Here is a 107,668-nt window from a genome sequence, read left to right as displayed (position 1 = left end):
TTTTAAATAGATCCAAAGAACAAACTCTACCAGTAGGTGGCCCACTCCCACAGATGGACTAAATCACTTGTAAAGAGTCTGCACACATTTGAATGGAGTCTGCACTGCTCAGTGGACAGTTCGGAGAAAATCACACTTTTCTTTTTTTAAATCACATTTGTAACTATGTACTTGCGCTTGTGTCCTCAAAAGTGAGTACACCACATCAATTTATTTTAAACATTACCATAAAGGTGAGTTCCAGAAATGTAAAAAACTATACAACGTTAGCAGTTATTGTTTATGGCCATGCCATGACAAATAATTATGTTTGGGTATGCCTCTTTAGGCGGAAATCAACATTTTGCCATATCATATAAGAGTATAACTGACCAACTATTGTTAGTGTCTGCCCTGAGATTGTAAGTTTAGGGGTTCAATCCCCTGTCGAGTCATACCAAAGACTTACAAAATGGGACCGATGCCCCTGCTTTGCACTCAGAATTAAGGAGATGGATCTTTGGTCTAGCCCTTTGATTGACTAGCATTCTGTCCATAGGTGTACTTGTACATCAAGCTGCCTCACGCTATAGACACAGGAGATGGGTTTCTGCCCTATTGGCTGTTCTGGCTCGGACAAGGCTTACTTACTTAGGCCATGGCCAGAGATTTTGCATTCGCCACAGTTCATTTTGAGATCCTTTAGAAATGTAATGCATATACAAATGACAATGTGTGAATTCACAAACCACAAACTGGTATTCAAGTTACTGTATGCCTTCAAAAAAGACAAAAAGCTTCCTGATAACATGTTACTGTACTAACAAGAAAAAAGACACAATGTACACCAAACTTGTAAAAAAAAAAAAAAGTTTAATAGGACAGCTGCACAGAATGTAAATGTCCTTTTTTCCCCCACAGTCGCCGCACAGCTGCACACACAGTACATGCGTTAACCTTATGTAACACTCCTATGGTGGGCTGTCAACCCTCTTATGGGGAGAATGAGGTCATCAAAAGGCACTGGGCCAACTTCTCTCCAGACAGGCTTGTGGTAGTCAAACACCAACAACCTGGCATTATGCCCAACAATCTGTACACCTTCACAGTAGTAATCAGCTATAACTGGTCATCAAGCGTACCACTGGAAAGGTGTACTTCAGATAATATGTCTGCAGTTGAAGTCGGAAGTTTACATACACTTAGGTTGGAGTCATTAAAACTCGTTTTTCAACCACTCCACAAATTTCTTGTTAACAAACTATAGTCTTGGCAAGTCGGTTAGGACATCTACTTTGTGCAAGACACAAATCATTTTTCCAACAATTGTTTGCAGGCAGATTATTTCACTTATAATTCACTGTATCACAATTCCAGTGGGTCCGAAGTTTACATACACTAAGTTGACTGTGCCTTTAAACAGCTTGGAAAATTCCAGAAAATTATGTCATGGCTTTAGAAGCTTCTGATAGGCTAATTGACATCATTTGAGTCAATTGGAGGTGTACTTGTGGATGTACTTCAAGGCCTACCTTCCAACTCAGTGCATCTTTGCTTGACATCATGGGAAAATCAAAAGAAATCAGCCAAGACCTCAGATTTTTTTTTTTGTAGACCTCCACAAGTCTGCTTCATCCTTGGGAGCAATTTCCAAATGCCTGAAGGTACCACGTTCATCTGTACAAACAATAGTACGCGAGTATAAACACCATGGGACCACGCAGCCGTCATACCGCTCAGGAAGGAGACGCTTTGTCTCCTAGAGATGAACATACTTTGGTGCGAGAAGAGCAAATCAATACCATAACAACAGCAAAGGACCTTGTGAAGATGCTGGAGGAAACAGGTACCAAAGTATCTATATCCACAGTAAAACGAGTCCTATATCGACACAGGCCGCTCAGCAAGGAAGAAGCGACTGCTCCAAAACCGCCATAAAAAAGGCAGACTACAGTTTGCAACTGCACATGGGGATAAAGATTGTACTTTTTGGAGAAATGTCCTCTGGTCTAATGAAACAGAAATATAACTGTTTGGCCATAATGACCATCGTTATGTTTGGAGGAAAAATGGGGAGGCTTGCAAGCCGAAGAACACCATCCCAACCGTGAAGCACGGGGTGGCAGCATCATGTTGTGGGGGTGTTTTGCTGCAGGAGGGACTGGTGCACAAAATAGATGGCTTCATGAGGATGGAAAATTATGTGGATATATTAAAGCAACATCTTAAGACATCAGTCAGGAAGTTAAAGCTTGGTCGCAAATGGGTCTTCCAAATGGACAATGACCCCAAGCATACTTCCAAAGTTGTGGCAAAATGGCTTAAGGACAACAAAGCCAAGGTATTGGAGTGGCCATCACAAAGCCCTGACCTCAATCCCATAGAAAATGTGTGGGCAAAACGGAAAAAGTGTGTGTGAGCAAGGAGGCCTAAAAAACCTGACTCAATTACACAAGCTCTGTCAGGAGGAATGGGCCAAAATTCACCCAACTTATTGTGGGAAGCATGTGGAAGGCTACCCGAAACATTTGACCCAAGTTAAACAATTTAAAGGCAATGCTACCAAATACTAACTGAGTGTATGTAAACTTCTGACCCACTGGGAATGTGATGAAAGAAATAAATTCTGAAATAAATCCTTCTCTCTACTAATATTCTGACATTTCACATTCCTAAAATAAAGTGGTGATCCTAACTGACCTAAAACAGTGAATTTTTACTAGGATTAAATATCAGGAATTGTGAAAAACTGAGTTTAAATGTATTTGGCTAAGGTGTATGTAAACTTCTGACTTCAACTGTATATTTCAGGTATTTATTTACAATACAAAAAAATACAATGTGACTTTTTATCAAATGGATCAGAAGATAATGCCAAAATAATTTGTGAGGTTTCAAATACACACAGTACAAGGTCAAAGGACTAGATAGGTGGAAGCAATAGGATAGCAACTCCACCTAACCAACCAGAGAACTACAGTAGAGATCACTATCATGTCCTTACAAACTACCCAATCCTCTCAGATCTGCCAGAGGGAAATCAACAAGGAACTGAGCAATAGAGGCCTAGCGATCTGAATGGATTTGGGCCACAGAGTAACCCGCAGCCGGATGCCGCTCATCTTTCTTCCTCTAACGAGGAAGTTGGAAGGCACACGTGTCACAACTCCTTTGTGCAGTTAGCAGGAGAATCTACTGATCTCTCGTCAGTCCTCACAAGTTCCTCTCCGCACAGCTTCCGTCCACCACGTCTGGGCACCGGCAGGTGAAGCCGCCGCGGCGAGGCAGACAAAGGTGTGAGCAGCCTCCGTTGTTCGAGCAGTAGTTATACGCTGCGGGAGACATTTGGATAACATTACCATCATTCACAGGAGTTTCTAGCCATTTGGCACAATTGTACTTGAAATTGTACTTTGATATCAAATGCCCACTACGTGTGGTCTGAATGAGAATAAGAGCAAACCCCACCAAAAGCAGCAGTAGGCATATTCACAGTGCTATAACAACATACACAGCTACATACTCGTACACTAAAAAGTGTTCAATTGATAACATGTGACATTTCACACACACAAAAAAACATTCACTGTATGTTCTGGGAGTGTTTAAGACACCCAGAGTACTTTGAAAAAGAGAGTCAGAACAGATTTACACTGTTCTTGGTCATGCGGTCTTGATTATGCAGTAATGTAACCCAGACTGAGGGCTCTATTAAAACCTCTACAGGATCGGTGGGTCCCCATCGGGACAATTGAGCTAACATAGGCTAATGTGATTATCATGAGGTTGTAAGTAACAAGAACATTTCCCAGGACATAGACATATCTGATATTGGCAGAAAGCTTACATTCTTGTTAATCTAACTGCACTGTCCAATTTAGAGTAGCTATTACAGTGAAATAATACCATGCTATTGTTTGAGAGTGCACAGTTATGAACTTGAAATGTATTAATAAACCAATTAGGCACATTTAGGCAGTCTTTATACAATCTTTTTTTACAGAAATGCAATGGTTCTTTGGATCAGCCTAAAACTTTGCACATACACTGCTGCCATCTAGTGGCCAAAATCTAAATTGAGCCTCGGCTGGAGTAATACATTATGGCCTTTCTCTTGCATTTCAAAAATGATGGTACAAAAAAAAATATTTAATTTTTTTTTTTTTTTTTCTTTGAATTATCTTTTACCAGATCTAATGTGATATATTCTCCTACAACAATTTAACATTTCCACAAACTTCAAAGTGTTTCCTTGAAATGGTTTCAAGAATATCCATATCCATGCTTCAGGTCCTGAGCTACAGGCAGTTAGATTTGGGTATGTCATTTTAGGCGAAAATTTTAAAAAAAGGGTCCGATCCTTTTAAGAAAGAAATGAAATAAAAATAAAAGTATAACAAATAATTAAGGAGCAACAATAAAATAACAGTAGCGAGGCTATACACAGGGGGTTCCGGTACAATGTGCGGGGGCACCGGTTATTCAAGGTAATTGAGGTAATATGCACAGTTGAAGTCGGAAGTTTACATACACTTAGGTTTTTCAACCATTCCAAAAAAAAATTGTAATCAAACTATAGTTTTGGCAAGTCGGTTAGAACATCTACTTTGTGCATGAGACAAGTCATTTTTCCAAAAATTGTTTACAGACAGATTATTTCACTTCACTGTATCACAATTCCAGTGGGTCCGAAGTTTACATACACTAAGTTGACTGTGCCTTTAAACAGCTTGGAAAATTCCAGAAAATGTTGTCATGGCTTTAGAAGCTTCTGATAGCCTAATTGACATAATTTGAGTCAATTGGAGGTGTACTTCAATCAAAAGAAATCAGCCAAGACCTCAGAAAAAAAACTGTAGACCTCCACAAGTCTGATTCATCCTTGGGAGAAATTTCCAAACGCCACATTCATCTGTACAAACAATAGTACGCAAGTATAAACACCATGGGACCATGCAGCCGTCATACCACTCAGGAAGGAGACGTGTTGTGTCTCCTAGAGATGAACGTACTTTGGTGCGAAAAGTGCAAATAAATCCCTGAACAACAGCAAAGGACCTTGTGAAGATGCTGGAGGAAACATGTACAAAGGAATCTATATCCACAGTAAAATGAGTCCTCTATCGACATAACCTGAAAGGCCGCTCAGCAAGGAAGAAGCCACTGCTCCAAAACCGCCATAAAAAAGCCAGACTTTTTGGAGAAATGTCCTCTGGTCTAATGAAACAGAAATAGAACTGTTTGGCCATAATGGCCATCATTATGTTTGGAGGAAAAAGGGGGAGGTTTGCAAGCCGAAGAACACCATCCCAACCGTGAAGCACGGGGGTGGCAGCATCATGTTGTGGGGGTGCTTTGCTGCAGGAGGGACTGGTGCACTTCACAAAATAGATGGCATCATGAGGAGGAAAATTATGTGGATATATTGACACAACATCTCAAGACATCAGTCAGGAAGTTAAAGCTTGGTCGCAAATGGGTCTTCCAAATGGACAATGACCCAAGCATACTTCCAAAGTTGTGGCAAAATGGCTTAAGGACAACAAAGTCAAGGTATTGGAGTGGCCATTGCAAAGCCCTGGCCTCAATCCAATAGAAAATTTGTGGGCAGAACTGAAAAAGCGTGTGCGAGCAAGGAGGCCTACAAACCTGACTCAGTTACACCAGCTCTGTCAGGAGGAATGGGCCACAATTCACCCAACTTATTGTGGGAAGCTTGTGGAAGGCTACCCGAAACGTTTGACCCAAATGAAACAATTTAAAGGCAATGCTACCAAATACTAACTGAGTGTATGTGACCAACTGGGAATGTGATGAAAGAAATAAAAGTTGAAATAAATTATTCTCTCTACTATTATTCTGACATTTCACATTTTAAAAATAAAGTGGTGATCCTAACTGACCTAAGACAGGGAATTTTTACAAGGATTAAATGTCAGGAATTGTGAAAAACTGAATATAAATGTATTTGGCTAAGGTGTATGTAAACTTCCAACTTCAACTGTATATTTCAGGTATTTATTTACAAATTATTTTGGCATTATTTTCTGATCCATTTAATAAAAAGTCACATTGTATTTTCTTGTATTGTAAATACAGCTTGCAGCTGTGCTTCCCTTCGTAGTCCGTAATAGTTTGCAAGCCCTGCCACATCCGACGAGAGTTGGAGCCGGTGTAGTACGATTCAATCTTAGTCCTGTATTGATGCTTTGCCTGTTCCCTCTGGTTGCATATTGAACATGCTGGTATGAAATTAGGTAAAATGGATTGAAGTTTCTCTGCATTAAAGTCTCCGGGCACTAGGAGCGCCGCCTCTGGATGAGCATTTTCCTGTTTGCTTATGGCCCTATAAAGCTCGTTGAGTGCCGTCTAAGTGCAAGCATCGGTTTGTGGTGGTAAATAGACAGCTACGAAAAATATAGATGAAAACTCTCTTGGTAAATAGTGTGGTCTACAGCTTATCATGAGATACTTTACCTCAGGCAAGCAAAACCTCGAGACTTCCTTAATATTAGATTTCTTGCACCAGCTGTTGTTTACATATAGACACAGACCGCAACCCCTTGTCTTACCGGAGTCAGCTATTCTATCTTGCCGTTGGACCGAAAACCCGACAGCTGTATGTTATCCATGTCGTCATTCAGCCACGACTCGGTGAAACATAAGATATTACAGTTGTTAATGTCCCGTTGGTTTGATATCCTTGATCGGAGCTCATCCATTTTGTTATCCAATGATTGCACGTTGGCTAATAGGACTGATGGTAGACAGGGTTTACTCACTCGCCTACGAATTCTCAGAAGGCAGCCCGACCTCCGCCCCCCTTTTCTCCATTTTTTCTTCACGCAAATTACAAGGATTTGGGCCTGTTCCCGAGAAAGCAGTATAACCTTTGCGTCGGACTCGCTAAAGAAAAAAATCTTTGTCTAGTTTGAGGTGAGTAATCGCTGTTCTGATGTCCAGAAGTTATTTTCAGTCATAAGAGACGGTAGCATTATGTACAAAATAAGTCAAAAATAAGTTACAAACATTGTGAAAAAACAAACAAATTGCACAGTATATAGTGTTTAAATGTGTGAGGGATTTGTGTGGGAGTGACAGTGTAGTGTGTGTGATTGAGTGTGTATATGGTGTGTATATATAGTCTAGCGAGTGTACGTAGGGTCAGTGCAAGATAGTCAGTGCAAATAGTTTGGGTTCCATGAATGAACTATTTAGCTGAAGCGTTACAGAATGCGCGCTTGAAATTAAAGGTCATTTCCAATTGAGTCACATATGCAGCGTTTACCGTGAATGCAGTCTCCGCTAACGTGGGAAGCTTGCCTTTAAATTTCAATCACGCTGTAACTCTGAACTTCCGCGATACGGATTAAATAGAGCCCTGAGAGAGGCTTTCACAGGGCCAGGTACAGTCCAATCAAACCATTTGTACCTCTGCATTAGCTTTAATGTAAGGCAGGGACTGCTGTATGTTTAAACCTAAAACCCCTTGAATCCAAATCAAAAAAGACTGTCTTGATGAATGGTTTAAAAGCAGTTGGCTGGTGGTTCGCCATCCTAAAGCCTTTAAATCACACAACATCGGGCGTCATTTTCCTTTTTCAACATCGGCCGTAATTTCACGACAATTCTGCATGTTGAATGGCCACCGTTCGTCGACACTCATTAGGCGATCTACAGCACATAGCCAACTAACTACACTATAAGTCCCTACTATACTACTCATACTGTACACAAATTAAGTCCAGAAAATAAGAACAGACCACCATGGTGGATTGGATCAGACCAGATAAATCCAGCGGGAGCACAGATGTATGAACATGGCAGACGGTGCACATTCCGCCAGACCCGAGTAATTGCATCCAGACCATGTGAGGATATATATGTAGGAAAGGGGGGTGGGAAAAAGTGAATCTCTGCATAGCCAGCTGTAACATTACAGTTATGAGACTCTCAGCTGTATCCATGTACAGCTGTGTATTTAAAGCTATGTATCCAACTTGACTAATTCTGCTTCAGTGCTATATAACTAGTCTAGAACCACAACCATCAGAGTTGGGAATAGAATTGAACATAAATTCAGATCACATACGTATGTGTTTATTGTATAGACCTACACCAGTGGTCCCTAACCAGTCGATCACCACACATTTCTGTAGAAAAGCCGACGATAAAGGCATAAAGGGTCCCTTTTTTTGTGTTGCGCTGTTGGCGGTAGGTGCACTTGATTCAGAAGCCCTGCGCACCGGGATACAAAGTGTTCCTATTTTGAACCTTTTCATTTGTCTGCCTACTGCCTACCCTGTGGACCAGGAGATCTCTGGCGAAATTGAGTGTGCCGACTGCGTTGGCCAATTGGATAGCTCAAATCACTGTGCCTACCTACAGCTTCCACGACCCTAGCCTATGAGAGATTTCATGACTTTTAAAACCATGACCAGCGAGACTGTCAAATAATTCAGCAAAGAGAGGCTGTTTTTTTGAGTGAGTTCACGTCTGAGTTTTATTCAGCACCGTTAACACTGTTTTTTTTCGACACTATTACGAAACATAAAACGTGCTTCTCTCTACTTCCACTCGCGCTGTAGCTGCAATGAATGAGTAGCCAGGTGTATCGATAGCCCTGCGTTGTTATTGCTATTAGCAGCTTGTCGTGTCTGTTTTAATATCAAGGAATATTTCACTTTCTCGGGTCATTGGAAAAACATTAACTTGTGCCTGAGGCAGATGCAGTGCGACTCGAGTTTCGCCATCAGGTGGAAAACTGTGTCACGTCTCTCTGGTCAGCCTCATCAGAGGACAGGAAGGAGGGACCATGAGAGGCAGACCCTCTGCTGAGGCTAATGCCATGTTCAAAACAACTGGGAACTCGGAAGTCTCAGACTTCCGACTTCAGTGCGTTCAAGACAAATGGCAAATCTGGAAAAAAGACCCGCCATCCAACTCGGAAACTCTGGTCTCTTTCTAGATCTCCGACTTTCCGACCTGATGTTCACGGATGTCATAATTTGACCTTGTTTTTTCAGAGTTACCAGTCTTGAAAGCATTATGACCATCAGATGCAGGTACCTACAATCAGTACAGTCAAATAAAAAAGCTAATTATTTACATTTATGCTCAGCTGTGCCTTGCAAGCGCTACACCAACTGATCTATTTTATTATCAAAGCTCGAGTTTTGAAATATAATATGGTCTGAGAATAACAATATTGACAGGCCAGGCATATAGCCAATATGCTGGGATAATGTATTAGGACTACTGCACAAACCTCATTCCTACAGAACTGTTTTTATTAGGTTAATGTTATATTTTTTAAGTCATGTTTTTAAAAAATCTGAGTGGTGGATCTCAGCTTGCTTTTGACTACGAAAGTGGTCTTGACTCAGTCTAGGTCAGTGGTCACCAACCTTTTCTATCTCCAAATGGCACCCTATTCCTTATATAGTGTACTTATTTTGACCAGAGCCTATAGGGTGCCATGTGGGATGCAAACCAAGGCTATTGAGAGAGTGAGGAAGTGTGAGGAGGCTTACCTTGTGGGCATTGAGTTGGGGCCGTGGCAATGCCGTACACTCGCGAACGCTTCTGTGGCAGAAACTCGTCCGTCTCTCTGTCCGTTGTGCGGTCCACGGCTACCACCGCCTCCCTGGCAACAGCAAACGACATTATCAGAACATTTTCTAAACATTCGCTGGGCCCCCTCGGGACCACACGCCAACGTTTGAGCCATGTTCAGTGCTATAAAATACTTAAGTAATAATACTTTAAAGCTGTACATTTTTGGGGGTATCTGTACAATACTTTACTAATCATATTTTTGACAACTTTTACTTCACTACATTCCTAAAGAAAATGATCTACTTTTTACTCCATACATTTTCCCTGACACCCAAAAATACTTGTTACTTTTTGAATGGTTAGCAGGACAGAAAAGTGATCCAATTCACACACTTATCGAGAGAACATCCCTGGTCATCTCTACTGCCTCTGATCTGGCAGACTCACTAAACACAAATGCTTAGTTTGTAAATGCTGTCTGAGTGTTTGAGTGTTCCCCTGGCAATCTGTAAAGAAAAAAGAAAATGGTGCTGTCTAGTTTGCTTAATATAATGAATTTGAAATAATTTATACTTCTACTTTTCCTTTTGATACTTATGTATAATTAAAACCAAATACTTTTAGATTTTTACTTAAGTAGTATTTTACTGGCCAACTCACTTTTACTTGACTCATTTTCTATTAATAAATCCTCTTAAGGATCCGCCCCTTTTTTTCAATTTTTGCCTAAAATTACATACCCAAATCTAACTGCCTGTAGCTCAGGCCCTGAAGCAAGGATATGCATATTCTTGCTACCATTTGAAAGGAAACCCTTTGAAGTTTGTGGAAATGTGAAAGGGATGTAGGATAATATAACACAATAGATCTGGTAAAAAATAATACAAAGAAAATTAAAAAAAACGTTCTTCTTACCATCATCTTTGAAATGCAAGAGAAAGGCCATAATATATTAATCCAGCCCAGGTGGAATTTAGATTTTTGGTCACTAGATGGCAGCAGAGCAAAGTGCAAAGTTTTAGGCTGATCCAATGAACCATTGCATTTCTGTTCAAAATGTTGTATCAAGACTGCCCAAATGTGCCTAATTTGTTTATTAATAACTTTTAATGTTCAAAATTAGGCACTCTCTTCAAACAAAATCATGATATTCTTCCACTGTAATAGCTACTGTAAATTGGACAGTGCATTTACATTAACAAGAATTTAAGCTTTCTGCCAATATCAGATATGTCTATGTCCTGGGAAATGTTCTTGTTACTTACAACCTCATGCTAATCGCATTAGCCTACGTTACCGATCCCGAATAAGTTTTAAGGTATATTTACTTTTACTCAAGTATGACAATTGTGTACTTTTTTCACCACTGGTGTCATGACGTTGGCCTGGGGGTAGGTTTATGACAGTCGTAAATACCTCTTTCCCCCCTCCCCCGTTCCTCTCCCTAGTCTACTGATGTGACATTAGAAAGCCCCTTTGGTTAACATAGAGATTCTGGGAACATCAGAAGTTGGGGGGAAATGAACTATATTCTGGTAATCCGACCAACTGAACATATGCGGTGGTACTTAAGGTATATTGTGTCAGTTCGGTTGCCCTCTGACACATTCTCATCAATGATAGAATGACATAAACTCTACTGTGGAAAGTCTAAACCTCAGAGGTATCTGATTCACATGGAATTGTTGTTTAATTGAAATGTTTGAATATGAAACTATTTGTGAAGAGATTAAATGTAATTTTAGCTTCCAAATGAGAGATTTGGGTTTTCATAAGTTTGGGCCTCTGCTCAACCAGGGGCCCGCCCCTGTGAAGAGACATGGGTTACAAACTTTTCAGACACACCCCTCTCCCTCCACTATATAAAGCCATTGACAAAAATAAAACTTTCTGTTCCGGGTACATTAGGATGACGATCCGATGTCAGAATAGTTCAGATAATAACTACAGAACTAAGCCAACATCAGCATGAACTTTGGTTGTGAATGGTATGAACTTTGAACTCGTATTCACTACAGAAGTGATACCTCCTAGCCGTTGAGTTAGCAACAGCTGCTACAAACGCAGGTTAGGAAGGACAGTCAGAGTATCCCGTCTACTACACAACGACGTTACTACGACAGTGACCACCAGAGACATTCTTCAAAGGACAGAGGACTCGGTTTGGCAACCCGGTCTTCCATCTACCACCAACCTACTGAAGCGCAGCTCAGAGTAAATATTTATTGCATTTTCCTTTTCCAAATGGGCGGTAATTTAGAATGCATAAGATACTGTATTTACGATAGCACAGCTTCGCCTCTGTTCCAGTCTCCCGCTCTTTCACTAAAATCCAGCCCCCTTTCCTTTGTGTAACAAGCTGTCATATCTGTTCCGCCCGCTAGGGACGTTTTCCTTTATGACGGCAATTTGTAATCAAGTTATGATTTAATTGTGTATGTGTGATTCTGTGTGATTAGTTAGGTATTTAGTAAATAAATAATTAAACCCAATTTTGTATTGCTGATTCAACTTGTTAGCCAGGATTCTTGCAGATAACCAAGAATTTACAACTTTCAGAATATGAGACTGAAGTAAGATGACGATTAATGTTGACTGCTATTGACGTAAAATATTACTAAATCTTTAAGAGTTTATTCGGAAGATAACAGCTCTATAAATATTATTTCGTGGTGTCCCTCTCTAGTTAATTACATTTACATGATTAGTTCAATCAGGTAATATTAATTATGGAGAAATTATTTTATAGAATAGCATGTCATAGCAATTAATCTAGCATAGCCAAAGACACGACACTGGTCACATCAAATAAACATATTGTCATTAAACAAATGTGGACATTTATGAGACAGTCACGTTTTTAAATAAATAGTACTCTTTCAAATGGCTATGAAGAAAGAGAGCATACACCTCATACTACTTTGAAATCTACTACCATTCTAATGAAGGCTCTTACTCTATTGACTGCTGTGAAAAAAATACATTCTACATGACAAGAATCCTTTCTATCATTCATTGCCAAGGGTTTTGATTTATTTTCATGAATCTTTTGAAAATGGGCAATATATTGACCTGGTATATACAAATCTGAGCATTTTAAGTAATGGGAAATGGATGCATGCTCATGAAATAGGTGTGTATGAATGAATGAATGAATTAAACAAATCAAATTGTATTCGTCATGTACACAGCTTACAGCAGGTATGGAAGGTTATTATTACACATCATTAAATATCTTTAGGCAAAAATTACAGACAGTAGCCGACAATTAGCAAATTAGAACTCAAATTATTGACATGGAATTTATTTTTATATGATTTAAATATATAGGGATTTGAAGCCTATAGTTCTAGACCTACTGTATTTCTATTTTAATGCAGTCATCATGTTTTAATTTGAAGCACCTTCACTTGTTTGTAACAATTGCAAAGACATTGGCGACTTTGTATTTCTGTTCAACTTCATTCTGCAGTTATCGTCAGTCACAGAGAGAGAGATAGGCCTAAAAATCTTGATTCTATGTATAGCAGAGATTATATGTGTATAGTAGGATAATCTACAGAAGGGCAGTCTGTAAATAACAACCATTTTCAAGAGCAACTTTAGTAAGAATAGTTTTGGGAAATAGCTTGGAGATTTAACGATGCTCCTACCAAGGTTCAAACGATGAACTTAGCCTTAAGATGCTTTTGGGAAACTGGTCCCAGGTGATCATACCTTCTCCAATCAGTGTAGTAAAGGTTCCTCCCATGGGATACGATGGCGAAAGGATACTGAATCCCCTCCACAATAGTCCTACGGTTCCTACCACCGGGGTCCATACACTGTACCTTACGAGTACCTGTAAAGTTTTTTTTTAAAACACATACAGCAGTCAAACCAACATCCCTGCTGTTAGCACCAGTGGTGTAAAGTACCTAAGTAAAAAATACTTTAAAAAGTACGACTTAAGTCGTTTTTTGGGGTATCTGTACTTTACTATTTACATTTCTGACAACTTTTACTTTTACTTCACTACATTCCTAAAGAAAATAATGTACTTTCTACTCTATACATTTTCCCTGCCACCCGAAAGTACTCGTTACATTTTGAATGCTTAGCACAGGAAAATGGTCCAATATATGCAAGAAAACATCCCTGGTCGTCCCTTATGCCTCTGATCTGGCGGACTCACTAAACACACATGCTTCATCGGTAAATTATGTCTGAGTGTTGGCTATCCATAAATAAAATAAAAAATAATATAGTGCCGTCTGGTTTGCTTAATATAAGGAATTTGAAATTATTTATACTTTTACTTTTTTTACTCAAGTACTATTTTACTGGGTGACTTTCACTTTTACTTGAGTCATTTTCTATTAAGGTATCCTTACTTTTACTCAAGTATGACAATACAGTACTTTATCCACCACTGGCTAGCACCATGCTCCAACGAACTGAGTCATCCGAACTGTCTCAGTACAGTGGGATTTTCCCATGGATTGCTACATAGCATGTTTAGCTCACAATATCAATAGTGTTAGCATGTTTAGTGTAGCATCTTTACCTGCATCAATAGGGTTAGCATGTTTAGCATAGCTTCTTACTAGCATCACTAGTGTTAGCATGTTTAGCACACCTTCTTAACAACATCAATAGTGTAAGCATGTTTAACATAGCTTTTTACAGATAGTGTCTGCATGTTTAGCGTAGCCTCTTACCAGCATCGGCCCAGCACAGTTGCTGGCTCTCAGGGTCGTATGTCAGGCCGTTGGGCAGCCCCAGGTCGTCCTTAACCAAGACTGTCCTGTCGGTTCCGTCCATGTTGGACATCTCGATCTTGGGCCCGTCTCTGTTCCAGTCTGCCCAGTAGAGTCGTCTGGACAACAAGCCAGAGAAAACATGTTCCTGTCACGATGCTTAGAACCAAAAGCTTTAAAAGGAACACAGCACCAGTGATTTGTGTTACGTCAAATTTGTACCTACGTCACCTACCTACATGCTATCTAAACCATGAAAAGGCTAACCTGACAGATTCACTAGCAAAATCATTCCAGGCCTAAGCGGTTAAGGACAATATATCTTCAGCACAAAGAACTAACTGCTTATTTAATCACAAATTTGCATCAAAGGAATCAAAGTCAGACATTGTCCAAAGACACGTACCCATAGGAGGGGTCAGCGACGATGGGCCGGGGGTTGACCAGGTCGGTGTCGAAGAGAACACGGCGCTGGCTTCCGTCCAGTTTGGCCACCTCAATCCTGTCCTTCATGGAGTCCGTCCAGAACATTAGCCGGGCCAGGTGGTCGATAGCCAAACCCTCTGGGCTCTCCAGGTCTAAGGAAGAGAAAAGGAGGATATCATTACGCCTAGTTCAGACAGAAACGACAGATTTTCTATGAGGGTCATCAGGGATGGAATTTAAGGATTTTGAGCACTGGCCCGCCAGCCTAATAGACCGCAATTCCTACAAGCCCGGGTCCAAAATCTGTGGGATATTTAAGAAGAAAAAAATCACTAGCCAGCAAGCTAGTTGGGCACATTTTCTACAAGCCCGATATGAAAAATACTATCCTTAGGTTAGCTTTATTTCCATCCCTGGGAGTTATACACTACATGACCAAAAGTATGTGGACACTTCCTCGTCGAAAATCTCATTCCAAAATCATGGACATTAATTTGGCGTTGGTGCCCCCTTTGCTGCTATAAAAGACTCCACTGTTCTGGGAAGGCTTTCCACTAGATTTTGGAACATTGCTTGCTTCCATTCAGCCACAAGAGTATTAGTGAGGTCGGGCACTGATGTTGGGCGATTAGAGCTGGCTCGCAGTCGGCGTTCCAATTCATCCCAAAGCGGTTCGATGGGGTTGAGGTCAGGGCTCTGTGCAGGCCAGTCAAGTTCTTCCACACCGATCTCAACAAATAATTTATGTATGGACCTTTTTTTCATCTTTATTTAACCAGGTAGGCCAGTTGGGAACAAGTTCTCATTTACAACTGTGACCTGGCCAAGATAAAGCAAAATAGTGCGACAAAAACAACAACACAGAGTTACACATAAAGAAACATACAGTCAATAACACAAAAGAAAAGAAAAATAGAAAAATCTATGTACAGTGTGTGCAAATGTAGAAGAGTAGGGAGGTAGGTAATAAATAAGCCCTAGAGGCAAAAATAATTACAATTTAGCATTAATACTGGAGTGATAGATGTGCAGATGATGCTGTGCAAGTAGAGATACTGTGGTGCAAAAGAGCAAGAGGGTAAGTAATAATATGGGGATGAGGTAGTCGGGTGGGCTATTTACAGATTGGCTTTGTACAGGTACAGTGATCGGTAAGCTGCTCAGACAGCTGATGCTTAAAGTTAGAGAGGGAGATATAAGACTCCAGCTTCAGAGATTTTTGCAATTCGTTCCAGTCAGCAGAGAACTGTAAGGAAAGGCAGCCAAAGGAAGTGTTGGCTTTGGGGATGACCAGTGCAATATACCTGCTGGAGCGCGTGCTACGGGTGGGTGTTGCTATGGTGACCAGTGAGCTGAGATAAGGCGGGGCTTTACCTAGCAGAGACTTATAGATGACCTGGAGCCAGTGAGTTTGGTGACGAATATGTAGTGAGGGCCAGCCAACGAGAGCATATAAGGTCGCAGTGGTGGGTGGTATATGGGGCTTTGGTGATAAAACGGATGGCACTGTGATAGACTACATCCAGTTTGCAGAGTAGAGTGTGGGGGCTATTTTGTAAATGACATCGCCGAAGTCAAGGATCGGTAGGATAGTCAGTTTTACGAGGGTATGTTTGGCAGCATGAGTGAAGGAGGCTTTTGTCAGAGCTTCTAGGAGTACTGGGTGGAGGAGTCAAGCGCAGAGAGCAGGTTAGTTCAGGACGTGGATTTTTATTCCTGTTGACAGTAACAACGGTCATGCCCAAACACAACGGGCGCATGAAAATCCCAGTCCAAACACACAGGACTAAAGTGTCCAGAAAATAGCTTCCACCTAAACACCAACACCAAATAACAGAAAACAAGCCCGCACAAAAGCCGGCGGGCCTACTGCCCTTAAATAGCCTACCCACCAAACTAAACTCAAAACAGGTGCACCCAATCAGCCCAAACAAACAGAAACAAAAAGAAGGGAATCGATGGCAGCTAGTAGGCCGGTGACGACGACCGCCGAGCGCCGCCCGAACAGGAAGAGGCACCATCTTCGGCGGGATTCGTGACAGCTTTGTTGTGAAATAGGAATCTGATTTTAGATTTAATTTTGGATTGGAGATGCTTAATGTGAGTCTGGAAGGAGAGTTTACAGTCTAACCAGACACCTAGGTATTTGTAGTTGTCCACATATTCTATGTCAGAACCGTCCAGAGTCGTTATGCTAGTCGGGCGGGAGGGTGCGGGCAGTTGAAGAGCATGCACTTAGTTTTACTAGCATTTAGTTTTACTAGCACCATTCTCTGTGCATGGGGGCATTGTCATGCTGAAACAGGAAAGGGCCTTCCCCAAACTGTTGCCACAAAGTTGGAAGCACAGATTCGTCTAGCATGCCATTGTATGCTCTTGTATGCTTCACTGGAACTAAGGGGCCTAACCTGAACCATGAAAAACAGCCCCAGACCATTATTCCTCCTCCACCAAACTTTACAGTTGGCACTATACTATACACTATACATTCCGTCGGACTGCCAGATGGTGAAGAATGATTCCTCACTCCAGAGAAAGCATTTTCACTGCTCCAGAGTCCAATGGCGGCGAGCTTTACACCACTCCAGCCGACGCTTGGCATTGCGCATGGTGATCTTAGGCTTGTGTGCAGCTGCTCGGCCATGGAAACCCATTTCTTGAAGGTCCTTAACGAACAGTTATTGTGCTGACGTTGCTTCCAGAGGCAGTTTGGAACTTGGTAGTGAGTGTTACATGCAATGTGCTTCAGCACTTGGCGTTCCCGTTCTGTGAGCTTGTGTGGCCTACCACTTTGCAGCTTAGCCATTGTTATTACTAGAGCTGACCGGGGCAGCTCTAGCAGGGCAGAAATTTGACTTACTTGTTGGAAAGCAGTGGTGTAAAGTACTTAAGGAAAAATAATTTTAAGTACTACTTAAGTCATTTTGGGGGGTATCTGTACTTTACTTTGTATATTTTTGACTACTTTTACTTCAGTACATTCCTTAAGAAAATATTGTACTTTTTACTCCATACATTTTCCTTGACACCCAAAAGTACTCGTTACATTTTGAATGCTTAGCAGGACAGGGAAATAGTCAAATTCACGCACTTATCAACCGAACGTCCCTGGTCATCCCTATTGCCTCTGATCTGGCGGACACAATAAACCAACGTGCTTCGTTTGTAAATTATGTCTGAATGTTGGAGTGTGCCTGTGACTTTACGTAAATTTAAAAAACAAGAAAATGGTGCCATCTGGTTTGCTCAATATAAGGAATTTGAAATTATTTATACATTTAGTTTTGATACTTAAGTATATTTTAAACCAAATACTTTTAGACTTTTACTCAAGTATAATTTTACTGGGTGACTTTTACTTTTACTTGAGTCATTTTCTATTAAGGTATCTTTACTTTTACCCAAGTATGATAGTTGGGTACTTTTTCCATCACTGTTAGAAAGGTGGCATCCTATGACGGTGCCACGTTGAAAGTCACTTAGCTCTTCAGTAATGCCATTCTACCGGCAATGTTTGTCTATGGAGATTGCATGGCTGTATGCCCGATTTTATACACCTGTCAGCAACGGGTGTGGCTGAAATAGCCAAATCCACTAATTTGAATTGGTGCCCACATACTTTTGGATATATAGTGTACATTGAAAGACTACCAAGACAATGGATCACAATCCGTCATTTGTCCGTGTTGTTTCACACGTCAAAAGATGAAATTGATGGAACTTTTGTTTTTGTTTACACGTTGTACTATCTTTCATGAATAAGCCTTTATAACGGCTTTACATGTGTATATAAGTAAATTATGAGAAATCCATGAGAATTAAAATATGATAAATGAAAAGTTAACTATTATCGTTCTTGATGCGTTTCATGGACCAGGCTAGCTAGGTTTGAGCTGATCTCAGACCAGTGTACCGCTCACCTGTTGTGACGAGAGAGATTGTGTCTCCTCCCTCCAGACTGGCCTGAGACCTGTGTACTAAAGCGGTTGTGACGAGAGAGATGGTGTCTCCTCCCTCCAGGCTGACCTGAGACCTGTGTACTGCTCACCTGTTGTGATGAGAGAGAAGCCGTCTCATCCCTCCAGACTGATCTGAGACCTGTGTACTGCTCACCTGTTGTGATGAGAGAGATGGTGTCTCTGCCGTCCAGACTGGCCTGAGACCTGTGTACTGCTCACCTGTTGTGACAAGAGAGATGGTGTCTCCTCCCTCCAGGCTGGCCTTACTGATGGAGGGCCCTGTGATGTCCGACCAGTACACCATCTTCTCCACACAGTCGTAGGCCACAGCGATCGCCACTCTGTCCTGGGAGCAACACATAGAGACAGAGGGTTTTATTGATTTATTGATTAATGGTTTATTTAGATCGGGACCGATACAAACACATTGACACATTGAATAGACCAATTATCCAATGCACTTTGCACCATAGTATTGTGTGTAGCTGGCCTGGTACAACAACAAAAAATGTCCTTGTGTTTTCCCTTCTTAACTGTTAATTGGAAACCATTCGAGCGTCAGAATATAGGATGTATTGTTTACACCAAGAGAGCATTGCAGTAATGTTATAAATGGTTTTTATCAAGATTGTCAAACGTATGTTGCAAGCAGAACAGGAATTACTTTAGTGTTAATGTTAATATCTCGCCCCACTCATTTCAGATGGGGTTCAACCAAATTACATAAGAAATACACAATGTTACATTACATTTCAAAACGGCAGATTGCGGTTAGCCAAACAATTGAAGCATTTATGGGGAATCCCTCTGTATGTCCAGTTACATGTTCTGCCAGACCATTCCACGCTAGTGAGAAGAAAGAAGAAAAGCCTGAGGACGAGTATGGTTGGCCGACACAATCAGGAGATTGTTCAAGTGGCATTTGGGACATTCCAGAGAGTGGGTACGTGGACCCACAACACCCATCAACGCACTCTCAGTCCGGCTAAAGGAAACATCTGACATGCGAGGAAGAGATGATCAAATCCCCCTATTTTCATTCAACCTAAGACTGGGGGTCTTAGAAGACAGCTCTGGCCATCTGGTGAGCGGCCATCTTGACAAGGCGTAGTAGGCCAGGGCTTACAGAGGAGTGAGTTACTGACAGAGTGAACCACTCACTTGAGAAGAGAGTGAGTGAGTGAGTTAAAGTTTGTGAGTCAATAAGTAACTTCCCACAGTGCTTGTAGCAAGTGATGTGCAGTGCTTGACTGACTGTCTGACTGAGATAATGTGAGGTGAGTTGAGGTGCGGGAATGTGGAGCCTCACAGGCAGGTGCAGCAGGGCTTTGGCCTCCCCTTTGTTCATGCTGTATCCGTCCAGGGGGATTTGCTCGATCTTCCCGCTCTGGGCAAAGAGCAGGTGGGTCCCTGGGGCCACAGGAGAGACATCCGGCCTGGTGGTGGGTCCGATCGGAGGACCCCCCTGGTCAATACCTGTCAAGGGAGGACAACGGATCATTGTCATTTCCCACTGGGCACAGACGTCCTATCAACGTCTAGTTTTGATTTGCATATGATTGAGTTTTCAACTAACCTAAATTAAATGTGAAACCAACAAAACATTCAACCATGCCATTGAATTTAGGTTAAAAGTTACTTTACTTTAATTACTTTTTGTAAATCCAATCAGTTTTTCACGTTGATTTAATGTCATCACATATATATTTTTGGTTGAAATGACATGGAAACAATGTTAATTCAACTAGTATGTGCCCAGTGGGTTCCTAATGTATTTTTATTTAGCATGCGGGTGCAAATGTTGAGTGTAATGGAATAGACATGAGTGCTATGAGTGCATGAATATGTTGAATATGAATATTAAGGTACAAGCCAAGGATGACCAATCGCCCCCTCCATCTTTTGAGGCAGTCACTCACACAAAGGTCTTTGGCCGGGGCCAGTTCTAGTGTTCGGGATCTCCTGACCATTGCCATCCACACACCAGCACTGCCCAATGCTACCGTGGCACTGGGTAGGCTCGTAGGCACCATGCTGGTCGCAGGTAGGAACGTACTGACTGACGGCAGGGCGTGGGCGGAAGAAGGAAAACGAGCCTGTGTTGGAGGAGACCTGGATGCTTTCTCTGTCTCGCTCGCACTGCGTCTTCTCATGCTCTGGAATAAAAAAAGAAAGATGACATGAGAGAATTAATAAAAGAAATAGAGGAAATTAAGAAGATAAAAATGATCCTACATGTCTTTTAGAAAGGTTTCTAAGAAATTGCTCTTTCATTTTAAAGCGCTGTATAGCTTTGGTTTAAATATAATCTCCTTACTGTATGACATGGCACATGGCAGTTCAAAACTAAAGTTACTTGCCCACTACTAATATGGAAAACATGGAATAAGGAGAGAGCCGATGAGCATATGATTAAATGTAGAATAATTTTTGCAGTCCCGTAAATCAGACATAGGGGACACGGTGACATCTGGAATATAGTGTCTCACTGAAAGACTTACCCCCAGGGTATCTGTCCGGTTAACCACAGACCAGTCATAACAATCCCAAACAGCCGCAACATACAATCTGCGCTTTGCACAACGTCTGGCCGCAGCAATCAACAAAAGCCACCAAAAAAAGACAACTAGTCAACGATGGGAGCGGTTGTCTCTGAGGAGGCAAAGATCAAAGCAGTCTTTGTCAGACGGTCGTCAACTGTCGAGATGCGAGGAAGACAACCAGGTCAACTCTCACCGGGTCCAGACGCTACAGTGTATACTACAAGTACAAGTTCAGACAAAGGAGGACCAAATGATGCCCCCTTTTCAGACGGGTTGTACAAATTATGACAAAACTGTAGAGGCAGAGGAGAAAAAGCTATAATTAGCGTGGTGGAGTACATACATGCAGTGGACACCTGGATTGGACTTGAACAAAGAGGTAACAGCTGAGAAAGATGCCAACTCACAAACAACCCAAGGCTTCAGTACATGACATGAAAGCTGCAGCTTATAGAAAAATAATGGAACACTTGAATACACATACACTACATTCCCAAACATACAGTGGTGAGTTGAATCAAAAAGAAAATGTATTGGTTGCTAAGTCAATAGGGGCAAGTTATACTTTTTTCTATTACTTCAGTTGTTGTTGTTTATTAAATGTTTAAATTCCTGGTTGTAACTCCAGGGCATCTTTACCTTTATGTTCAACGAAATTGCACTATTGAACCTGGCCAAAAGTAGTGCAATATATAGGCCATTAGGGACGCAACCCAGGAGTCTGTATTCGGGAGTGTGGAAGCATTGGCTCTATTCAAGCACATCCATGTGACATGTTCCAGGCCTTTGGCCCTAATTGCATGGAGAATGAGCAGCTATGTTGGTCTTTCTCGATGGGGATTGTACGTTATGTATCAACACCAACCTCCCTTTCCATTCCTTTATCCTCCCTACGTAACATCTGTGTGTTGTTATACCCATCCCGGGAAACAGGAAGGCTGCACAGTGTCAAATGTCAACCTTTAAATGTCATTCAAGGGGGGAGGGAAGAGGGGGACATGTGGTCAAGGCACACCAGAAACCAGCAGACACTCAGTTCCGAGTGAGTTTCAGAACCCCGAAGCAAACGCACACGCCCTTCATCCATCCTCCCTCCCCCTAACAGTTCCATATTTTAGCACGCAGTCTCATGGAGTCCTATATCAGTCTTATGGTTGTACACTCTGTTCCGGCCTTCGCCTCAATCCACGGTCTACCATGCTGGGAGCGTTCCATGATTAAATAACTTTCTATTTGTGCCAGGCGATGACACAACACCAACTTAGCGAACAGACCTCCATTAGTAAAATGCACTGTATATACTGTTAAGTCCACTATGGCTTGTGTTGACGTTCAATATAAACAGTTCGTCTCTGGTATATTCTGCTTTCCTTTGATGACAAATCTGTCTCGCTCCGCCGCCTGGACTCTCCCCCTCCCCCTAAACCAAACTATACAGTTAGGAGCTTCACGTGTTCCAGCTGTTGGAACTAAGACAGAAGAAGTATAACTAGGGCGAATCCTAACATTTTGAGGGGAAGAAGATGGCTGATGAGAGCTTGAACTGTACCCATTGAATGTACAGTATTTACATACTTCCGGACATAGCCGTATCATGACTTCCCTTTGCACATTTTAGACTACACTGCCTCTGGCTGCTGTTTAACTTAGAAGTATCAGTAGCCTTGTCTGAGACAAAATGGCCCATAGGGTAGGAGCCTATATCCTGTTTCTGCAGCATGAGGCAGCTTAATGTACGTACACACCCTGTCCATTTCCTTAAAGGGCCAATCTACACATCACAACTTGTAAATGTCTCATGAACTTATTTCAACTGCCGTACCCCATCAGAACCTAAAATATAAGCTTATTTTACTCCAATGTTTGTAAACATTGTAATTGTAAACAAACAATGTATATCTTTAAAACGTGGGTAAAACTATCATTTTGATGTCATGGAAGGTCAGTTCTTGCATCCATAGCTCCGTCTATACATTTGAGAATGGTTACATTTCTCCAGTCCCATCCCTGAGCTATTTACCAAAACACTGGCCGGGTGACAACTTTGTTATTGTTTGAACTGCAGATTCACCCATTTTTAGAGTCGTTGGTATGACTTGACCAGGGATCAAACTTCTGTTTGGTTCCAAATGAAGAAGAACTCCTCTCACACAACTTGGGGTTTGAAAAGGTGATTTATTTACACCAAAAACCACAGGGGTTACCTACCCGGGGAGCCGGGAGTACACTGGAAGCCGTCGCCATGGAAACCAGGGTGGCACTGACAGGCGAAGGAGCCCTGAGAGTTATAACAGACGGCGTCCCGGTGACAGCGACCTTGCTCACACTCGTCAACGTCTGTGTGTGAAACAACAGTCAATGAGAAACAATAGGGACACAGATGCTAAGTTCAACTGAAAATAAGGTATCAACATATTTAAATATATAGCTGAAATATACAGTCAATAGGAATGTGAATATGAAATCCTGCAATGGAAATATACAAAAAAATACACATTCATATGTATTGGTATTGCACTACGCCTATATAAAGTATCTAAATCTGAAACATACATTCATGACATGTCACATCCTGTGTTATGTGATGGTGTTACATGGGGAAAGAAACATCATTCTTTAGATAACAGTCAATAAAACATAATAGCTGCATAACTAAAGTACTGTGTACACATTTTGAAGCTTAGCGTTTGATAGGGACAGGGAGACCATTCTTTGGATACAACTTGGATGTAACACACCCAGCTCACTACCCCAACCTCTGAAGTATATCTCTAAGGCCAACAAATGAAAAAGGAGTTCTCCAAATCCACAAATTCTACAAGGAGATATGGAAATTCCTACAGCTTTCGTTTGGTGGCGGGCCAAGTCACGTTGGACGAGGGAAAATAAGAAATACAGGGATGGATGGATGAATAAAACGCATGACCAACGAGCTCCCCAGCTGTAGGGCCGGGTTGTGTTTGCATTTCCTGCCCAGGTGCATTACAACGAGAAGGACTCAGAGGGTTCAAACTAGAGAGACCCCAGTGGAGAGTTTAGCTGATGGGTTTGTGTGTATCTGGGGGGGGGGGGGGGGGTTCTGAGAAAAGCAAAAGACAACTTTATTTTTCATGTTGGACAGTAAAGTATACTATTCGAATATGGCCTAGTAACTAGACAAGTGCTGCAAAGGCAAGTCTAGACATATCTGAAGTAACCCATGGGGAGGGGGTCCTACTCAGACAATCACAGAAGGGACATATTATTGTGGCCCTGGTGGCACAAAATAATCAAAGTTTTGACTGCACAGAGATGCTTGGGAATATGGTCACAACGGGGGACCAGCGTGTGTGTGTGTTTCAGGGGAAGGGGGTGTATCTGATCTCCATCACCTAGGACGTGACAATGGTTAATCAAATCTCCCCTTTTTGTGCACAGTCTTGCAGGCCTTCTCAAACAGCTGCAACTGTATATGCGTTCGTAAATCATGTCCTTTCTTGAGTTGGGCTCAGGGAAGGAACAACTGTTGAGCATCTGAGCTTATGGTTGTTTGTGGTGGAAAGGGGTTGAGTGAGTGAGTGAGTGAGTGAGTGAGTGAGTGAGTGAGTGAGTGAGTGAGTGAGTGAGTGAGTGAGTGAGTGAGTGAGTGAGTGAGTGAGTGAGTGAGTGAGTGAGTGAGTGAGTGAGTGAGAGAGTGAGTGAGAGAGAGAGTGAGTGAGTGAGTGAGAGAGTGAGTGAGTGTGTGTGTGTGTCCATCTGTTGCTAGGGGGTATTGATGTAAGGGACAATATAAGATTAATCACAATAATGGTTTGCTAAAATAATAATTGCTTCCCAAAAATGACATTTTTGTAATGGCAATCCTGGTTATAGGTAACTATCCTGGTTATAGGTACCAATCCTGGTTATAGGTACCAATCCTGGTTATAGGTACCAATCCTGGTTATAGGTAACAATCCTGGTTATAGGTAACAATCCTGGTTTTAGGTAACACACCTAGTTATAGGTAACAATCCTGGTTTTAGGTAACACACCTAGTTATAGGTAACAATCCTGGTTATAGGTAACAATCCTGGTTATAGGTAACAATCCTGGTTATAGGTAACAATCCTGGTTATAGGTAACAATCCTGGTTATAGGTAACAATCCTGGTTATAGGTAACAATCCTGGTTATAGGTAACAATCCTGGTTATAGGTAACAATCCTGGTTATAGGTAACAATCCTTTGCATGAACTGCCTACATTATTACGCATGTTATTTGTTAATTATGGAAATTAAGATATGCTGGATTTTTATATATATATATTTTAATAGCAATATATAATGCAAATTGAGAAATAATAAAAGCTGTCATCAAGGCAAAGGGTGGCTGCTTTGAAGAATCTCAAATATATAATATATTGTCACATATACTCCCTCTCCGGCACTTGAGGTCACCAGGCTGTCCTTATTACGCACACCTGTCACCATCATTACGTGCATCAGCACCTCATCAGACTCACCTGGACTCAATCACCTGCCTGATTACCTTCCCAATATATGTCACTCCCTTTGGTTCTTTCCCTAGGCATCATTGTTTCTGTTCCATTGTTTCATGTCTGCACGCTACTCGTGTTTCTTGTTTGATTCTATGTATTATTTCTTATTAAATTCACTCCCTAAACATGCGTACACGTTAGAGAATAGCGCCTCACCAAAGGGAAGTATTTTTTGTATTTTGTTAGTGTAGGTGACGTCGGGTCTGGTTGCCGCTACCGGAGCAACCGGGGATGCCTCAGCTGGCTCTTGATATTATTGTTGGATCTGATTTTAACAGCTAACATTTCAATGGCAATAATAAATAGATATGCCGATAGTGGACAACCTTGTTTTACTCCTCTTGACAGTTTAAAACTTTCTGAGACGTAGCCATTATTTACTCTTTTACAGCTAGGTTTACTATACATAACCTTAACCCTGTTTTATAAGAGATTCTCCAAAATTGAAATATTCCAGGCATTTATATATAAACTCCAATCGTACTTTATCAAATGCCTCCACAAGTCTGGTTCATCCTTGAGAGCAATTTCCAAACGGCTGAAGGTACCACGTTAATCTGTACAAACAGTAGTACGCAAATATAAACACCATGGGACCACGCAGCCGTCATACCGCTCAGGAAGGAGACGCGCTCTGTCTCCTAGAGATGAATGTACTTTGGTGCGTAAAGTGCAAATCAATCCCAGAACAACAGCAAAGGACCTTGTGAAGATGCTGGAGGAAACAGGTACAAAAGTATCTATATCCACAATAAAACGAGTCCTATATCGACATAACCTGAAAGGCCGCTCAGCAAGGAAGAAGCCACTGCTCCAAAACCGCCATAAAAAAGCCAGACTACGGTTTGCAACTGTACATGGGGACAAAGATCATACTTTTTGGAGAAATGTCCTCTGGTCTGATGAAACAAAAATAGAACTGTTGGCCATTATGACCATCGATATGTTTGGAGGAAAAAGGGGGAGCACAGGGGTGGCATCATCATGTTGTGGGGGTGCTTTGCTGCAGGAGGGACTGGTGCACTTCACAAAATAGCTGACATCATGAGGGAGGAAAAATATGTGGATATATTGAAGCAACATCTCAAGACATCAGTTAGGAAGTTAAAGCTTGGTAGCAAATCGGTTTTCAAATGGACATTAACCCCAAGCATACTTCCAAAGTTGTGGCAAAATGGCTTAAGGACAACAAAGTCAAGGTATTGGAGTGGCCATCACAAAGCCCTGACCTCAGTCCCATTTGAAAATTTGTGGGCAGAACTGAAAAAGCGTCTGCGAGCAAGGAGGCCTAATAAACCTGACTCAGTTACACCAGCTCTGTCAGGAGGAATGGTCCAAAATTCACCCAACTTATTGTGGGAAGCTTGTGGAAGACTACCCGAAACGTTTCACCCACGTTAAACAATTTAAAGGCAATGCTACCAAATACTAATTGAGTGTATGTAAACTTCTGACCCACTGGGAATGTGATGAAAGAAATAAAAGCTGAAATAAATCATTCTCTCAACTATTAATCTGACATTTCACATTCTTAAAATAAAGTGGTGATCCTAACTGACCTAAAACAGGGAATTTTTACGAGGATTAAATGTCAGGAATTGTGAAAAACTCAGTTTAAATGTAGTTGGCTAAGGTGTATGTAAACTTCCGACAAAATATACGGGGGATTGGAAATGATGCAGACAATAACGTTGATGGAAGCTACAATCTATCTGCAATATTATTTACCCCCTAAAATAATTATAACAAATAAATAAAACATGTAAAAAAGGTCTAGACATATCACCTGATGACAAATAAATATTGTTGCTGTGAGTGAGTTCAGATCATTTAATTAATTTCATTAGTTAAGATTTTAAAAAGTGCTTCAACCTCAGAGAACACCATGCGCACGCACGCACACACACACAGCACGCACACACTGCACACACACACTTGTACAGCTAACCTTGTGGGGACACACAATTCAGTCCCATTCAAAATCTTACACATGCATGTTATTCAACCATTGCACCCACACTGCTCGCGGGTGTCAGTCTGTGTGGCCATGCGCTACAATAGAAATCGGTTCTATTTGTGATGCTCATCACGCTGCAAGTTGGCCTCTCCCATCTCCTCATAGGTTTTTAGGAGCATATACCCACATGGGTGATTGAAAGATGAATTTAGGTCCACACTCCAGAAGGTTGTAGTAATACTGTGAAGTTGGTTGCCAACCGCCATATTAAGTCCAAAATAATAATAAGAAGCCTGAAGGAAAGAGGAGAGATGACGAGAAACTAATTCGGTTTACCGTTTTATCTGTGGATTAATTGTCGGAGTTGAGGACCTTGTGCATTTCAGGTAAAATAACAACCCAATGTTTATATCCCAGGACAAATGAGCTAGCAACAGCAAGCTAGCTAAATTGCCATAAACGTTTAATGCTTTTCGCTCCTGTCCCCAAATTAATATAATTAGTTCAGAGTTTGTTTTGATATTTCAACCTGCGTGTCCTGATCGTGTCTGGTGTGGGGGTACAAAATCACCACGCGCGCGAGTGGTTTGGTCAGCATGTAAACCTAACCCTAATGCCTAACCCTAATTCTAACCCTAACACTAATTCTAACCTTAACCCTAAACCGCCTAGAAATAGCATTTGACCTTGCGGAGACCAACAAAATCCCCAGTAGGTAAAATTTTTGTTTTGGACTTCTGGTTCCCATAAGAACAGTTAAACGAACACACACACACACACACACACACACACACACACACACACACACACACACACAGTGCTTCTACACCTGCATTGCTTGCTGTTTGGGGTTTTAGGCTGGGTTTCTGTACAGCACTTTGATATATCAGCTGATGTAAGAAGGGCTATATAAATCATTTGATTTGATTTAAAGTGTCACCCTACCCTGGCAAGTATAACCATCACCCACAAAGCCGGACAGACAGGAGCAGATATAGGCAGACGCCCCCGTGTAGCTACAACGTGCCCTCTCTGGGATGTCGCAGTTATTGGTACCCCTCTGGCAGTGGTCTATGGGACGGTCCACTTCTACAAAGGATAGGGGGGAAAGGGAGAGGCAGATTTTAGACTTGGTGGAGACAGGAATACCCTGAATCCTTAGTTTGATTAAACTAAAACCATAAAAATGAGTAGCAAATGTGAGAAAGTTCTCAGTAGACGGTTTGATAGACTAATGAAAACAACAGATGAATAGACTGAAATAGCATAGAAACTCTTACATTTGAGTTTAAGATTAATATATAGATGCTATGAAACAATCTGTAAAAGGTTACTGTATTTAGAGCGTGTATTAAGTTAAGCAACAGAGTTATATTGGAGGTCATCCAAACAATAACACAGCTGCAAACACGCTTTTTCAGCACTACATACCGACACAGGTCTTGCCATCGCTGGCGAACTGGAAACCGTCCATACACTCGCAGCGGAATGTTCCCGGTTGGTTGTTGCATATGGCGTGAGAACCACAGATCTCTGGCATCTCTCTGCACTCGTCAATGTCTACAAAATGAACACATTCAATTCAATTCAACTCAACTCAATTCAAACAACTTTATTTGTATCCATAAGAGCAATTCTGTTGCACCAGATGAATGTTTACTGCAAGGCATATCAACAGCCATAATAATAATGACATTATTTCATTGCATATTTGTAATAAATTATTTAACGTGATAATTTGTGTAATTTGTAGTATATGTAACAACATACTGTACATTACAGTATATTAATAATATGAATTATTAGTGATGGGGCATTTCTGATGACATTGCTTGTTTTCCTATGCTACAGTCTGTCTCGGTCCTGTAGTACTTGCTTATCTCTTTGGGTGGTAAAGCGTCTCTGAGTTCTTAGAAAGTGCAAAATAAGCCAAATGTAATATCATCCCCACTACTATGAAGATGCCATCTTACTAATACTACCTATTTTATGAAGATCAGTCATGAAGTAATGAGCTGTTTTCACACCAAATGTACAGATCTAGGATCAGCTCGCCCAATCCTAACCTTCCCCCAATCCTTAGTGGGGAAATTGCTAAACTGACCAAAGATCAATGTCTAGGGAAACTTCACTTTTAGTCCTATTACAGCTAGTATTTATTCAAAAAAATTGCTACAATTGGTATGCTCTGCTACTGAAATTGTTTAAGGAAATAAAGTACTCTTTATTTCAAAGAATCCCCATGAAACCGATAAGTTTATTAAATAATAAAGTAATAAAGTTATTACCACGCATTCTTTAATGAATTTCCAGGTAAATAGGTTAAATAAAGTATAACCCAAACTTCAATAGACTATTCCCCATGTCCCTTATGCATCAGCTGGTGTAGGTTTAAGCTGATGTGTATAGTGTGCAGGGCCCCTACCATAGCATTGACGTCCGTCCCCAGTGAAACCAGTGGAACACTCGCAGGTGAACTGGATGCCTTCTTCGGGTCTGCAGGCGGCGTTGGTGTCGCAGCCGTGTCTGCCGGTGAAACATGGGTTCTGCTCTGGTGGACCACCTGTCAATCAAAACAAACGTCCACTCTCTTGAGGGGCAGCAATGGGATCTGTGATAGTGGGTGATGCCATCAATGCCTAGTTCAGGGTTAGTTCTGATGTTATAGCTAGAATTTAAGCAAAATAGTTGCAGTAAACAATTGGTTGGACAAACAGCAATTCAGTTATAGGCTACATGTAGTCCTTCAGTAAGGCTTTTGTGTGGCTGTTTTCAGATTATGGATTTTGTAAATCAAGGGATCAGGGGAGTTCTACTTTGGAGTTACTTCAGTCTTTGGATACTTCAGTCTGAAAAGCCACAGTATAGTACTAGAACCTGAAATGAATAGATTCCTAGTAACCCTCACGTTAGTTATTGTTGGAAATGGCTTACGCTGTGGAATATCTGGACAAGATGTTGTGACATCACACACACAAACACACAATGTCTCAGTTTTGATGACACAGGCATGTAAGACACCTCTCCTGGCAGTTAGAAGGGACATGCAGACCGCTTATCAGACAACTGCTTATTGGGGATGGGGGGCATGTTTGAAGTCCCTGCTCCTCCAGACCCCATTGCGTCCTCACAGGACACTCGGCACAGATGTTACACTTTTGCCAATAAGCTCCAGCTGGGTCAAGTTTGCTTGCATAACCTACCCCCGGCCCCCTGACCGCCACCCGCATATGTACCTTCACCCCTCTCCCGGTGCCTTCCTCTCCCCCTCCTCCACTCTCCTCCTTCTTCTTACACCTCCTACCTGCAGTAAATAACCTTGTGTGAACTGACGCACGGCCCCTTGTTTACCTTAGCCGTTAACCTTTACCCTGTCAAGGATTTGGGTGTCTTTGAAAGGCCAGCTGAGGAAATACAACAAATCAAGGTTTTGGTTTACCTACAGATAATGTTACTCAACAGATAATTACTATTCTTTTGGCTCGACATTCCATACTGTGTATAGTCAGGAATTCAAATGCTCTTGACGAGAAATGTATGTAATACGAGGGTCCATTGAGACAACAAATGAGTGGTAACAACAACCCCCAGATGTCTAAAGAAGACACACGTATGAGTAGAGACAGAAGAATCTGTTGGGAAAATGTATACTGTTACAATCGCAGGTCCTGATCCTAGTCTCTTAGAACCAGCTGTCCTGTAAACACCAGCAAGAATCATTAGGAACCACCGGTGTCTTTGGTTTTCCCGTTTGACGTCAACACGTGTCATAATAATAATGTGATTCATAGATGCTACTGAATGCAAGTGCAACGATAACGACAATGGAAAGGCTACAATTCTTCCAGTGAAGGCATGTTTTGCATGCCTTCACACAGCAGCATCCACCAGTCACAAAATAAGAATACACTTTCATACACATTTGACCAATCAATCTTCTTTACATCTTCAGCATAGGAATCACTACAAAAATGTTGTATGATCTCTTAAACACTATGTTAGGCCCTGCCTTGGAACTTCAGCTTTTCTGGAGACAGCTATTTTATCGTGGTCACTACATCCAATGGGTGTGGATGCACCTTTAGCACAAAGTTCTGCAGCATTACAAAAATATAATCAATACACGTGGGTGATATACAGTAGTTTCTGTACTGTTTGTAAACACCCTGGTAGCTTGATTAATAACCTGAAGCAGATTACAGGCATTGGTTACAGTAAGCAGTTTCTTCTTGAGTGGACAACTTGATGAAAACCGATATTTTTTAGGTCACCCGGAAATAGACCTCTCTGTTAACATCATATACGCTATCAAGCATTGCACACATATTATCCGGATAATGTTAGCACTTGGTGGCCAATAGCAGCACCCCAAAAGAAGAGGCTTTAGATGAGGCGGGTGAAACTGCAACCACAACACTAGAACAACTTTAGGAAAGACATCCTCTCTGAGCTTCACTGGAATTTGGCTCTGAACATAAAGTGCATTCGGAAAGTATTCAGACCCCTTGACTTTTTCCACATTTTGTTACGTTACCCCTCATAAAAATCCCTCATCAATCGACACACAATACCACATAATGACAAAGCAAAAACATATTGATAGATTTGTTTGCAAATGTATTAAAAAAAATGAAATATCACATTTACATAAGTATTCAGACCCTTTACTCAGTACTTTGTTGAAGCACCTTTGGCAGCGATTACAGCCTTGAGTCTTCTTGGGTATGGCGCTACAAGCTTGACACACCTATATTTGGGGAGTTTCTGCCATGCTATTTTCAGGTCTCCAGAGATATTCGATCAGGTTCAAGTCCGGACTCTGGCTGGGCCACTCAAAGACATTCAGAGACTTGTCCTGAAGCCACTCCTGCATTGTCTTGGCTGTGTGCTTAGGATCGTTGTCCTGTTGGAAGGTGAACATTTGTCCCAGTCTGAGGTCCTGAGTGCTTGGAGCAGGTTTTCATCAAGGATCTCTCTGTACTTTGATCCGTTCATCTTTCCCTCGATCCTGACTAGTTTCCCAGTCCCTACCGCTGAAAAACATCCCCACAGCATGATGCTGCCACCACAGTGCTTCACCGTAGGGTTGGTGCCAGGTTTCCTCCAGGCGTGATGCTTGGCATTCAGGCCAAAGAGTTCAATCTTGGTTTCATCAGACCAGAGAATCTTGTTTCTCATGGTCTGAGAGTAGGTGCCTTTTGGCAAACTCCAAGCGTGCTGTCATGTGCCTTTTACTGAGAACTGGCTTCCATCTGCCCAATCTACCATAAAGGCCTGATTGGTGGAGTGCTGCAGAGATGGTTGTCATTCTGGAAGGTTCTCCCATCTCCACAGAGGAACTCTGGAGCTCTGACAGAGTGACCTTCGGGTTCTTGGTCACCTCCCTTACAAGGCCCTTCTCCCCTGATTGCTCAGTTTGGCCGGGCGGCCAGCTCTAGGAAGAATCTTGGTGGTTCCAGGCTTCTTCCATTTAAGAATGATGTAGTCCACTGTGTTCTTGGGGACCTTCAATGCTGCAGAAATGTTTTGCTACCCTTCCCAGATCTGTGCCTTGACACAATCCGGTCTTGGAGCTCTACGGACAATTCCTTCAACCTCATGGCTTGGTTTTTGCCCTGACATGCACTGTCAACTGTGGGATCTTATATAGACAGTTGTGTGCCTTTCCAAATCATATCCAATCTCAAGGATGATCAATGGAAGCATAATGCACCTGAGCTTAATTTTGAGTCTCATAGCAAAGGGTCTGAATACTTATGTAAATAAAGTATTTCTGTTTTTTTGTTTTAATACATTTACAAACATTTCTAAACTTGTTTTCACTTTGTCATTATTGGGTATTGTATGTAGATTGATGAGGAAAACATTTAAATCTCTTTTAGAATAAGGCTGTAACATAACAAAATGTGGAAAAAGGGTAGGAGTCTGAATACTTTCCGAATGCACTGTATACAGAGACACCTCCCCTATATTTATTCCTGTCTGTCCTATGGATATTAATATCCCTGTATTGCTGCTGCTGTGTTGACAAATGAATTAACTAAGTGAGTCTAAGTGATAGCTAATATACACTATGTAAACAAAAGTATGTGGACACTCCTTCAAATTAGTGGATTTGTGTATTTCAGCCACACCAGACTTTCAACTTGGCACAGTCAAAGGATACCACCGTGTTCGTCAAATTTCTGCCCTGCTAGAGCTGCCCCGGTCAACTGTAAGTGCTGTTATTGTGAAGTGGAAACGTCTAGAAGCAACAACGGCTCAGTTGTGAAGTGGTAAGCCACACAAGCTCACAGAATGGGACTACTAAAGTGCTGAAGTGTGCAGCGCATAAAAATTGTCTGTACTCGGTTGCAACACTCACAACCAAGTTCCAAACTGCCTCTGGAAGCAACGTCAGCACAATAACTGTTTGTCGGGAGCTTCATGAAATGGGTTTCCATGGCCGAACAGCCGCACACAAGCCTAAGATCGCGCAATGCCAAGCGTCGGCTGGAGTGGTGTAAAGCCCGACGCCATTGGACTCTGGAGCAGTGGAAATGCTTTCTCTGGAGTGATTAGTCATGCTTCACCATCTGGCAGTCCGACGGACAAATCTATATTTGGCGGATGTCAGGAGAAGGAGAACGCTACCTGCCTGAATGCATAGTGCCAACTTTAAAGTTTGCTGGAGGAGGAATAATGGTCTGGGGCTGTTTTTCATGGTTTGGGCTAGGCCCCTTAGTTCCAGTGAAGTGAACTATTAACGCTACAGCACACAATGACCTTCTAGACGATTCTGTGCTTCCAACTTCGTGGCAACAATTTGGGTAAGGCCCTTTCCTGTTTCAGCATGACAATGCTCTTGTGGACAAAGCGAGGTCCATACAGAAATGGTTTGTCGAGATCGGTGTGGAATAACTTGACTGGCCTGCACAAAGCCCTGACCTCAACCCCATTTGGGATGAATTGGAACGCCAACTGTGAACCAGACCTAATCGGCCAACATCAGAGCCCGACCTAACTAATGCTCTTGTGGCTGAATGGAAGCAAGTCCCTGCACCAATGTTCCAACATCTAGTGGAAAGCCTTCCCAGAACAGTGGAGGCTGCTAAAACAGCAAAGGTGGGACCAACTCCATATTAATGCCCATGATTTTGGAATGGGATGTTCGACGAGCAGGTGTCCAGATACTTTTGGTCATGTAGTGTATGAATGCTACCTGAGATTAGCAGGTTATTGATTTCACAAATCATATTTCTTAGGCTGCATGTAGTAATATGGACTATTTATTGCCCTTTCCTGGGTAGCTTATTAGAGATAGACATAATATGGGAAACCACAAACAAAGCATGCCGTCAATCAGGGTGCAGGGGTTAGGCTATGAACCCATCTGCTTGGTTCTCTCACCCCTTCCAGGCTTTTGGGTGGGATGACAATGAGCCTGTGGTTACAGATGTACGCAATGTCCCCACGCTCTCTGGCAGCTTTCATAGCTGGGATCAGTTTCAGAGTAGTCCTCATTGAGGAAGATGTTGGTTCCTCTCCATAACAACCACCTTGTCTTTGTACCTCAGGAACTTTACCACTATTGACCTGGGTCTGTCACCTGGGCCAGAGGTAGGTTTTCCAATCCTGTGGGCGCACTCCACCTCAACCTTCTTCTGATCTATCTGCAGCTTTTCATCGATTATTCTTCTCACTTTCTCCTCAGACTCCGTCCAGGTCTTGTGTGGAGACTGGGATTTCATCCACAACAATTTTATTTTGCCTTGATTGTCCTTCTTGGTACTCCTGTTTGCCTGTCATTACTAACATCGATCATACAAATCCATTTATTCAAATCCACACAGGGCTTCCACCATCATTTAAATTTAAGCATCAGGTGTCGGTCTTACAGCCACATCCAGCCAAACATAGAGGATGAGCCATACAGTATTTTTTTTTTTACATTTATTTAACCAGGTAAGCTAGTTGAGAACAAGTTCTCATTTACTACTGCGACCTGGCCAAGATAAAGCAAAGCAGTGCGACACAAACAACAACACATAGTTACACATGGAATAAACAAACATACAGTCAATAACACAATAGAAAAAAAGAAAGTCTATATACAGTAGTCTATATACAGTGTGTGCAAATGGCGTGAGGTGGTAAGGCAATAAATAGGCCATAGTAGCAAAGTAATTACAATTTATTAGATTAACACTGGAGTGATAAATGAGCAGATGATGATGTGCAAGTAGAGAGACTGGTGCAAAAGAGCAGAAAAGTAAATAAAAACAATATGGGGATGAGGTAGGTAGATTGGGTGGGCTATTTACAGATGGACTATGGACAGCTGCAGCGATCGGTAGATGCTCAGATAGCTGATGTTTAAAGTTAGTGAGGGAAATATAAGTCTCCAGCTTCAGCGATTTATGCAATTCGTTCCGGTCACTGGCAGCAGAGAACTGGAAGCAAAAGCGGCCCAAGTAGGTGTTGGCTTTGGGGATGACCATTGAGATATACCTGCTGGAGCGCGTGCTATGGTTGGGTGTTGTTATCGTGACCAGTGAGCTGAGATAAGGCGGAGCTTTACCTAGCATAGACTTATAGATGACCTGGAGCCAGTGGGTCTGGCGACGAATATGTAGTGAGGGCCAGCCGACTAGAGCATACAGGTCGCAGTGGTGGGTGGTATAAGGAGCTTTGGTAACAAAACGGATGGCACTGTGATAGACTGCATCCAGTTTGCTGAGTAGAGTGTTGGAAGCTATTTTGTAGATGACATCGCCGAAGTCGTGGATCGGTAGAATAGTCAGTTTTACTAGGGTAAGTTTGGCGGCGTGAGTGAAGGAGGCTTTGTTGCGAAATAGAAAGCCGATTCTAGATTTGATTTTGGATTGGAGATGTCTAATATGAGTCTGGAAGGAGAGTTTACAGTCTAGCCAGACACCTAGGTATTTGTAGTTGTCCACATATTCTAGGTCAGAACCGTCCATGGTAGTGATGCTAGTCGGGCGGGCAGGTGCGGGCAGCGAACAGTTGAAAAGCATGCATTTGGTTTTACTAGCGTTTAAGAGCAGTTGGAGGCCACGGAAGGAGTGTTGTATGGCATTGAAGCTCGTTTGGAGGTTAGTTAACACAGTGTCCAAAGAAGGGCCAGATGTATACAGAATGGTGTCGTCTGCGTAGAGAGCAAGAGCGACATCATTGATATATACAGAGAAAAGAGTCGGCCCGAGAATTTAACCCTGTGGTACCCCCATAGAGACTGCCAGAGGTCCGGACAACAGGCCCTCCGATTTGACACACTGAACTCTGTCTGCGAAGTAGTTGGTGAACCAGGCGAGGCAGTCATTTGAGAAACCAAGGCTATTGAGTCTGCCGATAAGAATACGGTGATTGACACAGTCGAAAGCCTTGGCCAGGTCGATGAAGACGGCTGCACAGTACTGTCTTTTATCGATGGCGTTTATGATAGCATTTAGTACCTTGAGCGTGGCTGAGGTGCACCCGTGACCAGCTCGGAAACCGAATTGCACAGCGGAGAAGGTACGGTGGGATTCGAAATGGTCAGTGATCTGTTTATTAACTTGGCTTTCGAAGACTTTAGAGAGGCCGGGCAGGATGGATATAGGTCTGTAACAGCTTGGGTCTAGAGTGTCACCCCCTTTGAATAGGGGGATGACCGCGGCAGCTTTCCAATCTTTAGGGATCTCGGACGATACAAAAGAGAGGTTGAACAGACTTGTAATAGGGGTTGCTACAATGGCGGCGGATAGTTTTAGAAAGCGAGGGTCCAGATTGTCTAGCCCAGCTGAATTGTACGGGGAGAGGGGGGGGGGGGGGGGGTGGAGCTGTTGGCCGGGGTTGGGGTAGCCAGGAGGAAAGCATGGCCAGCCGTAGAGAAATGCTTATTGAAATTTTCGTTTATCATGGATTTATCGGTGGTGACCGTGTTACCTAGCCTCAATGGGCAGCTGGGAGGAGGTGCTCTTGTTCTCCATGGACTTTACAGTGTCCCAAAACGTTTTGGAGTTAGAGCTACAGGATGCAAATTTCTGTTTGAAAAAGCTAGCCTTTGCTTTCCTGACTGACTGCGTGTATTGGTTCCTGACTTCCCTGGACAGTTGCATATCGCAAGGACTATTCGATGCTATTGCAGTCCGCCACAGGATGTTTTTGTGCTGGTTGAGGGCAGTCAGGTCTGGAGTGAACCAAGTGCTATATCTGTTCTTAGTTCTACATTTTTTGAAAGGGGCATGCTTATTTAAGATGGTGAGGAAATTACTTTTAAAGAACGACCAGGCATCCTCAACTGACGGGATGAGGTCAATATCCTTCCAGGATACCCGGGCCAGGTCGATTAGAAGTGTTTCAGGGAGCGTTTGACAGTGATGAGGGGTGGTCGTATGACCGCGGACCCATAGCGGATGCAGGCAATGAGGCAGTGATCGCTGAGATCCTGATTGAAAACAGCAGAGGTGTATTTGGAGGGCAAGTTGGTCAGGATAATATCTATGAGGGTGCCCATGTTTACAGATTTAGGGTTGTACCTGGTGAGTTCCTTGATGATTTATGTAGCGGGAAATTTAGCAGAAAGGTAGCAGAACATTAGCACAACTTTAGCTGAAGATTATCAGTATCTAAATGATAGGCTACACTCACTGAGGATGGGCCCAATCCTGTTAGCAGAGGGTTACCAGAACATTAGCAGAACATTAGCAGAAGGTTAACACAACTAGCAGAACATTAGCGGAACATTAGAAGAATGTGAACACAACTAGCAGAACATAAGCACAAGGTTAGCATAACATTATAGGAGAACATGAACAAAGATTAGCTGTAACACAAGGGGCTCTACTCACTGTGGATGGAGCCGATCTTGTTGCTCATAGCGTAGCGGATCAGCTGGTTGCCCGAGTCGTACATGACGAAGATCTGGTCGACGCTGAGCTGCTGGGTAGACTGCACGGCCCTGACCTCCTCGTCATTGGGACAGCTCTGGTAGGTGATGGTCTGACGCCACTGGTAGGTCTTGGTCTGGACACTGCCATCCGGTAGGCTCACAGTGTAGTCGCGGTTGGAGGAGGAGGTGATCACTGAAGAGAATATGGAAAATGGAGTGTTACTACATTGAACATCCATATACAGTTGGTATCATAAGTATTCACCACCCTTGGCTTTTTTTCACATTTTGTTGCGTTACAAAGTGGGATTTGATTTTGATTTTGATTTGATTTCGAATTGATTTAAATTTCATTTAGAATTTTTGTCATTGATCTAGACAAAACAGTCCATAATGTCAAAGTGAAAAGAAAATGTAACACATTTTTTCTAATTAATACTAGAACTAGAGTATAGTTGTTGCATAAGAATTCACCTCTTTTGTTTAGCCAAGCCTAAATTAGTTCAGGAGTCAAATGTGGCTTAACAAATCACATTGTATGAAATAATACGGGTTGACATTAATATTTTATGACTACCCCTTCCTCTACATACAATATATGTAAGGTCCCTCAGTCAAGTGCTGAAGTTCAAGCACAGATTCAACTACAAAGACCAGAGAGCTTTTCCAAAGCCTTATAAAGAAGGGCAGTGTTGGTAGATTGGTAACAATAACAAGTCAGACATTGAATATCTCTTTAAGCATGGTCTAGTAATAAGCATGCTGTGGATGATGTACTGAACCACCCAGACACACCAAAGGTACAGTCGTCCTTCTGAACTGAGCTGCAGGACAGGAAGGAAACTACGCCATTGGTGATTGGTGATTTTAAATGGCTGTGATTGGAGAAAACTGAGGATGGGGCAACAACATTGTAGTGACTCCACAATAATGACTTAAATTAAAAATACAAATGTGCAAAATAAATACAGAATAGTCCAAAACATGTATCCTGTATGCAACCAGGCAATAAAATACTACTGCAATAAAAGCATGCAAAGGAATATACTTTTTTGGCCTAAATGGAAAGTCTTATGTTTGGTGCCAATCCAACACAACACATCACTGAGTAATTGCCTCCTTATTGTCAAGCATAGTGGTGGCTGCATCATGGTATGGGTATTCTTGAGGCAAAGACTGGGGAGTTTTCAGGATAAATAGAAACGGGATGGAGTTAATCACAGGCAAAATCCTAGAGGAAAACCTGGTTCATTCTGCTTTCCAACAAACACTGGGAGATGAATTCACCTTTCAGCAGGACAACAACCTAAAACACAAGGCAAAATCTACACTGGAGTTGCTTACCAAGATACAGTTTTGACTTAAATTTGCTTGAAAATCTATGGCAAGACTTAAATATTTCTGTCTAGCCATGATCCCCAACACCTTGACAGAGCTTGAATAAAAAAAAATATAATAAATGGGCAAATATTGCACAATCCAGGTGTGCCGAGTTCTTAGAGACGTTATCCAAGAAGACTCACAGCTGTAATTGCTGCCAAAAGTGTTTCTAAGACAATGTGTTTCATGAAAAGAATAGGAAAGACTACTATCTGGTCGCACGCAAGAGCACTTTGACTAATAACAACATTTGGATAAATGCTGACCTTTCTTATGTGATTAGATGTACTACAAACTGTGACAGTGTCGAGTTCCAGGATTGGGGTCAATTCCATTTAAATTCAGGAGATCAAAATCATTTTAGTTTACTTCCTGAATTGACTCAATTGAAATGGAATAGACCCCAAGTCTGCATTCCAAGTTATATTGGTGTGGTCGTGACTTACGGTTGCTGCCATACTGGTAGATCTCCTTGTAGGGGTCGATCTGGACAGTGGAGCCGCGTGGGACCTCAGGGAGACGGCCCTCCAGCTCGGTGCTCACCACCAGGTGGTCGTGCTCGTCGATGCCCTTGAACTCCTGCTTGATGGTCAGCCTCTCGTTGCCCGGTAAGAAGGTCACCTCGGCCTGCCTGGAGAACACGCCACCTGGAGGGGGAGAGGGGGGGGGGGGTTGAGGGTGGTTGTGGGGTTGAGGGTGTTTGTGTGCGTGTGTGTGTGAGCAGAGATGGGGGTGGGAGAAGGAAAGAGAGAGACAACCAAATCTCTTCAGCTCCTGAGCACAAATCTAGGATCATCTTGCCTTGCCCAAAAGTTAACCTCAACCATTATGTGATGAAACACAAAACCTAGCCGTACCTAAGATCAGCATTTAGGGGCAACTTTATTCTGCATCCCCACCCATACCCTTGAGTGTATCCCCCTACTTTTAGTTCTCCCTGGAGCCAATAACATTACACAAAGGGGAATATTTCGAAAGAAGTGAAGCCAGCTGGAAGCAATGAGCTTGAGCAAAATTTTGAGGCCGAAAAGTAGAAAGATTGACCAAAAACAGGAACACAGAACAAATTCCCCATCATTTTCCCCATCATCGTTCTACCTACAAATCATGTCCAAGTGGAAGACTAAAGCGGAGTTCAACTTGTTGAGGAAAGTATCAAAAAGAGGAAGATAGTCCTGATCACTTGGCACAATTCACTCAAACATCCACGTATACCACTCAAAAGGCCAGTAGAGAATCTACTTTCCCTGAGCAAAGAGATTGGCAGTGTCCGAATACCCTTACTTGGGTTCTAAATAGTAGGCATTTTGGGTATGCAACAAAAATTGTTTTATAGTACATATGTGAAATGTCCAAAATGCTGTATGCTTTAAATGCCAGGATGTCATACTCATTTCTGCTTTTAATCTAGTAGAATTCGCTGCATACTATTGAGGAATAGAATCGTCTATCGAGACCAACGTGTGTTTGACAACAGCTGATAATCAACCGAGGAGACGCGCCGTACCAAAATGAGCGAATGGCGGGAATCAACGCAATTGTGCATTAGATGACACATTCTCAGTATGAATGAGCCAGGTATGCTAATATTTGTTGTTTACTGCATTTGTTTTTACTAAACAGTACATTCTTACAGTACACAGTATGCCATTTAGGTAAGTAGTAGGTGAGACAGATTTTGGACATAGCCTCTGACTATAAAAAAAAATCTGTCATTCAAAGAGAGCAAATAAATCAAGCTAATCAAAGTGAACTTGAATAAATGTTGACCTAAGCAGCAATCCCACAGCGGTCATTCACACCTGTCTTTGAAGGACATCTCATTAGACCACAACAAAGCCCCAAGCCCCAGGTACCTTTGCTACAATGGAGGGAGAAGCTAAACCAAATGCTACCCAACACACATGAGAAAAGCCTAATGTATTCAAATCAACTGCTGCCTTTTTAATGACACTATGGCACTTTCTCAACTGTTTTTCCTCGATTCGTTATGAATCAAGGAAGCGATGAATCACTTTTGTGATTCACCCAATGTCAGCTCTTACCTTAAAACAACTCTTAATGACACAACAATGTGCAAGATTGACACAATGTGCAAGATAATCGTCGAACAGCTCTTACCGATGATGCTGAAGCCGTTCTCATAGCCGGGCTGCTCCAGAGCAAAGGCCCAGCCGATGACCCCTCCCAGGGAAGACAGGGGCTGCAGGGAGGGTCCCAGGCCGGCCGGAATGGTACTGATGGCCACGTAGGCGCGCCCATCGTTGGCCACCACGTACGAGTGCAGGTCGTTGTTGGAAAAATCCAGCGGCGAGGGCGAGTTGCCCACAAACACCCGGCCGTTCACTTTGCCATTCATCCGCTGGGGCTTTCCTGCGTGTGGAATGTGAGGAAACTAACTTAATTCGATTTTAATTAATGTAACTTTAAATGTAACTGATGTGTGACTGTGTGTCAAGCATGATCAGGTTTTCAATTTCGTTATAAAATATTGAATCATTCTTATACTTTATATGACATATTTCATTATAATGAAGGTAGCAGGCTAGCCCTAACCCTTATTACACAAATACTGTATGTACTTTGGGTACTCCTACCTTCAGCCACACAGTTCTTGCCATTGCCATAGAAACCAGGCCTACAGTGGCAGCAGTAGCCATTGGTGTAGTCCTTACAGTCAGCGAAGGATGAGCACTTCTGCCTGTTACGGGCGCATGTCTCCGAATTGTACGCAAACACTGCCAAAAAGAAGACAAACCACATTCTTAGAAAAAATACAATTTTAGAAAAAAAAGCTGCTATCTAGAACATAAATGGGTTAACCGGCTGTCCCCATAGGAGAAACCTTTGAAGAACCCTACATCGAACCCAAAAGGGTTCTACTGGGAACCAAAAAGAGTTCTATCTAGAATCAATAACGATTATCCAATGGGGACAGTCAAAGAACCCTTTTTTTCTAAGAGTGTAATTTCATCGGCCGGTTAAACAAAGCAGCATGGCTCAAAACAAAGAAGCTCAAAACAAACCAGCACGCCTTGCCCTAACTGCACACGCATAACTAACATCAACAACATGCATGATAGTCTTTCACGTTTGTACGCAAAAAGAAGACAAAACCACATTCCGTTTGTTTTTATGCGATGTTTGTAACTTATTTTTTAACTTATTTTGAACATAATGTTGTGGCTACCGTCTCTTATGACCGAAAATAACTTCTGGACATCAGAACTGGGATTACTCACCACGAACTGGAAGAAGCTTTATCCTTTAACGAGTTAGACGAGAAAGATATACTGTTCTCCTGGGAACAGGCCCAGATCCCCGTCATTTGCGTGTAGAAAAAAAACGGAGGAAAAGAGGAAGCAGATCGGGCTGCCTTTTGAGAATCCGTAGGCGAGCGAGTAAACTCCCACTGCCATCAATTCTACTTGCTAACATGCAATAATTGGAAAATAAAATTGATGACCTACGATTACGATTGTCCGACCAACGGGACATTAAGAACTGTAACATCTTCTGTTTCACCGAGTCGTGGCTGAACGACAACACGAATAATATAGAGCTGGAAGGATTTTCAAAGCACCGGCAGAACAGAGAAGCTACGTCTGGTAAGACGAGGGGTGGGAGTGTGTGTCTTTTTGTCAATAACAGCTTGTGCGCGATGTCTAATATTAAAGAAGTCTCAAGGTATTGCTGGCATGAGGTAGAGTACCTTATGATAAGCTGTAGACCACACTATCTATCAAGAGAGTTCTCAACTATATTATTCGTAGCTGTCTATTTACCACCACAGACCGAAGCTGGCACTAAGACCCCACTCAACCAACTCTATAAGGCCATAAGCAAAGAAGAAAATGCTACCCCAGAAGCAGCGCTCCTAGTGGCCGGGGACTTTAATGCATGCAAACTTAAATCAGTTTTACCAAATTTCTACCAGCATGTCACATGTGCAACCAGAGGGAAAAAAACTCTAGACCACCTTTACTCCACACACAGAGATGCATACAAAGCTCTCCCCCACCCTCCATTTGGCAAATCTAACCATAATTCTATCCTCCTGAATCCTGCTTACAAGCAAAAACTAAAGCAGGAAGTACCAGTGACTCGCGCAATGCGGAAGTGGTCAGATGACGTGGATGCTACGCATACAGGACTGTTTTGCTAGCACAGACTGGAATATGTTCCGGGATTCTTCCGATGGCATTGAGGAGTGCACCACATCAGTCACTGGCTTCATCAATAAGTGCAACGATGACGTCATCCCCACAGTGACTGTACATACATACCCCAACCAGATGCCATGGATTACAGGCAACATCAGCACTGAGCTAAAGGGTAGAGCTGCCGCTTTCAAGGAGCGGGACTAACCCGGAAGCTTATAAAAGATCCCGCTATGCCCTCCGACGAACCATCAAACAGGCAAAGAGTAAATACAGGACTAAGATCGAATCGTACTACACCGGCTCCAACCCTCGTCGGATGTGGCAGGGCTTGCAAACTATTACAGACTACAAAGGAAGCACAGCTGAGAGCTAACCAGTGACAGGAGCCTACCAGACGAGCTAAATAGACAGCTATGCTCGCTTTGAAGCAAGTATCACTGAAACATGCATGAGAGCATCAGCTGTTCCGGACGACTGTGATCACGCTCTCCGCAGCCGATGTGAGTAAGACCTTTAAACAGGTCAACATGCTCCAGATACTCAACTAGTCTAAAGAAGGCCAGTTTTAATGCTTCTTTAAATCAGAATAACTGTTTTCAGCTGTGCTAACATAATTGCAAAAGGGTTTTCTGATCAATGATCAATTAGCCTTTTAAAATGATAAACTTGGATTAGCTAACACAACATGCCATTGGAACATAGAGTGATGTTTGCTTATAAGTGGCCAATGTACGCCTATGTAGAGATTCCATAACAAATCTGCCGTTTCCAGCTACAATAGTAATTTACAACATTAACAATGTCTACACTGTATTTCTGATCAATTTGATGTTATTTGAATGTACAAAAAAATTGCTTCTCTTTCAAAAACAAGGAAATTTCTAAGTGACCCCAAACTTTTGAACGGAAGTGTATATAATAGGTGGTGTCAGAGGAAAGCCCATAAAATTGTCAGAGACTCCAGTTACCAAAGTCATACTGTTTTATTTGCTACCGCACGGCAAGCGGTACCGGAGTGCCAAGTCTAGGACCAAAAGTCTCCTTAACAGCTTCTACCCCCAAGCCATAATACTGCTGAACAATTAATCAAATGGCTACTGGACTATTTACATTGACCCCCCCCCCCCATTTGTTTTGTACACTGCTGCTACTCGCTGTTTATTATCTGTGCATAGTCACTTCACCCCTACCTACCTACATGTACAAATTACCTCTAACCTGTACCCCTGCACACTGACTCGGTACCGGTACCCCCTGTATATAGCATCGTTATTGTTATGTTATTGTGTTACTTTTAATTATTTTTTACTTTAGTTTATTTGGTAAATATTTTAACTCTTCTTGAACTGCACTGTTGGTTAAGGGCTTGTAAGTAAGCATTTCACGGTAAGGTCTACACTTGTTGTATTTGGCGCATGTGACAAATAAAGTTTTATTTGATTTGGTTGAGGAGAAATTGGCTTCTTCTCTTCTAGTCTTAAGAAACCTGTGTGTTGAAAATGCCGAACTAATTGTGTACATACACTTCAAACGGAAATACCTTATTTACACAAGTATTCAGACCCTTTGCTATGAGACTCGAAATTGAGCTCAGGTGCATCCTGTTTCTGTTGATCATCCTTGATATGTTTCTACAACTTGATTGGAGTCCACCTGTGGTAAATTGAATTGAATGTACATGATTTGGAAAGGCACACACCTGTCTATATAAGGTCCCACAGTTGACAGTGCATGTCAAGAGCAAAAACCAAGCCACGAGGTCGATGGAATTGTCCGTAGAGCTCCAAGAAATCAAATCAAATTTTATTTGTCACATACACATGGTTAGCAGATGTTAATGCGAGTGTAGCGAAATGCTTGTGCTTCTAGTTCCGACAATGCAGTAATAACCAACGAGTAATCTAACCTAACAATTTCACAACAACTACCTTATACACACAAGTGTAAAGGGATGAAGAATATGTACATAAAGATATATGAATGAGATGGTACAGAACAGCATAGGCAAGATGCAGTAGATGGTATCGAGTACAGTATATACATATGAGATGAGTAATGAAGGGTATGTAAACATTATATTTAGTGGCATTGTTTAAAGTGGCTAGTGATACATTTTTTACATCAATTTTTCCATTATTAAAGTGGCTGGAGTTGAGTCAGTATGTTGTCCCTGATGGCCTTGAGATAGAAGCTGTTTTTCAGTCTCTCGGTCCCTGCTTTGATGCACCTGTACTGACCTTGCCTTCTGGATGATAGCGGGGTGAACAGGCAGTGGCTCGGGTGCTTGTCCTTGATGACCTCCCGGGTGGCGCAGTGGTCTAGGGCACTGCATCGCAGTGCTAGCTGCGCCACCAGAGTCTCTGGGTTCGCGCCCAGGCTGGGCTGGGTTCGCGCCCAGGCTCTGTCGCAGCCGGCCGCAACCGGGAGGTCCGTGGGGCGACGCACAATTGGCATAGCGTCGTCCGGGTTAGGGAGGGTTTGGCCGGTAGGGATATCCTTGTCTCAGTATGTAAAAATGTAATAAAATGTATGCACTCTACTGTAAGTCGCTCTGGATAAGAGCGTCTGCTAAATGACTAAAATGTAAAAAAATGTAATGATCTTTATGGCCTTCCTGTGACATCGGGTGGTGTAGGTGTCCTGGAGGGCAGGTAGTTTGCCCCCGGTGATGCGTTGTGCAGACCTCACTACCCTCTGGAGAGCCTTACGGTTGTGGGCGGAGCAGTTGCCGTACCAGGCGGTGATACAGCCCGACAGGATGCTCTCGATTGTGCATCTGTAAAAGTTTGTGAGTGCTTTTGGTGACAAACCAAATTTCTTCAGCCTCCTGAGGTTGAAAAGGCGCTGCTGCGCCTTCTTCACCACGCTGCCTGTGTGGGTGGACCAATTCAGTTTGTCCGTGATGTGTACGCCGAGGAACTTAAAACTTACTACTCTCTCCACTACTGTTCCGTCGATGTGGATAGGGGGGTGCTCCATCTGCTGTTTCCTGAAGTCTATGATCATCTCCTTTTGTTGACGTTGAGTTTGAGGTTATTTTCCTGACATCACACTCTGAGGGCCCTCACCTCCTCCCTGTAGGCAGTCTCGTCGTTGTTGGTAATCAAGCCTACCACTGTAGTGTTGTCTGCAAACTTGATGATTGAGTTGGAGGCATGTATGGCCACGCAGTCGTGGGTGAACAGGGAGTACAGGAGAGGGCTCAGAACGCACCCTTGTGGGGCCCCAGTGTTGACGATCAGCGGGGTGGAGATGTTGTTACCTACCCTCACCACCTGGGGGCGGCCCGTCAAGAAGTCCAGTACCCAGTTGCACAGGGCGGTGTCGAGACCCAGGGTCTCGAGCTTGATGACGAGTTTGGAGGGTACTACGGTGTTAAATGCTGAGCTGTAGTTGATGAACAGCAGTCTCACATAGGTATTCCTCTTGTCCAGATGGGTTAGGGAAGTGTGCAGTGTGGTTGCGATTGCGTCGTCTGTGGACCTATTGGAGCTATAAGCAAATTGGAGTGGGTCTAGGGTGTCAGGTAGGGTGGAGGTGATATGGTCCTTGACTAGTCTCTCAAAGCACTTCATGATGACGGAAGTGAGTGCTACGGGGTGGTAGTCGTTTAGCTCAGTTACCTTAGGTTTCTTGGGAACAGGAACAATGGTGGCCCTCTTGAAGCATGTGGGAACAGCAGACTGGGCTAAGGGTTGATTGTAAGGCCTTGGTAAGGGAGGTGACCAAGAACCCGATAGTCACTCCGACAGAGCTCCAGAGTTCCTCTGTGGAGATGGTTGCCATTCTGGAAGGTTCTCCCATCTCTGCAGCACTCCACCAATCAGGCCTTTATGGCAGAGTGGCCAGACGGAAGCCACTCCTCAGTAAAAGATACATGACAGACCACTTGGAGTTTGCCAAAAGACACCTAAAGGACTTTCAGACCATGCAAAACAAGATTCTCTGGTCTGATGAAACCAAGATTGAACTCTTTGGCCTGAATGCCAAGTGTCACGTCTGAAGGAAACCTGGCACCATCCCTACTACGAAACATGGTGGTGGCAGCATCATGCTGTGGGGATGTTTTTTAGTGGCAGGGACTGGGAGACTAGTCAGGATCGAGGGAAAGATGAACGGAGAAAAGTACAGAAAGATCCTTGATGAAAACCTGCTCCAGAGTGTTCAGGAACTCAGACTGGGACGAAGGTTCACCTTCCAACAGGACAATGACCCTAAGCACACAGCCAAGACAATGCCGGAGTGGCTTCTTGACAAGTCTCTGAATGTCCTTGAATGAACATCTCTGGAGAGACCGGAAAATAGCTGTGCAGAGACGCTCCCCATCCAACCTGACAGAGCTTGAGAGGATCTGCAGAGAAGAATGGGAGAAACTCCCCAAATACAGATGTGCCAAGTTTGTAGCATCATACCCAAGAAGAGTTGAGGCTGTAATCGCTGTCAAAGGTGCTTCAACAAAGTACTGAGTAAAGGTTCTGAATACTCATGTAAACGTGATATTTCCGTGTTTTATTCTAAATAAATGTGCAAAAATTTCTATAAACCTGTTTTTGCTTAGTCATTATGGGGTATTGTGTGTGATTGATGTGGGAACAAAAATTATTCAATACATTTTAGAACAAGGCAAAATATGCAAAAAGTCAAGGGGTCTGAATACTTTCCGAATGCACTGTACATACCCCACCAGACACGCCACTATGGGTTTCTTCACGGTACCCAAACCAAAAACAGATTTAATGCATCGGTCTCTGCCTCCAGAGGTTACTCAGGCAAAAAGCAAGTTTAGCTTTAAAAAATATATATATATATTTTATCACAGTGCCTCTCCTCTTTCTAAACATATAATTTAACTTTACTGTATGAATATGAATAGTGTGTAAATAGTATTTTTGTTGTCTCTTTGTGTCTTTCCTATATATAACTTCTTCTTTTTTTAAGATACATTTTTTAAATTTTATTGAATGTAATCTTATGTTGTTCTTGTCTATAACTGTTCCGTACTTTGTCATGTATTTGTATGTTTTATGTGGACCCCAGGAAGAGTAGCTGCAGCATGTGCAGTAGCTAATGGGGATCCTAAAAAACTAAACTAAACTAATGTTTCTGTCATGGCAATCTTGACTACGATTCTTTTCCCGGTCACAATTTTCAGACACAGATTCAATTGTTGTTTCTTTCATGGCTTACCGTCAACATCAAGGTCATCATCTTCGTCCACGACCACCACCTGTGGGGTTTGAGGCTCGTAGCGTGGTGGCTGCGGCTGGGCCGGCTGGACAGGCTCAAGGTATCTGGGCTGGACCGGCTCAGGGTATCTGGGCTCGATCGGGTCAAGGTAGCTGGGCTGGGTTGGCTCAGGGTAGCTGGGCTGGGTCGGCTCAGGGTAGCTGGGCTGGGTCGGCTCAGGGTAGCTGGGCTGGGTCGGCTCAGGGTAGCTGGGCTGGGTCGGCTCAGGGACAACAGGGTATCTGGGCTGGTACTGGACCGGGTGGACAGTTGGGGGCAGCTCCGGTTCAGGTGTCTCCTCTTCCTCCTCGTGCTCGTAGGGAGGGAATTCAATCTCCTGTTGTTCTCCAGTGTTTCTAGGTGGAAACTCTGGCACGGACTCCATCTGCCCACTTGCCACGTCCTCCTCTGGGGACAGGTTGGTGACCTGGCCTGGGGTGATGGAGGAGAAGATCGGGGAGGTGCCGATCTCGTACACCCACACACCACGCCTGCCTGAGTTGGTCTCCCTAGCGGAAGACAGAATGGATCATCATGAGACCTACCTCTATGAAGAAGCTTTGTGCATATGTCAGGTTATTGAAATCATTACATAATTACCATTACATAATTACCATAATGCAATGTAACCTGCAAATACCAGGTCAAAACATAATGACAGAAACCTAACCAAGTTTTCTATGAACAACACTTACTAAGCCTAAGTTCTTGGAGCATCTGGAAGCCCATTATAGAAATCCAATCAATCAACCAACCAATCAACCAACCCAACGAACCCACCAACCACCCCACCCACCAACCAATCAACTTACTCGGAGAGCTGTCTGACGGACGCCTCGTCGTCGGTGGCAATGCGGTAGTAGGGCCCCTGGCTGCTGCTCCAGCTGAACCAGGCCTGGACCAGGCCCTGGCTGAAGCCGGTGTGGACTGGCTCGCTCTGGCCCGCCACAGGCGTGGAGATGTACTGCAGCCCCTCCCTAGGGTAGAACAAGATGGCGTAGGAGGCGGACGCCATGGACGCCACCACCAGCTGGAAGGTGTTTCTCTACATGGTAAAAAGAAACGATAGAAGAGGGAAACTGAGTCCTGGCACCCTATTACTTCTTTAGTGCACTAACTTTGAGTTTGGCTTGGTAGAGTGAACTAAATATGTAACAAAGCAATCTATGTAGCCCACCACAAAAACTGCAAACAGGTAACACAGTTGGAAGGATTATGTAACCATGAGTAACATCACTCTAATTATACTGTACCTCCATACCTGTAACTACATTGTACATGTATGGGTTTTAGGCAACTTCATATTAGGTGGATAGAAAATATGGTGTCAAATTATAATTTCAAGTGCTATCCATATCAACGTGGCATTAAAACAAGTTTATCAACTGTTCAATATATCCAATGACATATTTTAAAAGACACAAAATAAATATGACCCTATCTAGGCCATGCGATGAGGGTCCTCCTTACCTTTCTGTCCAGCCCATCTCCTCGACCAGGCACTCCGTGGGCCGCCACGTTCTCCCATGTGATGATTAAGGCGTGGGTGGGATTGATCTCGTCGTCCTGAGGGAATGCCTGGCTGATGTGGTCAGTGGTCCGGAGAAGCACGGAGGGCCTGCTGTCCTGTCGGTAGTACACCTTCCCCACTCCGTCGCTGTTGTCCAGATCTCCGAGGAAAGCCGCTATCATTCCGAAGCTGGCAGGCATCTTTCCCAGGTACTCAGACTCCACCTTAGGTTCTTCTACTGCCAGAAAGCCATTGGTGTTGATCTGGGATTGGATTATCGCAGATGTGTTATCATCAGCAAAGACATGGATGCAAATTTCTCGGCAGAATTTTCTGCAACTTCAAATTTTTCTCATAACCCCAAAGTTAAATATAGCCTAGAGTTCAAATAGTTTTTTTGGATAATGATGTTTTTGAACCACAAAGGTCACAATTGTCAATGTCCATGATACAATTGGAGATCCTGTTACTTTTTACCCCAAAACTGCTGGGAATGACCGGCTGTGGGGTTCAGAAAGTTCATTTTCTCATGATGACTTCAACTAGAATTGAAATCTCAGGAATTTTGACAATGGTAAGTGATTGTAGCTATGCAAACATGCTCAAGAGAACCCTCTTCTGCTGCAAACTCGGTTAAGTAAATATCCAGATTTACAGCACGGTCAGGGTCCTCGTTAAAATAGTTGTAAACCTTAACATGCCATGACCCATCCTTCACATTAGTTAAGGCCTCGTCCCCTCCCCGCAGGGAACATGGGGTATCTTGCTCCCCCTATTGTGAAAGATGTCTGAGGTTCCCCCTACTGATCTAGGAACAGTTCAAACTGGACAAGGCCTGACTGCTTTATTTATACACTACATGACCAAAAGTATGTGGACACCTGATTGTTGAACATCTCATTCCAAAATCATAGGCATTAATATGGAGTTGGTCCCCCCTTTGCTGCTATAACAGCATCCACTCTTATGGGAAGGCTTACTACTAGATGTTGGAACATTGCTGCAGTTTCCAGTCAGTCACAAGAGCATTAGTGAGGTCGGGTACTGATATTGGGCGATTAAGCCTGGCTCACAGTCGGCATTCCAATTAATCTCAAAGGTGTTCGATGGGGTTGAGGTCAGGTCTCGTTGCAGGCCAGTCAAGTTCTTCCACACCGATCTCGACAAACCATTTCTGTATGGACCTTGCTTTGTGCACGAGAGCATTGTCATGCTGAAACAGAAAAGTGTTACCACAAAGTTGGAAGCACAGAATCGTTTAGAATGTCATTGTATGCTGTGACATTCTAAACGTATGCCTTCACTGGAATGGGGCCTAGCCCGATCCATGAAAAATAGCCCCAGACCATTATTCCTCCTCCACCAAACTTTACATTTTGGTGCCCTCGGGCAGGTAGCGTTCTTCTGGCATCCACCAAACTCAGATTCGTCCATTGGACTGCCAGATGGTGAAGCGTGATTCATTACTCCAGAGAACGCATCTCCACTGGTCCAGACTCCCATTGGCGGCGGGCTTTACACCACTCCAGCCAAAGCTTGTCATTGCGCATGGTGATCTAAGGCTTGTGTGTGGCTGCTCGACCATGGAAACCCATTTCATGAAGTGTCCAACTAACAGTTATTGTGCTGACGCTGCTTCCAGAGGCAGTTTGGAAGTTGGTAGTGAGTGTTGCAACCGAAGACAATCGATTTTTACGCGCTTCATCACTCGACAGTCCCGCTCTGTGAGCTTGTGTGGCCTATCACTTAATTTCCACTTCACAATAACAGCACTTACAGTTGACCGGGTCAGCTCTGGCAGAAATTTTACGAACTGACTTGTGCCACGTTGAAAGTCACTGAGCTCTTCAGTAAGGACATTCTACTGCCGATGTTTGTCTATGGAGATTGCATTGCTCTGTGCTCGATTTTATACACCTGTCAGCAATGGGTGTGGCTGAAATAGCCAAATCCTCTAAATTAAAGAGTTATCCACATACTTTTTTCCCACATTTTGATACGTTACAGCCTTATTCTAAAATATATTGAATTAAAACATTTCCTCATCAATCTACAAACAATACCCCTTAATGATGAAGCGAAAACAGATTTTTTGAAATTTTTGCAAACGTATAAAAAACATAGAACAGAAATACCTTATTTACAAAAGGATTCAGACCCTTTGCTATGAGACTCAAAATTGAGCTCAGGTGCATCCTGTTTCCATTGATCAACCTTGAGATGTTTCTACAACTTGATTGGAGTCCACCTCCAATCAAGTTCAATTAATTGAACGTGATTTGGAAAGGCACACACCTGTCTATATAAGGTCCCACAGTTGACAATACATGTCAGAGCAAAAACCAAGGAATTGTCCGTAGAGCTCTGTGGCAGGGTTGTGTCGAGGCACAGATCTGAGGAAGGGTACAAAAACTGTCTGCGGCATTGAAAGTCCCCAAGAACACAGTGGCCTCCATCATTCTTAAATGGAAGAAGTTTGGAACTACCAAGAGCTGCCCGCCTGGCCAAACTGAGCCAACAGGGAAGAAGGGCCTTGGTCAGGGAGGTGACCAAGAACTCGATGGTCACTCTTAACAGAGCTCCAGAGTTCCTCTGTGGAGATGGGAGAAACTTTCAGAAGGTCAACCATCTCTGCAGCACTCAGGCCTTTATGGTAGAGTGGCCAGATGGAAGTCACTCCTCAGTAAAAGACACATGACAGTCCACTTGGAGTTTGACAAAAGGCACCTAAAGGACTCTCAGACCATGAGAAACAAGATTCTCTGGTCTGATGAAACCAAGATTGAACTCTTTGGCATGAATGCCAAGTGTCACGTCTGAAGGAAACCTGGCACCATCCCTACTACGAAGCATGGTGGTGGCAGCATCATGTTGTGGGGATGTTTTTCAGCGGAAAGGACTGGGCAACTAGTCAGGATCGAGGGAAAGATGAACAGAGAAAAGTATAGAGAGATTCTTGATGAAAACCTGCTCAAGAGCGCTCAGGACCTCAGACTGCGGCGAAGGTTCACCTTCCAACTGGACAACAACTCTAAGCACACAGCCAAGACAATGCAGGAGTGGCTTCGAAACAAGTCTCTGAATGTCCTTGAGTGGCCCAGCCAGAGCCCGTACTTGAACCCGATCAAACATCTCTGGAGAGACCTGTAAATAGCTGTGCAGCGACACTCCCCATCCAACCTGACAGAGCTTGAGCGGATCTGCAGAGAGGAATGGGAGAAACTCCCCAAATACAGGTGTGCCAAGCTTGTAGCAACATACCCAAGAAGACTCGAGGCTGTAATCGCTGCCAAAGGTACTTCAACAAAGTACTGAGTAAAGGGTCTGAATACTTAAGTAAATGTGATATTTTAGTTGTTTTTTTATACATTTGCAAAAAAAAAAAAAAAAAAAACTTTTTGTTTTGTCATTGTGGTGTATTGTTGATAAATTGATGAGGGGAAAAAACTATTTAATTCATTTTAGAATAAGGCTGTAATGAAACAAAATGTGGAAAATTCAAGGGGTCTAAATACGTTCTGAACGCACTGTAGTGTAGTCAAATCATAATAAAGAACAGAGAAGAAAAACTGGTATAAGGTCAGTGCTTGGGAATTTCCTCCTATACTGTGAAATATGGATATGAGTCGTTGACCTATATTGTATTGTGATACACTGAGTATACCAAACATTAGGAACACCTTCTTACTATTGATTTGTAGTGCAAAAACACTACAGTAAATACTGTAGTATTTATTGTCGTATACTTTAATATTTACAGTTAACTATAGTATATATATTTTTTATATACTATAGTAATTAATGTTGTGTTTTTGCGGACTGTACTATACTGTAGTATTTACTGAAGTGTTTTTACGGACTGTAGTATACAGTAGTATTTACTGTTGTGTTTTTGCGGAAATTACTGTAATACAGTGCCTTCAGAAAATATTCACAACCCTTGACTTTTTACAGTTGTGTTACGACCTGTGTTTAAAATAGATTTTGTGTTACTGGCCTACCCACAATACTCCATAATGTCAAAGTGGAATTATGTTTTAATCGATTTTTACAAATTCATTAAAAATGATACCTGAAATATCTTGAGTCAATAAGTATTCAACCCCTTTGTTATAGCAAACCTAAATAAGTTCAGGAGTAAAAATGAACTTAACAAGTCACATAATAAGTTGCATTGACTCACTGTGTAAAATAATACTGTTTAACATGATTTTTGAAAGACTACCTTATCTCTGTACCCCACACATACAATTATCTGTATGGTACCTCAGTCGAGCAGTGAATTTCAAACACAGATTCAACCACAAAGACCAAGGAGGTTTTCCTATGCCTTGCAAAGAAGGGCACCTGTTGGTAGATGGGTAAAAAAAAAAGCAAACACTGAATATCCCTTGAAGCATGGTGAAGTTATTAATTACACTTTGGCTGGTGTATCAATACACCCAGTCATAACAAAGATACAGGCGTTCTTCTTAACTCAGTTGCCGGTGACAAAGGAAACTGCTCAGGGATTTCACCATATGTTGACTTTAAAACAGTTAGAGTTTAATGGCTGTGATAGGAGAAAACTGAGAATGTGTAACGGCAGTCTAAGTCGTCCTCCTCATCGGACAAGGAGAGGCGAGAAGGATCGGAGGACCAATGTGCAGTGTGGTAAGTTTCCATAATTTAATATACACAAAAACTAGACAAGATACAAAACAACAAAAGAACTAACCGTCACAGTGCCGTGTGGCACAAACACTGACACAGAAAACAACCACCCACAATCCCCAACACAAAACAAGCCACCTATATATGATTCTCAATCAGGGACAACGATTGACAGCTGCCTCTGATTGAGAACCATATTAGGCTGAACACAGAAACAGACAAACTAGACACACAACATAGAATGCCCACCCAGCTCACGTCCTGACCAACACTAAAACAAGCAAAACACATAAGAACTATGGTCAGGACGTGACAGTACCCCCCTCCTGAGGTGCGGACTCCGAACGCACCCCTAAAACTCAAGGGGAGGGTCTGGGTGGGCATCTGTCCGCGGTGGCGGCTCCGTCGCAGGACGAGGCCACCACTCCACCATTGTCTTTGTCCCCCTCCTTAGCGTCCTTTGAGTGGCGACCCTCGCCCCCGACCTTGGCCTAGGAATCCTCACCAAGGTCCCCACTACATTGAGGAGACAGCTCAGGACAGAGAGGTAGCTCAGGACAGAGAGGTAGCTCAGGACAGAGAGGTAGCTCAGGACAGAGAGGCAGCTCAGGACAGAGAGGCAGCTCAGGACAGAGGGGCAGCTCCGGACTGGAGGGCAGCTCCTGACTGGAAGGCAGCTCATGACTGAAGGGCAGCTCCTGACTGGCAGGCGGCTCTGGCGGCTCCTGACTGGCTGGCGGCTCTGGCGGCTCCTGACTGGCTGGCGGCTCTGGCGGCTCCTGACTGGCTGGCGGCTCTGGCGGCTCCTGACTGGCTGGCGGCTCTGGCGGCTCCTGACTGGCTGGCGGCTCTGGCGGCTCCTGACTGGCTGGCGGCTCTGGCGGCTCCTGACTGGCTGGCGGCTCTGGCGGCTCCTGACTGGCTGGCGGCTCTGGCGGCTCCTGACTGGCTGGCGGCTCTGGCGGCTCCTGACTGGCTGGCGGCTCTGGCGGCTCCTGACTGGCTGGCGGCTCTGGCGGCTCCTGACTGGCTGGCGGCTCTGGCGGCTCCTGACTGACGGACGGCTCTAGCGGCTCGGGACAGACGGGCGGCTCTGACGGCTCTGGAAAGACGGGCGGCTCTGACGGCTCGGGACAGACGGGCGGCTCTGACGGCTCGGGACAGACGGGCGGCTCTGACGGCTCGGGACAGACGGGCGGCTCAGACGGCTCGGGACAGACGGGCGGCTCAGACGGCTCGGGACAGACGGGCGGCTCAGACGGCGCTGGGCAGACGGATGGCTCAGACGGCGCTGGGAAGGCAGGCAGCTCAGACGGGGCTGGGCAGGCAGGCAGCTCAGGCGGCGCTGGGCAGACGAGCAGTGCAGGCGGCGTTGGGCAGACGGCCGACTCTGACCTGCTGAGGCGCACAGTAGGCCTGGTGCGTGGTGCCGGAACTGGTGGTACTGGGCTGGAGACACGCACCTCAAAGCTAGTGCGGGGAGCAGGAACAGGGCACACTGGACTCTCGAGGCGCACTATAGGCCTGGTGCGTGGTGCCGGCACTGGTGGTACCGGGCTGAGGGCATGCACCTCAGGGCGAGTGCGGGGAGAAGGAACAGTGCGTACAGGGCTCTGGAGACGCACAGGAGGCTTGGTGCGTGGTGCCGGAACTGGAGGTACTGGGCTGGAGACACGCACCACATGGAGAGTGCGTGGAGGAGGAACAGGGCTCTGGAGACGCACTGGAAGCCTGGTGCGTGGTTTAGGCACTGGTGGTACTGGGCTGGGGCGGGAAGGTGGCGCCGGATATACCGGACCGTGAAGGAGTACACGAGCTCGTGAGCACCGAGCCTGCCCAACTTTACCTGGTTGAGTGTTCCCCGTAGCCCTGCCAGTGCGGCGAGGTGGAATAGCCCGCACTGGGCTATGCTGGCGAACCGGGGACACCATACGTAAGGCTGGTGCCATGTACACCGGCCCGAGGAGACGCACTGGAGACCAGATGCGTTGAGCCGGCTTCATGGCACCCGGCTCGATGCCCAACCTAGCCCGGCCAGTGCGGCGAGGTGGAATAGCCCGCACTGGGCTAAGCACGCGTACTGGGGACACCGTGTGCTCCACCGCATAACACGGTGCCTGACCAGTACGACGCCCTCTCACTCCACGGTAAGCCCGGGAAGTTGGCGCAGGTCTCCTACCTGACTTCGCCACACTCCCCTTTAGCCCCCCCTCCCCCACAATACATTTTTGGGTGAGCCTCTCGGGCTTCCAGCCATGCTTCCGTGCTGCCTCCTCATACCACCGCTCCTGGGCTTTAGCTGCCTCCATCTCTTCCCGAGAGCGGCGATATTCTCCAATGTGGGCCCAGTGTCCTTTTCCCTCCAAAATTTCCTCCCATGTCCAGGAGTCCTGTGTAGTTGGCCGCTGCTGCTGTCCGTAGCCACGCTGCTTGGTCCGGGTATGGTGGGTGGTTCTGTAACGGCAGTCTAAGTCGTCCTCCTCATCGGACGAGGAGATGCGAGAAGGATCGGAGGACCAATGTGCAGCGTGGTAAGTTTCCATGATTTAATAACACGAAAACTAGACAAGATACAAAACAACAAAAGAACTAACCGTCACAGTCCCGTGTGGCACAAACACTGACACAGAAAACAACCACCCACAATCCCCAACACAAAACAAGCCACCTATATATGATTCTCAATCAGGGACAACGATTGACAGCTGCCTCTGATTGAGAACCATATTAGGCTGAACACAGAAACAGACAAACTAGACACACAACATAGCATGCCCACCCAGCTCACGTCCTGACCAAGACTAAAACAAGCAAAACACATAAGAACTATGGTCAGGACGTGACAGAATGGACCAACACCATTGTACTGTAGTTGTTCCACAATACTAACCTAAATGACAATGAAAAGAAGGAAGCCTGTACCCAATAAAAATATTCCAAAACGTGCATCCTGTTTCCAATAAGGCAAGTCTTTTGCAGTAAGACGGCAAAAACATTTATATCTTTATATCCTGAATTACGAAGCATTATGTTTGGGGCAAATCCAATACAACACATCACTGAGTACCACTCTTCATATTTTCAAGAATGGTGGTGGCTGCATCATGTTACGGGTACGCTTGTCATCTGCATTGACTAGGGATTTGTTTTGGGATAAGAAATAAACAGAATAGAGCAAAGCAAAGGCAAAATCCTAGAGGAAAACCTGGTTCAGTCTGCTTTCCAACAGACTTCGCGAGACAAATCCTCCTTTCAGCAGGGCAATAACCTAAAACACAAGGCCAAATCTACACTGGAGTTGCTTAAAAAGACAACATTGAATGTTCCTGAGAGGCCTAGTTACAGTTTTGACTTAAATCAGTTTGAAAATATATGGTAAGACTTGATCATTGCTAGACAGCCATTTTCAACAACCAACTTGACAGAGCTTGAAGAATTTTGAAAAATAATGTGCAGCAAATATTGTACAATCCAGGTGTGCAATGCTCTTAGAGACTTACCCAGCAATATATATCTTTTTTTAAATTTATTTTTTTTACAAAAGTTTGAATTTTTCTTCTACTTTGACATTACGGAGTATTTTGTGTAGATCGTTTTAATTCCACCTTGTAACACAACAAAATTTGGAAAAAGTCAATGGGTGTGAATACTTTCTGAGGGCACAGTCTTTGTTTTATTATCTTTGACATAGAAGTGGAGGCTTTCTCCTTCAGGAAACCTACTGGAGAAATACTAATCGAGCACAATTCCCATAACCTGTAGGTAAGACTGGGTTCTGAACGGAGAGTTCAGAGCTTCTGCTCTTTCCAATAACCTGTAGGAAACACAATATATGGTCTATACTTTATACTAGCTACCAGCCAACAAAGCAATAAGCCTCATGTGCGTTTGTTACAATGGAAGAAGCAATGCGACCAAATTCACATCTGACAAGTCTCATGTATTTAAATCAACTGTGTTAGGCCTAAAGACAAATAGTTCAAATAGCATTTGAAATCTTTCAAATAGTTTAGCTGTCCTTTAAAAATCTTTCAAATCCTTTATCTGTGCTTGGCTGAGCTTGCCTGGCACAATGGAACCAATTGATGTCTCAAAAGAGCACATGGCAGGCGCAAGCAAACACACATAGTTCTTGACAGATTTTGAATACTTGATCCCAGTTCTAGCTGGAATTACTTGTGAAATTAGCTTGCTTTCTCTAGAAAAAAAAAGTTTTTGTTTTTAGAAAAAGGCGGATAACAAGTACCTACGGCACAAGGAGAAAGAGCAGATCTAAACCAATGTTAAGTCCATTCTCCCATCCGGTTGAATGAATTTGAAAAGCCGGAGGGAATTAGCTGGCTAAACTATTTGAAAGATTTCAAATTATGTTTAAAATATTTGTCTTTAGACTAAACACTGTTGATTTAAATACATGAGACGTGTATGCACACATGACTGAATGACGCTTTGAACAAAAGCGTCGGCTAAATACCATATGTTATTATTTTATTAATATTAGCTGGCAATAGACTTTGGTTTGGACCAAAGGAGAATCTAGACTACAGCACTACATCTGGTTCAGGCTCTCACGCTCAGCCCTTGTCTCTAAACGACAACTCATCCAAAGGAACGCATGAATGACAAAAGCATCTGGGTGAATAGCCGCAGCAGGTATTTGACTTGAAGAAGAAAACACCTGTAGTGCAGGAGTCGCTTGGCTGCAATGTGACGAGACAGGGGCTATCAGAATTTGTCTTAAAGTCCTCCAGGGGTTGAAAAGACGCCCTTCAAAGCAACACGTAGGCATTACCAATATCATTTTAGGAGACCCTTTCCACGAACCAAAATCAAGCCACTCCTGGATTTTGAAAGCCTGCTCAACGGAGAATCTGACGGTCTTAATCTGGATAGGTGGGCTTAAAAAAAATGCTTTTTAGTCCAGGAATATAGGTTTACTCTGGGTCTGGAAAAGCGGTCCTGTGAAGTTCAAGACTGTAAAGTTATGCAAAGAACGCTGTAAAGGCTGTAAAGTTATCTTTGAGAACGCTTTCCTGAGAGGTACGAACAGGAACAGCATAATGGTTACATCATAAAGACGCCTGGGATCAAAATGATCAGTTGAGGGGAAAGACAAGCAGAGAGAGAGAGGGAGAAAGACAGAGAGAGGAGGAAGTGAGAAGACGAACCAAGCACTTGTTTTTTAGATAGAGGAGCGAGAGAGAGAAAGTGAGAAGACGAAACAAGCAGTCTTGCCTCCGGTCCAACTTTCCAGATGTGTTAGTCTAATAATGGCATTGTTCGTGGATACATCCTTAAGATTCCTACTGAAAAATGCTTACCTGGGTCATTCCACAAAAAGAGTGCCTTTGATATTTTAAGTAGAAATTGTGCACCAACATTGGATTTTAAAAGCCTGTTATATTAAATAAGGCACACTTTAACATACACCGAGTGTAAAAACATTAAGAACACCTCCTCTTTCCATGACATAGACTGAGCAGGTGAATCCAGGTGAAAGCTATGATCCCTTATTGATGTCACTTGTTACAGTTGAAGTCGGAAGTTTACATACACCTGAGCCAAATACATTTAAACTCTTTTTTTCACAATTCCTGACATTTAAAATTCCCTCTCTTAGGTCAGTTAAGATCACCACTTTATTTTAAAAATGTGAAATGTCAGAATAATAGTAGAGAGAATGATTTATTTCATTTTAAATTGTTTAATTTGGGTCAAACGTTTCGGGTAGCCTTCCACAAGCTTCCCACAATAAGTTGGGTGAATTTTGGCCCATTCCTCCTAACAAAGCTGGTGTAACAGGTTTGTAGGCCTCCTTGCTCGCACACACTTTTACAGTTCTGTCCACAAATTTTCTATAGGATTGAGGTCAGGGCTTTGTGATGGCCACTCCAATACCTTGAATTTTTCTTCCTCATGATGTCATCTAGTTTGTGAAGTGCACCAATCCCTCATGCAGCAAAGCACCCCCACAACATGATGCTGCCACCCCTGTGCTTCACGGTTGGGATGGTGTTCTTCGGCTTGCAAGCCTCCCACTTTTTCCTCCAAACATAACGATGGTCATTATGGCCAAACAGTTCTATTTTTGTTTCATCAGACCAGAGGACATTTCTCCAAAAAGTACAATATTTTTCCCCATGTGCAGTTGCAAACAGTAGTCTGGCTTTTTTATGGCAGTTTGGAGCAGTGGCTTCTTCCTTGCTGAGCGGCCTTTCATGTTATGTTGATATAGGACTCGTGTTACTGTGGATATAGATACTTTTGTACCTGTTTCCTCCAGCATCTTCACAAGGTCCTTTGCTGTTGTTCTGGGATTGATTTGCACTTTTCGCACCAAAGTACATTCATTTCTAGGAGACAGAACGCGTCTCCTTCCTGAGCAGTATGATGGCTGCGTGGTCCCATGGTGTTTATACTTGCGTACTATTGTTTGTACAGATGAACGTGGTGCCTTCGGCGTTTGGAAATTGCTCCCGAGGATGAACCAGACTTGTGGAGGTCTACAGTTTTTTTTCGGAGGTCTTGGCTGATTTCTTTTGATTTTCCCATGATGTCATGCAAAGAGGCACTGAGTTTGAAGCTAGGCCTCGAAATACATCCACAGGTACACCTCCAATTGACTCAAATGATGTCAATTAGCCTTTCAGAAGCTTCTAAAGCCATGACATCATTTTCTGGAATTTTCCAAGCTGTTTAAAGGCACAGTCAACTTAGTGTATGTAAAATTCTGACCCACTGGAATTGTGATACAGTGAATTATAAGTGAAAAAATCTGTCTGTGAACAATTGTTGGAAAAATGACTTGTGTCATGCACAAAGTAGATGTCCTAACCGATTTGCCAAAACTATAGTTTGTTAACAAGAAATGTGTGGAGTGGTTTAAAACGAGTTTTAATGTCTCCAACCTAAGTGTATGTAAACTTCCGACTTCAACTGTAAATCCACTTAAATCAATGTAGATGAAGGGGAGGAGACAGGTTAAGCCTTGAGACAATCGAGACATGGATTGTGTATGTGTGCCATTCAGAGGGTGAATCGGCAACACAAAAAATGTAAATGCCTTTGAACTTGGTATGGTAGTAGGTGCCAGGCGCACCAGTTTGTGTCAAGAACTGCAACGCTGCTGGATTTTTCATGCTCAATAGTTTCCCATGTGTATCAACTGTGGGAATCACTGGCGTCAACATGGGCCAGCATCCCTGTGGAACGCTTACGACACCTTATAGAGTCCATGCCCCGATGAATTGAGGCTGTTCTGAGGGCAAAAGGGGCGGGTTGCAACTCAATATTAGGAAGGTGTTCTTAATGTTTTGTACACTCAGTGTACAGTATAAACTGTATGTTACAGAACTGTACATTTTTTCTAAAGATAACATGATATAGTTCGTCAGAAGTTCACTGAGTTAGAGAATCAACATTGACCATCTCAATGCACTTTAACACCCAGAATAAGTCGCAAAATACCAAAATATAAATTTTTCTTCCAGAACAAACACACAAATGGACAAACCCATTCTTCTCCCACTCCTACAGAGCACTGAAAGAATTAAACTCCCTGACCCCCAACTCACACACACACATCCACCCTCTACCCTTCAGTCAACCTCTAAACATTCCCTCCCGGAGGTGTGTGTGTGTATGTGAGTGTGTCGGGGGCAATTTCAAAGACAGCTGCTGGGACTGCTGGAAAGGCACTGACTAGAGCGAAACACAGCCTTGACCTGCACATCAGAGGAGGAGTGGGAAAGAGGGAAGAAACAGAGGGAGACAGGGAGCGAAGTATGGAGGTAGGGGTGGCTCTCGGCATCTGCTGAAGCTCTACAGACCGTGATTGAGAGTGAAGGGGAAATCCCACATGCACAAGGGGTGTGGGAGCAGAGTTTGGTGGGAGGAAAGCAGACTTCAGAACTCGTTGCTTAAGCTTACAGATGACCCGCAACACAACGCGACGGTGAAGGGCAGCAGGAAAACGACACTCTGTGTAACGATTCTCGTCCTCGTCTGATGAGGAATATGAAAGATCGGACCAAAATGCAGCATGGTACGTGTCCATGTTAAATGTATTAAACTGAACACTGAAATACAAAATAACAAAGGTGAAAAAACGAAACAGTCCTATCAGGTGACACAACACAAAACAACTACCCACAAACACAGGTGGGAACAGGCTACATAAGTATGGTTCTCAATCAGAGACAACAATTGACAGCCGCCTCTGATTGGGAACCATACCAGGCCAAACACAGAAATACAAAATTAAATTTAGAATCGGCTTTGTATTTCACAACAAAGCCACCTTCACTCACGCCGCCAAACATACCCTCATAAAACTGACTATCCTACAGATTCTCGACTTTGGCGATGTCATCTACAAAATAACCTCGAACACTCTACTCTGCAAACTGGATGCAGTCTATCACAGTGCCATCCGTTTTGTCACCAAAGCACCACACACCACTGCAACCTGTATGCTCTCGTTGGCTGGACCTCTCTTCATACTCATCGCCAAACCCACTGGTTACAGGTCATCTACAAGTCTTTGCTAGGTAAAGCCCCACCTTATCTCAGCTTACTGGTCACCATAACAGCACCCACCCGTAGCACGCGCTCCAGCAGGTATATTTCACTGGTCACCCCCAAAGCCAATTCCTTCCAGTTCTCTGCTGCCAATGACTGGAACGAACTGCAAAAAACCCTCAGCTGGAGACTCATATCTCCCTCACTAACTTTAAGCACCAGCTGTCAGAGCAGCTCACAGATCACTGCACCTGTACATAGCCCATCTATAAATAGCCCATCCAACTACCTCATCCCCATACTGTATTTATTTATTTATTTTGCTCCTTTGCACCCCATTATCTCTACTTGCACGTTCATCTTCTGAACATCTATCACTCCAGTGTTTAATTGCTATATTGTAACTACTTCCCCACTATGGCCTATTTATTGCCTTACCTCCCTTACCTCATTTGCACACACTGTATATAGACTTTTTCTACTGCATTATTGACTGTATGTTTGTTTATTCCATGTGTAACTCTGTGTTGTTGTATGTGTCGAACTGCTTTGCTTTATCTTGGCCAGGTCGCAGTTGTAAATGAGAACTTGTTCTCAACTAGCCTACTTGGATAAATAAAGGTGAAATAAAAAAATCAACTGCACACCTGACGTGTCTCACTCTACTGTGTGGGAGTCATTAAAAGCATATCTAAGGGGCCAAATTATTTCATACATAGCGTATGACAAAAAACAGCGCACTAAACGCCTATGTCTCTTCTCCGACTCCTTAAAGAGCAGCAGTAAAATAACAATAGCGAGGCTACATACAGGGGGGTACCGATACAGAGTCAATGTATGGGGGCACCGGTTAGTTGAAATAGTATGTACATGTAGGTAGAGTTATTAAAGTGACTATGCATAGATGACAACAGAGAGTAGCAGTGGTGTAAAGAGGGGGGGGGGGGCACTGCAAATAGTCTTGGGTAGCTATTTGACTAGATGTTCAAGCTGTTTAGAAGCCTCTTGGACCTAGACTTGGCGCTCCGGTACCGCTTCCCGTCTATGACTAGGGTGGCTGGAGTCTTCAACAATCAAATCAAAAATTCTACTCTGCTCTTTACTCATCAGAGGCTCTTCCTGCACATGTCGTATGCATGCATTTCTAGACAATCTGGACATCCCCTGTCTTAATTCAGATGAACAAACCAACATGGATGCCTCAATAAGCGATGATGAAGCTACTCTGGCAATCCGGTCCATGCAGAGCCGTAAAGCCCCTGGGCCTGATGGCTTCCCTATTGAATTTTATAAATATATAAATTATCCCCTATCCTCAGCTCAATGTACAATGAAATCCTTTCTAGTCAGAAACTGCCACCGACACTTACCCAGGCGACTATTTCGGTTTTGCTTAAAAAGGACAGGAATCCCCTAGACTGTGGCTCATACCACCCTATAAGCTTTTGTTTTTTGCGATTATAAAATTCTCACTAAGGTCCTCTCGCGCCGTTTAGAGACAGTGATGCCTAATTAACTCTGACCAAACCGGATTTATCTCAGGTAGGCAATCTTTCTATAATATGCGCAGGCTTTATTCTGCTCACTCAACTCCACAGTACAGAGGTTGTCATCTCTCTTGATGCTGTAAAAGGCTTTTGACCAGGTTGAGTGGGAATATCTATTTACGGTACTAGAGAGATTTGGCTTTGGCCCGTCATTCCTTTCCTGGATTAAGATTTTGTACTCGTCCCCAGTGGCTTCTGTTCGCACCAACAATGTTACCTCTAGCTACTTCCTTCTCCACAGGGGGGCCAGGCAGGGTTGCTGTTTATCCCCTTTCCTATTTGATATGGCTATTGAGCCTCTTGCTATCGCCCTGCGGGCGGAGGAGAGGATTAAGGGAATACTAAGGGGCAACATAACTCACAAGGTGTCTTTATATTTAGACAATCTTCTTTTATACATCTCTGACCATGGGGAGTCTATACCCTATCTCTTGGACATGCTACACGGTTTTGTGACATTCTCTGGTTATAAGTTAAATCTAACAAAAAGTGTCCTCCTCCCCATTTATCAGTTAGCAGAAGGAATTGGGTGTGCCAACTTCCCATTTTGGGTGGAGCATCAGGTCTTTACTTATTTGGGGATAAAGGTCACTTGCTCATTTAAGGCTCTGTTTAAACCTAACTTCAAAACACTCCTGGAGCGCACTAAGCAGGATTGTATAAGGTGGTCGTCTCTTCCCATTTCATTAGCAGGTCGCACTAATTCTGTTAAGATGACTGTATTACCTAGGTTTTTGTACTTATTCCAAATGATTCCCATTTTTCTGCAGAAGTCGATGTTCAAACAGCTGGACAGCTACATTTCTAACTTCATTTTGAATAAGTCAAATCCACGAATGAGAAAGGTATTTCTAGAGAGACCTAAACCCCGCAGGCGGGCTGGGCCTTCCCAATTTCTTACACTACTACTGGTCAGTAAATATATCTAAATGTGTTTATTGGGTTTCTACATTTGAAAACAAGGATGGTCCAATTTGGGCCATCATGGAGCTACAGTCAAGCCTTCCAACTTCTCCAGTCTGGCTCCTTTGCTTCCCACTGCCCATGAACCTTGGCACCCATGTTTTGAATCCCATTGTCAAGAACTCCCTTAAAATCTGGTCCCAATTCCAAAATCACTTTAGCCTTAAACAAGCAAGTGACTTCTCTCCATTAACATCTAATCATCTCTTCCCAGCGTCACAGATTGACACGGCATTCCAATACTGGCATAGGAACGGTCTGGTGTTTTTTTGTGACCAATTTGTTGACAACACATTTGGGTTAAAATTCCCAATTCCCACTTTTTTAGATATCTGCAAACTCGCAGCTTTGCTAAAAAAAAATCCCTTAATTTCCGCTCGAGCCCACTAAGTGTCCAGTTGAGAGGGGCTTAGATCTTAACCCGTATTTGAAGGGCACAATCTCCAGATTATACGACATAATACATAACATTAATCCGCCTTCCTTGGCAAATACAAAATCTGCATGGGAGCAAGACATGGGTGGCGAGCTACCCGATGATATATGGCAACATAGTATTGAACGTATCCACAACTCATCATTTTGCATAAGACATGGGCTCATTCAGTTTAAAGTTTTGCACCGTCTCCATTACTCAAATGACAGATTGGCAAAAATATACCCAAATGTGAACACCAAGTACATCTCTGGTGAGATGCCACCAGAGTCCAGGTCATGCCAATCTTTGAGTGGCTTCTGGGACCCCATTTTTGAGGCATTCTCACATATGTGTAATCCAACTGTTAGTCCCAACCAGTTCACTGCCATTTTTGGGGTACTTTCCCTAGACCAGAATGCTACCATGCATCAGGTGAATGTGATAGCATTTGCCTCGCTGCTAGCTCGTCGCCTTGTTCTCTTTCACTGGAAGTCTGCAAAGGCGCCCTCCTTTATGCAGTGGGTTAAGGAGGTGATGCCATCTCTGCCTCTGAAGAAGGTTAGGTACACTGTGCTTGGGTCCCGAGAGCTTGTTTTTTACCTAGTGTAACTTGCATATTTTGGTCAGCAGTCATGTCTGTTCTAGTGGCCATTTGTGCAGAATTTTTATTGATCGTTTTCCATTGTATACTGTTTTTTCTGTCCTATTTCATTTACTTTAATAGTATATCCTTGTATGATGCCTTGGTGGGTGGGAGGGAGGGAGGGAGGGAGGGAGGGAGGGAGGGAGGGAGGGAGGGAGGGAGGGAGGGAGGGAGGGAGGGAGGGAGGGAGGGAGGGAGGGGTTGGGGTTGTACTGTTCTTGTTCTCATATTTGAAAATCTATAAATATTTTTTTTTTAAAGACTCTAAATGTAAATGTAAAATGAACAGTAAGACTTAATGAAAAATGTGATCAATGTGATTTTTCCCTTCCGCAATTCCATTTAAGTACAATGTTGCTCTGGTTGCATCCAGCCCTTGGTGTCGTTCTGCAATTAGTGGGTGGTATATTATCTGGCTAATCTGGTTGGAAGGGGTTCAAGTAGCACTGGGAATATTACTAAATTCCAGGATGTCACTCATTGGGAGGGGAGGAAGCTGTTCTGGACATAAATGCAGCCTTTTTTCAGGAAACTTGTAGTTTGTATGGAATATGTCGTTTTAGGGGAGTTTAAGTCAACAAAAAGAAAAGAGATAGATGTGGTGAGAAGTGAGAACAACCAGAAGCGTGTTGGAATCTCTTCGTTTAGAAAAGAGGATATTTGCATAGCACACCTCTATGTCAAAAGAAGAACAATCTGAGCAGTTGAATGGTCCCACATGACAGAATGTTAACTGACTTAGCTATGTAATGACCCAAAAAACTTGAAATGCAGAGACAAATTCCCTGCTAATATCCCTAAACAATGACAAACACTGCACACACAAAAAATGATTTAGGGTAGAGAAAAATCCTCTTCATTCGAATCAAGTCAATATGATAAGCATCAGGATTGGCTATCAATTGGAGTTGAGCTCGCATACAGCATGAAACACACTGAGAATCTCACTGCCGATAGACTGCCGATAGGTAGGTCTACTTATCAAAGTTTGAGGCCGTTCCTTCCCTTGCTAGAACAAAAGCGGTAGCTGCTGCGTGCCGACCCGGTAGCGATGAACCTACAGATTATACTTGTAGAATCGCAATGCTCGTCAGTGGCCAACAACTTGACTTAGAGCCAGTCAAAGAGCACGAACCCCCACGTGGGCGAGCCAACAAAAAAAGAAAAAAAAATAGGGCATTTTCTCAGTACATCCAGGGATGAGCCAGTCACACTTCATATGCAATGTAAGCTATGGGATGGTTGCTAGCTAAGCGCATAGACGCATAGACGCAATGCACACAACACTAAATACTTCCTGCAAGCTAGCTAACCACTGTAGCTAGCATTGACATTATAATTAAATCACAATGGATTAGCTCGTTTCCATGAAACAGCTGCCTGTGTTAGCTGCCAAGTGAGTGCAGTGTCCTTAGCTAGCTAGCTATGTTGTACTAGCTAGCGTATATGCTAACGTTAGCTAGCCACCTAAACATTTTGCTATGGACTGGCACCGGCAGTATGGAATTATGGAGAGTGAATTACATAGCTTCTTCGTCATCTTGCTAGGTACTGTAGTTATCTAGCTGTCCCACCTGACTAGTATTTAGTTTAGTTAATTAGGATCCCCATTAGCTACTGCAAATGCAGCAGCTACTCTTCCTGGGGTCCACATAAAACGTATAAATACATGACAGTGTACAGAACAGTATTAGACAAGAACAACATAGTATCAACAAGGACTTTCTACAAAATAGCAACATTAGCGCAGATACAGTAGCTTCGAATCTAGGCCATAAGCAATACACACGGATATGCATTGCCAAACAACGCTACTGCCACCTTCTGGTTTGGAGTATTTTAGCAAGGCTGAGTCGCTGACGCCTTCCAAGGTCCCTGCTGTGTGAACACAAAAGAGATTGACTGCCTCTTTGGAGATAAAATCACACAATAGACCTGCCGTGTGGGGACCTCATCAGTTCTCTGTGCTCTGTCTGTCTTTTGATCCAACAAAAGGCGGGTCACGTCACAGACAAAGCTTTCTTATGGGGCACAGGGATGAGCTTACCTGGGCCTTCTGGGGTTAATGTTTTGTCAATTTACAACAATGGGGCTCAGCGCTTTTTAATGAACAGACTAGTCATTGTTAGGGTTAATTAAGCCTTACACTACACCGTCTGGGATCCATAGCTAAAGGGGGATTTCATTTATAATGCAGTAGATACATCATACAAAGATGTAGGAGAGAGAGAGACAGAGGGAGGGAGGGAGGGAGAGAGAGAGAGAGAGAGAGAGAGAGAGATGGACATTTGAGGATAACAGGGGTAACAATTGCCAATGTGACATTTTGGGCAACTTTCAGGCGCTTGGGATGATCTGAAACATTCTAAACTAAATACAGATGTGGATCAATGAATGTATCATTCTCTATCGATCATCATCACATGATTTGTTGGTATGTGATATTCTACAGTATAAGGAGGCACAGAGCCAAGCCAGTGTTTATGAAGGTGGGCGTTGATAGCCTTATCAGTCACATAACGAATTGACTGACATTCCAAACCCTCCCAACAACATTCCACATGGCCTTTCATCACTCCAATTCAATGGCATTTGAGCAATTTATGCTAATTTGATTATCATCAATGAGTACTTTAATGTTTGAACAGATTTGGAATGATGTGATATGTGGCATATGCATGAGGTGGTAAACTATTTGAGAACATAGAATGTCATTGTTTTGTTAGCTATCTTTCATGGATAAAATCGCCTATCACAATGAATCCATGGGGAGGGGTTCTCAGCAGTCAACGTGCATGTGAATATCATAATTGATGGCTGTGCATTTTTCCCATTGATATACACTGCTCAAAAAAATAAAGGGAACACTAAAATAACACATCCTAGATCTGAATGAATGAAATATTCTTATTAAATACTTTTTTCTTTACATAGTTGAATGTGCTGACAACAAAATCACACAAAAATTCAATCAATCAATGGAAATCAAATTTATCAACCCATGGAGGTCTGGATTTGGAGTCACACTCAAAATTAAAGTGGAAAACCACACTACAGGCTGATCCAACTTTGATGTAATGTCCTTAAAACAAGTCAAAATGAGGCTCAGTAGTGTGTGTGGCCTCCACGTGCCTGTATGACCTCCCTACAACGCCTGGGCATGCTCCTGATGAGGTGGCGGATGGTCTCCTGAGGGATCTCCTCCCAGACCTGGACTAAAGCATCCGCCAACTCCTGGACAGTCTGTGGTGCAACGTGGCGTTGGTGGATGGAGCGAGACATGATGTCCCAGATGTGCTCAATTGGATTCAGGTCTGAGGAACGGGCGGGCCAGTCCATAGCATCAATGCCTTCCTCTTGCAGGAACTGCTGACACACTCCAGCCACATGAGGTCTAGCATTGTCTTGCATTAGGAGGAACCCAGGGCCAACCGCACCAGCATATGGTCTCACAAGGGGTCTGAGGATCTCAACTCGGTACCTAATGGCAGTCAGGCTACCTCTGGCGAGCACATGGAGCGCTGTGCGGCCCCCCAAAGAAATGCCACCCCACACCATGACTGACCCACCGCCAAACCGGTCATGCTGGAGGATGTTGCAGGCAGCAGAACGTTCTCCACGGCATCTCCAGACTCTGTCACGTCTGTCACATGTGCGTGTGAACCTGCTTTCATCTGTGAAGAGCACAGGGCGCCAGTGGCGAATTTGCCAATCTTGGTGTTTTCTGGCAAATGCCAAACGTCCTGCACGGTGTTGGGCTGTAAGCACAACCCCCACCTGTAGACGTCGGGCCCTCATACCACCCTCATGGAGTCTGTTTCTGACTGTTTGAGCAGACACATGCACATTTGTGGCCTGCTGGAGGTCATTTTGCAGGGCTCTGGCAGTGCTCCTCCTTGCACAAAGGCGGAGGTAGCGGTCCTGCTGCTGGGTTGTTGCCCTACGGCCTCCTCCACGTCTCCTGATGTACTGGCCTGTCTCCTGGTAGCGCCTCCATGCTCTGGACACTACGCTGACAGACACAGCAAACCTTCTTGCCACAGCTCGCATTGATGTGCCATCCTGGATGAGCTGTACTACCTGAGCCACTTGTGTGGGTTGTAGACTCCGTCTCATGCTACCACTAGAGTGAAAGCACCGCCAGCATTCAAAAGTGACCAAAACATCAGCCAGGAAGCATAGGAACTGAGAATTGGTCTGTGGTCACCACCTGCAGAACCACTCCTTTATTGGGGGTGTCTTGCTAATTGCCTATAATTTCCACCTTATTGTCAATCAGTGTTGCTTCCTAAGTGGACAGTTTGATTTCACAGAAGTGTGATTGACTTGGAGTTACATTGTGTTGTTTAAGTGTTCCCTTTATTTTTTTGAGCAGTGTATTTTGCAGCTATTCTCGTGCATAATTAAGCTACTATTTGCGCATGTGCATAAAACATAATTATACTCACATAAACAGTGTCATATGCGCCATCGAAGAAGAACATTGACTGGTTCAAAATAAATTCTTGAGTTCGGTCGGTCCCCTGCTCCAACAGTTGGTCTCCAGCTTGCTCTCCATAATCAAACATGTCGCGTTTGCTCAAACTGTTCACTGAAAACGCAATGGCAAAAAGAGTTGCCCATCCTAACCAACCTCGTTGATGAAGATCCATGTTTAAATACGTCTATGCCCAGAACTCTTATTCGTTTTGACAAAGCGGTTCCGATGCGGTGTACACCTCAGGGCGCACAACAGCGGAATGAATCCGCGGTAGTAAAAGCCCATATAAAGGGAGGGTGGAGTTGGAGAAGGCGGAGAAATATGCATGGGACACTTACGCGGGATTGCCTGCATCACATATCACTTTCCAGTCTTTGCAATCATGCATCTCGGACGGTTTAACCTTCTCTCTTCTAGATATGATAGATAAAATAAACTTGAAAAAGTAGATTTAAGTCCCTTTGTCTTTACTCGCAGTCTTTCACCAAACAAACTGAACCTTGTTTTTTCATGAATTGATAACCACATATTTAAGCAATTTATGAGTGATGATTTTGGGTGCAGAATTACAGATCATTCTATATAAGAAATCATTCTGTAATGTTTGTCCGACAACATACTGGTGGTTAAAAAGTTTTAAATGTGTAATTTACCAAACTACAGCAACTACAGTGGCAGGTAGCCTCGATGTTAATCGCGTTGGGCCGGTAACCTAAAGATTGCTGCTTCGAATCCCGGAGCCGTTTTAACCCTAATTGCTCCTGTAAATCGCTCTGGATAAGAGAGTCTGCTGAATATTGAAATGTAAACAACAACACTGTTGAGTAGAGCGTCATGCCAATATATTTAACAGCTGCAAAGTGTTGCCTATGTTCACCTTCAACCCACATTTTGTTCCAAGTTGGGTAACAGATTGTGAACAATTGCAAACGTTTGCAAAATAACTATATAATATGTATGCAGCATAGAGTAGTATTGCAATGGCAGGTCGCCATTTTCCTTTTCATAACCAGATGAACTAGTTACGCAAATTAATAACAAGGGAGAGAAAAATATAAAGGTACTAGAAACATTGCTTGTAATTGCCTTATTTTTTTACTTTCTTTTTCATTTGAAGACACTGCCACCTGCTGACTTGTGTCTGAAATTTGATGTCAAAGAGTCTTTAACAATCAATTTGAATGGATGAGGAGCATTTCATAATCTCTTTTTGTGTGTGATGTATTTGCTTTTTGATTTAAATGAAACTACATTGACCTGTTTTACACATGTAGTTACTACATTCAGAGGTAGTATTGTACCACTCTATCTATTCCTATCAGGGCCTGGTCAGTTTGATGTACAGTGCAGTCTTTTACTTACAGATGTTAACTTATTAAAATATTTATTAAGAAAATATTTATGATGCAGCAATCATCAAGAGGCACTCGTGTGTGTGTGTGTGTTTGTGTGTGTGTGTGTGTGTGTGTGTGTGTGTGTGTGTGTGTGTGTGTGTGTGTGTGTGTGTGTGTGTGTGTGTGTGTGTGTGTGTGTCTTTGTCTAAGTGTGCCAGGGTTGGAGTCAATTCCTTTTCAATTCTCTCAATTTAGGAAGTAAACTGACTTTCCACTTCCCGTTCCAATATTCCTCAATGCCTCGTTTTAAGAATTTGTTTTAATGGAAACTGGGATTTTCAGCTTACTTTCTGATTTGACTGAATTGAAATGGAATTGACAGTTGAGGTCTCTTGAGCTTGCTCACTTCCTGATTGACGGAATGACTATCCGCTCCCATGTCAGGGGGCAGCAAAGGTACCCAGACACCTGACTGGCATTGACCTCCACAGCCCTCTGGGACAGGTCTGGACACCGCACGGCCTGCTTGGTCAGCTTGGGGCCTGACACAGCCTTCTGAGATGAGCCTGGACAACCAACCTTCTTCAGGATCATCCTGATTGCAGAGGGGTTTCTGGGGTCGGCACACAGGATGCACTCCCAGAGGACTTTGGCCCTGCACCGGTCAGCGGCTTTGACTTTGGAGCCAAGAGATTGGGTCTGTGGTCAAGCTGTTGGAGACCAAAAACTTGACCTGTAGGCCACTGTCACTATGAAAACTGGGGTTCTCCTCAGAGTTGAATCCTATGTACTGCAGTGCAGTTCTCTAGGCCCTCTACTCCTTTCTATTTGTACCAATGCGTGTGTGTCCATGTATTCTGATGATTCAATCATATACGCATCAGATACCACAGCTAATGAAGTCACCAAAACCCTTAAGAGTTGCAGTCTGTTTTGGAATGGGTGGCCAGTAGTAAACTGATCCTGAACATCTCTAAAACTAAGAGCATTGTATTCGGTACAAATCAAGTTCTAGAGCTCAGCTGAATCTGGTAATGAATGGTGTGGCTGTTGAACAAGTTGAGGGGACTAAATTAATTGGTGTTACCTTAGATTGTAAACTGTCATGGTCAAAACATATAGATTCAATGGTTGCAAAAATGGGGAGAGGTCTGTCATAAAGAGATGCTCTGATTTTTCGACACCACACAAAGCAGGTCCTGCAGGAACTCATTTTAGCTTATCTCGATTATTGTCCAGTCATATGGCCAAGTGTTGCAAAAAAGTGGCACATCTTGCTCTTCAATGTAATCAAAGGGCTAATACTAATACTATGCATGCCAGTCTCTCTTGGCGGAGAGTTAAGGAAAGACTGACTGCTTCACTTGTTTTTATAAGAAACATGAACGTGTTGGAAATTACAAATGGTTTGCATAGTCAACTTACACACAGCACTGACACACACACCCCGCAGGGGTCTTTTCACAGTCCCCAGGTCCAAAACAAATACAAGGAAACGTAGAGTATTACACAGAACCATGAGTGCATGGAACTCCCTTACATCTTATATAGTGCAAGTGAACAACAAACCTGGTTTAAAAAAAACAAAGCAACATCTCATGGCACAATGCCTCTCCCCCATGTGACCTAGTTGTTGTATGTATTGTGGCAGTTTCGGCGACATGATCTTGGTAAGGCAGGGTTTACACAAACACACACTGCCAGTCCACAGGAAGGGTTAATACGGTTTCTTTTTTTAATCAGGTACCAGCAACTCAAACAAACAAACAAAGTAAATCCATCTTCATCAGTGGAAGGTCCTCCACTCCTTGGGGTTCATTCCTTGCTAAAATATTCACCTCCTTCTCCACCGTATGCGCAGTCTCTCCAATAGCCTCCTCCTCGTTCACCTGCCGGGGTTAAAGGACAGACAAAGAAAGCATACACAGGGCGCAGTTAAGTAGAGGCCCCGATTGGTTTCACCTGTCTGTCGTTTAGCCTCTAAATACAACTGGAGACAGGTGTGGCTGTTCTGCTGTAGTCTGGCAGTTTCCCCTGAGCTGTCCATGGTCCTGCCCCTGGGGAATACTTCCCATTGCTGTCCGTGGTCCTGGCAGCCAGAAAACACAGAAACCTCACAGGCACATACCGACCATCCACCATACAACCCCTGAAACAGTATGTAATGACATGTATGTGTAACTGATAGATGCACACACACACACACTACTTGTTCCTGTTTGTATGTAAATTGTAAAGTATTTTGTCTGTAATGTATTTTTCGATATGTGTCGGACCCCAGTAAGACTAGCTGTTGTCATTGGCATCGGCTAATGGGGATCCTAATAAATCAAATCAAATCTATGATTGCCTCTGCACCCCATCCAGAAAAAAAATATTTGTCTTTGAATGGATACCTGAAGAAGAGATATCATTTTGAGTTTACAAGCTAGTTGAATGTACACTATTTCTAAATTCATGAAGATATACCCATACCCAGGTGGTAAGGGTAGGTAACAACACATCCGCCACACTGATCCTCAACACGGGGGCCCCTCAGGGGTGCGTGCTCAGTCTCCTCCTGTACTCCCTGTTCACTCATGACTGCATGGCCAGGCACGACTCCAACACCATCATCAAGTTTGCAGATGACACAACAATGTACTCCTGATCACCGACACTGATGAGACAGCCAATAGGGAGGAGGTCAGAGACCTGGCCGTGTGGTGCCTGGACAACAACGTCTCCCTCAACGAGATCAAGACAAAGGAGATGATTGTGGACTACAGGAAAAGGAGGACCGAGCACACCCCCATTCTCATCGACGGGGCTGTAGTGGAGCAGGTTGAGTACTTCAAGTTCCTTGGTGTCTACATCACCAACAAACTATCATGGTCCAAACACACCAAGACAGTCGTGAAGAGGGCACGACAGCAGACAGAAAGGATTCGGCATGGGTCCTCAGATCCTCAAAAGGTTCTACAGCTGCACCATCGAGAGCATCCTTACTGGTTGCATCACTGCCTGGTATGGCAGCTGCTCAGCCTCCGACCGCAAGGCACGACAGAGGGTAGTGCATATGGCCGAGTACATCACTGGGGCCAAGCTTCCTGCCATCCAGGACCTCTATACCAGGCGGTGTCAGAGGAATTTCCAGATGCGTGAAGGTACCACATTCATCTGTGCAAACAATAGTATGCAAGTATAAACACCATGGGACCACACAGCTGTCATACCGCTCAGGAAGGAGACACGTTCTGTATCCTAGAGATGAACGTACTTTGTTGCGAAAAGTGCAAATCAATCCCAGAACAACAGCAAAGGACCTTGTGAAGATGCTGGAGGAAACAGGTACAAATGTATCTATATCCACAGTAAACCGAGTCCTATATCGACATAACCTGAAAGGCCGCTCAGCAAGGAAGAAGCCACTGCTCCAAAACCGCCATAAAAAAAGCCAGACTACCATTTGCAACTGCACATGGGGACAAAGATTGTACTTTTTGGAGAAATGTTCTCTGGTCTGATGAAACAAAAATAGAACTGTTTGGCCATAATGACCATCGTTATGTTTGAAGGAAAAAGGGGGAGGCTTGCACGCCGAAGAACACCATCCCAACCGTGAAGCACGGGTGGCAGCATCATGTTGTGGGGGTGCTTTGCTGCAGGAGGGACTGGTGCACTTCACAAAATAGATGGCATCATGAGGACGGAAAATTATGTGGATATATTGAAGCAACATCTCAAGATATCAGTCAGGAAGTAAAAGCTTGGTCGCAAATGGGTCTTCCAACTGGACAAAGACCCCAGGCATACTTCCAAAGTTGTGGCAAAATGGCTTAAGGACAACAAAGTCAAGGTATTGGAGTGGCCATCACAAAGCCCTGACCTCAATCCTAAAGAAACTGTATGGGTAGAACTGAAAAAGCGTGTGCGAGCAAGGATGCCTACAAACCTGACTCAGTTACATCAGCTCATTCAGAAGGAATAGGACAACATTCACCCAACTTATTGTGGGCAGTTTGTGGAAGGCTACCCGAAACGGCTACCCGAAACGGCAACGCTACCAAATACTAATTGAGTGTATGTAAACTTCTGACCCAATGGGAATGTGATGAAAGAAATAAAAGCTGAAATAAATCATTCTCTCTACTATTATTCTGACATTTCACATTCTTTAAATAAAGTGGTGATCCTAACTGACCTAAAACAATGACATTTTTACGAGGATTAAATGTCAGGAATTGTGAAAAACTGAGTTTAAATGTATTTGGCTAAGGTGTATGTAAACTTCCGACTTCAACTGTACATGTACATATTACCTCAATTACCTCGACTAACCGGTGCCCCCGCACATTGACTCTGTACCGGTACCCCCTGTATATAGCCCCCCCTGTATATATATTTTTTTTATATTATCTATATTTTTTATTTAACACTTTTTCTTAAACTTCTTAAAGAATTGTTAGTTAAGGGCTTGTAAGTAAGCATTTCACTGTAAGGTCTACTCCTGTTGTATTCGGCACATGTGACAATAAAATTTGATTTGATTTTATCTTATCTTTATTTGAAAAAAAATTGGAAGACTTTTAAAAAAAAGGTCGAACGGCTTTCATAGGCCTACAGGCCAAAGCAGTCCACTTTTTGACTAACATTTTAAGTCACTGCACGACAGTAAATTAACAAAAAAAGAAGAAAAAACAACTCACATTGTCCATTGTATGTAGTTCTGTCCTTGAGCTTTTCTTGTCTATTGATGTTCTGTATTATGTCATGTTTTGTGTGGACCCCAGGAAGAGTAGCTGCTGCTGTTGCAACAGCTAATGGGGATCCTTGTAACGGGGTGAGTGACTGGTTGCCGGGAAGTCAGGCACAGGAGAGCAGAGATGGGTGATTTCAGGAGAACTTTAATATACACCCTGGCCCAAAGAAACAGGCGAGGCAGCACAAAGCACAACCACGGTAACATGAACCGGATTAAACAAAACAAACAAACCTAGGTTTAGCGCAAGCCAGCCTGTAGCGTAACACCCTACACAAAGAACAATTCCACACACAGACATGGGGGAAACAGATGGTAATATACATTTAGTCTGATGAGGGAATGTGAACCAGGTGTGCGGGAAAACAAGACAAAACAAATGGAAAATGAAAGGTGGAGCGGCGATGGCTAGAAGACCAGTGACGTCGACCGCCGAACGCCGCCCGGACAAGGAGAGGGACCGACTTCGGCGGAAGTCGTGACAATCCTAATAAATTACCAAATACCAAATACCTTTGTTGAAAGGTTTGGATAAATCTTCTATTTGTGTTTGAATCTTTGCAAAAAAAAGCTATTGTCTTGGTAATTGTTAGAATTCTTAATTTTGGCGATTATCAAAATATTCTGGAAAGGAATGTCATAATAAATTAGAGCATGGAATATTGTTGTTGCATCCATTTCCAAAGTATTGCGCAAAGAAACGTCACAATGCATTCTGTGAACCGAGGTAAAACCAGTTTCAGGTTGGATATTCAACGGATATTCGCCTGTAGTTTTCCTTATGTCCACCAAAAGCAGTTAGGAACAGTCAACATAGTGACAAATCAAAATGTTCTAATTTCAACAGCTCTTTAACCATTACTTCTAAAACTTTCCAAACTTGTTGTAGCTAACTCGATGGCATAGACACATATTACACATACTTTTTTTTGTTGATTTACATCTGGCATTATTTTAAATTATTTATAACATTTTTGAATTTCAATAGCTCTTTGGTCATATGACCTACTGACTTCAAACAAGGTTCAGAATGTCCACTGACTATCCTTCTATATTGCACACCCTTTAGTTTGTCCATTTTCATCTCACACATATTTACATTAATTTTTAAAAATGTCAAATTTCAATAGCTCCTTGGTCATGTGACCTACTGACTTCAAACAAGGTTCAGCATGTCCACTGACTACCCTTCTATATTGCACACCCCTTAGTTTGTCCATTTTCATCTCATAAGATTTTGCATTCATTTTTCCAAATTAAAAATGTCAATAGCTCCTTGGTCATGTGACCTGCTGAACTCAAACAAGGTTCATAATGTCCAATTAGTGGGCCTACACATTGCACACCCCTTAGTTTGTCCATTTTCATCTCGCAAGATTCCACATGAATTTTTCAACATTTAAAATTTCAATAGCTCCTTGGTCATGTGACCTAATGACTTCAAACAAGGTTTAGAATGTCCACTGACTACCCTTCTATATTGCACACCCCTTAGTTTGTCCATTTTCATCTCACAAGATTTTACATACATTTTTCAAAATGTAAAATTTCAATAGCTCCTTGGTCATGACTTCCAACAATTGAAATTTTACATTTTGAAAAATTTGTGTAAAAACATGTGACATGAAAATTGACAAACTAAAGGGTGTGCAATCTGTAGGCCCACTGAGTGGACATTCTGAACCTTGTTTGAAGTCAGTAGGTCACATGACTAAGGAGCTATTGAAATGTTTAAGTTTGAAAAATTCATGTAAAAACGTGTGACATGAAAATGGACAAACTAAAGGGTTGCAATATAGAAGGGTAGTCAGTGTACATTCTGAACCTTGTTTGAGTCAAGTAGGTAACATGACCAAGGAGCTATTGACATTCGAATGTAAAAAAAAGTTTGTACTTTGTTTACGCTCCATAACTAATTCAACTAGGAATACAAAATGCTGCTCACATTTCCACATTTATTAGCTTTGGAAAGAGAATTAATGTCCAAATCGTGAAAATAAGACCTGTGCAATGTTGTGTGCAATTTTTCCAACATCATGACACTTATTTGGAGCCTGTGGCTCAAGTGGTTTGAAAGCTGTTGAGGTTTGAAAGCGTGAATATCCGTCGAATATCCCATTTGAAACTGTCGTTACCTCGTATTGGGCAGCAAATAAATCCCCAGTTCCAATACCAAATCAAACAAAAAATATTATCAAGTCCTGAATCAAGGCTGTAAACCTACTAGTCTCCCATAGGCAGACAGGTTACCTCCCACATTAACTGTTGCCATAGATCTGTGCACTTAGAGTCAGCAAATATCCCTCTCATAAACCCTTGTTGACTAGTGTTCAAAACAAAGTCCACCATTTGTGTGGGTGGCAACCGGCGTCTTTAAATCAGCCAGCTTTAAATCGTGAAGTAGCCTACACAATTCCTGAAGCCCAGTCGCGATGCTTGGGTCGGTGGTGTTGTTGTGGCTCTTTATCCTCCTTCTATTCTTCTTCATCAGGGTCCGCCGACCTAAAAACTTCCCACCAGGACCCCGTCCCCTGCCCATCCTCGGCAATCTGCTACAGCTGGATCCTGTCAACCCCCTCAAAAACCTGGAAGGGGTAAAGTGGGCTATACTTTGTAGGCTAGAGTTAGACCAACTTTCGAGACCTGCTACGATAACGCTGCTGGAAATAACTTTTTTTTTTGTGACGCTAATATTTTGGATATAGTTTTCTTCAAGCAACTCGTAATATAGGACAACGGATTCCTATTCTGTATAATAAATCCAAGTCACTCCATTTAGTATGTATGATGTTACGTTTCGTATAGTGTGTAGTATGGATGTCCATCACCCATTTCGTATGATATGTTACGAATTATAATTTGTATTATATGTTGTGAATTTGCAAAAATAACAATATGTTATGATTTTGCTGGGCCCTCCCTGCGCGCAAGCGCCACGTCTACTTATATGGGCAGACAAAAAACTGTTCACACCCCTCTTGTTGGTGGAAAGGATTTTGCAGGTTTAAAGCTTATTTCCTGAAATTCTACACATTTGTCACGGGGTGCTAAGGAAATGTTGCCGTTTTAAAGCTACATTTCTTGCAATTCTATACAGTTTCCCATGTCTAATGTGTATTCATGTGATATTTGAGTGACAAAAAAATTACAACAAAATCTATGGGACTGTAACAACCTTCAAGAGTCAATTTAAATCTGGACAGGGTTCTTAAAAATAAAACAAGTTTTGGAACCACTGCCTTAAGTAACCATCTGTCTTATGTAACCATACCAGAGGTAACATATCATACTAATTTGAGAGTCCCGGATCTACATTTACTATGTTACGTCTAGTCTATGAGACCAGTCTGACTGAATGGGTATTAAGTGTGATGTAGGCTAAAGTTTTAGGAAAACGGATACAATAGTTGATTCATGCCACAATTGGACAAAAAAATGCTCAACAAGGTTGGAATGTCATAACACAATTTAAACAAAAGACAATTATTAATTAATTTGAAAATAAACATAATTAATAAGTGGCGCAGCGGTCTAAGGCACTGCATCTCAGTGCAAGAGGTGTCACTGCAGTCCCTGATTCGAATCCAGGCTGCATCACATCCATTCTGATTGGGAGGCCCTTAGGGCGGCGCACAATTGGCCCAGTGTCATCCGGGTTTGGCTGGGGTAGGCCGTCATTGTAAATAAGAATTTGTTCTTAACTGACTTACCTAGTAAAATCATTAGTGAAAATTGTGGATAAAAACCATGCTTTCTGTTATTTCTAAACCGTAACATTCTTTGGGATTTATAAACAAGGAAAAAATATTGAATTAAAAAAAAGGGAAAAACTTTATTATCCTTGGTAGAAATTGTGTAATTACAGACTAACAACACTGTATAGATATGTTCTGTATAAGGTTGAGCTATTTTGTTATTACACATAAGAAAGGAAACCAGGGACTCAATGTTTAATATCAGAGTGCTACACAACTTGTAAAGGGACAAATAATAGTAGTCAGCCAAGAGTTACTCTAAAACGCAAGACTGAAAGCTTATCCATCAACCCTTGTGTGCTTGAATAACATTTCAAAAGAAAAGTTCCACATTATATTCTCACAATAAATACTCCCCCTGTCCCTCTCCTTCCGTGCTTCAGCTGAAGAGGCGCTATGGTAACGTGTTCAGTCTGTACATCGGCTCACGGCCTGCAGTGGTTCTGAATGGCCTGGAGGTGGTTCGTGAGGCACTGGTGACACGCGCAGCGGAATATGCTGGACGACCAACCCATATGATGGTCAGCCACCTCTTCAAAGGCAAAGGTAGAACTTTCTTGACCCCTTTTATAATATGTATTATAATAAGGGCACTATGTGTGTGTATGTGTCACCGAAGGTATCTGAGCCCTGGTCTCCCACAGGAGAAACCAACGTCTTAAGAATTAGCCCAATAGGAAATCACCCCTTGGGCTGAGGGTGACACTGATTTTAAAGTAGCAGGCATGAGACCGTGAGTCCGACCCACTTACGCTCCGTGTGTGTTTGTATGTGTGTGTGCCGATCAGGGATCGTCATGGCCAATTATGGCTCCAGCTGGAGGGACCACCGGCGCTTTGCTCTGACCACACTGAGAAACTTTGGTCTGGGCAAACGCTCCATGGAAGAGCGCATCCTGGAGGAGGTGTCCCACATCTGCACTGAGCTGGAGAGCAGTGCTGGTGCAGTCTCACACACACAGCGTCCTAGTAATCACAGTCATCACTGTGCATATTCATGTCATTATCAGCGCTTAGTATCCCCCCCAAAGCTCCTCCAAATACTGTATCAAACCATTACACTATTAACCCCTTGTTGTTGTAACAAACTTCACAGAAATAAGATACTCTCAGTAATACTCCCAGTATGACTATATGTACTATGCTTGTTTTAACATTAGGTATAAAGACTGTGGGGATTGTTACTTTATCTATCCTGTCAGTGTGTTCCATTCAGTAGCTCTGTGATCGTTGTTCTTACCTTGTCCGTGTGTATTGCCTCGTGTGGTGACCGTTGCTGTGCCCTGGTAGGCGGGTCGATGGATCCTCAGCACCTGTTCCATCTGGCTGCGTCTAACATCATCTGCTCACTGATTTTTGGAGAGAGGTTTGAATATGACGACCCGGTCATCCTCACCCTCATCCAGAGGTTAGAGGAGTTTACCAAGGAAGCTATCGGACCTTGGGCCATGGTACAGTCTAAGCCCTGTACCACTCCATGCTTACTAAAAAAGGGTTCCAAAATGGTTATTCGGCTGTCCCCAGGTAGAACCCTTTTGGATTCAGGGTAGAACCTTCTGTGGAAAGGGTTCTACACTGAACCCAAAAGTGTTCTTCAAAGGGGTTCTTCAAAGTGTTCTCCAATGGGGACAGCCAAATACTCCTTTTAGATTCTAGATGGAACCTTTTTTTATAAGAGTTACATGATCATCACTGACCTCTCTGTGCTAGACATGACACACTGATCCACATTCCCCTTTGTTTTACCTCCATTTCCACCCATCTATCTTTTGTAGCTCTATGAAATCATGCCGGTCTTGAGGCCCCTCCCTTTGCCCTTCAGGAACGTTTTCCACAAATTTGATCAAATGAAAGAACATATCAAGAAGGTTGTGACCAAGCACAAAAGTTCAAGGGTCGCAGGAGAGCCCAGAGACCTCCTTGACTGCTACCTGGACCAGATTGACAAGGTAGGAGAACATTAGAAGTATGGTTGTAGAAGTAAAATAAAGATGTAACGATCTTCGTCTTCATCGGATGAGGAGTAGGAAGGATCGGACCAAAATGCAGAGCTGTAAGTGTCCATGATAATTTATTATATCAGAACACGAAAAATACAAAATAACAAAGTGAATGAAAGAAATGACAATCGAAACACTTCTGTATGGTGAAAACACAGACACAGAAAACAACCACCACAAACAAAAGTGGGAAAACAAGCTACCTAAGTACGGTTCTCAATCAGAGACAACGATTGACAGCTGCCTCTGATTGGGAACCATACCAGGCCTAAACATAGAAATACAACACCTAGACATACAACATAGAATACCCACCCACATCACACCCTGACCAAACAAAAAATAGAAACATACAAAGCAATCTATGGTCAGGGCGTGACAAAAGAAGATAAGATATCAAGTAAGTAGCCTTGTACAAGTAAGCCTGAATGGTCCTTAGGGCAGGAGCCTATCTCCTGTTTCTGTAGCATTAAGAAGCTTGATGTAGAAGTACCTGGATAGGACACTAGTCTGTCGCAGGACTTTACCCTGAATCCATTTGCCAATCAGAGAGGCATCGGGTCCCATAGAGTCTTTGGAATGACTTCCGTGAACGGGGCAAACATTTTCATTGGGCTGGTAGAAGAGGAGGAAGTACTTTACAGGATGGAGCAGGGTGGAATGCAGAATTTAATGTCGATGCCTTTGGTGTCTGCGTGCGTGTATGTGTTTGTGTGCGTTTCAGACAGCTGATGGAGGCTCCACATTTAATGACACTCAGATGGTGTCTCTACTACTTGACCTGTTCATTGCTGGGACAGACACAACTTCCAACACCCTCCGCTCTGCCATGCTATACCTGATGACCAACCAGCATGTACAGGGTGAAGAAATACACAGACAACACACACACGGGCAGACATTTCATTCAATTCGATGGCGCTTGTAGACAATGGTTCCGCATTCACGGTAAACGATGCATATGTCGGCTAAATAGAAAATGAGCTTTAAATATTAAACATTCTACAAAACTTGATCGGATTGAAACCCGGCCAACGAGTGTGTGTTTGTCCCAGATCGCTGTCACCGAGAGATCGCCGAGGTTCTTGAGGGACGTGCAGACGCTTCGTTTGAGGACAGACATGCCATGCCGTATGTTCAAGCCACGATCCATGAGGCACAGCGCATGAGCGACACCGTTCCTCTTAGCGTGTTCCATACTACCTGCAGCAACACACAAATACACAGCTACCAGCTGCCCCAGGTGAGCATTACCATGACGACTGATATGCTGCCTGTTGTTGACCTTAGAACTATAAAGGTCTCCTGGGCTACAGTGAGTGATTTCATGATTGGTGCTGTCTCAGTCTTTAGTGTACCTCTTCACCTCTCCTTCTCACTCTTAATCCCTCTCTCCCTCATCTGTTCCAGGGCACAACGGTGATTCCTAACCTGTCTTCAGTGCTGCATGAAGAGGGCCAGTGGAAATTCCCTCACGAGTTCAACCCTGAGAACTTCCTCAACGAGGTCGGAGAGTTTGTGAAACCAGAAGCCTTTCTTCCATTCTCTGCAGGTGCCTTTTTGTAAAAGTGTCAATATCTATGGCTTATAAATGATACTAAGACAGGAGAATATGTTGACATAAAATGCCAGGCTGCATGCATATGAAGGTATGAGTGAAATGTTGTTCTCATTGATAGCCGTGTGTGTGTTCCCTAGGATCTCGTGTGTGTCTGGGGGAGGGGTTAGCACGTATGGAGCTCTTCCTGGTTCTAGTGACATTGCTTCGGCGTTACCGATTCGTCTGGCCTGAGGATGGAGGTGTCCCAGATTTCAGCCTCATCTTTGGTGGGACACAGTCTCCAAAGCCCTACCGCCTTGGAGTGCGCCTGAGGAGCAGCGAGGAGCTACCCACAGTCTCCACAAGAGAACCCTAGTTCTGTCAGACAGCTATAGATCTTATTCTGTAATAATTCAACTTCATTTTAGTAAGTCATCAGATGAGTAGTTTTTCAACAATGTGTAACCCACCATTTAACGCCTTATAATCGGTGTCAGCTTCTGTAAGGATCCGATATTGGAATGATCATTCACAAACTAGATCTTTCAGTATGCTTGCATGTATTTTGTAATCCATCCCATTGTTAAAACTATTGGTTTTGTGTTTATGTTAATTACAACAAATTGTATTTTCTTATCAAGTTTTCTTAAGTAAAATAATCATTACTAAAACCATGTGACTTGGATTAAAAATGTGGACCTCTGATTTTATGTCCTCCCATCCCCTTCCCTGCATCTGTAACTCTTATGTTTGAGGTCGAATCTCCAGAACCCCCAAAAAATGTTGATGAAGCTCAATATGAGCTGCAATGCTTAACCTAGTATTGCAGACGAACGTTTCGTGCAGATAGTTATTGCTATTTGCCTCCTAGATAGCATATGCTGGAAAATATTATATACAATTGTTTCTTAAAGCTTCTAAATGCTTTCGCCTTTACCAAACTGATTCTTGCTCTCAGATCAATAATAACCACTCGGATTTAAGTAATTTATGGAGGGCCCTCTTCAGTCTCCTCTCCGGAAAGATCCATGAAGAAATCTCTCCTCGGCACTGGGGGCGTTTGAGTGGCCTGCTTTTCAAAGTTTGTGCATTATTGGGATAAACATTTGAAGACTTTCGCCTACATGTTGACTGCATGAACGTTAAAACAGCCATGTGATCAAAGGTCATGAAGTTCCAACTACAGTCTATTTACATTTTCTGCAGTTGCTCCTCACCAGCCGCAACTTGCAGCTATCTCCTGCTTTGTTTTGGTTTGACCAACGCGAACGGGACCAAACACGTGTCTAAACAGAGGAAGCAACTTTGCCTCGATTCATATGTATACGGTGGATATGTACAAATGAATGTGATATTTGAGGCTCTCTCTCCCCAAGTGATAGTACCATGTACACACATACAGTATATTTACAATTTGAGTGTGTGATATGGGGGTTGGAGACATGTTTATTTTGACAATATAAAGAAAAACTTTATGAACAATGGCAACACTACCATGTTGCACCGAGAATTGTTGTTGGAAAACCACATCAGTGTCCAAATTCCGTCTGTAGCAGATGCACCACCCCCGAATTCAATACTCAACTTGTCTGCAGTAGAATACGGTAACAGGGCAGCAACATGAACCTCCTTTCACAGCCTGCGCAAAAAACGAAGCAGAGCTCATGACTTTCAAGCGACTTTTTTCAAATCATCCTTAGAGTGGCATCATGCAGCCTTACATTGTATTAAACATCAAAACATATAGCCCAACGTTTGTAGAACAACTAAAGTTACATTAATAACTCTAAATTAAGCATATAGGAGAACCTATTTCTTTGTTAACCGCTCAACATAGAATAGCCGCATGTGCGCTCGAACAATGTTTGGGGAAAATATCATTTTTTATTTTATTCAGCTTTGTTCAATTGTATTCTTCATAATATAAAATAATGCCACGGAATTCTGAGCAAATCTTGTCTGCTAAATGAACTAGTGTAGACCACAGCCATATGGCATAGCCAGATCAGGACCTAACATATGGACAACTCAGACAAAGCTATTCTGTTCTTGTGAAATAATCTACATTTTCTTCATATGATTTGTCTCTTTAGACCTGTCTAAAATAAATACTGGATTTATTGTAAAGGTGTAGGCTATATTACATGGATTTGTTCAACTTTTTAAAATGTAGATGTTCCAAAGGTCTGCATCAGTGGCTTGTAGTCTGAGTGTGGAAGCCAGAAGATGCTAAATGCTTTTATGTTAATTATTCTGGCTGCTTCGGTGCTATTTGTGATGGTAGCTGCAATGTAAAACTATGATTTATACCTCAAATATGCAAATTTTTCGAACAAAACATAAATGTATTGTATAACATGTTATAAGACTGTCATCTGATGAAGTTGTTTCTTGGTTAGTGACTAATTATATCTCTATTTGGTCGGTTTTGTGATAGCTACCTATGCGGTAGAAACATGGTGAAAATATGCGGTTGAGTCTTTGGCTATTGTGGTTAGCTAATATAAATACATAGTGTTTTCGCTGTAAAACATTTTAAAAATCGGAAATGATGGCTGGATTCACAAGATGTTTATCTTTCATTTGCTGTATTGGACTTGTGATTTCATGAAAATTATATTATATGATATCCCTGTCCCGTTAGGCTAGGCTATGCTAGTCAGCTTTTTTGATGAGGATGCTCCCGGATCCGGGATGGGTATCACTGAAAGGTTAACTTAGAATTCACTGTATCACAATTCCAGTGGGTCAGAAGTTTAGATGCACTAAGTTGACTGTGCCTTTCAACAGCTTGGAAAATTCCAGAAAATGATGTCATTGCTTTAGAAGCTTCTGATAGGCTAATTGACATAATTTGAGTCAATTGGAGGTGTACCTGTGGATGTATTTCAAGGCCTACCTTCAAACTCAGAGCCTCTTTGCTTGACATCATGGGAAAAGCAAAAGAAATCAGCAAAAAAATATTGTAGACCTCCACAAGTCAGGTTCATCCTTGGGAACAAGTTCCAAACGCCTGAAGGTACCACATTCATCTGTACAAACAATAGTACGCAAGTATAAACACCATGGGACCACACAGCCGCCATACCGCTCAGGAAGGAGACGCCTTCTGTCTCCTAGAGATGAACGTACTTTGGTGCAAAAAGTGCAAATCAATCCCATAACAACAGCAAAGGACCTTGTGAAGATGCTGGAGGAAACAGGTACAAAAGTATCTATATCCACAGTAAAACGAGTCCGATATCGACACAACCTGAAAGGCCGCTCAGCAAGGAAGATGCCACTGCTCCAAAACCGCCATAAAAAAGACAGACTACCATTTGCAACTGCACATGGGGACCAAGATCGTACTTTTTGGAGAAATGTCCTCTGGTCTGATGAAACAAAATAGAATTGTTTGGCCATCGTGACCATCGTTATGTTTGGAGGAAAAAGTGGGAGGCTTGCAAGCCGAAGAACACCGTCCCGACAGTGAAGCACGGGGGTGGCAGCATCATGTTGTGGGAGTGCTTTGCTGCAGGAGGGACTGGTGCACTTCACAAAATAGATGGCATCATTAGGAGTAAAATGATGTGGATATATTGAAGCAACATCTCAAGACATCAGTCAGGAAGTTAAAGCTTGGTCGCAAATGGGTCTTCCAAATGGACAATGACCCCAAGCATACGTCCAAAGTTGTGGCAAAATGGCTTAAGGACAACAAAGTCAAGGTATTGGAGTGACCATCACAAAGCCCTGACCTTAATCCCATAGAACATTTGTGGGCAGAACTGAAAAAGTGTGTGCGAGCAAGGAGGCCTACAAACCTGACTCAGTTACACCAGCTCTGTCAGGAGGAATGGGCCAAAATTCACCCAACTTATTGTGGGAAGCTTGTGGAAGGCTACCCGAAATGTTTGACCCAAGTTAAACAATTTAAAGGCAACACTACCAAATACTAATTGAGTGTATGTAAACTTCTGACCCACTGGGAATGTGATGAAATAAATAAAAGCTGAAATAAATTCTTCTCTCTACTATTATTCTGACATTTCACATTCTTAAAGTAAAGTGGTGTTCCTAACTGACCTAAGACAGGGAATTGTTACTAGGATTAAATGTCAGGAATTGTGAAAAACTGAGTTTAAATGTATTTGGCTAAGGTGTATGTAAACTTCCGACTTCAACTGTACATATTAACTCAACTAACCGGTGCCCCCGCACATTGACTCTGTACCGGTACCCCCCTGTATATAGTCCCGCTATTGTTATTTTACTGCTGCTATTTAATTACTTGTTACTTTTATTTCTTATTTAAACTGCATTGTTGGTTAAGGGCTCGTGGGTAAGCATTTCACTTTAAGGTCTACACCTGTTGTATTCGGCGCATGTGACTAATAGAATTTGATTTGATGACTCAAAATATTTGCAAAAAGGGTCAAAGCAGATATTCTGGGTAGCTAGTCGGTTAACTATTTGGGGGTAGAAGCTGTTCAGGGTCCTGTTGGTTTCAGACTTGGTGCGTCAGTTTAGCTTGCCGTGAGGTAGTAGACAGAATAGTCTATGGCTGGAGTCTATGACAATTTTTAGGGACTTCCTCTGACACCGCCTGGTCTATAGGTACTGAATGGCAGGGAACTTGGCCCCTGTGATGTACTGGGCCGTCCAAGCAGTTGCCATACTAAGTGGTGATACAGCCAGTCAAGATGCTCTCAATGGTGCAGCTGTAGAACATTTTGATGATCTGAGGGCCTGTCATGCCAAATAATGTTCCCCGGACAAATAGTGTCCCCCTCTGCGTCACAATGGGATTCGATAAACTATTAGCGTCTGTTGCTATATCAACGGTGTGATGAACTTAGGATTCAAATTTTGAAGATCATTACTGCCTAAATTACATTATTTTCATCATCTCTATTCAAACAAGGCTGATTTCCGCAACAATTTCGCTGTTTAAACAAGTTTTGTTTATCTAATAAAATGAAAACATCAATTCAAACTACTTTTGGGTACCTTTAACTTCTTATGGCTGGGGGCAGTATTGAGTAGCTTGGATGAATAAGGTGCCCAGAGTAAAGTGCCTGCTCCTCAGTCCCAGTTCCTAATATATGCATATTATTAGTATATTTGGATAGAAAACACTCTGAAGATTCTTTGAATGATGTGTGTGAGTATAACATAACTCATAACTCAAAACCTGAGAAAAAAATCCAACCAGGAAGTGGGAAATCTGAGGTTGATCGATTTTCAACTCAGCCCCTATTGAAGATACAGTGGGATATTGGTCATGTTGCACTTCCTAAGGCTTCCACACTGTTTGAGGCTTCTACTGTAAAGGGGGGCTGAATGAGAGGGGATTGAGTCAGAGGTCTGGCAGAGTGCCAGGAGCTGGTCATGCGCATTCACATGAGAGATAGCTCCCGTTCCATTTGCTTTTTCTGAAGACAATGGAATTCTCCGGTTGGAACATTATTGAAGATTTATGTTAAAAACATCCTAAAGATTGATTCTATACATCGTTTGACATGTTTCTACGGACTGTAATGGAACTTTTTGACATTTCGTCTGCAACTAGTGAACTCGCTTCGTGAGTTTTGATTTGTTTACTAAATGCGCTAACAAAAGTAGCTATTTGGACATAAATTATGGACATTATTGAACAAATCAAACATTTATTGTGGAACTGGGATTCCTGGGAGTGCATTCTGATGAAGATCATCAAAGGTAAGTGAATATTTATAATGTTATTTCTGACTTCTGTTGACTGCACAATATGGTGGATATCTTTTTGTTTTGATTGGGCTCTGAGATTATTGCATGTTTTGGTTTTTCCGTAAAGCTTTTTTTTAAATCTGACACAGCGGTTGCATTAAGGAGAAGTGGATCTAAAATTCCATGTATAACAATTGTATCTTTGATCAACGTTTATTATGAGTATTTCTGGAAATGCATGTGGCTCTCTGCAAAATATCCAGATGTTTTTGGAACTACTGAACATAACGTGCCAATGTATACTGAGATTTTTTTATATAAATATGAACTTTACCGAACAAAACATACATGTATTGTGTAACATGAAGTCCTATGAGTGTCATCTGATGAAGATCATCAAAGGTTAGTGATTAATTTTATATCTATTTCTGCTTTTTGTGACTCCTGTCTTTGGCTGGAAAAATGGCTGTGTTTTTCTGTGATTTGGCAGTGACCTAACATAATCGTTTGTGGTGCTTTCGGTGTAAAGCCTTTTGAAATCGGACACTGTGGAGGGATTAACAACAAGATTACCTTTAAAATGGTATACGATACTTGTATGTTTGAGGAATTTTAATTATGAGATTTCTGTTTGAATTTTTTGTTGTTTGAATTCTGCCATATTACACACACAAGTCTCATTTTGGCACAATTTGGCACTTTCACTGGCTGTTGTCATATCGATCCCGTTAGCCATAAGAATTAACATTACAACATGAAATACATGTCTTAAACATTGCTACGTTTCGGGAATGGCAAAGTAAATGTGTAATCTGCTTGACACATTAAAGTTACTTACCTTACAGATCACAAAGTCGGCTAATTTCCACTCCATTCATTTGCAAATCAGTTTGATTCAAACACTGGTTTGTCTGGCTGTCATGTTTTTATTTTAACCTGCACTTCCCTTATCTACACTGATATAATATAATTTCAGTAGTCCTCTAATAGGATTCATTTTTTCTATCTCGCATAGCTCATCTGTACACCCGTGTGGTTGAATATATATGTATATATTGTAGGTCCTAGGACACAACAATGAATAATGTGGAGAAAATAAATACAATCAAAGGATACCTTAAAACTTAGGGCGGCGCACAATTGTCCCAGCGTCGTCCAGGTTAGGAAAAACAATATTACAACTGGTTATTAAGGTTATTTACAATAACATACAATTTACAACAAGATGCAATGTAGTAAAATAACTACCGTCTTGAGGCGGGGAGCCGGTCAAGCAGTGAAAACAAGTGTGGGAAAAACATCAGACAAAAGTGATGAGAACACCTCACTAGTGTCTTCTTGTCCAGTGACTGGACTTACCTGTCCCTGGTCCTCCAGTCCGACGCAAGCCACCCGTGAGAACATTTGATGGATTAGTACAGTGTTATGGAGAATATTGTTGGCTTCCACCCAGGTAACCCTTATGAAGACTTAAAGAGAAAAATGTCAGTTTTAGGAAAACTAAAACTAGCTTCAGGTTATTTTGGGTGCAAATTCAAATAGTTTTCTGAGATTTTTTATATTCACCTTAACGGATGTTGACCCCAGCTAGGAGCGAAAGAGCAACGAGATTTCCCAGCTCTCGCCTTCCTTTCATCCTTCTTCCAAACCAAATCATTCGCCCGGATGTCGAAGCACTTGGTCCCCTTCTTGATTCTCCTCCGGTAGCTCTCCTTCTGCTTATCCTGTGCCTTGTGGATGTTCAGTCTCACCTTGATAACAGAAATATGCAAATACATATATTTCATATTATTACAAATACCTCTCTTACATATCTCTTGGGGGGGTCAAATAAAGTAACCATTTAAAAAACAATTTATCAATGCAAAATTTTAATTGTGACACGTTTACCGATCATGTGTCATGGTGAAACAACTTTGATGGGCTTCAACTCCGGCGCCACAGTCTTCACCCTCTCAAACATCTGTCAGGCTAGACAGGTACTGACCTATAAGCACGAAGTGACACATTGAAACACTGTGTGCGCTCTGATATGACATTCATCGAAATCATAATAATTTCAGATATAATAGCAATGTGATCGATAAACAAAAGGTTATTTGACTTGCCCAGCTGTCCACATCCTTGACAATCCCACGCCAGAAGAAGCGTAGGCTGATTTTGGCAATCATGCGCTTCACTCGGAAATGTCCAGCATGCATCTGTCAGCACGGCCTCCTTCTCCTCCTTAGCGAAAATTACCCTCCTGTGCGGCTGTGCATCCTTCCCCTGTAGGTATATGTGATTGCCTAACAAGTTGGAAGACAAGAGTCGTTGAAATACTAAAGTCGAAGTCAATTTGCACTGCTGTCTTTCTCTTTCACTCTCTTCCCACCTCTCTCTCCCTGTCACTTTCTTTCTCACTTTCTTCCTCTCTCTCTTTCTGTATGAGTCTCTCTCTGTCTAGCGAAGACACCTACATAAGGCCAGTTGGAGTTACCATAATTGCTCAGACCTATCCATTTGATTGATCGGGGTTAGGTTATAGCTCGATACGTCAATGTGACAGACATATAACTAAATGTATAACTGGTGACATGTAGATGAGCAACTAACGTTAGCTAGATGGAAAACGGTCGTACATAAATCCTTCCAGTTATAGAACAGTAACAGTAATAGAAATTAAACGGTACCCTGAATTGTGAATTCCTCTGCTCCCCTATGAATGTTGCGCCTCTTGTCGAGATCAGTAGTGCCTTCATAGTACTTTGCCTGGTTGGAAAGATAAAATAAAATCAAACAGAAAACACAAACAGGAAGCAACTACAATAACAGTTAGCTTGCTAGATAACATTAGTTAACCTGTTTGGGCTGCAAGGGGCAGTATTGAGTAGCCAGATAAAAGGTGCCCATTTCAAACTTTATTATTACTATTGGATAGAAAACACTCTCTAGTTTCTAAAACCCTTTGAATTCATTCTGCAGCACACTTCCTGACCAGGAAGTGGAAAGTCTGAAACCGAGGCTCTCTTCTACTTCCTGCCTATAAATGGTCATGAGATCTATTAGTATACATGCACGTCATACACCTTCCCCTGGGTGTCAAGAGGCTGTGAGAGAAGAAATGAGGTGATTATCTTGGTCTGAGATGGAACACATCATCTTGGAATGACGTGTCCACCATTTTCGGTACTCTGAAGAGCGCGAGGTGGACAGTGGGATTGCCTTTTGTTTAGCTGCCGTTATAGGCGACTATTATCTCCGGCTTTGATTTTATTTGATACATGTCACCATATCATCGTAAAGTATGTTTTTTCAATATAGTTTCATCAGATTATTGAAAATTTTTCGGGAGTTTTGCCGTGTTCCGTTCTCTTCCGTTTGTTGACATGGAGAGCGTCGTGCCACTCGGCTAGTGTGCATGCTAAATGAAGAGGGAAAGTTGCCGTTCTAAATCCAAACAACGACTGTTCTGGACAAAGGACACCTTGTCCAACATTCTGATGGAAGATCAGCAAAAGTAAGAAACATTTTATGATGCTATTTCATATATCTGTCGTAGATGTGAACTGGTCGTCGGCGCCCAAGTGTTTCTGGCTATTGTGCTAAGCTAATATAACGCTACATTTTGTTTTCGCTGTAAAACACTTAATAAATCGGAAATATTGGCTGGAATCACAAGATGCCTGTCTTTCATTTGCTGTACACTATGTATTTTTCAGAAATGTTTTATGATGAGTAATTAGGTATTTGACGTTGGTGTCTGTAAGTTTTATGGCTGCTTTCGGTGCAATTTCTGATTGTAGCTGCAATGTAAACTATGATTTATACCTGAAATATGCACATTTTTCTAACAAAACATATGCTATACAATAAATATGTTATCAGACTGTCATCTGATGAAGTTGTTTCTTGGTTAGTGGCTATTTATATCTTTATTTGGTCGAATTTGTGATAGCTACTGATGGAGTAAAAAACTGGTGGAGTAAAAAAAGTGGTGTCTTTTGCTAACGTGGTTAGCTAATAGATTTACATATTGTGTCTTCCCTGTAAAACATTTTAAAAATCGGACATGTTGGCTGGATTCACAAGATGTGTACCTTTCATATGCTGTATTGGACTTGTTAATGTGTGAAAGTTAAATATTTAAAAAATATATATTTTGAATTTCGCGCCCTGCACTTGAGCTGGCTGTTGTCATAAGTGTACCGGCGTCGGGCTGCAGCCATAAGAAGTTACATCAAACTCTCTGGCTGAGGTAAATCAGTAGCTAGCAATGTCAATATAAAATCAATCTCAAAACAGCGTAAATTATTTATTCCTATTTAACAATATGTTCCTATATCAAAGCAAATACAGTTGAAGTCGGAAGTTTACATACACCTTAGCCAAATACATTTAAACTCAGTTTTTCGCAATTCCTGACATTTAATCCTCGTAAAAATTCCCTGTCTTAGGTCAGTTAGAATCACCATTTTATTTTAAGAATGTGAAATGTCAGAATAATAGTAGAGAGAATGATTTATTTCAGCTTTTATTTCTTTCATCACATTCCCAGTGGGTCAGAAGTTTACATACACTCAATTAGTATTTGGTAGCATTGCCTTTAAATTGTTTAACTGGGTCAAACGTTTCAGGTAGCCTTCCACAAGCTTCCCACAATAAGTTGGGTGAATTTTGGCCCATTCTTCCTGACAGAGCTGGTGTAGCTGAGTCAGGTTTGTAGGCCTCCTTGCTCGCACATGCTTTTTCAGTTCTGCCCACAATTTTTTTATGGGACTGAGGTCAGTGTCACGCCCTGACCGTAGAGAGCTTTTTATGTCTCTATTTTGGTTTGGTCAGGGTGTGATTTGGGTGGGCATTCTATGTTCATTTTCTATGTTTTGTATTTCTTTGTGTTTGGCCGGGTGTGGTTCTCAATCAGAGGCTCTGATTGAGAACCATACTTAGGTAGCTTTTTCCCACATGGTTTTTGTGGGTAGTTGTTTTCTGTTTAGTGTTTTGCACCTTACAGGACTGTTTCGGTTTTGGTTATTCTCTTTGTTATTTTGTTATAGTGTTCAGTTTTATATAAAAAGCATGAACACTTACCACGCTGCGCTTTGGTCCACACCTTCTTCAACAGACGACCGTTACAGTCAGGGCTTTGTGATGGCCACTCCAATATCTTGACTTTGTTGTCCTTAAGCCATTTTGCCACAACTTTGGAAGTATGCTTGGGGTCATTGTCCATTTGGAAGACCCATTTGTGACCAAGCTTTAACTTCCTGACTGATGTCTTGATGTTGCTGCAATATATCCACATAATTTCTCTTCCTTATGATGCCATCTATTTTGTGAAGTGCACCAGTCTCTCCTGCAGCAAAGCACCCCCACAACATGATGCTGCCACCCCCGTGCTTCACGGTTGGGATGGTGTTCTTCGGCTTGCAAGCCTCCCCCTTTTTCCTCCAAACATAACAGTGGTCATTATGGCCAAACAGTTCTATTTTTGTTTCATCAGACCAGAGGACATTTCTCCAAAAAGTACGATCTTTGTCCCTATGTGCAGTTGCAAACCGTAGTCGGTCTTTTTTATGGCGGTTTTGGAGCAGAGGTTTCTTCCTTGCTGAGTGGCCTTTCAGGTTATGTCATTTTACTGTGGATATAGAAAATGTTATACCTGTTTCCTCCAGCATCTTCACAAGGTCCTTTGCTGTTGTTATGGGATTGATTTGCACTTTTCGCACCAAAGTACGTTCATCTCTAGGAGACAGAACGCGTCTCCTTCCTGAGTGGTATGACAGCTGCGTGGTCCCATGGTGTTTATACTTGCGTACTATTGTTTGTACAGATGAACGTGGTACCTTCAGGCATTTGGAAATTGCTCCCAAGGATGAACCTGACTTGTGGAGGTCTACAATTTTTGTCTTGCCTGATTTCTTTTGATTTTCCCTTGATGTCAAGCAAAGAGGCTCTGAGTTTGAAGGTAGGCCTTGAAATGCATCCACAGGTACACTTCCAATTGACTCAAATTATGTCAATTAGCCTATCAGAAGCGTCTAAAGCCATGACATAATTTTCTGGAATTTTCCAAGCTGTTGAAAGGCACAGTCAACTTAGTGTATGTAAACTTCTGACCCACTGGAATTGTGATACAGTGAATTCTAAGTTAAATAATCTGTCTGTAAACAATTGTTGGAAAAATACTTGTGTCATGCACAAAGTAGATGTCCTAACCGACTTGCCAAAACTATAGTTTGTTAACAAGAAACTTGTGGAGTGGTTGAAAAATGAGTTTTAATGACTCCAACCTAAGTGTATGTAAACTTCCGAATTCAACTGTATATGGTAAAGAAATAGTGTTTTCTTTCCAGTCTTTTCGGTCCTCTGAAGCAGCAGGTGGTCAGCAGGTTGTCACCGTCAAAAACACCGTCCTTGGAGAGCAATTCTGTGGTAATAATTTTGCGCGGACTGATCGAGCGTTTCTGAGGTGAAATAGAACTAGAACTGCCAGCGTCCTCCTTCCTTCACGACCACTACGAGGTAAAATAGAGCCAAGCATCCAGCATAGCAACGGACGGTTTGGTTCATTAAGTAATCCGGTCAGAATTTCTCAAGTTCTAGCAACAGAAGTTAGAACTCATCGAATCCCATTGTGACGTAGAGGGGGACACTATTTAGCCGTGGGACACTATTTGGCATGACAGGCCCATGCCAAAAATGTTCAGTCTCCTGAGGAGGAAGAGGTGCTGTCGTGCCTTCTTCACGACTGTGTTGGTGTGTGTGGACCATGATTATTCCTTAGTGATGTGAACACCGAGGAACTTGAAGCTCTCGACCCGCTCCGCTACAGCCCTGTCGATGTAGACCGAGGTGTGCTCGGCCCTCCGTTTCCTGTAGTCCACGATCAGCTCCTTTGTCTTGCTGACCAGGGGATCTGGTCACAATGCGGACGCAGTGGACAGATCACACACACTTTTATAGAACCAGCGCACAAATAATAATACAATCATAATCAATAATTTTGCTCTTTATTTAGCCATCTTACATATACAACCTTATTTGTTCATCAAAAATTGTGAATAACTCACCACAGGTTAATGAGAAGGGTGTGCTTGAAAGGATGCACATAACTTTGCAATGTTGTGTTGTATTGGAGAGAGTCTCAGTCTTAAACAATTTTCCACACACAGACTGCGCCTGTATTTAGTTTTCATGCAAGTGAGGGCCGAGAATCCACTGTCACATAGGTACGTGGTTGCAAAGAGCATCAGTATCTTAATAGCATGATTTGCCAAGGCAGGATACTCTGAACACAGCCCTATCCAGAAATCTGGCAGTGGCTTCTGATTCAATTCAATTTTCACAGAACCGCTTGTTGCAATTTTGATGAGGCTCTCTTGTTCAGATATCGATAAGTGGACTGGAGGCAGGGCATAAAAGGGATAACGAATCCAGGTGTTTGTGTCGTCCATTTTGGGAATGTACCTGCGTGATTGCGCACCCAGCTCACTCAGGTGCTTCGCTATATCACATTTGACATTGTCCGTAAGCTTGAGTTCATTTGCACACAAACAATCATACAATGATGGAAAGACCTGTGTGTTGTCCTTGTTAATGAAGACAGAGAAGAGCTCCAACTTCTTAATCATAGCCTCAATTTTGTCCCGCACTTTGAATATAGTTGCGGAGAATCCCTGTAATCCTAGATTCAGACCAGACCAGTTTCAGATCATTCACAAGAGTTCAGGGGCCTTGTTTAATAATGTTAACCATTTTCACTGTAGTGTCCAAAACGTCTTTCAAGTTGTCAGGCATTCCCATGGCAGCAAGAGCCTCTCGGTGGATGCTGCAGTGTACCCAAGTGGCGTCGAGAGCAATTGCTTGCACATGCGCCCCAAAACACCCCAAAAAATAACAAAATAGCACAATTGTTTGGGAGAATGTAAAACGTCAGCCATGTTCTTCGGCGCCATTCGCCATTCACATTCAATGCTAAGGTTTTGGGTTCAATTCCCACCGGGGACCAGTAGAAACATTTATGTACTCACTGCTGTAAATTGCTCTGGATAAGAGCATCTACTAAAATATAAAAGGAATGAATTGTCACGATCGTCTTCTTGATAGACAGTAGACCAAGGCGCAGCGTGTGCAAAATACATCTCTTTATTTTGGAAGAGAGAAAAACACGAAAACGAACACTATACACAAACTAACAAAACAACAAACGACCGTGAAGCTAAATAACGTAAGTGCACAGACAATCAACAAACGTTCTACATAGACAATTACCCACAAACACATGATGCCCATGGCTGCCTTAAATATGGCTCCCAATTAGAGACAATAAACCACAGCTGTCTCTAATTGAGAACCAATCTAGGCAGCCATCGACATACAAACACCTAGACAAGACTTTGCCCCATTAAACCTACAAACCCCTAGACAAACCAAAACACATACTTAACCATGTCACACCCTGACCTAACTAAAATAATAATGAAAACAAAGATAACTAAGGCCAGGGTGTGACATAAACCCCCCCCCCCCTTAAGGTGCGAACTCCGGGCGCACCAGCATAAAGTCTAGGGGAGGGTCTGGGTGGGCGTCTGTCCACGGTGGCGGCTCTGGCACTGGTCGTGGTCCCCACCCCACCATAGTCACTACCCGCTTTCGTAGCCTCCTCCAAATGACCACCCTCCAACTTAACCCCACTGGATTAAGGGGCAGCACCGGACTAAGGGGCAGCACCGGACTAAGGGGCAGCACCGGACTAAGGGGCAGCACCAGGATAAGGGGCAGCACCAGGATAAGGGGCAGCACCAGGATAAGGGGCAGCACCAGGATAAGGGGCAGCACCAGGATAAGGGGCAGCACCAGGATAAGGGGCAGCACCAGGATAAGAGGCAGCACCAGGATAAGAGGCAGCACCAGGATAAGAGGCAGCACCAGGATAAGGGGCAGCACCAGGATAAGGGGCAGCACCAGGATAAGGGGCAGCACCAGGCTAAGGGGCAGCACCGGACTAAGGGGCAGCACCGGACTGAATGGCGGATCCTGGCTGGCTGGCTCTGGCGGATCCTGGCTGGCTGGCTCTGGCGGATCCTGGCTGGCCGGCTCTGGCGGATCCTGGCTGGCCGGCTCTGGCGGATCCTGGCTGGCCGGCTCTGGCGGATCCTGGCTGGACGGCTCTGGCGGATCCTGGCTGGACGGCTCTGGCGGATCCTGGCTGGACGGCTCTGGCGGATCCTGGCTGGACGGCTCTGGCGGATCCTGGCTGGACGGCTCTGGCGGATCCTGGCTGGACGGCTCATGGCTGGCTGACGGATCTGGCTGCTCATGGCTGGCTGACGGATCTGGCTGCTCATGGCTGGCTGACGGATCTGGCTGCTCATGGCTGGCTGACGGATCTGGCTGCTCATGGCTGGCTGACGGATCTGGCTGCTCATGGCTGGCTGACGGATCTGGCTGCTCATGGCTGGCTGACGGATCTGGCTGCTCATGGCTGGCTGACGGATCTGGCTGCTCATGGCTGGCTGACGGATCTGGCTGCTCATGGCTGGCTGACGGATCTGGCTGCTCATGGCTGGCTGACGGATCTGGCTGCTCATGGCTGGATGACGGCTCTGGCTGGTCATGGCTGGATGACGGCTCTGGCTGGTCATGGCTGGATGACGGCTCTGGCTGGTCATGGCTGGCTGACGGCTCTGGCTGGTCATGGCTCGCTGACGGCTCTGGCTGGTCATGGCTCGCTGACGGCTCTGGCTGGTCATGGCTCGCTGACGGCTCTGGCTGGTCATGGCTCGCTGACGGCTCTGGCTGGTCATGGCTCGCTGACGGCTCTGGCTGGTCATGGCTCGCTGACGGCTCTGGCTGGTCATGGCTGGCGGAAGGCTCTGGCTGATCCTGTCTGGCGGAAGGCTCTGGCTGATCCTGTCTGGCGGAAGGCTCTGACTGATCCAGTCTGGCGGAAGGCTCTGGCTGATCCTGTCTGGCGGAAGGCTCTGGCTGATCCTGTCTGGCGGAAGGCTCTGGCTGATCCTGTCTGGCGGAAGGCTCTGGCTGATCCTGTCTGGCGGAAGGCTCTGGCTGATCCTGTCTGGCGGAAGGCTCTGGCTGATCCTGTCTGGCGGAAGGCTTTGGCTGCTCCTGTCTGGCGGAAGGCTCTAGCGGCTCCTGTCTGGCGGAAGGCTCTGAAGGCTCATGGCAGACGGGCGGCTTTGCAGGCTCATAGCAGACGGGCGGCTTTGAAGGCTCAGTACAGACGGGCAGTTCATGCGGCGCTTGGCAGACGGACAGTTCAGACGGCGTTGGGCAGACGGGCAGTTCAGGCGCCGTTGGGCAGACGGGCAGTTCAGGCGCCGTTGGGCAGACGGGCAGTTCAGGCGCCGTTGGGCAGACGGGCAGTTCAGGCGCCGTTGGGCAGACGGGCAGTTCAGGCGCCGCTGGGCAGACGGGCAGTTCAGGCGCCGCTGGGCAGACGGGCAGTTCAGGCGCCGCTGGGCAGACGGGCAGTTCAGGCGCCGCTGGGCAGACGGCAGCCTCTGGCCGGCTGAGACGCACTGTAGGCCTGGTGTGTGGTACCGGAACTGGAGGTACCGGGCTAAAGACACGCACCTTCAGGCTAGTGCGGGGAGCAGGAACAGGGCACACTGAGTTCTCGAAGCGCACTATAGGACTGGTGCGTGGTACCGGGACTGGTGGTACCGGGCTGAGGGCACGCACCTCAGGGCGAGTGCGGGGAGAAGGATCAGTGCGTACAGGGCTCTGGAGACGCACATGAGGCTTGATGCGTGGTGCCGGAACTGGTGGTACCGGGCTGGGGACACGCACCTGAAGGCTAGTGCGGGGAGAAGGAACAGGGCATACTGGACCCTGGAGACGCACATTAGGCCTAGTGCGTGGTGCCGGCACTGGTGGTACCGGGCTGGAGACACGCATCTCAGGACTAGTGCGGGGAGCAGCAACAGGGCACACTGGACTCTCAAGGCGTACTATAGGCCTGGTGTGTGGTACCGGCACTGGTGGTACCGGGCTGAGGGCACGCACATCAGGGCGAGTACGGGGAGAAGGAACAGTGCGTACAGGGCTCTGGAGACGCACAGGAGGCTTGATGCGTGGTGCCGGAACTGGAGGCACTGGACTGGAGACACGCACCACAGGGCTAGTGCGAGGAGCAGTAACAGAACGCACAGGACTCTGGAGACGCACAGGAGGTTTTGTGCGTGCTGTAGGCACTGTCTTAACCAGACGGCTAGCACGCACCTCAGGACGAGTATGGAGAGCTGTTCCCGGTGACATTAACTCACCAACACGTTCATTCGGACGGATGCCGTGCCTCATGCACCAAACCAATACATCCCTCATAACTCTCTCCTCCAATTTCTCCATTAACTCCTTTACTGTCTCTGCGTCACTCTCCTCCAAATCCGCCCTCACCGGCTCCTTACGGTAAACAGGAGGAGTTGGCTCACGTCTCCCGACTGACCCAACTAAACTACCCGAGAGCCCCCCCCCAAGAAATTTTTGGGTTTGACTTACCGGCTTCCAGCCTTGTTTCCGTGCTGCCTCCTCATATCGCCGCCTCTCTGCTTTCGCTGCCTCCAGCTCAGCTTTGGGGCGGCGATATTCTCCTGGTTGAGCCCAGGGTCCTTTTCCGTCCAATATTTCCTCCCATGTCCACGAGTCCTGGTTTCTTTGTTGCGCTCTCCCACGCCGCTTGGTCTTTGGTTGGTGGGTAATTCTGTCACGATCGTCTTCTTGATAGACAGTACACCAAGGCGCAGCGTGTGCAAAATACATCTCTTTATTTTGGAAGAGAGAAAAACACGAAAACGAACACTATACACAAACTAACAAAACAACAAACGACCGTGAAGCTAAATAACGTAAGTGCACAGACAAGCAACAAACGTTCAACATAGACAATTACCCACAAACACATGATGCCCATGGCTGCCTTAAATATGGCTCCCAATTAGAGACAATAAACCACAGCTGTCTCTAATTGAGAACCAATCTAGGCAGCCATCGACATACAAACACCTAGACAAGACATTGCCCCATTAAACCTACAAACCCCTAGACAAACCAAAACACATACTTAACCATGTCACACCCTGACCTAACTAAAATAATAATGAAAACAAAGATAACTAAGGCCAGGGTGTGACATGAATAGACCATTTCAATTTACACGTAGAAATAAATTGCATTTGCTAAGTATTTCAAGAAACTGGAAAACAAATATCAAGCAGGTATTTTCACATTCCACAAGTATTATCAGATTAACTGTTTTGTACAGATAATTATCAGACTCAAGTTACAAATGCTGTTAAACACTGAAATACGCCTCCCGAGTGGCGCAGCGGACTAAGACTCTGCATCGCAGTGCTAGAGGCATCACTACAGACCCGGGTTCAATCCTGGGCTGTGTCGCAGCTGGCCGCGACCGGGAGACCCATGAGGTGGCGTATAATTGGCCCAGTGTCATCCAGGTTAGGGGATGGTTTGGCCGGCTGGGATGTCCTTGTCCGATCGCGCTCTAGTAACTCCTTGTTGCGGCCGGGCGCATGCATGCTGACTTCGGTCGCCAGCTGTATTATGTTTCCCCCGACACAGTGGTGCGGCTGGCTTCTGGGTTAAGCGAGCAGTGCAGCTTGGCAGGTCGTGTTTCGGTGGACGCGTGGCTCTCGACCTTCCCATGTCCGTACGGGAGTTACAGCGATGGGACAAGACTGTAACTACCAATTGGAGATCACGAAAAAGGGGGTAAAAATAATACATTTAGTTTACATTTTTTCACAAAAGTAGTACACTGGGCCTTACTTGTCCATTTTCTATTTTAGGCAGGCTCGAGGTCAGAACAGGCAGAGTGGTCAGGCAGGCGGGTTCGGCGTCAGGGCAGGCAAGGGTCAAAACCAGGAGGGTTAGGACAAAACAGAGACTGAGAAAAATAGGAGCTAGGAGAAACGCTGGTTGACTTAGCAAAACAAGACGAACTGGCACAGAGAGACAGGGATAAATACACCAGGGACAATCACAAAGACAGGTGAAACAGATCAGGGCGTGACACTTAGTCTGGCTTTAATTCCAGTTTGACTACAAATTAATAATTGATATGCTGGATTCAAAACTCCATCTCAACCAAAAATCTAAGGTGAAGAATAGGATTAAGCTAGTGGCTCAGATGCAAATATCCAAGCACATCTTCTCCTTTAAATGTTGATAGTTGGTTGCGTTGTCAACCAAACACAATTCAATAATACTTTTGTAATACAATAAATAGACTAAAGTTAAGCCTATCTTACAAACTAATGTAACAGTATTTATTTAACCTTAAAATTAGTAACACATCCATGGCCACATTTTGAGGTTATCGTTACTAAATGTCTTATGTAATCATAGAAAATGTGCAAGTTCAAGATGGCATTCAAAGGTTGCAGGTCTATGGAGTTCTTCACAATTGCTATAATAGTCTGTGTGAACAGCACTACTCACTTGCACTATGTACTTTGAATGCTATCTCAACTGCAATTCAGTTCATTTGGTTGTGCAATAACATGAAGCACAGTGATAACACGTTCAATTGTTGTATAAATACAAAATATTTGAAATTGTATTCCCATTTCAACATTGTTGTGCTTTTAAACGGTTGAAAGCACAGTAATAACACATTTAGATGAGAACTAAAGATATTGTTCTTCCATTGGAATGTGATTGTACTTTTAGATGGTTGAAAGCATAGTGATAACACGTTGGGAATTCAACAAACTCCTGTCTGTCTTTTTGACTGGGTGAATAAAAGTTGAAATCTCATTGATCAGCGTCTCAACCATATACTACCTACATTTCCACTTTGAAGTTGTGTGCCCAGTGAGTAGCACCTGCACAGTGTCGGCAGTCAATCTCTTTTGTGTTGACACAGCAGAGACCTTGAAGTCATCAGCCACTCCAAACCAGAAGGTGGCAGTAGCGTTGTTTGATACTGTCATGTCTGCTCCTCCCCTCCGGCATACAACTTCGCCAGAGTACTAACCACCGGTAGTGGGATTCATCATTACGCACACCTGGCACTCATCATTACGCGCACTTGTGAATCATTATGATTCACACCTGGACTCCATTACCTTCATCATTTCCTCCCCTGTATATGTCACTCACCAGTTGGTATTATTCTTGTGTCTCGGCATACTGCCTTATGTTAGTGTTGTGTTCTTGGTTTTGTTGTTTTATTAAAACATTTCACCTGCACCTGCTTCAATTCCCCGCCCCATCATTACAGTTAGCAAGCTGTCGTTCTAAAAGCATTTAGTGCTACATTGTGCTGCACTGACCACCCCATTTGTTTCATATGAAGTGTGTGTGACTGCCTTGCTCAGTAATCACTAAGTAACTAATAAAATGGGTTTGATAATGTGCACTATCAAAAAATCCTTCTTCCAGCACAAAACTCCATAGCTAGATGTAAAGTCTTTCTCTAGAAAAAAATATGCATTATGAAGCTTTATTGTTTTAGAACAATTCGATTAGGCCGGAAAAAAATTCCGTTTTTTACTTTTTAATTGTCACTCCTGTCGGCTCCCCCACATGAAAGTTTGAGCTCTTTGATTGGCTCAAAGTCAAGTTGTTGGCCACTGCCAATTCTACAAGTAGAAACGGTAGGTTCGTCGGTACCAGGTCAGTACACAGCAGGTAGTCCTTTGTTCTAGCAAGAGAAGGAACAGCCTCTTACGTTAATAAGTACCTATCGGCAGGGCCGTCATTATGGATGGGCCTTCGGGGCCTGGCCCGTCTTACCTTACCTCATTGCAGTCCTAATCAAATATTTTACTATTGATCATTTATTTGACCGAGACGTGCGCCAACAGAAATACCCATCAATCTCAGATAAAGCATCCGAGCGAGCAAAACAGCAACCCTTTGTCTCAGTATGTGTATCCCATGTATCTGATTCTGTCTGGAAAAAATTGTATGACATGTAAATGTATTTGTTTATTTGGATCCCCATTAGACAAATAAACATTCTATACTCTTATCCAGACAGCATCAGATACTGTATTACTATGTAAAACAGAGGTTCGCTGTTTCCCTCACTGGGATGCTTTCTCCCTCACTGGGATGCTTTCTCCCTCACTGGGATGCTTTCTCCCTCACTGGGATGCTTTCTCCCTCGCTTTCTCCCTCACTGGGATGCTTTCTCCGGTGAGATTGTTTCGGAAGTCCAGAGAGGACATGTGAATAAAAAATGTAAAAATCCCTCATTATGTCGAGATCGCGACTTATTTATGTCATGATCACTACATAACAAAAGTTGTTTTGTCAAGATCAGGAGATCATCAAAATTACCTCGCATCATCCATTAATTTGTTCAGATGCACGATAACCACATCAAGGAGCCCTGTGGCTGCTTTGATTGTAACGCGCTCGTGGGGGATTTAAGGCCTGACAGGCAACTCTATCTCCCAGGCTGCGTGCCGCCCCTAATACCACAGCCATGGCTAGTCTTGTGAACTAGCTAGTAAGCTAGGTAGTATTGTTAGCTAGCTAGCAAGCTAGCTTGTTATCTATGCTGGTTGTTAGCTTGCATAACTGATATGTGTATAATTCGGAAAGTATTCAGACCCCTTGACTTTTTCCACATTTTGTTACGTTACAGCCTTATTCTAAAATGGATTAAATACATTTTTCCCCTCACCAATCTACACAAAATACCCCATAATGACAAAGAAAAAACGTTTTTTATGAGAAAAAAACGAAACAATTAAATAACCTGAAATATCACGTTTACATGAGTATTCAGAACCTTTACTCAGTACTTTGTTGAAGCACCTTTGGCAGCAATTACAGCCTCAACTCTTCTTTGGTATGACGCTACAAGCTTGGCACACCTGTATTTGGGGAGTTTCTCCCATTCTTCTCTGCAGATCTGTGCCTCGTCACAATCCTGTCTCGGAGCTCTATGGACAATTCTTTCAACCTCATGGCTTGGTTTTTGTTTTGACATGCACTGTGGGATCAGCTGTGGGACATTATATAGACAGGTGTGTGGCTTTCCAAATCATTTTCTGTCAATTGAATTTACCACAGGTGGACTCCAAACAAGTTGTAGAAATATCTTAAGGATGATCAATGGAAACAGGATGCACCTGAGCTCAATTTTGAATATCATAGCAAAAAGGTGTGAATACTTATGTAAATAAGGTATTTCTGTTTTAGTTTTTGTATTAATTTGCAAAAATGTCTAAACCTGTTTTCGCTTTGTCATTATGGGATATTGTGTGTAGATTGATGAGAGCAAAAAAATATTTTATCAATTTTAGAATAAGACTGACATAACAAAATATAGAAAAAGGGAAGGGGTCTGAATACTTTCCGAATGCACTGTAGGTAGGTAAATGGTGGTTTCTTCCCTGTCTTCTATCTCTCTCTGGCGGTGGCGCAAATTATGAATACTGTAGGCTTGTGTGCAGAGGCCCGTCGATCGGTTGGACCAAATCCGACGTAACAAGAACAGCCACAGACAAAAAAACTCTACAAGGGGTTACTAGAAACGGCTGTCCCTCAAAACAGTTTGTTATGGGCTTGGGGC

General features: G+C 43.3%; 2 protein-coding genes across 4 annotated transcripts; one reads left to right on the top strand and one right to left on the bottom strand.

The window, feature by feature from the left end:
- Window positions 1-2,751: 2,751 nt before the first annotated feature.
- On the bottom strand, window positions 2,752-72,294 carry LOC120032978 (nidogen-1-like). Its single transcript, XM_038979253.1, has 20 exons — window positions 72,025-72,294; window positions 50,793-51,095; window positions 50,135-50,367; window positions 49,284-49,831; window positions 42,531-42,671; window positions 42,055-42,306; window positions 40,380-40,580; window positions 38,513-38,746; window positions 30,106-30,243; window positions 29,112-29,240; window positions 28,626-28,769; window positions 23,413-23,541; window positions 20,581-20,817; window positions 19,971-20,137; window positions 18,881-19,007; window positions 14,683-14,854; window positions 14,238-14,395; window positions 13,255-13,378; window positions 9,513-9,625; window positions 2,752-3,311 (listed from the first exon to the last, which is right to left on the bottom strand). Exons 1-20 carry the CDS (start codon window positions 72,226-72,228, stop codon window positions 3,193-3,195), a joined length of 3,873 nt encoding a protein of 1,290 aa, XP_038835181.1. The 5' UTR covers window positions 72,229-72,294; the 3' UTR covers window positions 2,752-3,192.
- An 8,121-nt stretch (window positions 72,295-80,415) lies between these two features.
- LOC120032885 (vitamin D(3) 25-hydroxylase-like) lies at window positions 80,416-86,151 on the top strand. 3 transcript variants are annotated; one of them, XM_038979113.1, is made up of 9 exons: window positions 80,416-80,725; window positions 82,270-82,432; window positions 82,675-82,854; window positions 83,176-83,336; window positions 83,661-83,834; window positions 84,610-84,748; window positions 84,941-85,128; window positions 85,296-85,391; window positions 85,584-85,723. In XM_038979113.1, the coding sequence occupies exons 1-9, from the start codon at window positions 80,564-80,566 to the stop codon at window positions 85,611-85,613; spliced, it is 1,293 nt and encodes a 430-aa protein (XP_038835041.1). In that variant the 5' UTR covers window positions 80,416-80,563; the 3' UTR covers window positions 85,614-85,723. The 3 variants fall into 3 exon arrangements, with proteins under 3 accessions (XP_038835041.1, XP_038835039.1, XP_038835040.1); XM_038979111.1 differs by having other exon boundaries at window positions 80,419-80,725; window positions 85,296-85,437; window positions 85,584-86,151; XM_038979112.1 differs by having other exon boundaries at window positions 80,421-80,725; window positions 82,675-82,827; window positions 85,296-85,437; window positions 85,584-86,151.
- The last annotated feature ends 21,517 nt before the right edge of the window (window positions 86,152-107,668 follow it).

Source organism: Salvelinus namaycush, chromosome 39, assembly GCF_016432855.1.
Source record: "Salvelinus namaycush isolate Seneca chromosome 39, SaNama_1.0, whole genome shotgun sequence".
In the NCBI taxonomy this organism is placed as follows: domain Eukaryota; kingdom Metazoa; phylum Chordata; class Actinopteri; order Salmoniformes; family Salmonidae; genus Salvelinus; species Salvelinus namaycush.
Note: the sequence above shows the minus strand (reverse complement) of the source record. Positions and strands in the feature narration are given on the sequence as shown.

Excerpts from the sequence above, each read along its gene's own strand:
- LOC120032885 (XM_038979111.1), top strand. The coding sequence starts at position 80,564 with ATGCTTGGGTCGGTGGTGTTGTTGTGGCTCTTTATCCTCCTTCTATTC. Across the intron at positions 83,337-83,660 it reads CTATCGGACCTTGGGCCATG|CTCTATGAAATCATGCCGGT; the intron begins GTACAGTCTAAG and ends TATCTTTTGTAG. Across the intron at positions 85,438-85,583 it reads CTTTCTTCCATTCTCTGCAG|GATCTCGTGTGTGTCTGGGG; the intron begins GTGCCTTTTTGT and ends TGTGTTCCCTAG.
- LOC120032978 (XM_038979253.1), bottom strand. The coding sequence starts at position 72,228 with ATGGATCTTCATCAACGAGGTTGGTTAGGATGGGCAACTCTTTTTGCC. Across the intron at positions 38,747-40,379 it reads CTACCAGTATGGCAGCAACC|TGATCACCTCCTCCTCCAAC; the intron begins GTAAGTCACGAC and ends TATTCTCTTCAG. Across the intron at positions 3,312-9,512 it reads CCCAACTCAATGCCCACAAG|CGTATAACTACTGCTCGAAC; the intron begins GTAAGCCTCCTC and ends TGTCTCCCGCAG.